Genomic DNA, 144,179 nt, shown 5'->3' with positions numbered 1-144,179 from the left:
ATGATGGAATGTAACCTGAAATACACCCATACACCCCTTTTACTCTTAAGCTTCTTTTTGTTGGGGCATTTTATCATAGCCACAATAAAATGAAAATACCGTCCTTACTTTAGTAGACATATAATATACACATATGAAGGAAATATTGAGGCTCTTGTTCATGAAGAAAGTAACCTCAAAAACATGTGCTAAGGAAGAAGTTACTAAAAGTTATGCTTTTGTTTCATGGTTTTGTCCAATGAATGCAGGAAGAAACAAACATCACTACACAAAAAAGGAAATAATAAAAATGGGAAGGAGAAGCAAGACTTCAGCTATCACCCTTTGCAAGTCCTTTCAGTCAGAAAAAATAGTAGACATGTATTGAGTTTCCATTACAGGGGGAACAGCTCCCACCAAAGGCCCATAAATTTATAGTAAGTATTTCCCATGTGGGAACAAAACTCACTCTGCATCTGGCTTTGTCATCTCTGACCACAGATCCCTGTATGTGGACAGTCAGAATGGCATATTCACTCTCTTAGAGTTGATTTTGAGTAAGAGCTGTTTTACAATCACATAAACACTAGAATAAACAGGTGGTCTGTAATTCAATGGTCATGGTAAGGCAGTTCCCAGTATCTTAATGCTGATGATTTTGCAAAAATGGTGGAATGACAATTTGAGGTGCCTGGAGGTAAGGAGGACATCAGGAGAACAAGGCCTTCTGAATCAATTAAGTAAGCTACATATGAGCTCAGAGAGATTGAAGCAAGGCCTACATGGATCTATACCAGGTCCTCTATGTGCATATTATAGCCTTTAGCTTAGTATTTTTATAGGACTCCTGATTGTGAGAATGAGTGGGTCTCTGACTCCTGTGCCTGCTCTGGGGACTCTTTTCTTTTTATTGTGTTGCTGTGTCAAACTTCGATAATAGTAGTTTTTGCTTCATGTTATTATATTTTATTTTGTCATGTTTGTTATTCCTGAACAGCCAATAGCTAGGCAGGAGAAACAATAGGCAGGGTTGGCAGGCAGAGAGAATAAATAGGAGGAAAAATCTGGGAAGAGGAGATAGGGGAGCAAAAGGAGAAGGAGAGGAGGATATCAGGGGTCATCCACCCACCTACACAGCAAGCCACAGAGTAAGAAGTAAAGACAAATATATAGAATAGAGCAAGATAAAAGCCCAGAGACAAAAGGTAAAAGGGATAATTTAAGTTAAGAAAAGCTGGCTAAAACTAGTGGAAACACATGAACTGTGAACCAATAACTGAGGAGCCCCCATGGAACTGGACCAGGGCCTCTGGATAAGTGAGACAGTTGATGTGCTTGAACTGTTTAAGAGGTCCCCAGGCAGTGGTACCGGTCCTTGGTGCATGAACTTGCTTTTTGGAGCCTAGGGCCTATACTGAGACACTTTGCTCAGCCTTGGTATAGGGAGGAGGGGACTGGATCTGCCTCAACTGAATCCACCAGCCCGGGCTGATGCCCCAGGGGAGAACTTGCCTTGGAGGAGGTGGGAATGAGGTGTGGATTGGGGGGAAGGCCTAGGGGTGGGAGGAGGGAGGACAGGGGAATCCGTGGCTGATATGAAGAATTAAATTAATTATATGATAAAAATATTTATAAAAAAAAAGAAAAGAAAGAGCTAATTGAACTGGAGTAGTGATCCAATAAAAAAAAAAAAAAAAGAAAGAAAAGAAAGAAAAGCTGTCTAGAAACAAACCAAACTAAGGCCTGGCATTTATAAGTAGTAATAAGTCTCAGTGTGATTTCTTGGGAGCTGGGTGGCAGAATACTACATAGGCTTATAGTAATGATCAGTCCGATTCATAGAAAGAGACTGCTTTAATAAATGGAGTGACTGGTATAACTGGCGAGGGGGGCGGGGCGGCGGGTGTGTCTTGCTGGAGCACAATGAGGATAGAGAGAAGTAGATGTTCCTCTAAACCACATGTTAAAAAAAAATCTCCATGTTCTATGAGAGCAGATATCAAACGAATATCATAATGCAGGCTGAGGTGTTACTAGTCCAGAAATGAAGCTTAGGGTCACTTCATCTGCTTTAAAAAAAAAAAATGGCCAGTTGACATGATCAGAGCCCCGGGGTAGAAAATGAGGCACCTGCCTCTGGCAAAAGAGAAAAAAAGAAAGGAGGAACCTCCAAATTTAGGAATCGAGATAAAGAATTTCGCACGGATGAAAAGAATGCATACACCCTCAAAGGTGTTTTTACATTTTTTTAAAAAAGGCGAATTTACATAAAGAGGTACCTGTTCTTTCCCATGCATGGCTTACTGCATCTGTTTCGAACCCATTCCAGCCCAGTCAATTCCAAGTTCTGCAGGGCTTTGTGCTACTTGTTTCTCAGTGCTGGGTTTTGGTTTTCTAACTCTTATATGTTCAGGGAGGCTACAGGTAAGAGATCTGCTTAAGATCTCCAGGGAAGAAAAGAACGGGAACTCACTGCTCTCAATGAATCTTTGTCCTCACATAGACAGAAGGACCTGGTGTGTTACAGCTTGTCTGTGTCCACGCTGTAAGCAACGCTGCATCTTAACCTGTTGCTCCAGTCCTGAAGCTAGATGTTTTCCCCAGGTCTGCAGGTCGACAGAGGCAATCCTGTCCTGCAGACTGCCCATGGGTGCAGTGCTTTAGTGGGGCATGGATTGTGCTTCGTTATTTTAAACTCCAACTTTTCATCGTAGACCTTTGTTTTCCTGACAACACCAAAAACTGTCTAATAAATAATCTTTTATTAGGTACCTTCTTCATTTCATTGATAAGGACCATGCTTCCTAGTTTCTGTCTCAGTTGTACAAAAATTACTTACTGGCATTCTTGATCAAATGAACATGGTCTGAGAAAAAAAAAATAAATGAGTCAGAAAAGCTCTGGTTTCTATAAATCACAGAATTTATCATCTAGTATTGGCATAGCAAATTGGTTGCATTTTGTGCGATTTTTTTCCTCCAAATTCTATAACAAGAAAGCTTTGGAAATCATTTCCAGAGAGAGGAAGATATTATGGTCTATGCAAAGATGAACTCAAAAGGGAGTGGCGACAAGCAGATTCATACCTGCTGGTTTCTACTCATCTCTAGAACCCATGACCTCTTTACCTATATTTCTAGCCATGAGACACTCATTTCTCTATAATGTCAGGGTGACATAAATAGAAAACACATAATGGAAAGTTAAGCCCTTTCTTATAACAATAGTCATCTAGTCTAAGTGCTTCAGCTATTGATAAACACATGTCAGCATTTACCTATTTATTCCATTGGAGAACATTGGGTAACTCCTAAGTGTTTTGCCCTCCAGGCTGACATTAAAAGTTAATCACCACCACATGGGACGGGCCTCTAGAGACTCTGACAGTCTTCAACTAGTATCTGCAACTCATGCATCTCACATTAGCTTCTGAGTTGCTTACCTCATCCTCTGACAATAGAATGTTTTCTCTGTAAGCAGAGGCTCACACAATAAAATACCCACATCACTATTAGTGTGAGTAGTACATTGAAAAAGGACAGTTACTACAAGAATGACTTAAAGCCTTGAGTTACATTGTTAAGGACAAAGAGCCATGGCATATGTGGCCTCCAATGTAAATGCATGACTGCAATTTGATACTCCCAATAACACAAAATATGTGATTCCCATGGCTCAGTTTTTCAGTCATACTTTATTTCAATTTAAAGTTTAATTAGTATATGCTTTTTAATTAATGTGTTTTTTCACTGTTATTATTTATATATATTATAAATTATATATATTATTTATATATATATATATGAATAGTTAAATTTTGGTAACTATTATATTTCATGCCAGGGACCACACCTGCTAATTCACTAAGCCCATCATTAAGTACATAGAGAGCCTTCAAATACAGTTGTAGTGAAGAGGGGGTTGCAGCTAGTAGCTAGAATGAGCAAAGGGTTAAGACAAAGTATTTGGAAGGGAGGTATTAAATAATTATGGTAGAAAAAAAGAGAAAACCACTGGTGTCCTGGAGAATAAAATGATTTATAAAGAAACAAAGAAGGTAAGGAAGTAAAATTTCACATGACGGATTGAATCGGACCAGTAAAACATCTGAAAATCTACTACTTGCATCAATGTCAAAAAATCCAAAGTGAGCAGGTGATCTGAGCGTGCAGCTGACATCCATTTTCACACTTGCTTGGTCTATAAAATACTTCTTTAGCTTTCTTGAACAAAGACACCACAGTGGGCTACACAAGGTGTAGCAAAAGCAGAGGAAACTTCCGTCTTCTCTGCATGCGTTAGTCATTCTCGTCCTCGGAGCCTGGGTCTTAATTGCCTTGCCTGTCTTATTAGATTGAAAACCCACTGGGTCGGGACCATCACTACTAAGGTGTGCAGCACTGAGCTTGGCAGGTGATCAGCACTCAATAAATGTCTATTGTGACTATAAACCGATGTATAAATCTCAGAAATAGGCATAATAATGGACCTGACAGATTAATGCCTGAGGCTATTTTTGTACAGCAGCATGGGCTAGCCAAATCAAAATCAGACACCTCAGATTCAATTCTTCTCAGTTTTGCATGTAATTCTCAGTCTCTCGCAGTTTTTTTCCTGTGACAGTCAGGAAGAAATGATAGTCAACTTTTCAACATAATTGAATTAAAGAGCATTCTCTTACCCCTCTTCTCTCTTTTTGGCCCCCCTCTCCAATGCTGTTGACCCATTATGTAGATGCCATTGCCTTTTCATTATTGATGGAGGGGTTTCAGATTCTGTTACAGATATTGTACATGGTATATATTCTGAACACTTCATTTTTGTGGTAGAGTTTTTTCCTCAGAGCCTGAAGCCAAGTGAAAGGAACTCCTGGTCGAGTGGTGCATGCCCATTTTCCTACCACCTGGGGGTGGTAGGCAGGAGGAATTACATTTAAGAGACCTCATCTCAAAAAACAAAGGACTAGGTGAATTTAGGTCAGTGGTGGGGTGTTTGCTTAGTGTGCCCATGACCTTAGGTTCAACATCCATCAAAGCAAAAACACAACAACCATAAATATCCAGTCGTGTTTGTTTATGTCCTTTCCAGTGACTGAGGCAGAATCATTGCTATTTTCCTTGGATAATGTCACGTCCAAAAGACTGGGGACAAATGGGTAATTGTGGTGTCTTTTGGCATAACAAAAAAGGGCATTTCTACCTTTCTGGACTTAAGCCTTTCTGGACACTGACAATGATGCCCCAATTTCAGCTAAGAAACAGTTACAGAAGAGATTATATCGTGACTTATCAACAAAAAAAGTCTGGAATGTCAGTTCCAAAAGAAACTGGGGACAAATGGCTAACTATGTTGACTAATAGAATGCCAAAAAGCATGCTGGCCTTCAGGATCTCTTAGCATCTCAAGTAACTATTATAGAGTCCATGCTGGCATCCTGGTTCCTTTCAGCTCTCCTCACCCCTTCCCATACACTAAACTTCTTCAGTTCATGGGTTTCCTTTCTCCCAGCTTTTTTCCCCTGCCATTTTGGTCCTGTGCTCTTTAGTTCTCTGGGCTCTTGGCTCTCACTTGGTTACCTTTCTGACTGACTCCCCCCTCCCCCGCTCCTGGCCCATTTCAGTCTCATGGTCATGTTTATTCTATTACTTTCTCTTTCTGCTCTGGACTCTTCCAGAGGCCTCTGACTGTGCTCTCCCTCATCTCTACAACGCAAACCTTCTCCTCAATCATACCTTGGAACCGTCATATATATCTGGTCCCAAAACTCCACTTTATACTGATAGCTGATAAGCATTCGGAAAAATCAATGAGTTAATCAGGTTCTTTTCAAGGAAAAAAAAGTAATGTTGTGGGTAGAACTTTCCAGAATAGGAAAGACAACCAAGGACAATGACAATATCCTATGCTGTTTGGGGAGCACATTCTTTTCCTCTGACTAGCAACTCCAGGAGTAGTTTCCCATGCTTGGCACTGGCGTTTGTTAGATTAGTGCATGGCTCCTGTGAACATCATCATCACCCCATGTGATATACAACAAATCTATCTATCTATCTATCTATCTATCTATCTATCTATCTATCTACATATACATATACAGAAAGCATGTGATTTTTATCTTACCTTTGTCTCTCCTGTTCCTCTCCCTCTACATTACCCTTTTTTTCTCCTCCTAAATTAAAGTGTGCCTCCATTATTGCCACTACCCTCCTCACAGTACCTATTTCCTACTAGTTTCCTCTCATCCTTCTTCTCACAGTCTCTTTCTACTTTCCTGGCTTCTTAGGAACCTTCAGAGTATCTGATATAATCTAAGGATGCAGAGTTAGGACCCACAAGGAAGAGAGAACAAGCAGCATTGTACCTTTAAGCCTGACTTATTTCACTCAGTGTATCTTCCACTTCTATCCATTTACCTGCAAATTTCATGATTTCACTTTTCCTTATGGCTGAATAGTATTCCATTGTGTATATGCACAATATTTTTTATTATCTATTCATCATTTGAAGGACATTTGGGTTATTTCAGTTTCCTAGCTCTTATGAATAGGGCAACAGAGGGAAAGAAAGGATTATTTTTTAACAGGTTTTTAAAGATTTTTGAAAATGAAATAGGATAGTCTTCAAATTTCAATTTTTACTTACTTAATGTGCCAGCTCTATCTACCAGTAAGATAAGATTATGAGCAGTTGTCCTTTAAAAAGATTTATTTTTATGCTTCTTTTCCTGGCCAATGAGTAAAACAATCATTCAATTTAGATTATACAAATTTGCAATTTGATCATTGAAATCATCTGAAAGTTTCAAAACAGTTTTAATTACTCCATTTTATTCCTGAGATAGTTGGAATATGTTCAATAACTCCTTTAGAACCATTCTTTTGTAAAGATTATTAAAAAGACAAACACACTCGTTATCACAAGAAAAAAAACAAGGAAATGAGAGAAAATCAGGGATGAAGACAGGGCTAAAAGCAAACTTTGATCCTCTATTAGCCATTAGAAAACAGGAGGCTTCAAATTTTATATTACTCAAATTAAAAGAGATGAGATATATATGATGACATAATCTGAAGAGAGCAGTCCAGTTTTCTCTATTATTGTGATATTCCAGGTTATTTTGCCAGAATATTTCCAACTATATATTGTTTGTACAAAGAATATTTTAGGTAAATGTTACTTTGCCAAACACATTTATAAAATTTGTCATGCCCCATGTTTTCATATAGAATATTTTCCTTCAAAATAGGTGAAAACAGGAAATTCGAGAATAAAATGAAAGAACTTCTATTCTTTCTGAGACTGGGAAAGGACTTCTTGGCAGGAATGATGATGGCCAAGTCTTATAAAACCAACTCTTGCTAATTTTGTTTTTAATGAGATTGTCTGCTGCTTCTTTTTTTTTTCCAAGCAAGAAAGGAGGATGATTATAGTACTTTCCTAGATACTTGGATCTTCAAAACCTTTGTTTTCCCTAAAGTTCCAAACCATAAGAAGCCCATCAAAATTCCCTCCAGCATACAAACTTCAGCTTGTGATATTTATCTTGTACGGGCAAATGCTTAAAATGATCATGTTTTGACCTTAGAGGTTGGTAATATGGCAACATAATTATATAACTCTTAATTTACCATGCACATGCAAATAATTTAAATAATATGTGCACACATGCTTTGTTGATGAATCTTCCATCATAAATATCCTGCTGCTACTGCTGCCTCGGTCTTTTTTCAGGCATGTATGAATGTAAATGATCATCAAAAGATAGTTGGCATTCTTTAGAGGTCATGAGAGACATGGGTATCAGCTGAGAGACTGCACATACAGTTCATTTGCTTTGAGCAGTCATTGGTGGCATAAACTAATTAATGACATAAATGGGAGTCATTTTTTCCTTTTTTATTAATTTTTTATTCATTTTCCATACCAACTATAGAGTTCTCTCTCATCCTTCCTTCCATTCCCTCCTAGTCTCCCCCATTCCCTACTCCTGATCCCCTCCCCTAAAAGGGTAAGGCATGGTAAGTCAACAAAGCCTGGTCCATTCAGTTGAGGCAGACCAAGCCCCTCTCCCCTGCACCAAGGCTGAGCAAGTCCTCCCACCATAGGTAAAAATGGGCTCCAGAAGGCCAGCTCTTGAATCCTTTGTGCATAAATGGGATTCTTTAAAGTTAGTTTGTAGGTTTTCAAAAAGTTTTAGCCTGTATTTAGAAAGTGATCTCCGGTGCCAATGTGTTCAAGAGTACTTCCTACTTTCTCTTCTATCAGGTTCAGAGTAACTGGATTTATGTTGAGATCTTTGATCCACTTGGACTTAAGTTTTGTGCATGGTGACAGATATGGATCTATTTGCAGCCTTCTACACATTGACATCCAGTTATGCCAGCACCATTTGCTGAAGATGCTTTCTTTTTTCCATTGTACATTTTTGGCTTCTTTGTCAAAAATTATATGTTCATAGGTGTGCAGGTTAATGTCAGGGTCTTCAATTCGATTCCATTGGTCCACATGTTGGTTTTTATGCCAGTACCAAGCTGTTTTTATTATGGTAGCTCTATAGTAGAGCTTGAGGTCAGGGATTGTGATGCCTCCAGAGCTTGTTTTATTGTACCAGATTCTTTTGGCTATCCTGGGTTTTTTCTTTTTCCATATGAAGTTGAGTATTATTCTTTGCAGATCTGTGAAGAATTGTGTTGATAATTTGATGGGTATTGCATTGAATCTGTATATTGCTTTTGGTAAGATCGCCATTTTTACTATGTTAATCCTGCCTATCCATGAGCATGGGAGATCTTTCCATTTTCTGACATCTTCTTCAATTTCTTTTTTCAAGGACTTAAAGTTCTTGTTATATAGGTCCTTCACATGCTTAGTTAGAGTAACTCCAAGGTATTTATATCATTTGTGGCTATTTGTGTAAAGGGTGATGTATTTCTGATTTCTTTCTCAATCCTGTTTGTCTATTGTATATAGGAGGGCTACTGATTTTTTTGAGTTGATCTTGTATCCTGCTATGTTGCTGAAGGTTTTTATAAGCTGTATCAGTTCCTTGGTTGAATTTTTGGGGTCACTCATGTATACTATCATTTCATCTGCAAATAGGGAAAGCTTGACTTTTTCCTTTCCAATTTGTGTCCCCTTAATCTCTTTCTGTTGTCTTATATCTCTGGCTAAAACTTCAAGTACTATATTGAATAAGTATGGGGAGAGGGGACAGCCTTGCCTTGTTCCTGATTTTAGTGGTATTACTTTGAGTTTCTCTCCATTTAATTTGATGTTGGCTGTTGGCTTGCTGTAGATTGCCTCTATTATGTTTAGGTATGTTCCCTATATTTCTGATCACTCCAAGAACTTTATCATGAAGGGGTGTTGGATTTTTGTCAAATGCCTTTTCTGCATCTAGTGAGATGATCATGTGGTTTTTTTTCTTTGAGTTTGTTTATATGGTGTAGTACATTGACAGTCTTTTGTATGTTGAACCACTATTGCATCCTTAGGATGAAGCCTACTTGTGGCACAGACACTGAGAGAAACAATCAATCAATGGGACCTGTTGAAACTGAGAAGCTTTTGTAGAGTAAAGGACATGGTCAACAAGACAAAGTGACAGCCTACAGAATGGGAAAAGGTCTTCACCAACCCCACATCTGACAGAGGGCAGATATCTAGAATATATAAAGAACTCCAGAAGTTAGACATCAAAATGCCCAACAATCCAATTAAGAAATGGGCTATAGAACTAAACAGAGAATTCTCCACAGAGGAAGTTCAAATGGCTGAAAGACATTTAAGGAATTGCTCAACATCCCTAATTATCCAGGAAATGCAAATCAAAATGACTCTTAGATACCACCTTATACCTGTCAGAATGGCTAAGATCAAAAACACAGAAGAGGGCTTATCCTGGAGAGGATGTGGAGCAAGGGGAACTCTCCTCCACTGCTGGTGGTAATGCAAGCTTGTACAGCCACTTGGGAAATCAATATGGTGCTTCCTTAGAAAATTGGGAATCCATCTCCCCCAAGACCCAGCTATACCACTCTTGGGCATATAACCAAGGAATGCTCAATCATACCACAAGGGCATTTGCTCAGCTAAAAGTTCATATCAGCATTGTTTATAGTAGCCAGGACTTGGAAACAACCTAGATGCCCTTCAACTAAAGAATGGATAAAGAAAATATGGTACATATACACAATGGAGTACTACCCAGCAGAGAAAAACAATGACATCATGAGGTTTATAGACAAATGGATGGACCTAGAAAAAATCATCCTGAGTGAGGTAACCCAGACTCAGAAGGACAAACATGGTATGTACTCACTTATAGGAGGATATTAGATGTAAAACAAAGATGACTAGACTGCTACACAACTCCAGGGAGGCTTCCTAGAAAACGGGACCCTAGGAAAGACACAGAGATTGCCCAATGACAGAGAAATGGATGAGATCTACATGAACAACCTGGAAGACAGTGGGAGTAATGAAGGGCAAGGTTTGAGGGAAAGAAAGCTTAGGGGAGCAGGAGATCCCAGCTGGATCAAGAAGAGAAAGGGAGAACAAGGAATAACAGACCATGATAAATGAAGACCACATGAGAACAGGAATAGGCAGAGTGCTGGAGAGGTCCCCAGAAATCCATAATGATCCATCCTCTGTTTTCTGCTGGCAATGTTTGAGAGAAAGCCTGATCTGACCTAGTCTGGTGATCAGATGGCCAAACACCCTAACAGTCCTGCTGGAACTCTCATCCAATAACTGATGGAAGTGGATGCAGAGATCCTCAGCCAAGCCCCAGGTGGAGCTCCAATTGTCAAGAAAGAGGAGGGAGTGTAAGAGCATGAATTGTTGAGACTAAGATTGGAAAAGCACGGGGACAAATAGCCAAACTAATGGAAGCACATGAATTATGAACCAAAAGCTGTGGAGCCTCCAGCTGGATCAGGCCCTCCAGATAAGTGAAACAATTGAATAGCTTGAACTATTTGGGAGGCACCCAGGCTGTGGGATCGGGACCTGACCTTAGTGCATGAGCTGGCTGTTTGGAACCTTGGGCTTACACAGGGACACTTTGCTCAGCCTGGAAGGAGGGGACTGGACCTGCCTGTACTGAATCCACCAGGTTTAAATGAATCCCCAGGGGAGTGTTGGCCCTGGAGGAGATGGGAATGGAGGGGAGGAGCTGGGGGAGGGTTGTGGGGGTGGGTATGGGAAGGGGGAGGACAGGGGAACCCATGGCTGATGAGTAAAATCAAAACACAAATATAATTTTAAAAAAGGTTTTAGCCTAGAATCCTCTTAAAACGAAGTGTACAGTATGTAGTTTAAGAGCTATGCCATGGGAAAAGAAAAACATGAATCAGCATCCAGATAGTTTCCCTCAGTATGTACCTTGGGAAAGTCATGTAACTGAGTCATATGTGTATTAAATGAAATATACCTATAGCTATTTAGAACTCTGGTTTCCCATAAGAGATAGTGGGTAAGCAATTTGTATTGATATCCTTCACGTTTGTAGACAGAATAGAAATGCAAATGGACAATTCATATGGAAGAAGATGGGTACGAAAAATAGGAACAAGAAGGAGAAATATGAAATTTCAAGTCAGAGCACATGTCTGAAGTTGCTCTCTGGCTTCATCATATTTTTCTTTTCTTATGATCAGGTCTGGATTTTGTCAATCCCCAAATTGTTTTAGTCTTGTCTGTGTTATTCAGTAAATCACTTTATGTGCATTTAAGTAGTTTTGAAATGATACAGTTTAATCTGATGTTATTTTTAGCTGCACAGCTTTTCTTTCTGTGCTTTGTTCTTATTTTCATCTTTCTGGAATTTAACACTAGGGAGACTTTCACTTTTACAAACTCAGAGCAGTGTCTCTGTGGTTCCTAGTTTGTTTCCCTGATTTCTAGTCTTCTAGTTTTGGTGTCCTCTACATTCACTGCTCTCTCTCCCAGGGTCTACTGTCAAGGAAAGGATACAACCCTGGTACGGTGTGACTTAAGTCTGTGTACCTGTTACTTCTTGATCAGCTGATGAGTTTTAGACACCTTTTAATGATGCTTTTTCAAAGCTCACTAAATCAAACTAAGCAGAATCCTACTTCTTATTTCATATCAGCATCGTGTCTTTAAGTGTGATGCTTTTAATAGCAGTGACTGCTATTACATGAATCATACCATATGGCAATTTTATGTATGATTTTTTTTTATATGCTAAGCAAGGACCTTCTTAAAGAATCATAACTGTTAGGTCAAGAATAATTACAAAAAACATTCACAAATTGGTTGCTCTCTGCTTTCCCACCTATTGCCATTCAATAAAATTTTAATGAATTTAATACAGATCATCAAGTGATAAAAGCTCCATAGTATGCCTTCCACAGATTTTATGATGCTATTTGAATGGCTGGTTGTCACTTCTTTTTTTGTTTGTTTTTATTTTACAAGACAGGGTTTCTCTGTGTAGCCCTGGATGTCCTAAAACTCACTATGTAGACAGGGCTGTCTTTGAATTCAAAGAGATCTGCCTGACTCTGCCTTTCACGTGCTGAAATAAAAGATTGTGTACCACCACTGCCCAGCTAAGTGTCACTTCTTAAATGTTAGAGTAACTTTTCACTTTCTATTCCAAACCTAAATTGCCAGAAATTTAGTCCTTTATCTAAGGAATCTTGGATGTCTATTGATATGCCTTTAAAACAGCTCTATTATGGACAAAATAATAATAGCTAACATACATTGAGCATGTATCATGATGCAAGTACTTTTCAAATATTGTATGAATTAATTCTCTCAATAATGTACAGTAGAGCTACCGTTTCATTCCCATGAGATATCAAGGGTTTATTTAAAGCTATACAATTAGTAATTGGTAGAGCTAAAATGTGGATTTAGAAAATCTGTTGGTGAAAAACATTCTTTTAAAGTCCAGACATACCAACATTGAGGCAAACCACCCTTAGTTTTTAAGATCTCTCTAGCTGGGTACTGTTGCCACCACACCCATTCTGGCCTAACCCAACCAAGAAATCTCTCCTGGTGTTTTGTAGATTCCTGGTCCCACATTGTTGAATATGCTTACCCCAGAAAGGAGTCTCCAAGAACCTAAGCTGCATGTTTGCATATGCAAATTGTCAATTTTCTTTCTAGCATTCTTTAAATTATTTGCCTCAATGTTTGATGCTGTCTTAAGAAATTAGCACAGGAATGATGATTATATTCATTGCCACTAGCTATAATGCATCAGACTCCTACAGTGCAGCTTGAGGGACTTTGTAGATTTTCTTCTTCCCATTAATATTTAAGCTTGAGCTAAGGCAGACAAAACTGAATACATAACAAATAACCATCAAGGTTACTCTTTATGGGTCAAGCATAATGACAGCCTCAATTATTGTGATCCATTGCAATGGAGGCAATGGATTTTACTAAAAAACTATGCTGTTCTTCCTCCAGCTTTCTGCTTTTTAAGCATTAACAAATTAAATTTGGAATACTATTCAGCAATTGGCAAATGGGTAGAGTTGAGTTTTAGTTTTTGCTATTTTTTTCAGATCCATAATAAACCTTTTATTTACATTCACTGGACATCTTCCATCTGCCAGACCCTGGGCTGTATTATCTACAATGATAACTTTACCCATTCTCCATAAGCATCTGTGATGTAGGATTGATTGCTCTCCACAGTTTATGGCCAAAGAAACTGAAGCTGGTAAGTGTAAGGCTACTAGGTTTCATACCAAGGCAATCTGGCTCTACAACATGTGCAGATCTTTTATGTGTTATGCAAAGGAGATAAAATGGAGGCAGGGATGGATAAACTAGGACCCCATACCCACTTCAGAAGCTTCAGAATCATTTGGGAGAGATGGACACAGGACCTGACATATAACAAACATTCACTAACTAGACCAGTGAGTTATTAGTGAATGAGGCTATAGGCTGCACTAGTTAAAGACAAAGTCATTCCCTGTCCCCTGCCTATGTTGATATAATAGATATGGAGCAGCCAATAGAACTTCAGGTTGACACTAGGGATATAATCCAGTTGGAACAAGCCTTTCTATTATGCATGAAGCACCAAGTTTGATTCCCAGCACCATATAAACCTGGCATGATGATGCACACCTTGAATTTCAGCAGCTAGAACATGGAGGCAAAGAGACAAGAAATTCAAGCATTAGGACTAATAATCTCCCAGATAGCTCATCTGTATGTTATCATATGAATAAGAAACAAACACTCTAGGTTTTAAGATGTGAAATAAAGGTATCTGATCCTCTGGAGAAGATCCTGGACCCTTGAATCCACTTGAACATATCCTGTGCTAAACTGAAATAATGCTTGTTTGTTCTGACCTGTTCTTTGGTTGCCCCACATGCTCCAATACCTCATGCATGCCCAGGAGAAGCTAACATTTTATTTGTAGTCTGTGTGATACTCTACCACTTCTTTACTCATCTTGCTTTTTTATTTTCACATTTTTGTTATTACTTATTTTAATATCTCAGAAGTTCTCTGTCACCATTAGACTTCATTACAACAGATGCATCTTCTTTCTTAATGGCAGAGACAGGACAGCATTGTTTGCAAAGATTTTTCCCACCAAGCCAATTTTGCCCTTCTTAATGACCTTCATTTCATTTTTCAGTGCCTCTATTCCTTAAGACTTTTACCTCTTCAAGTGGGAGTTTGCATACATTTAATGTCTTCCAAAATAATGTCAGATATTAAGGATGACAGAGGTTGGTATCCAAATCTTTGGCTGTTATGGTTAGTAGTCAGTGCTGACATGATTGGATTTAGAATCACCTAGGAGACATACCACAGGCTGTTTCTGAGAAGACATTTCCAGAGAAGCTTACCTTAGGAAGGATAACCTATCCTTAGTGTGGGCATGACTCTCTTATGGGCTGGAATTTCTGATTTAAAAAAAAAAAAAAAAAAAAAAAAAACAAGGAGGAAGCCCCTGGGCACCAGAATTCATCTCTTCTGGCTACCTGACTGTGTACACAATGTATTGGTCTCATGTTCCTTATGGTGGCTTCCCCACCACAGTCAAACGACAACTATATTCTCAAATTGTGAGCCTACATTAACTTTTTTTCTTCTTAAAATTTTTGGCAAGCATTTGGTGACAGCAATGAGGAAAGAAATTAATATAATGCTTATGATATAGAATCATATGAATGTGAGGTTTTCTTCTGGTCAACCATGTGCCACTTATTGAGGTTCTTAAGGGAACAGTACAAAGAAGAACATGCTAGAAATCACCATACTTTATCTGGGATGACAAAGCAACCTGTTCACTAGAGCATTTCTGGACTTTGGTTGGAAATAAACCTAAGAACTTGGAGGAAACATGAGGCAATCTGGATTTTTTACTTAGGTTCATGCTCAAAATTCAGAAAGTACATTCATGACAGTGACCAAAGGGTTAGTCATTGAAGAGATCAACACAATACAGGCTATCCTATGATAAAAGATGGTTCTTGAATCCCATGCCAGGATCTCTTTTGTTGTGTGTTGCTCTGCTTTAGAGAGTATAGCACACCATTTTTTTCCTCAGAAAGAGCAACCTAAGTGGGGGGATGGGAGAATGGTCATCTTTCTATCTCCCTCACTTTGGATGCAATTTTCAAGTTTAATATCACTTGATTTTGACAATTCTTTAACATAGGTATTGTTATTATTTGTACTGAGGAGTTGAGCACATACCTTTAGCATTAAAGACAGAAGTGAAGAAGATGCAAGAACCATCAAACCAGGACAGTCAAACTCCAGCTCCTCAAGCTCCCAAGGAAGATATACTATCCTGACGGTCTTCAGGTATCACAGAAAGAGATAGACAGCAGTATTCCCAGAGGGTAGATAAAAAGCTTTGAAAGAGTTGGCTTTGTTCAAATAGGTCAATTCCTAAGAATAGGAAGGTCAAAACAGGCTAGGTTTCTGTCCCCCTGCTTTAGAAAAATAACCAAAACTTTGCAATAGGAACAAATGTATGTTTAGGATATTGAATTGAGTTAGCTATACTCCCAAACCCTTTAATTTTAGGGCATCTTGGAATCTCCATCTTAGATGGAAACCACTCTTCCTGAGGATGTTTTTATTATAATTTTTGTTTCTGTTTTTCTTCTCTTAAGTTTTCAGATATAAATGCTAAGTGCTAGATGTACATTTGCTGGATAGAATTCATGTCAGGACATGTCATATTATCCCTTGTCAGGACATGGGATAAAACTTGGGAATATCTGACTCCACTTCCATCTCTATAATTCGACAGCATTATTTCTTTATGCTTCCATGCCCACATCTGCTTTTTGTGAGGGTGCCCTTAGTTTAGTATATTCTCTCAAATGGTAACAAAGACATGACAGCTTTTGGGTTTGCACTGACTTCCAATCACTTAATCTTTGCAAAAACTCTGTTTTCATAAACCTAAGAATAATATGGAATGACCATGAAGTTGTGTGCATATATGCCTGTGTGTTTATATGTTTACTTAGAAAAAACCAAAAGCTAAATAACCTCCTGTGTACAGGATACTTACTGCTTTAGGGCACAATCTGTTACAGAACAGTTCAAACTGTTGCTAAGGCATCTATTGTCATAATACTTTCCAAGGCAGCCATGCTCTGGCTCATTCTGCATCTGTGAGAATGGTGATTTATTGCTAATACTAATAATCTTCCTTGAAAGCCATAGGGCAGCTAAGTCAAACATGTTTGAAGAGAATCTATCATTTTCTGTTGTTTGTTGTGGCTGATTAGGAAAACATGTTATTTTGTGGATAAGTATCCTTAGAAGTGAATGAACATCCTTAGTTAGTCAACTAAAGAAGCAATGTTTACATAGGCCTCTCTTATTTTAAATCCCTGTCATTTATTCTTCTACTTTCATTTCTGAGGATAGTAATATTTGAGGGATGACATCGTAGACATCATCATCATTACTACAAAGTTTTATTGATAATGACTAATCTCAGAGCCTTTAACTTTAAAAATGGGGGATATAGAAATTGGAGACCCTACATACACAGAAATCTAACTCTTTTCTTTAAAGAGGAAAGAACTTGGAAATGTTTCTGCTATCTTTTAACAACTTCTTGACAGAATACTACTTGTAGTAACACTAGGAGGGATTGACATTGATTGGGACACTGGAACCACCAGGCTGGACCACTGCTTTGAAATTCAGATGTTCTGATGATCAGTTGTGAATGAAGGTAGGGTGTCCCCAGGCAGCTGTGCTCAAGCTACTCAAGTTTCGCCCTCATTCAACTGTCACCCAGACTGATCCCAAGGTGAGGATTGGGCATGGGGATAGGTAATTAGGAAAATTTATTTCTGTATCAGGCCACCAAAAATTCATCCGATTTTTATTTTTCTTTGTGCTTTCTTCCTTTATCACATTAAATACTGCCTTCACCTCTCGATGCACAATAAGGTAAATGTGAATGGTAACAGCTCCCAGAGGTAATTGGTCTTCATTAGATGTAAACTGTCTGTCAAACAAATACTGTTCTAAATTGAGGACATTAGTTATCCCATGGGAAGGATGTTGATATGTATGAAAACAGTCTGAAAAGATAAGAGAGTGCTTTATCCTGCCTCTGTCTATAAGGGTAGCACAACCATTATCAGTGAAATATGAAGCCTTATAACTTCCTTGCTAAAGAAATATGGGTTCATTTTCTTAAAAAGTTTCTCTAAGTTTCTAATTTCATTATCATGGATATTAATGTAGTTTCCGTATTCACTGGTCTCTGGTGCAGATGGGGAAACATGGCATGTCTGAAATGTTGACCTTAGTGCTTGTCTAAGGTTTGGTGTTAGTCACAAAAGGTTGGTGATATAATTTCTACCTGTGAGGTCAGTTGTAAAATAACCCACTCACCAAATCTCCAAACTACTTCGATTTATTTGAGTTTTTTACTGAAAAAGGAAACATTTCTTAAAATGAAATGCTGTCATTTATTTAAGCTTGGATATTAGACAATGAATGCAAAAGGAAATATTACAAACAGAATACCCAGTTAATATGAAAAATTAAATGCATATAAGCTACCTAATTGTATACTGACAAGTATCACTCATAAGTATGTTATTATTCTATGTTTTGTTAAACAATGTCTCATAGCAAAGTTTGCCAAATCAAAGTTAAAGTGAATGTTTGAAAACTTTTAGGCTGGGGAGATGATAGTTCAGTCAGTAGTGGGTTTAGCTTACAAACATGAGACCCTGAGTCTCATCCGTATTATTCATGTTAAGAAAATTCCAGACAAGTTGGTGCATACTTATAATTCCAATGCTGAGGAGGAAGAGACAGGCCAGTCCCTGAAGCTCACTGGCTAGCCAGCCTAACCTAGGTGGCAAGTTCCAGACAAGTAAGAGACCTTGTGCAGGGTGCATGAGTAATGATACCCAAAGCTGTCCTCAAGCCTCCATGTGCACATGCCCATGTGCTTGTGCACACCTGTGTACACATGAGTGTGCACACACATGTACACTCACAAAAATAACAAAACTATTGAATTTTAATTGCCTATATGAAAAATAGGTTGTTGAATATATAATATATAATGGTATATGATATTGAGACAATGGGATATTCTACAAACTCTGCAGACACTGCAGGACTCTGGAATCATGCTTTCTAATTTCCTAGCTAAATGAAGCTGCCTGATTTCTGAGAGCTTAAGTTTTCTTTTCTGATGTTTTTATAATATTAATATTTGATAAAAGAACATTATACACAAGGTGACAGATACAGGGGCTTCCTCAATATATGGTGAAAGTTGTGTTGGCTGGATATTTCCTCAATGCATGGTGCAGTTTCCTCTGGAATCCCGCACTCAGTAGCATTTCATTCCTTCATTGCATCTGATCCCTTTTCTTTTCTATCAAGACAGAATAGGATAAACAGGACCTTGAATACACTTTTTCATTCTCTTTTTTGGAATATATATAACAATCCAACACACTTGCCAATACCTTAGGGAACTGAAAAGCATCCTGAGCTTGCTTTGTTGTTTTGTGTTTGTCTTTGTTAATATCTCAAAAGTATGGAGATAATTTTCTAGAGCCTGTGCAAGCTTGTTGGAGGCCTTTGCACCTCACAGTGAATAATGGAGGTAGATTAATAATGACAGTGATGATAGAATTTCATATTTTCACCTTTTTGTCCTTCGCCCTCTCTAAGTATTTCCCTCCTTAACTGTGTTCTCTATTATTTTATCCATTATTTTCCTCATGGTAACTCATGCTTTGTTAAAATATAGCCGAACTCTTCCTTTGGGTTACCATAGCAAATTGCATAAGAATTTACACTATAAATTATTCATTACACCCAATTTAGTATAATTATTAATTCCAGCATACATTGGTGCCTGATTGCATCTCAGTGTTCATTGCTGGATCTTGACCATGTTCTGCTGAAAATAATGATCTGTCAGGGCTAATCAGGGTCTAACAAGGCCTCCTAAAAGGTGGAAACATTTAATTAATATTGGTTTAATGCAACACTGATATATCCAGTTGTTACAATCTGTCAAAGATTCTTTATAAGGAAGCCCAAAATGTAACTGGTAATGAATTTAAGAGCTAGCACTAATATGCGAGCAATCAACATGTTTTCCAATTCAAGGGCAAATTGGGTTGTACTCCTCCCTAGATACATTTCTGCAACCCAAATCAGCTCTTCTTTCACAGGGCAGCTTTGCTCCCAACATCAGTTTTGGTTTTTCAAGCTTCCATGCCTTCTGCTCCCAGTGAGCCCTTCTTCACGTTAAAGATCTACGCTGTATTGTACATGAATGTTCCAATCTGTACTGCCTCCCACGTGGGTGTCATTTAAACTCAGAGTAAGTTGAGCTGAGAAAAGTTTTCAATTGAATATCCCCCTGGGATTTTAAGCTGTGTAGAATATGGCATTGATGCAGTGCAAAGTCTGTTGGATGAAAATCTCTGGTAGTTGAAATACCCACAGACCCTCATTCATGTATATGACCTAGTTTGGACTTAGATTTGGGGATCATTTGAAGCATAGACTATCAGTAGATATCAGATACAATGTTAATGTTATTACACATATTAAGCCAACTTTTTGGATTTTTTTGTGTGTGTTGAGTGTTCTTTGTATCAAAAATATCAGACACTATTATTTTTATATTTACACAATAAATTCCATTGCTGTGTTCTTTAATAATGGGAGATGAAACACATTAAATGATAACATCTCACTATTGACAGTAAATAATATGGTGGGAATTTTTAGTATAGTTGCCTTCATATAAGCCAATAGTCTACTCATTGTTAAGATACAAAACTTGAATTTAGAGGTTCATATCTAGTTAATGATTGAGAAGGAATATATTTAAATCTGCCTGGTCTTAAGTTCATTTTATGAAAAATTAACTCTAAATTACAGACACACAACACTTATTATTTGAATATCAAAACTAATTAAAATTTTATCCTTCCCAGCTTAGAACACAAGTGAATTTCAAAGCAACATTTTTGTAGCACACCTAAGGCCAAATTACTGAATTGTAACTATGAATTCAGCATATATCTATATCTATGTCTTTGTGTACTGAAATGAATCACAGTATAAATCTGTGCTTGCCATATTTCAACTCTTTACCTGACCTTCAGTGTCCTGTGTGGCTCCTAAAGCAAACATACAGAAGTTACCTTTACATGTACTTTTCGTTTGAAATTTATCAAAAGCATTTTCCCAGAGCTTGTTGGGAAAAGGCTTTCAGGTTACTGTTGGTTGCCTGCCTTGAAGGCCCATGGACTGTGAGAACCTCAGTAGCACTTTGAGGAGTCAAGTCAGTAACCACTGATAGATAGACACACACTATCATATTTTGCTCTGCAGATCAGTGAGCACAAGTTGAAGGTGTTCAGCACCACCTGAGGATTCATTAGTGTCTTCAAGGCTAACCTCAAGTGTAACAGTCCACTCTGCAACTCTTCAATACAAAACTAACTCACATGTAAAAGAAGAGGTAGGCCTATGTTTATAGATAACCCTTCCACTTCCTTCTGGGACCTCATTACACCTAATGTCACAGCATGTAGTTTCAGACTTTTTTTTTTCTGGAATAACTACTTCTTGAAGCTTGCTACAGTCTTTCCCCTACGCCCACTTATTTCCGCAAGTCTACTGGGTTCCTATAAAGTTGAGAGGGAAAGTCCCAGGAGGAGGAATGTGAGAGCTACAGCAGGAACAAAGACAAGAAGAGCTAGGCTGAATACTGAAAGAGATACCATAGAAACAGAAAGTGAAGCTGCAAAAAAGAAAGCCAGCCCCAGTGACTCCTCTCTGCACATGTATTCCATTAGCATTTTTCTAGGAAAACTAGACAAATTGCTTGATTACTCATTGACTAATCCATAACACCTATGTCTCAGGAAGTAATAATCAGAAGATACAAATAATTAACATCTCTCTATTAATTTATTTCGTTTTTATTTGTTGGTTGCCAAAGAGAAAGTTTTAGGAAGCGAAGTACCTAGTTGATAAATACACCCCTAGATGGACAAAAGGAAAAATGAATAATTTTTTACAAATACAAACATTTTCAATCATTCTTCATAGAATAATTGAATTACAAAGACAGGAGAGTATCTTGCAGACTTATTATCATTGTAGTTTTCAGCATTCTTTGTAGTGGGTAGCCATCCCAGCATTAGCCTGGAAGTTCCAACCCCCATTGAGGCTTCGGTAATGGTCATGCCCACAAGGTGGGGCAGAGGAAGGAAGCTGAAGACCCAGGATCGAGAGGAGAGGAGGTCTCTCTTAGTTCTGGGACTCTGGATGCTGGAGGTAGATCGACAGAGTTCTCGAGAGAACACCACCAGACTGTACCATACCTTTGCCAGACCCTACAACCTATCCCTTCATTTGTAAGTTACCCCACAAAATAAACCTCCCTTTTAACTACGTGGAGTGGCCTTAATAATTACACCAATAATTCTTAGCTGGGTGATATTGATTTTTACTTTTCTCTTTCCATGACTGTGAGTGCTAGGCAGTATGGATGAAGCTTCTAGTTAAACACCATTCATACTGGATGTCATAAGCATCAGTGGGGTCTTACCAACAGGTTGTAGAGGGAAACCAATAGTATTGGCAATAGTGTATAGTGGTTGGAGTGGGTTATGAGAAGTTTTTGGCCAATGCCTCATTCTAGATATTGGAATTTGTGCTTGTTGACATATGATGTCTCATTAGGGCACTATCTTCCCCATTATTTGGTGGTTCCATTTAATTTTCTTTCATAAGTATGTATATATTTTAGGAAACTTTTACAATAATAGGTTTCCATGTTGCTTTTCAGAAAGGCCTTTAGTGTTAGTCAACCCATGTCATGTCACCTTCTCTACCCTGTTCTTCCCATCCCTTCCTCATCTAATCTTACCATTCTAATTTTCCCTATATCTTTTCATAACGTTATGTTTTATTTTCCCTTCCTTGAAAGAACCCTCTTCCCCTGGTTTCCTACTACCTAACTAAGCTTTGTAGATATTCTGAAGGGAACAAACTTAGCTAAAGCGTAAAAGCTAACACCCACACGTAAGAGAAAGCATAGGAAGCTGTCTGTCTGGGTCTGAGTTATATTGCTCAGCAAAATAGTTTCTAGCTCAATTCATTTGCCTTTACATTTCATTTTGAACAGCTGAGTAATATTTCATTGTGTAAATAGACTGTATTAACCATTTACCAGTTGATGGTCATCTAGGCTGTTTCCAATTTCTGGCTATTATGAATAGAGCAGCAATGAACATGGATAAACCAGTGTCTCTATAGTAAGATGTAGAATCTTTGGGGTATATGTCCAAGAATGATATAGATGGATCTCGTCATAAACCTACTTTTAGCTTTTTGAGGTGCCCCCACTCTGATTTCCATAGTTGCTATAGCAATTTGCATGTCCACAGTAATAAATAATAAATGATATAAGTGTTCCCTTCCCCCCACACACCTACTGTCATTTGCTGGATTAATCTTGAACATTCTGGCAGTGGTAAGATAGAATATTGAATGCAAATTAATTTTACCTAATGTGACACAATGTGTTTTGCTTTTTTTTCTTTCTATATGCCTTAAATGTGCCATTTATTTTGGAAGGTGACTTTAGAGACACAAGAAATGGATGTCATCTTGTCTCTAAGTAGGTACTTCCTCCATTCCTATGCCATGTGAACACCACAAAGAGGGATATGTTTTAGGGAAAGACATATATATATATACAAAATGTTAGGGCATTCTTGTAAATCTCAAATTCATAGTTCAAGGTAGCCTTGTGTTTTCACCCTCAAGCATAAGAATTAGAACACTACAACACAAATGAAAGCAGAAATATTTAATCTTCAACTTCTGACTTCAGTGTGTAGGATTTGGAAGTGAGAGCTCAGTTATTATTAAGGTCCATTTTGGCTTATAGACAAAAGATTTCCTTGCATGGTATATGAAGCAGAAAGTAGGAGAAAAGACAAGGTAGAAATTAATGAATGCTGCTACAGGAAATTGAAGAAAAATGTCAGGAAGAGATATAAGGTGATCAAAAGTATAACAAATTCTCACCTGAAGTAAGAAAGGATGAAACCATAATAGACTTCTCCTGTTTTGAGCCTCTGAGAGGATCAACATACATGGACTGGACAATCCAATACATCTGAGACTGTGGAATTGTGTTCTCATGGTTGAAATGTCTAGACGTACTCCAATTCTCTTATGTGTCATAAATATAATTACCGTGAGAAACCTGAGACTCTGCCAAAGCACCAAAGCAGAGATAAAAGTGAGAACCAGGTGGAAGTTTACAGCACCAGAAAAATGCTGGGGAGTCTAAAAATAAATCTGCTTTTCTGGAAAGGATGGTTGCTACCATTGAAAGAATGCACAAAATCAGGGGAAATTTTGTCAAGCGGTGTGATAGTTTAAAATTTCAGTTTGATGTGATGTAAAATCCCAAGACTGTGGCATATTGTAGGGCGTTATCTTGATTGCATGATTGAAGTGGGACAGTCAGCTCATGGTGGGTGGCACCATTCCCTAAGTTTGGGTCCTAGACTATATAAGATTAGAGAAAGTGGTCTGAATATTAGGTTTGCATGCACTCATTTTCTATCTGCTCTTGAGTGTGGATGTGACTAGCTGTTTGAGGCCCTTGCAGTTTCAAGTTCTCTCATCCTTACAATCATACATGATGCTTAGAATTATCAGCTAAAATAAGCCCTTTCTTTTTGTTGCTTTTTGTCAGAGTATTTTAGTACATTAATAAGAAGGAGACTAAAACAAGTGGTTATTGGCTATTGTATAGGAGGTTCAGATTTGTTATATACCAAGGCTGACCCATAGAAAGAAACCCGGAGATGCATCTCAGAATGTAAACACACAGGTTGAAAATCATTTGTATTTATCATATCACACTTTAACATGATAACTATACGTTACTTGAGCATTCCAAATTATTGTGTCAGGCTTAAAATAGGCTAAAACAACAAAAAAGTGATGCATCGACATATTCCAGTTTCTAGCAACTCAATTGTATATTCCTGAGACATTGTAAACTTGTCTGAAAAGTTAATCATTTAGCTCATATAAGCCATGCAAATATTTATATTTCTGATTCTAATGAAAGATTTCTTTCTTAAAGCAAATTTAATGGAGAAAAGGGGGAAAATGACAGGAGAAAAATCCAAAAACTATTTATAAAAGCAGTCAACATTCTGTTCTCTTTCTTTTCTTTGATTCATTGTTTTCTTATTCCCAGCACTTATTATCCTTCATGGTATATTATTAATGTAATAGTAGAAATTTTCATAGATAATAACTTTAATCAATAATAACATACAAACATAATTGACAAAGGATATGCTTTGCCAGCAAAGCTCAAAATCAAAACTTAATATTGTCAGCAGACAAAAATAGTCTAACAGTGACATCTGTGTACTTTACCAGTTAGAGAAACAAAGGAATCGAGACTCAAGTTGCTGAAAGCAGTGGTGTTAAATTATTAACTGACCAGATGGACATGAATGATACACCACAGTTGTCACACTAGTACACAGGTAGCAAACACAGGACCGTTCATTAGGTTTGGCTTTGGAAAACCCACATTAGTTAGTCTATCTGAAACAGTACAGGAAGAACTTGAGACAATGAGGACGTTTACAAAAAGAATCCATTCGATTTAGTTCATTACATTAAAAACATTGTACATGAATTCTGCTAGATATTTCTAGTAGGATTGTGTGAAGAGGTTGGGTTGGGATTGTTACTACTTTGAAAGCTGGAAAAGTGATGATGAAGACATGATCCCCAGACCTTAAGGAGGGTGTGCTGTCCTTTAGAAATGCAGGCAAGACACAGAGGAAGAGCAGAAGTAGCTGGAGGGTGACTGTGGAGATTGTGGGCTAGAATAATGTAACAGGAGCAGCAGCCACAAACAAAGCCATGGACTTCCTCCTCCAGGCTCACGAGTTCTACATAGTGTGTGCTCTTGGGTGACCTTAAAGACTTAAACAGAAAGCCAACAGGAAGAGTTGGTTTCATTCATATTTTTAAGGCTTCTAGACCTAATATTATACAGATAAGTACAAACAATAGGTTATGAGCTTGAGGGGTAATAAGATTTTAATAGTTCACACAAAACATAAAAGTGAAATAAAAACATTTTTAATGATCTTTGGCTTTTGCATAATACTTCCATTTAGAGGCCAATTAGACATTCCATTAATCATCTAAGAGAATAAAAATAAATTAGCGAATCTGGGACTGATGATAGGGCTTCGTGGATAGTTCTGTAATCCCATCATTTCTATGGTGATATGTGAGGCAGAAGACAGAAGAATCCTCAAAAGTCCACAGCCCAACCAGCTTTCTGTCTGCTATAGCAATGGTAGAAAGTGAGAACCAACACCCAAGATTGTCCTCTGAATTCCACATTCATGTACACATACAAGCATACACCACACACACACACACACACACACACACACACAGACACACAGAGAGAGAGAGAGAGAGAGAGAGAGAGAGAGAGAGAGGAGATATTTTTTTAAAAAATAATACTCTCATTAGGACTCTGTTTTGTTTAGTTTTCAGGATTTTGCCTGTAATGTGTTTAATTTTGATGGTTGGATTATCGACTTTATCCTTGTTGAAGTTGTTTGCATTTAATTTTCTGTTGAAGATATTAATATATTTCTAACGTATTTTTTTGTACAAGCACACCCATTTGGACTTTTCTGACATTACGATTATAAGTGGGATATTACCACATTTGTATGAAAGTCTTTGCTGCCAAACATGATGATCTATGTTTGAACCACAACTTCCATACAGTGGAAAAAGAAAAGCAGCTCTTGAAAATTCCCCTCTGACCTCTACATACATGTGCTGTGACACATGCACACACAAAAGCACGTTAAATATTTTAAAAACTTATCTTTGGTTACTAATCTTCTCTATGATCATGAACAGACAATTTTTAAAGTCCCCTCTATAATTACAGTAATTGAATCAATTTGAAGCTGCTTCTACAGTCTATTATTTTCTTGGCTAGCTGTTCTATAGTACTATCTTTTTGAAGATGTAGATGAATGTATTGATTCAATACATGGTGCTTTCAAAGTTCCTGATCACGCTCTGGACACCAACGTATCAGTTGCATAGAAAACAAGAAGGGGGTCTTTTGCCCAGGGACAACATGGAGCTGTCCCAGGTAATTTTGCTTTCCCTTTTTGGGCAGGCACAGTGGTGGTCTGAAAACCCTAGTCTGACTGTGGACTATCCTGTGTTGAGGTTGAACTGTGGGTCACTAAAATCCTTCTAAGCACTGGTTCGTCCAGTTTCACAGAGTCTGGGTAACTTGAGACTTGCTGAGCTTATTAACGTCTTGTGTTGCTCTATTGACATTCACTGTGTGGTAAAGGACGAGAGGAGTAGACTAACTTGTTAAATGCCCCTGTAGTGTACTTTTTTTCTCCACTCAAGACCTATGCTTTTTTCAGACTATCCACTGGAAGCATAACATCTCTCTTCCTGGGAAACAGAATGCTATCCTAAGCCTCTAATGGTGCTCAAATTGTCAAATAGTCCCAGGTAGGTAGCCCTGTGCCAGCAGGAATGCAGTCTTCTTGGCCAGAGGCAAGGAACAAAAAATGTTCTTTTTACCTTCAATACCTTTGAAGATTTGGAATTTTTCTAACTTTTTAGCTTTCGATGGGTTCAATTTCTGGAAAAGGAAGAGACAGGGAGTAGTGTGCTATTGCAAACTGATGGTGACTCTGTTACCATAGTATGAAAAAACTACAAGTGAGGAGGTTCAGCTTTCAGTATCAGAGTACTCTGCTTAGTCTCCCTCTTTTTTCCTGCAGTTGTGGTGGTGCCTAGACATTTGAGAAATTCTTTAAGTACCTTTGTTACCAAAAATATGAGACATTTCATGATATGATATAGGGGAAATTTTGAAGAGGAGCAGAGATACAATATTAGGGATTAGCAAACTAATACTGAAGTAGCATGGCATGGAAACATGTATATATATGTATATATTTTTATACATACATATATAATTAATCTTTTTAGCAAGTTTAATGTACCCTCTTCCATTTTCACTATATTAATCATTTTAATATACTATCAGCTAGCTTTGCACTTTCATGTAATGAAAATTTGGAAAACGTGTTTTCTTCATTTTAATACCTGTGTGTCAGTATTGGTCATTTTCTGCTTCTGGTTAATCTTGAGAGAAGAATATGTAAATAAATCTCCTGACCCTAGAAGGTTTTCCATTCTGTTATTAAAAGCATGTTAGGAGAACTGCTCAAATATCCCTTAGCCTAGGTTCCATTCTGTCCGTTATTATACAACATATACACACATAAGAATAATAAGGCTGAATATCTTAACTGCAGTAGAGACAAAGATTTCCCCTCTGTAAGATTTTAGCTCATTATGAAAAACAAAGATCAAGTCAGTTAAAATTCCAGCATACATGGAGGACTGCCTCACAAAATCCTCCCACCGTTTAGGAACTTTGGCATTTGAAGGCTACTGGGGTATGGGAAGTTTGACGTTTTACAGAGAAGTGGCCCTTCCTAGGTTGCTAATGCTCCATTGGATGCTCTACAGTCACCTACATATGTCCAGCCCTGAATGGATTTGAGAGTATCGAAAAGAGGACATGGAGTTGGTAGGGCAGGGGAGAGAGGACCTGGAGGAGCTGGAAGGGAATGGAAGTTGATATGATCAAAACCCACTGTATAAATGTGTGAGGTTCTTAAAAAGTAGTTTAAAAAAAGAAATACATATAACAAGGTTTATTTAAGACCTTTGGTGAGTGTCCAATAATGAATAACCAAAAACTGTTTCAAGGTAGAAATGACTAACACATCTAGACTGAAAGAATCCTAGCTTAGAAATGGATTTTCATGACCCATCTTTGCATACAGTAGCTTTTGCAAATCAATCAACCTTTTGCCTCTTGTGAAATGAAGGGGTGGAATAAGATGATTTCATAAATAGCTATTCAATACTCACTTATGGGCCTCCAGTAAAATACTTTGTTTTCTTCAAGCTCTAAAATTTGGAGATGAATGAAGAATGTATGGGGTCTCAGATTCATCATTATAAAATGTCTTTTAGAGTAAGAGGAAAAGGACAATTGTGTCTGAGTCTTAAACATGGATAAGTTGCAATAGGATCCTATATAGTAAGGTAGAGCAGTGACTCTGGAAAGTTCCTCCACAGTTTGGGAGGGCAGACTCTTAGAGAGGAGGGCAGTATGGCTTTTAGATAGTTTTAGTGGCGGGTCTTGGGAACTGGCTCAGTTGCTAAGGTGCTTGCTGCTCAGGCAAGAAACCTTGAGTTGGATCTGGTCCACCAATGTAATTGCTGGGCAGACAGAAGATACTGCTGCAATCCCAGTGCTGGGGAAGTGGAAGACACAAAGATGGAAAAGAGAGCTCCAAGTTCAGTGTCTCAAAAAACAGAGTGAAAGAGGAACATATCCAATGTTGACATTTGGCCTCTACATGCACACACACACACACACACACACACACACACACACACACACACACACACACCCCAATAATAATAATCATAACGAAATAAAAAATAATAAACTTAAATTAAAAGGTAAAAAACCTTTGATGGCTTACAAAGCCTATGTCAAGATACCTACTGTTTGGTGTAATACTTATGTTCATAGTCTGTATTTATTTTTAATGGACATAAATTTGAATATATATATATACAATTTTTGACTGTATATATGTATGTATGTATATATTTTTGTGTATATATATATATATATATATATATATATATATATATATATATGAGTGTGTACCACATGTGTGCCAGTGCCTGCAAAAGGCAGAAGAGGGTGTTGGATTCCTTAGGGCTGGAGGTACAGATAGTGGTGAGCTCTTACACATGGGTCCTGGGACAGGAAGTGCTCTTAACTGCTAAGCCATCTCATCATCCCCTCAATATGTATGTTTTTAAACTGTAAAATTATTTAAAGTTTGAACCTCCAATATTATCTGAGGATATACACAATTCAAAGTTTTAAGCATTTTTATTCCACTTGTAGAGTTTGCTATCAGCACGCAAAGATCGGCTTTTATTACAGCTGTTTAAACAAATTTCTTCAAAGTTTAGGTATTTAAAATATATCTGGTAACCAGATGTATAAAATAATCACCGTTGGAGTATTTTTGGTATAATAAACAGACAAAAACCATTCTTTGTTATGCCCTAGGCAGTTTTCACATCTGACAGAATCTGAAAGTCTGTCTACATAGCCTCCATGTGTACCTACCTATCCATTCATCTATTATCTCATTATCAATTATGTCCTCTACTTATATTTATCATCTATAACCTGTAATACCCCAACATCTTCTCTGTGTTTCCTATTTGGGTACATGTCTATGCTTTTAGTTATTCTTCACATCTGATAGTTATAATCTGCATCTCATCTTAGAAGAATGGAATGCTGAGGAGACAAAAGGCAAAGAAAATAGTTTATCCACTTTAATGGAGGGAGACTTTTAATCACTACTGATTCCAAGAAATTTTGGTAAGTTTATTGCTAGAAAGAGAAGGGAAAAAATAGCCATAATTCAATAGCATTTACAATCAAATTTCATAACTGTCAAAAGTTTCCTTTAAATGCTAATAAATAAGTTAGTTATTCCTTTTCCGTACCAAGGGACTGCTCTATGACACACAGTAAATGCTCTGTAAAAGGAAGTTCACATACCTTTAGGATATGCCTGACGGTAAGCAAAATGGGCAAAGGAGGAATACGAGATGAAGCATTTGCTGAAGTTGCCGTCTTCTTGAAGACTCTTTGTGTCCTGGGCTCTGAGAATTCTATCAACAGAATGAGTGAAAACAGAGTCCACCAGAGCCCTGGAGAACACACCTCAGGGAACCCCCTGACCTGTGTCATTAGGAACCACCCAGTCAGACCTAGCTCAGTTGTTATAATTCAGGTATCTGGAGTTTACATATCCTGATTAGCAAAAACAAAAGAAAATACTTCTGCATAAAAACACTTTGAGGTCTCTCTAAATACATCTAATTTTTTGAATAACACATTGATTCCTGTTTTTTCTTCTCTCCTTCCTAATTTTCCTAATATCAAGGCTTAGTTTCTATACTACAGCCTCAAGGATAAACCACCAAAATAGCTGGCCTCTGCATAGGATACCTAGGCAAGCATGCTACATTATAACAGTGAAGGAGAATGAATATTCATAATCTGAACTATATTTCACAACTAACATCAGCATGACTGAGCTGAGTGTGATTGTGTGCACGTATAATCCTAACACTAGAGAGGCTGAGGCTCTGGAAAACGGATAGTCATGAACTGGAAGCCAGTCTGAGATACATAGTAAGACCCCATTTCAACAACAGTAACAAACAGCAACAACAACCAATCACCATTATTTCCGGTGTTTGTATTTCCTTCCTTTTATTTCCATCAATTACTTCCCTAGCCTCGAGTTTTGTGTTGTAGTTTGATTCTGTTTTTCTTCAAAATTCTTATTTTGTGCCCTTGATACTTTTTCTCAATCTTGTGCTAAGTTCTACATTAATGTACATGTTTTTCATTCTTTTTGTTGTAACTTTTATCAAATGTGTTCTTTGACGAGTTCATATCTGTATCTAATGCATTCTAGTTACTCTCAGCCCACCTCCCTCCTCTCACCTTTGATCATTGTCAACACCCTCTTCTTTCCTGCAGAATCTCTTTCTCACATCCAAGTCTTCTTGTTCAGTTGAATATACTATAAGTTACTTATTATTGCAACTCAATGCACATTCGTAAATTCTGAAATTTCAAGGGAACATTTCTGTACCATTATACCTTTCTCATAACTCTTGTCCTGACTAAAATGTCTTATGAAAATATTTCTTCATTTAATTCATTGATGAGAACCTCATTAATGGGGCTCATCAGTTTCTTAGTGAGCTGGTTTTCCTGCTCCAGGACCTCTGTCTGTATATTGTGCTATGCTTTCTGCAATACAGGAAAGGCATTTGTAAGTCTCTTGTAACCTTTATATGAGTCTATAATCTATGATATTTCTAGAGTGCTTCTTTGAGGTGGGCTGTCATTTCTCTCTGAATCATATTTTTCTGCTACTTTGAACACCTATTAGTACATATCTGGACTGTGAATCTTACATTTTTGGCTGATGGTTTTCTATTTTGATGATTTTAGCGTTTAGGAATGTGTTCTGGGATGCAACTAAGTGTGATACTTTGAAGCTTGTTTGTAAGCTCTGTGAGGAGAGACAGGAGTGGTTTCTCCAGCTCCACTCCCCAGGCAGCACTTCTGACACAGTCCATGTCAAGAAAGCTCATTATTGTGACTGGCAGATGAAGAAAACATTCCCTGTCCTGTAGGAACTCCTGCTCTTGTTCAGTGACTACTCTCCAGCTTCAATGGCTTCTTCAAAGTTTTGTACATAGTTTAGAGACAGAGACCCCCTCTGAAAATTTGAGTTCTGTTTGTCTGTGAAGGTTGCTGGTTATACTGGAAGTTCTAACCACTTTAGCTTCTTAGAATGTCTATTCTGCTTGTTTACAGACACAAACAAGAGGAAAGTTGCTTGCTGAGCAAGAAAACCCAGCCTGGAAGCTAGGACATAAAGGTAGGGCTGGCTTTACCTCATACTGAGTCACTATCTTGGGACAATTATTTAATACCCACTACACATAATTTAGCTTATTTTTCAACTCTTTAAATCTGTTAATGTGGGAGTAAACTCTATGTTACTCTGTTATGGCAAGAAGCAGAAGTCTCAGGTAAATTTTAATTTGTCAATAAATCCTGCTCCGTTTCTGTGACTGCTCAGATTTATCATTTCCATGGTTTTGGACTTATTTAATGGCACTTCGTTTTAATGATCTTCCCCTCTCCATTTTGTTCCTGCTCCCTTCCCTTTATTCTTTTTTAAATTGGTCTTTCAAAGCAGTGCTTTACTTTGTAACCCAAGAGTGCCTCTAACTCAAGATCTCCATTTCTCTATCTCCTAAATGCTGTCATTACAGGCATGTAATACCATACTTGGCTATGGTCGTCTTACTTTAATAATAATTTTTTACAACTATTGATCTGAAGTTACTGGTTGTTGTTGTGTTTTTTTTTGTTTTTTGTTTTTTGTTTTTTGTAAAACATGATGTATTGTTTCTTTTTATCCTCACAGCAATTTTATGTGTTTAGAACTGCTACTAGTATCATTGCATGGATATAATGAAGTTAAAATTCTCCAAATAACTAATTAGAGGCCCCCATACACAGCCTTTATCCTGCAGCAAAGACTCAGACTCAGGACTCCAATATGTATAATGGAGATTTTTGTATGTCTGTTGTGGGGTATAATTTTGGCCCATTTAACATGTAAAGAATAGAATGAATTTACTCTGAAACACTGAGAACTAGACATAGAGCTACAGGATAGAAGCAGACATCAAATAAAGTGTTTGTTGAGCATAAACAAGAATGACCTTAAGTTAGAAAGTCAGTAGGGTAGAAATGGCATTGGGGTAAAAGAAGGAGTCATATGATCGAAAACCATTTTGTTTACCAAGCAAAGATGAAATCTGTCACTCTAAGTATGTCACCCAATTAATAATGTTGTAATTTAGTGAAAGAAAGCTGAAACTCTTTTGAGACAATTTAATCTTTCATATGATGTGGAAGAGCACAGGATGCTCTTCAGATCTGATGCTCACAGGTAGATCTGAAAGTGGGTGTGCTCAATTTTTCTAGCAATGTCACAGATGATGATTGTCAATTACCATTGCCTTCCCCAGCACCACAATGGTGGAATTATTTTTGAATACTGCTTTTACATTTTCTGATCTAGTATGAGCAATATCATTTGTATAAGGAGTTTTCCTTTTTAGTTTGCAACAATCTTGCTGACATGTTACTCTGTTTAATCGCTGCAGTGATATGGTGAGAGTGCAGTCAATTGGACCATCAAATATCCCTACATCTAAAATGATTCCATACTTCCTAAGTATTGTGACTCTCATATTGTGCGCCATGAAGACTTAAGATTTGATGGAGGTACCATAGGGGTAAAATGGAGGAACAGAAAGGGGAGGCCAAGCAGGGCTCCAGGACTCTCACCTTTATACCAACTCTGACTGCACTGCTTCTTGTCTTTTATCTGTGAAGAAGGATTTGCATTAAATCACCCTTCCTCCCTCCCTTGGTACTGTTCTAATGAACTGACCTGAAAATAAGTGCATTAAGTGGCCATAGAACATAAAGACACTAATTAGTTCACTTGGGGATCAAATCCACGATAACAGACTTATTCATGCTTTTCGCTATCCCCCAAACTATTCAGATAAAAGGAGAGGGAAAAAAATAAACCTATCATATATATGACAATCTGTAAGAACAAACACTTTGAGTTTCAAATATAATCTGGTTGATTCTGTCAGAAGGAAACAATTCTGTCATTAGTTAGGAATAAGTAATAATTGAGTCTGGACCAACAGGAAATCTTATTTCACAGAAAAAGGAATGCAAATAACCAGCAAACATAAAAAGATTAGCATATCTTGTCATCAAAGAAATTTATAACATCATTTAAATGAGATGCTATTTTTAAACTCTAAATTTGTAAGTGTTTAAGATTACTATATATGATAATGATAATCACTTCATATGCTTCTGGACTGGTTGATGAATATAGTCACATTATTGTTTACTTTATAAAGAGTAGAAACAAATTATTCTCAGATGCTAAGAACTTGTCATAAAGATACAAGAATAAATGAAGAAATGAAACAAGCTCATTCATCAAGTCTAGGTAATAGGTGACATTTGATTTAGAAAGTCCAGTAAAGAGCTAGCCGTACAAGAAACGCTGAAGTTCTTCAACCCACCCCATTCTTAGCAGTATCTTCTTAGTTAATCCTGACTATCACTTTGTTCCAGGGACTACTGTATTACCTTTAAATTCTTTTACTACTTCATGAAAAATACTCCTGTGTTCTGTTGTTTTCTTTCTTTTGATTTTCAACCTCCTAAGGAGAATTTGAGCTTTATTGAATGCCACCTCATGCTCGAGAAAAATCCCCTTCACATTAGGTTGGCTGTTGTTTCTTTCACACCCAATACTGCTCCAAGATGTATATTTCTGGAGATGGCCACATAGTTTGGTTTCTAAGAAATGGATCTTAATGTGCATGAATCTTGAAAAAATGTATTCCTACCCAACTTCCAATGTCATTGGTAAAGGCACCTATTGTGAAACAACTTATTTGTACTCATTTGGAAGAATTGATGCATATATTATGTCATACACATAAATTATAACTATTCCATGTTTAATTACATTATAATAGGGGCTAGATGTATGATAAAATTTGAAGTAAAACATATTTGAAACTACATGATAAATAGTGTGTATTTTGGAAAAATATTTAGAACAATTATAGAATAAAAAGGTATTGCAACCAATTGAATACTGAAGCATGGTAACAAATGTTTTCTTCTTCTTTATGTGTTTTTCCACTTTTAATTTAATGAAAGAAGAGAAATTAATTGGAAAAATAAAAATAGCATCAGATAAAAAATTTAAAACATTTCTCACAAGACAATATTATTGCTTCCTAGACTTATGCAGCAGGAGCTATAAGTCATTACATTCCCTAGAGAAGATTATCTGCTGGGAAAGTGACTATGCTTTCAGACTTCCTGTGCTGTTGTAGGATCTGTTTCTTGAAAATGCTACAAGTCTCCTTTTATCATATCTTCTAACCAAATGGACAATCAGTAACCATAGAATTTGGAAACAATAACAATTTTCTTGCACACACACACACACACATTTTCATTGATTCCTAAGAAAAAGTACAGTTGTCATTTTCCATAAATTTCAGTGTTCTCGAATAGGACAAAAAAATAATAAGTTGCAGAATGAACATAGAGCTGGCTATGTATGCCTCTACGTAATCAATTATTCATGCTTAAAGATCCACAAACACAAAAATGGTCTAAATATTTATGTATATCGCATATATGACTCTAGAGAGATGCTGAACTTATCAGATTTATTGTAAGAATTAAAAATTTTCCACTTTCAGCAAATGGTAATAATAATAATTATAATAATGATGATGATAAATTGAATAAAACCTTGAATTTTGGAATTGTACAGGCCTCAGAATCCCAGTTTTCTTCTTATTGTAGAAGTAAGAAAATTGAGAACCAAATACAACAGCATACATCTTTGCTCTGAAGACAAATAGTAACACCTACATTTGAGAACATATGAACAGAAACCACCCATGTTGTTTTCTTTGATTATTTATTTTTTATTTTAACATATAATTATATCATTTTCACTTCCCATTTCCCCATCCTCCTTCAAAGATTGTAAGAACCAAAGGAACAGAGTTTACTGTGAGACTTTTTCTCCTAAAACTGTGAGAAGCTAAACTCATAGTTTTACCACCCAGTTTTGATAAAGAGGGTTGGTTAGAAAAGGTGCAATGGATGGCTTTAGTTGTCAGTTTAATACAGTGTGAGAAGAGAGTATCAATGAGAGACTGTCAACATTAAGTTGGCTGTGGGCTTGAATGTGGAAGATTGTTGTAATTAACTCAATATGTATGGAAAGACTCAGTCCACAATGGGCAGCACAACTTCCTAGACAGATAGACTGTGCTGTATAATAGTGAAGAAGCCAAGCTGAGCATTATCAAGCAAGCACATGAACATGCATGCATGCATCTCTCTCTGCTCTTAGCTATGGGTGTGATATGACTAGCTGTTTGAACGTTCTGACTTGACTTCCCCACAACAGTATATGGCAACCAGGATTGTAAGCTGAAATAAACCCATCTCTCCCCTAAATTGTTTCTTGTCAGTGTATTTTATCAGAACCACAGAAATGAAATTAAGGTAAAGGGTCATTATAGTGAAACTCTTTCATTTGTATTTTATTTTTAAACTTTTTAAAAATTTGTTCTTTTATAAGGTCATACATATACATAGTATGTTATTGTCATCATCCCCCTACCTTCTCTGAAATGCCTCCATCTTTTTTAATCCCACCTCTTCTTCAAGTTTCTCCCATTCATCTGTTTGTTTATTTAATGAATCACTGAGTTAAACTAGGGCCATCTGAGTGAACATGAGATTGGAACTAAACACTGGATCCTGGTCAGCTCATAATTGGATTCATTATTGAAGCAGATGTTATCTCCTGCCCTGGAATCCACCAGTAACCAATAGTTCAGTAGCAAGAGTTAGGACCCTGTGAAGTCCACCCAATCCACAACTGACTGTTGACAGACTCAGCCTTGGATAGGCCCATCGCAGGCAGCTGCAGCTGGTGTGAGATCATAATTATATATAATATATTATATATATATATATAATATTATATAGGTAATTTTATGCCCAGAAGATAACATTTCATAGTTCAATCCTCTTTTAAATACATGGACTGATATAAACACTCAGGTGAGTTCTGAAGATCTGTTCATTAATACTATTCACAGCATGACTGGATGGCTATTACCTTTCTGGTAAGGAAATATTTTCCCTCTTTTATATGTATGTGTGTGGTGTTCATGCCATTTCAATCATGTATAGTTGCACACGTGTTCACGTATGTGGAGTATTGAGGGTGGAATAAGGAGTCTTCCTCACTTACTCTCTAATGTAATTAATGGAGGTAGAGTCTCTCACATGAACCTGGACCTCATTAATGTGGCTGTCTAGTTAGCCACACTCTTCTGGAAATCCCAGCACAGACTCCAGAATGCTGGAATTACAGGTGGGTTGCAATGCCCACCTAAGATTTATTCGAGCTCTGGGGACCCAAACTGAGATATTCACACTTTCATGGCTGGTATTTTAATGCCTAAACAGTTTGCCCAGACCCAGTAAAAAGGAGAATTCTAACTGTAAAACACTGTAGAAGGATAAATTTACATGCCAAAATTACATATCAAATTACTGGAAAAGATAAGCATGATAATCTTCTAGGCTTTGTGTGCTGATTAAAAACTCATGATCTCAATATCTTAATCATATGGACATGTTGCACACTATTGATAGCTTATATGCAGTGTGCATTCAATATTTGAAAACTTATTGTGAAAGGAGAATTATTTCTGCTTTATGCATAAATCTGACAGAATCTTATTAAAGATTTTATGAAACATCCCAAGAAATTATAACAATAGGGCACATATTCCCAATGATAAAAATTGTGCTTGATTTAAATACAAGATGAATATTAATAGCATGCTTAGTTCCCTTTTAAATGCCTTTCCAATTTTACTCCTTTCCTTGGGTCAATGGTCTTTAAGCTGAGTTCTGAACAGTTTGCACAGTCTTATTATCTGCAAAATTATGCACAAAATCCATGGGTATCCTGTGAGACTCCATAGAATCAAGTGCATTAATTCCTATTAATTCTTGCATTTTCTCAAACATTCTTCCAGTTGCTATGCCACATGCATTCAATAATGGGTAATGGGGATGCTTTGAAATACCACATCCTAGTGTCAAATGTTTTGAAAATCTTTTGGGGGGCATTTGGTTGCTTTTACTAACAAGTCCAAAATTGTGCCTACTGGGCCTCTCCAGTGGAAACAAAGATTACACATCGCTATGAGAAAACAATATTGTCATATGGCTGATATCTGTCAAATGGAGAATAACTCTCAGTTCAGGAGCGAAGAGCAGAAGGAGGAAGGAGGAAATAGGCATTCAAAGGTGAGAACTACCCTTTTCCCCCTGGAAGATAATGTTTTTTAAGACAACCAGAAGAAAGATTTTATTTTAGAGTCTCTCTCTCCCCAGGCTTTACAAAATGTAGACACTGTGTTGTCAAGCTACAAAATTAGAGCTCTGATTACCTTAAAAAAAAGTTTAACTTGTCAGAATTTCCTCCTAGCATGTAAAACAGCCCTTTGTTCATGCCACATTTTCACTTCTTTAAAACATACCGTGGAGAGCATCTTGTCCAAAAGAGTCAACATCAATGCTTTTCACATCCTGCCAATTGATTCTTAGAACACTTTATTTCCCACTAGGCAAATCTTCACAATTTTTTGGAGTATGACAAATGCAATTTAGTTCTAAAGTCACCAGAGAACCAGAAAATTATTTGGATTCAGCATTGGGTCTACAAATAAATGTAAACCAATGGATACATGTATGGGATACATACACACAGTATATACATATATAAGACATGTTGACAAAATACAATTTATGAAAAGTTTGATAAAAGAATTATGGGGCTGGAGCAATAACTCAGTGGTCAAAAGTACATTCTGAACAAGCCTGTTGACTTGAGTTTTATTTGAGGACTTAAACAGAAAGCCAGATGTTGTAGTATGCATCAGTAATATCAGTATTTTTATGGGGAAATGATAGGTGGAGACAGTAGCATCATGGTGAAATGGAAGATGGAAATAGTATAACTGTTGTTGGTTGCTTGTTTGTTCTTTTTATTCTTTTGGCTCTTTTGGGGGAGGGCCACCACTCAACTCCCGAATTAAAATAATATCTGCAACATAGAATCAGCCGAAAATTCAAAGACCCCTAGCCTAGAACGCACTGTGCAGTAGAAGAAACAAGAAAGAGACTATGGCCAAATAAGATGAAGAAGAGAACTGACTCCAAAGTGTTTTCTCTGGCCCGCACTTGTGTGCTGTGGCTCACGGAGGCTTGTGATACACAACTAAAGAGGATTTTTTGTTTTTTGTTTTTTTGTTTTTTTTTTTTTAATCATTTTAAGACGGGTGGTGGTGGCAGCACTTGGAAGCAGAGGCAGGCAGATCTTTGTGAGTTCAAGGCCAGCCTGGTCTACAGAGCGAGATCCAGGAAAGGCACAAAGCTACACAGAGAAATCCTGTCTGGAAAAAACAAAACAACAACAACAACAACAACAACAACAACAACAACAAAACATTTTAAAATTAGTAACAGGTGATGAATCAAGAATGGTGATTAATATGAAATTCCTTATCCAGGCATGGTGACTCATGTCTTTATTTACAAGCACTTGGGCAGATGAGGTGGGAATATTGTTGAGTGTGAGGTTGGTTTGGCTAAATCTAAATAGTGAAGCTCTGTCTTACAGGAAAGGCAAGGAATGCTCCTTGAACTGGAAAAAAAGATGCAATAGATTTTTAAGTCAGTGGCTTCCTGCATTCCAAGTCTCTCCTTTTTAGATTACTTCAGCATGCACAATATCCCATGACATTCACTGTCAAAACTTTCATCACCATTAGGATATGATCTAAAAAAATTAAATACAATGCATTATAAAGATCCACAAAATTGAAATATCAAGGGAGATATTCAATATCTGGCTACTTCTTACTGTGTGCCATTGGTATGCAGCTAAATAATCTGACAAATTGATTGGAAAAATTTAAAGGGATTTCTTGATTCATGTGTCCTAGGATAATCAATTCCAAATCAGCAATGTGGTATCAAGGAGGAAAGTGGAGAAGAAATATGAACAACTTTTTTATATCACTCTGTGAGGAGTTGACTTTACCTCATCAGTGCTTTGGAATGGTGTATAACTCATCTTACCCTTTAATCTGTAAAACTACAACTATAATGTACTTCTAACAGACAATTTCAGAGGATCAAATAAAGACAATACCAACATCAAATGGTTTATCAGAGAACTGTAGGAACAAGAAGGAGCAAAACCAGAAGTCCATCACATGTGTTAAAGTTTTGGTAAAGTTCATATTTAGAAGTAATGTGTGTTCTTGAAGTCATCGGTAGAATGGAAAACACTATCGGTAATAAAAATAATTTGAAATATTTGAGCAATAGCTACAGAAGAAAATGCAATAGTACTAATGTGTGCAGCAACTTATCTGGTAAGGTACCTCTGCTCCTGTAAATAAACTCCCACCTGTGCGCCAGTAAGCAAAATGAAATTCATTGAGTCATCAATTTTTTTAAAGACGTGAATGTAAAATGCAGACTAGTTGGGAAGAAGGGATCAGTAAGCATGAGAGGGAGACAAAAGAGTGCATGGGCAGGGGAGAACATGATTAAAATATATTATATACATATATGAAAATGAAGCCAATTATTATATGCAATTAACATTTTCTTATAAAATATTGAAATAAAAGTATCTAAGAATGGATAGACAAATCCATTAGTGAGTGACATAAGGATGACAAATGCATTAGTGAATGAAGAGAAGCTTGTAAAAGATAATAATTGTTGAGGTACTGCTGTTAAAAAAAAAAAAAGCTTAAAACTCAAAGTTGGCTCTTGCAATTAAGAAAGCAAGAGCTCCTCCCTAACCAATGAAAAGCAGTCCATTTTAAGTGCTTCAGTATTAAAGTTGATAGTCTATAAAACTTGGCTCTCATCTCACAGAGGATAAAAGATAGTTGATCTGGTCAGGCAGTGATGGCACATGCCTATAATCCCAGCACTTGAGAGGCAGAAGCGGGCAGATCTCTGTGAGTTCAAGGGTAGCTTAATCTACAAAGCAAGTTCTAGATTGGTCAGAGCTATTATTATATAGAGAAACTCTGTCTCAAAAAAACAAAAAAAAAAAATGATAGTTGATGCTGGAGACAAAATTGAGTGAGCATTGTCCATGAACACACATTTATGTTATCCCATGTTCCAGTATGATAAAAGTTTCATTAAAAAATGTACAGCAACAGAAAAGAGAAAATCAAAATTCTGTGTGTTTTTCTTTTTTTCTCTTTTTTTTTCCAGTTTTTTATTAAGAAATTTTCTACTCAAACCACCCACAGATCCCACCTCCTCCCTCCTCCCATCCCCTAGCCCTCCCTCCTAAGCCACCCCACATCCCTACATCCCCCAAATCGAGGTCTCCCATAGGGACTCAGCAGAGCCCAGAACACTGAGCCTAGGCAGGTCCAAGCCCCTCCCCACTGCACCAAGGCTGAGCTAGGCATCACACCACAGGCACTGGGCTCTCAAAAGCCTGCCCATGCACCAGACACAGATCCTGATCCTCCTGCCTGGGTGTCCCCACAAATAGTTCAAGCCAAACAACCATTTTCCATATCCAGAGGGCTTAGTCCAGTCCCATGGGGGCTCCACAGCCACTAGTCCACAGTTCATGGGCTTCCACTAGTGTGGCCGGTCATCTCTGCGCTTCCCATCATGGTCTCCTGAGTTTTTCAAACACACTGGTGAACACATCGTGTAAGTGGGTTATGAAAAGGTGAAGAAACCTTTGTTATAGCTTTCAGATATTATCAGATGGCATTCTTATCTTGGGTTGGTAGCAGCTAGGTTGTCTGTACATTAAAAAGAACTTACTGAATAGTCACAAGGACATTATCATTATTAAAGCACGTAATAAATTTTAACCAGGCTCTAGACCTCAACATCCCAACCTCTTGGTAATCATTGAAGCTCGTTTGTTAATCAGTTTTTTAGAATGTTCAATATGGGGACATAATTCACTTACATAAAATTTAACCCACAAAGTCAACATAGAGAATTTGCATCATGAAGAAGACACTGGCTACATCCAGAAAATGAGTTATTCTCTTTGAAGGAATTAAAAAATGTTTAGACTGAATAAAGAAACATGCAGTGAAAATATGGCCGCTATCGCTACATACATAAAGATTATGCTGGCTACTTTTATGTCAACTTGCCACAAGCTATAGTCATCTGAGAGGAAAGAACTTCAATTGATGTTTCCATAAGATTATACTGTGACCTAGCCTATAGAGCATTTTCTTTTCCTTTTCTTCCCTTCCTTCCTTCCTTCCTTCCTTCCTTCCTTCCTTCCTTCCTTCCTTCCTTCCTTCCTTCCTTCCTTCCTTCCTTCTTTTATCTCTTTCCTAAAATGAAAATAGATTCTTCTCTTATGCAGTATACCACAATTTCCCATTCCCTCCACTCCTCCCAACTCCCCACCAACCACTCCCCCTCTATTTCCCTTCAGAAAAGAGCAGGCATGAAAGAGACAACAACCAAACATGACAAAACAGAAGGCAATAAGACAAGGCAAGAGCACTCATGCCAAGGCTGGAAAAGGCAACCTAATAGGAAAAGAGTACCGAGAGCAGGCAAAAGAGTCAAAGATACACCTGCTTTTCTGTTAGGAGTACCACACAAACACCAAGCTAACAGCCATAACATATATACAGAGGACCTGATACAGACCCCGTGCTACTTGTCTCTGTGAGACCATGTGAACCCTGCTTACTTAATTCAGTGGGACATGTTCTTCTGGTGTCTTCCATCCCCTCTGAGTCCTGTAATCTTTCTTCTCCCTCTTTCATGGGTTCCCTGAGTTCCAACGGGAAGGATCCAATGGAGACCCCAAATTTAGACTCTCTGCATAAGATTTGACTGTAGATCTCTGCACCCACTCCCATCTACTGCCAGCTGCTAGCACAGACTTAATAAGTGGGGCCCAATGAAACTGACAAAATGGCAGCCTATAAAATGGGAAGAGATTTTTACCAACTCCATATCCAATAGAGATCTAATAACCAAAACATATAAAGAACTCTATAAATTAGATAGAGCATTTTCTTAGTTAGTGAATGATAGTTGAAGGCCCACCTCATTGTGAGTAGGGTCACCCCTGGTCTGGTGGTCCAGGGTTCTATAAGAAAATAGGCTGAGCAAGCCATGGGGAGCACACCAGTAAGCAGCTCTCCTCCATGGCCTCTGCATCAATTTCTGCCTCCAGGTTTCTTCCCTATTTGAGTTCCTGTCCTGATTTCCTTCAATTATGATATGGAACTATAAGCCAAATAAACCCTTTTCTCCCAATATTGATTTTGGTCATGGTGTTTCATCATAGAAGTAGTAACCATAACTAAGATAAAATTCTTCTTATATACTTTCAAGGATTAAAAAATGATGTTGGGGCTGGGGAGATGGCTCAGAGGTTAAGAGCACTGACTGGTCTTCCAGAGGTCCTGAGTTCAATTCCCAGCATGGCTCACAACCATCTGTAATGAGATCCGGTGCCCTCTTCTGGCTTTTAAGGACATATGCAGGCAGAACACTGTATATGCAATAAATAAATAAATCTTTAAAAAAAAATGATGTTGTATTTCAGAAAAACACATTTCAACAGTATGTCCTTTAATAATATTAGGTTCTCTGGAGACCCAGTTCATCAGAACCAAGGCTTCTTGCATAGCTAATCTGGGTCAGTATAAGTCAGAAGCATGGTTGTGTTTTATGACATCAAGCATAGTTTTAAAGTATTCAGTTTTGAGTTTCTGTTTTTAGATATATTTTTTTTCCTTTTTTGTGGTTTTTTGGGGACAGGGATTCTCTGTGTAGTTTTGGTGCCTGTCCTGGGTCTTGCTCTGTAGACCAGGCTGGCTTCAAACTCACAGAGATCTGCCTGGCTCTGCCTCCTGAGTACTGGGATTAAAAGTGTGTACCACTACATCACAGCTTTGGATAAAAATTTTAAATATTATTTTTTCCTGAAGTTAAGGCATAAGACAAAGTCTTGCAGGCTGTTAAACTTCATTTGTTACCATAATTTCAGAATGCATGAGAAGCTTGTTCCAATAATCCAGGCAAAAAGAGTGTAAAGAAAAGCCAGGTATTGTAGAAACAATGCAGGGCCTCTTTGGCAGCTGGGGAGAGTTAGCGAGAGCAACATTATCACCAGTAACATTTTACAGGGAGGTGTGTTAACTGTTCCCTTCAGTCATGTTGTGATGGTTATGACACTAAACATTGGTGTAACAGGCTTCATCTCAACAGACATGCAGACTGTAGCCCAAAAGTAAGAGTCTTTGCAACACATGTAGTAAATCTCTGAAGAATGAAGGCTTGAAAACCATTTCCTGATTGCAGATTATGACATTTAATCAATATATTTTACAGTTAATAAAGGGAATCATCTAAGAAAATATTGTTCACATTTGATGGTTAGTATTCCATCTTATATTTCAAGGAAACTTACATCTTTTACCTTTGACTTTCAACTACAATGTGTTTGGCTTCCTTCCACCCATGGAATTGTAGCACTAGCCTTATCTTCCAGAGTGAAGTCTCAGTACTTGTGATGGTTTATGCTGATTGAGAACTTGCCAAAAAATCAGAATTGCTTGGGAGATGGGTCTCTTAGCATTCCTGTGAGAATTTATCTTGATTACGTTAATTGATGTGGGGAATGATCTTAATTGCTGGTAGGACTAATCTTTGGACAGATGATTTTGTGTAAGGTGAAGAAAGCAAATTGATCACCAGCATTTATACAATCATTACTCTCCATTTCTGATTGTGAGTGAGATGTGACAGCTACTGCAATCTTTTCCTGCTGTGACAATCCCACCATGATTGGCTATAACCTTGAACAATGAGTTATGGTAAATTCTTTAAACTGTATGGTGTTTTTTTTCCAAGTATTTTATCATAGAAACAAGAACAAAAACTAAGACAGAACTTGAGTCTGAGAAGCAGGGCTATTGTTTTGAAAACCACACGATTCTTAGGCTTTCATAAGTCTTTAGGGGTGAGAATGTGGAAGTGTATGGAAATTTGAATTAGAAACATCTTTGGATGCATAAGCAGAACTTCCTGTGCCATTTAGTGGGAGTCTGGAAGACAGGAATGATGAGAAGAATGTAGACAATGAGAAAATTATGGCTCATGAGGCTTTGGGGTAGAGTGGGGACTCCATCAGGAACTGGTGGGAGGCCATTTGTATGATATTTTGTACAAGAATTTGGCTTCGTTTTGATCATGGGAGTTACAATGAGGCCCTCACAGGACATTGAATGAAGCATTAAAGGTAAAGCCTAGGTTGCAATGGTGACCTCAGGACAATGGAGATACCAGAGCTTTGAGATACTTGCCAAGGAAAGCCAAGGTATGGTGGAGCCAGCACTAGGAAGGCTGTGTGCTACAGGTGGCAGAGTTAGAGACAGGGTCCTCAGGCCCTTTTGAAGCCTGAATGAGTCTACCACAAGTAACAGAGGCTAGGCATGTACTAAAAGATGTTGGTGTTTCTCTGTTGGATTTTGATCTTACTTTGGTGTGATTGTTTCTTGTTATCATTTTGGAACACCAATGTTAATTTAGTGTCAGAAAAACACGTTGGAATTTGGTACCTTGGGTTTTCAATGGACATTTTTTTTTTTTTTTTGCTGAGGACCCCTTTCTTATATCTCTTTAGACTTGCAAGACTAATTTCTATTATCAATGTTAAACTTAAATTGTACTTTCCAGAGGAGTCTAATCTTATTTGATTGACAGGCAAGCTCTCATCTAAAGTTTAAATGCCTTCCTCTACTAGTTATCACAGTGTAGTTTCGGTGGAAGGTTGTTTTGTGTTATTTGTTTATTTAACACTTTACTGGACTTCTTTTATTGACAACTTTGTACTTCTGCTCATTAATATGGGTTACATCTTTGTTCACACTGTCCTGAACATGTTTGATTTCTGATCTTAGAAATTAAATCTAATTGGGAATCATATATTGTTGGGAGACAGGTATGGGCTTCATTAATCAGAATGTGATGTGGAGTTGTGTTTTCACTCGAAATTATTATTTAAGTAAATCTTTCCTGATTTGCATGTTTATTATCTTTTCACCTAGCATTCAATATCAGGGATGTACTTTGCATGGCTGACAGCTCTGTCATCTACAACATTGTTACACACTTGTTTAGAAGCCATCAACCTTCTTGATACTTACCAAATTATTGCTTGCTGTAATAACGATATTTCAAAATTTATAGATGAGGGTTTCTATCAATTTTATTGTTTCTTTCATTTTCTTCATAACTATGTCAGACTCTCAGGAGTAAGTTCAGCAGATTTTATAGGTTTCTTATGCTATTGACAATTCTTAGAAATATTCTTGGAAAAGAACATATTTTTGGATTGAAAGTATAGTTTAATTATTTATGTGATTATTAAACCAGCATAAGAACAGACTGTTTATCTTAGAGTGTTTCCCACCAACCACACATATACAAATCACCAGGCATTTGCTTATTGGCATATATTTGGGGACCTGTGGATAGCAGCTTCAAAGGTGGCCTCCAATGATTCCTGCTCCCTGTTATTTATTTCCTTGCATGAGTCCTTCTGCTATTCAGACAGAGTTGATAGGTATTACAAATAGGATTCTGCAGGAGTGTTGGTAGGTCATTCCTGAAAATAGGATATAAAATTCATTACAACTTCCATCTTGGTCATTTATCCTCTGCAGTTCTTGGATGTCTCACTTTGGTGGAAGCCAGGATTATGTAGAGAAGCCCTATGGGAACTCTCTGTGGCAATGAGCTGAAGTCTCACAGCTGCTAATGAGGACTGACGACACCTGCCAACAACATATGTGAGACGTCTTAAAATCAGCTCTTCCATCTCCATTCAAGTCTTCCAATGACAAATTACCAGTTGACAACCTAATTTAATCTCATAAGCTACCCTACATCCGGACCACCCAGCCCCCTCCAGCTGGATTTCTGATCTCAGAAAGGGTGGGAGAGCAAATGCCTATGGCTTTATACTGTTAAGATTATTAAATTTGTTAATTTAATAATAAGCAACTAATAAAGGTCCTATTCTCTCTCTACTGAATCAGAAAGTAGAGCCCAAGAGTTTTCGTTATTATCAAGCACCCCAAAGGTGATGCCAAATGTGTATATTGAGACCAGAGAACCATACATACTGTTACCAGTGCTTCTGAGAGCCAAGTATTTGCAAACCTACATTCATTAACACAACAACAACAAAATAACAACTTTTGAACCTTTAACATGCAAAGAGCAGCTGTTTCTCTTTAAATATTTCTTATTGAATTGTGGTTACTGTAATTGTGAGTTTTAAGAGTGGAACAGTATTGACAGCTATATTCAGACATTTGTGTAAATGTAACCTTCAGGACGACTCTTAGAGGATTGACAACCACTAGTCCTGATCTTTAAGATTAACCACCAAAATCAAAGAGCACTGACTTTAGGATAATTACTTGGATGAATTAGGAACTGCTATGCATTCTTTCTCTTCAGTCCCTTTTCCTTTACCAAGCGTAGGGTCCAACTTTCTAAGATCAAAGGAAATATTTTCTTTTTTTTCTCAAAGCTAGAAAGCCATTAATATCCATCTGTAAAGCAACCCAAATGAATATTTCAGAAGTGACTTGTATAATTAGCAGAATTTCACAACAGTGTCAGCATTCATGTGGGGACTGTCTGTAGCAGCGTCAGGGAAGCCCGGGGTGGAAGCCTTAGGCAGCAGTGGCCTGGTAGAGTCGCCCTCGTTTCTCTGCATTGAACCTGTTTTATTTCCGAATTGAACATGCCTTTCTTCTTTATGAGACAGGAATTAATTAGCAGCTATAAAGGGCCACTTTGTAAATTTTGAACATTTGGTGAGTGAATACTGTCACTACCACCTTGGGCTTATGGCCACACTACAGAAGCCAAAAGTACTACTTTATTACTCTTATTTTACTGGGAATGAAAGGTGATACATCAGATTCCACAGCTGTGTGGATTGCACTAGAGAAACAAGCAGTCACAAAGAGAATCTGGACGATCACAGAAACACGTTCTAACAATCCTTCCTTAGAGGAAAGATGGGGAGACAGCACTCAGCCACAGCGAAAGAATGAGCAGTAGAGGAAGCTGGTGGGAACCCACCATGGACTTTTGTGAGTTCAGGCACCTGTAGCTTCAGTGAGCAGCAATCATGTGCCAGTCTGTGGCTGTTAGTCATCAGGGCTGTAGAGATGTGAAGTAGGATGCTTGTAAAGGAGGAAAAGGAAATGACAGCTGGCAATTTCTCTCTCCTGTCACACCAGATCAAATTCTTGGAGTAACAAATGCTGCCTCACTGTGGCACCCCAAAGCTTCCGTTTTAGACCACATCTGGGTTAGGACAATTTAGGAAAAGATTCTCTAGTAAAAATACAATACAACCAAAATGATAATTTAATAAAATGATAAACATAAAAAATTCTACATTAATTTAAAAATGAAAATGGTTGTGTTAGCATTGCCTTCCATGTCAAGAGATTATATTACAATATTATTTCTTTCTTAACTAACTTCATGTTTTATTTCCTTATTTTCCTTCTTTGACACTCATTTTTCTTATATTTGTAGTAATTGGTGGTGGGTACAAGCATAGTGAACCAGAGAATTTTAAAATGAATTCTATCCAGGATATACTGCTATTTCTAAATAGTCAATCTTTGTCTTTTCTTCTAACTCTTAAGTTATGGCTCATAGAAATACTATCTTTAGAATAGAGTTATTTCTGAAGTACTTGCCTTCCACAACAATGTGTTATTTTAACCCTTGTAAAAATCACCTGCCTTCAATGCAGACCTCAGAAACATAGCTGAATTTATATAGAATTTTCATGTGTTGGGGGTTTGGTACAGAGTCCACAGTTAGATGTCTCAAAGAATTTTATTTCAGCTGAGAATACAGGAGGAGCCACCTAGCTACATAGTGAAATAACTGAAGGACATGATTAAACATACTGATTCCAAACTTAAAAGAAAAAAAAAAAAACAGAGCCAGGTGGTTGTGGTGCACACCTTGAACCCCAGCATTGGGAAAGGCAGAGGCAGGTGGATCTTTCTGAGTTGGGGCAAGCCTGGTCTACAACCATGGCTACACAGAGAAACCCTGTCTCATAAAACAAAATGAACAAACAATAAGCAAACAAACACCGCACACATTTTTTACCTAATTGATGCAAAGATGAACCCTGACAATTTTTGTTTTATTGTTGTTGTTGTCTTGTTTTGTTCTTATTTTCCCAGGATATTGTGATGCAGCCAGCAATGATAAACTTGATATCATATACTGTGGTAGAAATCAAATGTAAGGCTAATTTTACCTGTCAAAGAGTATTTTAAAAAAACATATATCTTCTTTAGACTTGTTACATTACTGTTATCTGTGTAACTGGAAGTCAGAGATTCTCAGCAGAGAGAATTTTTCCTAATGAGCTATATTGGTGGATCCAGGTGAGCTTTCTTCTTCTTTAACATAACTGAGTAGAATCCCTTAAATGGAAAGGCTAGACACTAAGGAATTGACTGAATCCAAATCAGCACTGTGGTGATATTTTATTTGTGCATTAATAAATGAAGCTTGCCTGGAGATCAGGGGAAAAGCCAGCCATTTTAAGTAAACAAAGTCAGAGTGTGTGGCACAGTGAACTAGTGCAAATAAATATATGAAATTTGTGAAATCTAAGGAAACTTCACAGATACTATAGCATTTCATATGTAAAATAGTTATATGATGTGGGTTAAATTGCTATTTTCCTTTGCAAGAACATGAAAAGAAGAAGTTGATCTAAGACACATTAGAAAGTAGTGTAGCAACAATGGAGACTACTTGGCTTGAGGCCCAAACTCTGTCTCTCTCTGCTCTACTTTTTTGTCATCTGTCAGATACACATAATTGTGATTGTTATGGTGATGGTTAGTTTCAGTTGTGAACTTGACACAATCGAGAATAATCTAGGTAGGACTGTTCAGATCCTGTTGGCTTGGAGGCATGTCTATCAGTGGCTGTCCTTGGTGCCTTCATTTATTTGGCAAGGCCCTGCCTGCAAGTAGATGACATCATTCCCTGGCTTGGTGCCCAGGACCGTATAAAAGTAGAGAGTTATTAGGTTCGCACGCATTCATTTCCCTCTGCTCTTGACTGCGGGTGTGATATGACCAGACTCTTCGTGTTTTTACTGTCTTGACTTTCCCGACATAAGAGAAACTGGAACTGTAGGCTAAAAGAACACATTTCTCCACTAGGTTTCTCTTTACCAGAGTATTTTATTTGAGCAATAAAGATGAAACCCAGGACACCATCTTTGCCCTTCTTCATTGATTTAGATAGTTGGTGAAAGCCAAACACCATTGTTCTTTTCTGACACTGGGTGGCAGAACAGATGAATGTAGACTTTGGTATGGGAAAAAAAATGTGTTTAAGGCACATAAAGTACTTCCAAGATGAATTTCAAAAGCTTTCTGCTTGGGTTCCTAGTTTCTACTTTCATGTCAAGGTTTAGGTTAAAAAGAAATCAAACCATTGACAAAGGAACTCAGATGAATAAGGAGTCGTCCCTTTTTGTAGAATAACTTGCTTCTATTTGTTAATATGAAGGGAGTGGCTCCAGTGAAAATTTAGGTCCAAGGTCAATGCAGTGCAAAATGTAAAAAAAAAAAAAATGCACCCTTTATGATACTGTAACTTGTATACATACAGGTCTAAAAATTAAATATTTGAAAATATGTCCTTATAAACAGTTTTTTTCTGGGTGCTGGGAATTTGCTAGATTGGGTATTTTCATAAATGCTTTTTATTATAATGCTTACTAGACTATTATTCATATTGAGTTCAGATTAATCTTATATGCATATTCTTTTAAGGACGAAGACTCCTATTATAGTGCAGGATGGTGAGGAATTCACCATCTACCCAGCCTCACCTTGGACTCACAGCATGCCTCCTACGTTAGCACAAATGGTATGGTGAGAGGTCCTCTCTCTCATCACTCTGTACCTTTCTTTATTTTTGTTGCTGAATAAATGACAGGAAGATTCATCTTTTTTATACTGATTTCATTTAGATTAAAATAAATTTAATATAATTCATGGATTTCGATTATATTAAAAACCTATAAGACAATAACTTGCAAATAAGTTATCAATGACTGTAAAGCCAACATCCATATCCTTCATTAAGTGTTTTTCTAAGCAAATCCCTTTCACAATCATTACTATTATGTTCATTTTAAGAGTGTTCTCTATGAAGAATAGACAAAGGACAAAACAATGGAAATGGGTAGAATATAAAAATTCTTTCTTCCCAAAGGAACTAAAATTTAGAAGTATTATGAATTCCCATCACATTTAGAAATGCACAACTAATTTATAGTTTTCTTTGGAGGGTATCTTTCCCTGATTTGATAGCTTTAATCCATTAGGAATCAAACAGTAGGCTGGACTGAGATTGATTTTGATTGACGTCTCCTGTTCACTATAGACCCTCCTACTTCCAGCCTCACCACAAACATTTGCCAGGGATACAAATGAATCCAAAGTACCACTCTGCAGCCCTTGGCTAAGAGTCAAGGGTAGGACAGAGAATGGTGTTTTAAGTAATTCAGAACAAGCTAAATAACATGCCTTCCAAGTAATAAAGAAAAAATTCAGCTTTATTCTCAGCTGCTTCCCACTGCTTTAGAGCAGAGAGAATTTTATATTAACACACCAAGAAAAGGAACGAGGTGTGATACATGAAGACTGTAAAGGAACCATGTGAATTAAACTACCTGACCAAAAAGCTTTTTAAAAAATTATGGCAAACTTGACATGACTAGTGAACATGTATCTTTTATTTGTCTTTTATCACCATCCTCATCATTTATTATTGTAATTTCTCAGTTAACAATTAATGTTAGAAAGAGAATGCATTAATTTGTACCCATGCCTGCGTTAGTCAACACTTACAGACTTCCCAGTGCCCTGTCAATGCCCTTCAATCCTTCCTTGTTGAGTTTTCTCTAATTGACTCTAGTGAAGCAAATCCAATTTCTTCTTTCACTCCTTATGCACATATGTAAAGAATGCTACATTTAAACTACTTCGGGATAATTTTGTGCTGTCCACTTCTGATACACTAGACAGAATGGCATCACCTGAATTTTTTCAGTATTTTATTTTTAAGGCCATTTGATTGGAATGATGTTATACCATTGTTTCAGGATAATATTAATGTGATATCCTAGAGAAGGAAAACAAGCATATTATTTGTTTGACTCCATCATCCAGGCTCTCTGAAGCCACATCTGTTTTGTCTGCAGGGTTGATTTATGCCTGAGATGTAAGTGTCAATAACTTGGTTTTGATGGGTGCAATATTGCCAGGAAAATGGATATAGTTGAACATTAGGCTATAAAGAAGGGTATGAAGTATAATTCAGATGGGCTTCATGACACTTGTCCCACAGACAACACATATTCTCTTCATTTCCAATTTCGCTAGAACAAGCAGGAAGAATGGTTTCCAATCTGTCCCACCTCATAAAAATAGACCTGTGTTTAATTCTATAGGACCTAAAATTATCCTTTGGATATTGTCAACCAATCATGCAAGGAAAACGTTTTTATCCAAAGTAATAGGAATCTTGGTATTGAGATGGCTAAAATATGACTGTTACCTTGTTTTTAATGATCACACAAAATATTATAGAAAAGCAAATGTGATGATCATTGTGAGATAGCTTGGTATCTCTCTGACTTGAACTGCGCCATTTTATCAGGAGTATAATGCAGTTTTCAAATGTAATATTTTTCAATAGAAGAACACCTAGCTTTATCGTTAATTATTCTTTAATGCAGTAAAGGAATTATATTTGTCAAGGACTTACCCCTCATTTAGTTGTAACCAAAGATGTTATATGAAACAAGCTACTCTTCTTGCTGATTATAGCCAAGGTTGGAGAACAGAAGTTCCAAATGAACTCCTGTTCTGGCTTTATTTAATAGCAAATTATCATAAATGTCTCATTGCCAAAGTGCAGTGCATAGGAAGGAATTAGCTGATTAGATTTCTGAGGTTTTGGTATTCTCTAGGAGAATCTATTAATCCTGTCACATCAAGCTGTTATGTATAAACCAAATGTCATTATAGGAATTATAGCATTCTGTTTAAAAACTTGGGCATGGAGCCAAGAGTAATTTTTAATACAACTTTATTAGGAGATAAATAATGTGTAATTTATATTCTAAAACTGCCTATTGAACAAATAAGTACATTTATAATTAATATATTTCCTAAGTAGGAAGATGAACTAGCATTACTTTCACACACACACACACACACACACACACACACACACACACACATATATAGACATAGATAGTGTGCGCATACCAATATTAGTTAACAAATGCATAATTCCAAGTTTTTCTGAAAGGGCCTAATATAAACACAATCTTTTGAACATACAGAAGTAATTCAGTTTGTTTGTATTTTTATTACAGTTTTTGCATTTTCTTCTGTCAGTACATGAGTGATTTGTAGGAATACACATATGCAGGATACACTTGTGTCCAAGTGTACAGCACTGTGTTGACAAAAAGCCCCAGCTGGAGTTACTGGATTGAAAAACAGTCACCATAATATTTGGAGAATTTTCTTTTGATATCAACTGTCATTAGGCTATTATAAGTATTGATAAATTTATTTTAACATTATAAATGGATTAGAAGAAACTTTGTTTCTGTTTCATTTCCCTTTGTAACAATGGTTTTAATCATTAACGAAAAAATAGGAAGCAAGCTACATTTGCATAACATTCACCTTGTATGAACATACCTATGATGAGTGGGAATATTCTAGCATAAGAAATTTAATTATAGAAATATGACTTGGTTGCTCTGTCAGAAAGTTAAAATCAATTTGTGGTATTGAGCAAATTCCAAGAACTAGGAGTTGAAGCTACCTGAGGAGAAGAGAAGATAAATGTAGGGGACAGAGTCTGTTATAACAACAGCAATTCTCACCATGAGGGGGCTTTTTGGTGCCCACTAGCTATGATGAGAAACCTCGTGCAGCCTTGAGGCAGGGGGAAGGGCTTGGACTTGCATCTACTGGATATGCCTCCCCATGGGAGGCCTTGCCTTTTTGTGTGTATGGGGGGGAGTGGGGTGTGGGTTGGAGAAGAGGCTAGGAGGTGGGAGGAGGGAAGAGGGAGATCTTTGATTGGTGTGTAAAATGAATGAAAATTTTTCTTAATAAAAAAAAACCAGACATTTCCACTTTTTCTTCTCACATATTGTCTCCAACCATTTTCCACAAAAATTATGAGAACAATTAGAGGAAAAGGTGGGGGAGAGCCAAAGGAATATGAGAATGAAAACATATATACTTTCTTTCATTTGTAAATATATTCAACTCATTTAGAAATTGCTGAGCTGCTCAGTGCTAGGAACCAATCATTTAGATAGTGTCTCTCAGAAATATCTTACTCCTCAATTCTAATCATCAGAACAGTCTATTCTTCCATCTGGAGATGATTTTATAACGTGGAAAAAAGTGAAAATATTTTTTCTTAAGCTTTCTGTGTTACCTGTTAAATGTGAAGTGTTCCCCTGGCACTTTCTGCAAAGTACTAGCTTCATTTACAGTTTGGACTAGCAGAGAAATCAGACTTCAATTAATTACCATCCCATGTTTATCATGGTGTAACTCTCTGTAATTTAGAGAAATTATAAAGGTTGAGGAGACATAAGGGGAACATTTTAAACATATAGTACTAGTTGGGATGGAGGCATTGCTCACCTATTATGTGTCAAGATTCAATGCTCAGCACTAGAAAATAAAAGTAAAAAGGACTAGCTGACTCAGCAGGTAAAGGAAATTGATAAACCACTGGTGAGTTGAATTTAATTCCCAGAGCTCAGATAAAGATGGAGTCCTGTGACCTTCTCCTGTGTGCCATGGCATGCATGACCATACACCCATATTGTATACACATTCACATACAAAAGAATAACACATGAAATAAAAATAAAGAGGTGAATACACAAATGGCGTGGCATGCGAAAAGGAGCCTAATTACATTTTGTTATCTCATTTTAAAAATCAGGTTTTTTTGTCTTTAAGTACTGTACAAACTAATAGATGCCACCATGTGATTTTCATGCACGCTTTCTGTTGATTGTTCTCTGCAGCTCTCTTCCCTCTTCCCCACCACTTTCCTGCTGCTCCCTTTTCACTTCCTACTAAGGCCCTGCTTCATGCCTCCTGTGCTTACTCCCTTCCCTCCAACTTTTTTTTTTTTTTTTTTTTTGGTTTTCCGAGACAGGGTTTCTCTGTGTAGCTTTGTGCCTTTCCTGGAACTCACTCTGTAGACCAGGCTGCCTCCAATTCACAGAGATCTGCCTGCCTCTGCTTTCCAAGTGCTGGGATTAAAGGCGTGTGCCACCACTGCCTGGCCCCACCAACCTTTTTAAGATGTTGGGGGGGGGGGGTTGTTTTGTTTTTTTTGTTCCCTGCTCATACTCCCCTTTCTAGTGTATGGCCTATACAGATATTCATGTACAAATATATATATATATATAAAACTTTAAATCTAGAATCCACATTTTGAGCGAAAACACTTGTCTGGTTGAATCAGAGACATTTCAGTTAATATAAAAATTTCTAGTTCCAGCCATTAGATGCCATGGTTTGATTTTTCCATACAGTTGAATAAAACTCCCATTTGCACACGCACCACATTTTCTTTATCCATTCGTCTTCTTCTGGACTTAGACCCGGACTTCACTGACATCATCGCAGTTGTGAGGAATAAGAATAGATAGGCGAGTACCTCTGCAGTGTGACTGAGAGCCCGTTGGATACACACTCACATACTCGTGAGTGATTAGCTGGAGCATGTAATGGTTCTAATTTTAAGAATTTGGAGTGCTTCTCTACTGACTTCCAAAGTGGCCAGTTTATGTTTCCAACAACAGCACACTGTTCCTTCCGCTCTCCGTGCTCAGACTCGTGGTTTCTTGTTTTCTTCATGCTGGTCATTCTCACCAAAGTGAGATAAAATGTCTGGGGAGTTTTAATTTGCAAACCTTCTAAGACATTGACTGGCCATTTGTGTTTCTTTCTTTCTTTCTTTTTTTTTTTTTTTGAGAACTGCCATCCATTCATATCTCATTTATTGCTTGAAAAATTGTTTTTGCTGTTTAATCTTTGCACTTGCCTAGAAGACAGGTGACAAAGATTTCCTCAGTCTTCAGTCTGCCTTTACACTCTGCCGAGAGAGTTTCTGTTGTCGTGGTAAACCCTTTTAATTTCTTCTGATCCCATTTGCCAGATTTTGTGGTTATTTTCTGTGCTACTGGAATCATTTTCAAGAAGTTGTTGTTTGCCTGTATCGTTTCTTGAATCGCTCTCCATGTTTCTCTAATAGCTGCAGTGTTTTAGGCTTTATATTAAAGTCTTTAATCTGTTTTGACTTGTTTTGCATGCACAACCTATGCAATTCCTAGCTTTAAAATATAAACACAGCGTTTAATTTAATGTTCCTAATATAATCACTAATTCAAAAATTGGGGGAAAATTCAAACATTTTAGGGAAAAGCCAATGCTTGAATATGCTTATGGTAATCAAAACGATTTGGGATAAAATACCTTGACACAGGTACATTTCAACCAAATTATAGAATTTTTTTACTGTTAGGTGGTTTGGAGATTACCTGGGTTTTCCTGTGGTTCTTTACCAGTTCTTAGAAGTTTTGCTAGAGAATTCAGGATGCAGGTGTCCCCAGGGTAAATCTACATTGCCAGTTTGCTAAACAAAACAAGAACAAAATGAAATCCTAGAAATATGTGTGTCTTCTGCTACTACATAACAATTCTGCATTTCTACTTTTGAACTTGAGAATTTAAAAAATGTTTTGACTGCTTTTGTTCATCTCTAAATGAGGTTTCACTTTACCTGATTTATGGTTTTAATATTCACATATAGTTAAGAAACATTGGAGTTATTTAAGTTGAGACACATGAATCATCTCTGTGTAGAGCTTCATTTGCAGCATTTATATAATATATGCAAATAAAATCAGAGTTTCTGTAGCCTCTTTGCCTCTAAAGGTTAGATTTTTCTAATTAGAATCATGCAATTAATTTTGAAACTCCCCTTCCATTTTTTTTTTTTTTCTGGAAGCACTGCCCTTCTTTGCCACAAGCTTTTAATTTCTCCCCATTTTATGCTTTAGCTAATGAAATAATTAAAACTTATGCTTGAATTCATACACAAGTTAACTGACTTGCTTTCAACATTGACCAGTGCAATATGACTCTTTGAGATTGGGTGCCTTTCTGCTATGTACAAACTTGTTGATGAGCAATGCTAGAACAGATAGAGTGTCTACTTTCTTTGTGAAAACTTAAATCGAAAGGTATTGATCTACTTGGATAGGACGTTAACAATAATCAGGACATTACTCATAAATTCATAAAGTATTAAAGTGTAAAGATAAGAAAACATAAAAATGTTGCCCCATTTAATTAATCTATATAAAAATAAAAGGTAAAATTTGAATGCAAATCAAAAACACTAAATAGTGTTGCTTTCATAGTCTATTAGGGCTCTTTCTTCAAACAGAAATTATACAATGACTATACATTCAAAGGAGCCTTCTCCTATTATCTTACATAACACTATTCAGATAGTCCAGAAATGGTAATCTTCACATGGTGGGTGTGGCTGAGAATCTGGTAGCTCCTCAATCCATGAGCCCTGATACTGAGACTGTCAGTCCTCCCAACTGGGAGCTGAAGGGCTGGAGGATTCCATTGGACCTCTTAGTCTTCATTGCAAACTGGAAGCTTTAGGTCCTGGGTTTTGATATCAGTGAAAGAAGGAAGCAGGGGTAGTGGGAACAACTGCCGCAGCAGCAGAGCTTGCAGTGAGACATGAAGACAACAGCGAAAGGGCAAAGCTGTTCCTTCAGACCGGCTTTCCTCTGAGCAGGCACCCAAAGATTCCACACAGGGTTAGGGTAGGTCTTTCCAGTTCAAACAACCTGATGAAGAAAATTACTCACAGCGGTACCCAGCTGTTTAGATCCTAGTTGATGGCAGGTCCTGTCACATTGATCACCAATATTAACCATCACGTGTTTTTGTTCTTTCTTAATTTTTGTTGAAATACTCCAAGTATTATTGAAATAACTGATTTACAATACAGGGTCATTTTCTTGGTTACTACATGACTCTCTGCATTTTCTGTCTCATGGTTAAAATTTATTAAAATATTACTTACTGTTGTTTCTGTTCCTACCTTCACTCATTTAATTGTGTATCCATGAACAAATGCCGTCTGAGTAACTGACACTCCAAGCACTATACGCTTCCCTACCTCTTAAGGTCTGTGCTTTAAATACTGACAAACATATGGCAGTACCTTTTAGAGTATAGCTAGGTCTGAATTTTAGAAGCAGTTACTGTCTTTGAGGAGCTAAGATTTCTTTTAGAGAGGTGCTTCTTTGAATATTTTTCTTTTTTATTTTATGTGTATGAGTGCTTTTTCAGCATCTATGTCTGCATACCATCTTCATGCCTGGTGCCCTTGGAGAACAGAACATGGCATTAAACTCCTTGGGACTCCAGTTACAGATGGTTGTGAACTACCATGTGGTGCTGAGAACTCAGTGCAAGGCCTCTGCAAGAACACCAGGCACTCTCAACTATAGAGCCATCTCTCCAGCCTGTGCTTATTGGATTTTAATATTCCCAGGAATTATCCACTGATGTAATCATTGGATTCTAAAGGGGCAGGACTGGGGATAGGGCCTAAGATTTTGCTTTTCAAAAGAGCTGCATAGCTGTGGTGTATGGGACAGAACTCTAGACTAAAGGCTATTTTAGTTCTTTTGAATAGCTTTGTTTGCACACCCATAGAATTTAATAATTATAATTTTATGACCTATTCACATTAATTTTTCAATTACTGGCTTCTCTTTGCTTCATATGCAACACCTATCTTGCTGTAATATCATGTAGATCTGCCTTGTTATGTTTTCTTGAAATATGACAATTAATTCAGTCTATTGAGTTTTCTGTTCCTATCATTTATCAGAATATTCATATAACAATAAATACTTGATGAATTAATGCAAAAATGGCTACATCATCACTTTAATATCTACTCTTCATTTCTTTTTTTAATATGATTTATTTATTATGTATACAGAAGAGGGTGCCAGATCTCATTACAGATGGTTGTGAGCCACCATGTGGGTGCTGGGAATTGAACTCAGGACATTTGGAAGAGCAGTCAGTACTCTTAACCTCTGAGCCATCTCTTCAGCCCTACTCTTAATTTCTTTCTTTTTTCTTCCTTCTTCTTTGCCTCATAAAGGTCACAGTAAACCTTTCACTGAAATTTGCTGTTAATTATATTTTCCTTCTCAGCTTTAAATGAAGCGTCCCCTTCCAGCATGCAGCAATGGTGCTGTTTTGGAAGTGGTATAAAGGGATAAGCAAAAATATTGAAAGATGAGGGAAAAATAAGAAAATATTATGTCTCAGCAAAATAATCTTTGAAGTAATTATGTTATTGGAAGTGGTTAGCATCCAAACTGGAATGATTGAAAGCAAAGACCCCAGCAAACTTGCAAACATAGCCAACATATCCAAGTGACTTCTCTATAGTTAATGTCACATGGTATGTCTAATGCCACAATAATATTATTACAATATAATAATAATAATAATAATAATAATAATAATAATAGCGATTGCATTGCTCAGCTCCTATCAGATGTCAGAGTGTCACATTTTCTCCTAGAGCTTTATGTACTAGTTTGCTTAAGTCACTTGTAGAAATTTTTTGTCACTTTCATGTAAAAGTTTACAGAAATGTCATTTCAAGGTGACATGAGGTGAGCAACAGAGCTGGCCTCTAAATCCAGGAATATTTGGTTCTGGAATCCATGCTTTTAGCTTCTACTCGATGTAGATGCTGTTCTAGTGTTTAGAAGTGGACATATTGGTTCATCTGAATGGAATTTAGAATATCTCAGTAGAGTTATGCAAATGCATGAGAGTTGGATGTTTAAAGTCATGGAATCCAGCACTTGTCTATCTAGAAATTAGGACAACTTTTACTCTACTAAATTTTTTCTGCTTCTTATATTTCTGTATGTAGATCATCATACATTTCTGTTAAAAAGATGAAGGCCAAAGAAATTGGTGGCTGTATTTATGTAAGATATTTCCTGAAAATTCTCAATATTATAAAAGAAAATATGAGAATGTATGAGTAGACTTTTAGTCTTAGTCTAATTGAACACTGATTCAAAGCGTATTCGGCAGTAACTGATGCAAATGTTTGGAGAGCTATGTAATTGGGACTCTCAGCTTGGCTTTGTTTTCAGCACCTTGATCAGAGGTAAGAATGATAAAAGCACTGCTTAGTGTGCTTTTTTAGGTAAAGCAAAACAGCAAAAAATGGAGCTGCTGGCTGAGGTGACTGAAAACATGTTTCCTGGTTGTAGGGATGAGCAGAAACTAATAAAAATGCAATTTTACTGGACTATTGTAAATTCTTGTTTATTGCACACTTAGAATACAGGGAAATTCATGGTAAATTTCCTGTGGTTTTATTTGACTACCACCTCGGTATGAGCCAGTATGGTGCTAACAGATGATTAAAAAGTTAATATATACTTGAACTGTATTATGAGAGGCAGAGTCAGGTTCAAGGGTGGTAACTGTTTCACTATAATCTGAACTGTTAAGACTGTGCCTTTAACATTATACTCAGTTCTGTAGACTATGTTTTAAGAGTTGAAATAGTGGATTGAAGCTGGAGGGTGACTAGAATGTTGGTGAAATTGGAAACCATGGTATTTCAAAGATTAAGTCCCTCTAACCTTGAGAAGAAATAATAAGACACTGTAAAACTTCACATTGTAAAATCTTTTATTTTCTTTGAAATGAGATGAGAATTTCTCTGTATCTAATAGTTTAGACATAGATGTAATAGGTTCAAAGTCACATCGTAGGTATAGACATGTAGAAGACAACTTGAAAATAATATGGCATGGAACAAAATAAGTGGTTATTCCTATTTTATCACAATAGAGGCTGTGTATTTAAACCCATAGCTTGCATTATATTTTAACAACTTCAAACTACCATTTAATTTGAATAACATCAACAGTAAATTTAAACTTCCCTTTGCTATCAGAAGCTCTGTCTTGTCCATCTCCACACTGCTGTTAAAACCACTGCTCAAACACTCTCATTGTATTCATGAAGAGTTTAAGATGTTTAGCATAGAGTATATTAATATAATTTAATATAAAACTAACCCTAAGAAAAATTATACATTGACATATAAATTTCACATGATGAATTCCCCATATTTCTACCAAACTGAAACTGAGCTTTATGTGATTGCTTTTTAATATTTTTCAGTATTAAATTAAATTAAACAAAATTCTGTCTTGATTCCTACTAATAATTAATTTAAGCATGCTTTGGAGGTGATAGTATCCATTATTACTGTTCAGTCCCTGAACGCTTGTTCATGTCCTTTGTCCATGTATTTTATAATAAATTGTTTTATTTTTAAAATACTGAGTGGAATGTCTTTAAATATTAATAATTGTAATACACATGAGTTATATAGCTTTGCTCTTCTGATATGCAACTTATACCTTAAATCAAACGGTTCTCTTAATTAACTCACTCTTGTATTTTGCTTATAACTGAAAACTTGAAGGAAAGTAAGAAAAGTTAAGTTAAGAATAGTTAAGAAAGAAAGTTATAAGTAAATCAGTTCTTCATTCATCTACAATTCCTGCTTTCATTGGCAATCAACATTGGAAGAAAATTAAAAGTAATTTCCTATAATAGTAACAATTCTTATTTTAAAAATGACTAAGAAGAAAATTCAATAAAATGGTCAATTTTCCCATAAATATGAAGGTTGTCTTTTTATAATAATAAAAAAATATAAGTTAGTTCTAAAACCCAAAAGTAGATAGGCGTTGTAATGCAGACATGCTATCTCCATACCTGGGAGGCAGAGATAAAGGATCAAGAATTAAAGTTCACCTTTTGTTACACAACAATTTCAGGTCCAATATGGGCTACAGGAAACCTTGTCTTAGAAACAGACAACAACAACAACAACAAAATAACCCCAACAAAGACAGCTAATAGTTCTTCACTTGTTATACCTGATATTAAGATTTACTGGAGGGAAGAGAGGGATCTCTGGTTGGTATGTAAAATGAAAAATAAAATTTCTTAAAAAAAAAACAACTAGTTATCAAAAAACCCATCATGGTTTTACTAGTATATTGAATTCAAAGAAAAATATGTTAATTAGAGGAACTGAAATTCATGGTAATTGCTAAGCAATGTCCATGCCATAACTGAACTCTTACAGTATCTTGCCATGCTGGTCATTGCTGTACGTCATAGTTGTCATAGCAAAGTAGGTCTTTTGGTTGCCTTCCTCCTTGGGAAGCTTGTATGGCTGGATCCTTCTGGTGCCATAAAAGCTAATAATCAGGAAGGGAGCTTTCAGGTCAGTTCTAGTTCAGGAGTTTCTGGGTCTTATGTCCGAAGCAGATGATGTCTTCAGCAACAGGAACTTACTTTCTAGCTCTTGGAGGCAACAAAGGGCAATGTTTTCTAAGTGGATTTAGCAAGAGAGAAATCATGCCTGTTTCCAACTACCCAGTGCTAGTGAATTTGTAAATGCTGGAAGAGAACCTAAAACCACCACTTTACTAAAGTAGCATAATCTTTAAGTACATTTTAAGTATTTGTCTTTATGCTCATAGATAAGTATAATCCTCACTCCTAATTCAGGAAACTATCTTTGTAATGGATGGAGACAGTTTTGGAAAAGCACAACCAATCAAAATGGACACTTGTAGAATCCAGTCCCAACTGATACATCTACAACACAACTCATATATCTAAGACTGAGGGATAATTGCTGAGGAGGATGTAGAAGAATTGTAAGAGCCAGATGATCAGGGAGTTTGCTAGGCTATTATGTCCTAGAAATATCAGAAACTACATCCAGAAAGTCTCACCAGCATGACTGCTTGAATATGATATGAACAAAGACAAAAATAGACATGCCAACACAGAAGAGTGAAAGCCCAAGAGGCATCAACCCTACACAATGAACTATAAATAACTAAGCAAGGCTAAGAGCAGAAGTTCTTCCTCAGAGAAGTTGTTTCTGGTTTCAGCCTGCTTTTTTAGTTTCCTGTCTATAGTCAAGATGTGAAGAGTCTTTTTCTCATACTCCCATGACCATGAATACTGCTGTGTTTTCTCCAATGTCATGGGCCCTTTTAAATCATATACTAAAGTAAACTCTTCCTACCATGATTTTTTTTGGTATTTTTGTTTCACTGAAGCAAACCTGATAATGAATGAAAGTGGTTTTGTCTATAAAGTTTATCTAAACTAATATCAGAGTTCTTGGTCCTGTTAGCAAATATTAGTTTGTAAATAGGTTTATATTGTTCTGTTTTGAGCAGAGTAACCTCAGTTGTAATAAACATAGTAAGCCAATTAGAAAGAAATGTTATGAAATTAATGCTTCTGTGTGCTGTTCCATATTTATACAACCTGGAAATCCTCTAAGATCTGCTGGAACTTATCAAGTATCCTCAGTAAACATATGTACAATAAAATAGAGAAATATTCTGCAAAGTCATTGTAGCTACTAAATTTATTGAGATACAGAATCAAAATTGAATAAAGGGATATTAGTAAATAGATAATTTATGCTGATAAGTATGTAAAGACAAAAGTTTCTTAATAACTGACTATTTAGTGGATTCTGTAAAGTTTATCATACACGTGACTCTCTGAAAATGTATTATGTATTTTATACTGTGACTGTTATTATAAAATTTAATTCAGTATAATAATTTAGATATTTTCTCATGACACATAAACTTCTTAATCATTCAAATGTATGTATTTATTTATGTTAATTCTAACTTCCTTAAAAAAAGGACTAGAGAGCTGGTGGCATGGTTCAGTGGTTAAGGTAGCTTGCTGCCAAGCCTGGTGTCCTATTACTGACACTCACATTGTTGGAAGGAAACAATGGACTCCTACCAGTTGCCTATAATTGAAACAGGTAGTCTGTGGCATGCCTCCTTCTGACATCCACCACATGCATGATACATACACATACACAAACATACATGCATACACACATAAATATAGTTAACTTTTTCAATCTTAGGGTTTTTTTTAATTTAATTTAATGAAAACATTTCTCCCTTCCATTTTCTCCCCACAAATCCAAGCGTCATATCCCTGGCTACTCTCCTTCAAATTCATGCCCCCTTTTCTTTTCTTTTCTTTTCTTTTCTTTTCTTTTCTTTTCTTTTCTTTTTTCTCTTTTTTCTCTTTTCTTCTCTTTTATTTTCTCTTCTCTTCTTTTCTTTTCTTCACTAATTGTTGTTGATGTATGCGTGTATGTGTGATATTTATAAATACACAATCTTAAGCATAATCTATTCATTCAGTATTAATGCTACTTGTATGTGTGCTTTCAGAATGTATTTTAATTTTTAAAATCAGTAGCAGAAGATTTGATTTTATGACTTTTAAATGTGGTATAAGCTGAACACAGTTTAGTCTAGAGACTCCTGAGAAGGTATTACTTTCAAAAGAGCAAGGGGCATTATCAAGGGTCTAGGCACCTGACTAGCCATCAACTTCTTTCCAAAGGTATGCTATGAATATGAAAGGTATGACTGCTGCCAGACTTGGCTATTTTGGTCTCCAGAATAAACAACTTCTGCTTCCTTCCTTTAGAAAGACAAACTTAGAAAATAAAACTCTGACTATAATCAACAAAGAGATCATTCCAAATTCTGACTTTTGAAATTGAAGTAAGAATGGGATAGTCCCTCTTAGAGATGCTACTAGAATACAGATGGGTAAGGATGCTCTTCCTGTTTCTGGTGATCTATCTAATCACAGAACATCAAATTGTCACATTTAGTGACAATTACACCCAGAAGATAGAACCTCTAAAGCATTTGAGAATTTATAATTTGCTGAGTTGGTAATGGAGAATATAATTGCAGGAATTTATTAGGCAAAATCATCACATATTTTTATGATGGAGAAAGTTAGATGTAGGTAGATTTTTCTGTCACACTAGCCAGCTCCCAAATCATGACATGCAGACTTATTATTAATTATGAAAGCTTGGACAGTAGCTTAGGCTTGTTTCTAACAAGTTCTCATAACTTAATTAACCCATATCTTTTGATCTATATTCTTTTACATGGGTTGGTTACCTTTACTTTGTAATGCCCAGGCTGCTTGCTCTATGTTCCTGGCATCTCCTTTCTTCTCAGCATCCTCTCTGCCAAAAAATTCCTTTCTAGCTATTGGCCATTTAGCTTTTTATTAAACCAATTCTAGTGACACATCTTCACAATGTACAAAAAGACTATTCTACATTTCCCCTCGTTTGTCTAAATAAAAAGGAAAAGTTTTAACTCTAACATAATATACATAATGTACAATAAGAAAAAATTTAAGGTATTGTCTAAATAGAAAGGAAAGGTATTAACTTTCACAAATGAAACTATACACAATAATAACAACTATCAAATAAGAAATACATTCACAATGTCCATTCTGTTAATATTTTGCAAATTTAGAAAAAATACTCCATTATTTATCCTTTCTTGATGAGTCCAAAATTTTGTACATATTTTATCTTCTATCATAACTAAAGAAAACTATAACTATCTTGTTTTCAGTTCCATCAAAGACCCCAGAAGGATATAATATTACCTGAGTAAATAGGGAGTGTAGTGCAAACCACTTACAAAAGTATAAGAAATGACAGAAAAAGCTGGCTACCTGGACAGTCACCCAACAACTTTACATTGTATTTATAAATGAACTTCATAGGTACAATACCTTAAACAAGAAATAGAAATGTATAATACAGTATATCAAAAATGACCTTAAATTTGTATCAATATACAAAAGTATCTTACACAAGAGTAGAAATATATATGACAAAAAGAACTTTATATTTGTATCAATATGTAAATATATCTTAATCAAGAGTAGAAACATATACACAGTATAATAAAAATAATCTTAAATTTGTATCAATATACAAAAATCTATACCAATGTAAAATATTTGAAAGTAGTAGTTGTTTTTAGTTTGAAAGTAGATATAATAATCTACCATTTTATCCTATCATTTCTTTAACCCCTTTTCTTTTTAGAATGAGATCAGTGAATCTCATTTCCTTTGTTTAGTATCCTCCCTGATCATGACCAGTAACAACTTGTCACCAAAACCCCTAAGTGATGACAAATATCCATTGAACAACCAAAAACCACCCACCCTGCCTTTTGGAAAAGTGGGTGTTGTATTCTTAAAATTACTTTCTATTGTCTGGGGGTAATGACATTTTTAGGGGACCCTGAGAAAATTAAGTTAATGGTCAAGTCCTGGTTAGAATAGTCTGTAAGGCTGAGCCATCTTAGCCAGTAGCCTTGAAGTTCTTCTGGATGTAGAACACTGAGGAAACAGCAACAGAGGCACTCTGAGAGGTTGGATCACCTGGGCCACCTGTTTCATTGATGTCTGGTACCCTTGCTCTGAAAACACATAAACTTTCAACCATAACATATATAACTGTATTAACACAAGTATGGCTATATGTTGTATACAAGCCAGCCAACAATGATTGTTTTATGTTTGAGCAGGTAAAATATATGTCACATGTCCTGTAGTTTTTCTAGGTTTGTTTCTTTATGTCTAGAACCAGGATTTTCAGGGGCTCTCCCTTGATTAAACTCAATCCTCTTTAACCTTGAATGAATCCACAGCCTTTTGTTTTCTGAAACCAGAAAAAAATAGCCTCTTCACCAACCTAACATATATTTTTTACTCTTATTTTGATGTTAAGACATTTAAAATTATATAGGTTGGTTTGATTTAGCAGTTTCAATAATCCAATGTCTCTCAACAACTATTGTTTGCTCATCAGCAATCACAAAATTTAAAGTCAATCACAACATCATACAGGATCTAGACTCTGTATTTTTCCATCTCTATGTGGCTTATTCTTTTTTGTTATTTATAAACAATTAACTTTTTTCTATGACTGTCTATACCCATTTTCTTTTTGTTCTTAAGCCTATGTATATTTTGAAATACTTGTTTAGAAGATTTTCCATCCAAAGCTGCTGTGCTGTGTAGCTGTACTCTTTTTTGTCCATGGGAGGCAAATCTGAACCTGCTGCACAGATTAGCTCATGGTGTACTGGTAGCTCAAACCTGCAGGCTGTAGCTGGGAGACACATCTCTGTACTGTGGCCTTCAGGAGAGAGAGTGGAACTAGGAAGACACATTTGGCTCCATTCTTATGTGTTTGAATCTTTTTTAAGCTTTCCCAAGTCTTGTGTGGAAATACATGTCCCCACATGTGGTGGTATTGTATTCTGCGAAACATTGTGCACCCTAATAAACTTATCTGGGGTCAGAGACAGAACAGCCATAATATTAAACATAGAGGATGGATAGGCAGTGGTAGCACACCCCCTTTAATCTTAGCATTCCAGAGGCAGAAATCCATCTGTTCAAGGATTCAGCCAAGCATGATGATTCACGCCTTTAATCCCAAGAAGTGAGCCTTTAATCCCAGGGAATGATGGCAGATAGCAGAAAGGTATATAAGGTGTGAAGACCAGAAGCTAGCAGCATTTGGCTGGTTAAGCTATTAGGCTTCCAGCAGTAGTTCAGCTGACATCCATTCGGATATGAGGACTCAGAGGCTTCCAGTCTGAGGAAACAGGATCAGCTAAGGAACTGGCAAGGTGAGGAAGCTGTGTTTGTTCTGCTTCTCTGATCTTCCAGCATTTACCCCAATAACTGGCCTTAGGTTTGATTTTATTAATAGGGACTTTTAAGATTCCTGCTACACCCATACTGGACACCATTTGTAATAGGAGTGTTCTGTCCCACTAGTCAGCACCAAAATCACAACATGGAGACTTATTTTTAATTATGAAAACTTGGCCAGTAGCTTAGGTTTGTTTCTAAGTAGGTCTTATAACATAAATTAACTCATGTCTTTTTTTCTCTTTATTTATTTATTTATTATATTTGTGTTTTAATTTTACACATCAGCCATAGGTTCCCCTGTCCTCCCCCCTCCCGCCCCTACCCGTACCTGTCCCCCAGCCCCTCCCCTCCAATCCCATCTCCTCCAGGGCCAAGACTCTCCTGGGGATTCATTTAAACCTGGTGGATTCAGTACAGGCAGGTCCAGTCCCCTCCTTCCAGGCTGAGCAAAGTGTCCCTGTGTAAGCCCAAGGTTCCAAACAGCAAGCTCATGCACTAAGGACAGGTATGGGTCCCACTGCCTGGGTGCCTCTCAAACAGTTCAAGCTATTCAATTGTCTCACTTATCCAGAGGGCCTGATCCAGCTGGGGGCTCCACAGCCTTTGGTTCATAATTCATGTGTTTCCATTCGTTTTGCTATTTGTCCCTGTGCTTTTTCCAATCTTGGTCTCAACAATTCACCCTCTTACAGTCCCTCCTCTTTCTTGACAATTGGACTCCCAGTAACCCAGACTAAGAAGGATGAACATGGTATGTACTCACTCATAGTAGGATACTAGATGTAAAACAAAGATGACTAGACTGCTACACAACTTCAGGGAGGCTACCTAGAAAATGGGACCCTAGGAAAGACACAGGGATCACCCAATGACAGAGAAAGGGATGAGATCTACATGAACAACCTGGACACAGTGGGAGTAATGAAGGACAAGGTTCGAGGGAAAGAAAGCTTAGGGGAGCAGGAGATCCAAGCTGGATCAAGAACAGAAAGGGAGAACAAGGAATAACAGACTATGATAAATGATGACCACATGAGAACAGGAATAGGCGGAATGCTCGAGAGGTCCCCAGAAATCCACAGTGATATATCCTCTGTAGACTGCTGGCAATGGTCGAGAGAAAGCCTGATCTGACCTAGTCTGATGATCAGATGGCCAAACATCCTAATGGTCGTGCTGGAACTCTCATCCAATAACTGATGGAAGTGGATGCAGAGATCCTCAGCCAGGCCCCAGGTGGAGCTCCAGGAGTCCAATTGTTGAGAAAGAGGAGGGCCTGTAAGAGTGTGAATAACTCATGTCTTTTAATCTACATTCTTTTATGTGAATCAGTTCCCTTTATTTTTAATGTCCTACCTGATTGCTCTGTGTCCCTAAAATCTCCCTTTTTCTTCTTCCCATAATCTTCTCTACTTAAAATTTTCTTTCTATCTATTGGCCATTCAGCTTTTTATTAAACCTGAATGACACATCTTCACAGTGTACAAAAAGATTATTCTACAACAGTTAGATGTTTGTCGAATATTAAATACATATATGATATTCTTAAATTGATTATGGAATTATAGAATAACAGTGCATCAAAGCCAATAAATTTATAAAGGGGTTGATTCACATGTATTTCCAGAAGTAGCATTCCTTTTACTCACAAGAAAAGAGGATATCTTTATCATTAAACCTTAATCTCTTCAAAAAATATATTTAACTTAAAAGACTAAGAACGTTAAAGGATACAGTTACACACAAACATACACATAGATTATATATATATATGTATATATACATATATATATACATATATATATATATAGAGAGAGAGAGAGAGAGAGGGAGAGAGAGAGAGATGTGCAGTTGACTAATCCTCATTATTTCAGAAATCTCTAATGAGCTAATTTCTTTGTAAATCATTAGTCCACAGACATGTACCTTCATGATCTTTTATGAGCATTTCAGTTCAGTATTTACTTTATACAAAACATACTTTACCAGCTGAAGTAGCACACTGTATCTTCTTATTATACCAGTTTTTATACTAGAAATAAACCTCTTTCTTTCTTTATTAGTCAATTTAGGGTATTATGGTATATACTTGTAAGCTTCTTTTGGCTCTACCACACCCAAGGATAGTAGTCCAGAAGGCCATGATTGCTCTTATAGAGAAAATAAACACATTAGGTAAGTACCAGATAAGAGCAAGTTTTATTGCTGTTGACTGACAAAGACTCATCTTAACCAGAATTCAGTAAGGCTTTAACTAACTTTTTTCTTTTGAATAGGGCACAACCTGGATTTGTCCTCTCTTTCACCTCATCAGGACATTCATTTTGCTGTTATGATAAATACTCTGATCAAAAGCACCTTAGCTGAGGGAAAACTGTTTTTCAGCTTATAGGTCATAGATCATCTTTGAAGGAAGTCAGGGAAGGAACTCAAATGAGAACTTGAAGGTGAAACTATGAATCCTACTTCCAGGCTAGCTCTCAGATCCATGCTTAGCTAGCTTTCAAATAGAGCGAAGACCACCTACTCAGGGAATGGTGCTGATCATCATGGGTTCAGGTGTTGTTCCAGAATATCTGTTTAACAATACAAAGATATGTATCATTTGTTTAACTATGTAAAGATGTTTTGCATTTGTTGATGTTGTGGAATATTTGTTTAACTGTGTAAAAATGTGTTGCATTTGTTTAATTATGTAAATGTGTTGCTGTTTACCTTATCTGCCTAAGGCACCTGATTGGTCTAATAAAAATCTGAATGGCCAATAGCAATATAGATGGAACTTCCAGACATGGAGGAAGCAGGAAAATAGTACATACAGAATGAAAGGTAAAAATCCCAGAGGCAAAACACAGATGCATAGAAACAGGTTAAGTAAAACGAGCTAGTAGGACAAGCCTAAGCTAAGACTGAGCATTCATAATAATAATAAATCTCCATGTCTTTATCTGGGATCTGGTTGATGGCCCAAAGAAAATTCAAACTACAAGGTTCTCCTTTATTAATTAACAGTCGAGACAAATGCTCAAAGAAATGCCCATAGGACAATTTGATGTAGGTAATTTCTCTCTCAATGACTATTCCTGTGTCCAGTTGACAGTCAAAGCTAAGGAGGGCAGTCAGCAAAATATTCTGTGAAGTCAGGAAGAATCTTTACACTATTATATCTAGTCAAGTTCTTCCTTCATTTCTTGTCATACCATTATCTCTGTGAGTCTATGTATGAGATTGGTCATGTGAGTACAGGTACCTACAAAGACCAGTAGCATCTGATATTTCTAAAGCTAGAGTTTCAGGAAGTTGTAAGCAAGCCGAGGTGGGTCCTGTGAATCAAACTGGTCCTCCACAAGAGCAGTGCATGTGCTCATAGTGTTTGAATCATCTCTCCATCTTTTATTTACCATTTCTGATGTCCTACCTTGACCTGCTTTTTGTAGGAACCCTATAAAGAAGTTCAGCTCTTCATAGTTACCTCCCAATTATGATCTCTCTCACTCTCCTTGTTGGTATTAAATTTCCACTTCTCTGTTGCATTTGGAGTTCAGTTTCAACTGTCTCTCATATTCAATAAAGCCTTCCTTGTATTTATGATATTTTATCAGATACATTTTTGAATTTAATCATGAGTTTTATGTTAATGTATCAATAATGTAGTTTAAAACAAGGTTATGTAACTGGGCGGTGGTGGTGCACGCCTTTAGTCCCAGCAGTTGGGAGGCAGAGCCAGGCAGATCTCTGTGAGTTTGAGGCCAGCCTTGTCTACAGAGTGAGATCCAGGACAAGCACCAAAACTGCACAGAGAAACTCTGCCGTGAAAAGATCAAAAACAACAAAACAAAACAACAAGGTTATATACTAATTAGGTGATGCAAATATAGCATAAGGTATGCAAGAACTTAAATCTGTATTTACCCTAAAAGTTACTCAATATTCAGGTTCACTAATTTGAGACCAGTAGGAACTAATAAGAATGATGTGTATATATTGTACCAACAAATATATATACAGTCAGAAGCGTACACAGAAATAAAATGAATATCTTTCTTTTAATGGATGCTATTTTATAAATGCTATTTGGAGAAAAAGTAGTTTTGGGGGTAGTAAAATAAAACACTTTGGATCATAGTTTAGCTCTGAAATGGAGATATTGCTTATTATGTGTAAGGTCTTGGAAATTATTCCAGCATTACAGACAAATAAAAGGAAAAATAAATCATCTTTTGTCAATGTCCAATTTCTGTCCTATAGCTTTTCTTCAAAAATTTTGTAAAAATATATAACCATGAATCCATGTGTATAACCCTAACCCAAGGGAGTCAGGGAAGGATTAGAAGACAGATTGAGAGTAAACACTTGACAACTTAAAAAATGTCTTCTGTGCCTGTGACACAAGCCATTTCAGTGATTTTTAACCTTCAGAATGAATGGAAAAAAAAAATGACACATAGGGAAAAAAGTAAAACATGCCTCAAAAGGGAAACATAACTTGTGGGGAGGCATAAGACATGAAATAGGTCCTGTGAAGCAGCTAAGGCCTCCCTGACTATGATGCTTACTGTCAGGAGACATTTTACATTATACTTGGAAGGTAAATCTAAGAAAGGGATAGAGATGAAGAGAGAGACAGAGAGAAAGATACAGACAGAAGAAGGGAGCCAGGAAGAGAGAGGCAAAGAGAGGGAGGGAGGCTGGTGGGGAGAAAGAGGAATATGGGAGAAAATGGGAGCGAGAAGGTGGGAGATGGAGGAGATGGAAAGTGAGAGTGTCTCAATCCTGGATACAGCAGAGATGTAGAAAGCTGGTGAGCAGCGCTATTGGAGGTAGTAGCTATTTTGACACATAATGAAAATTAATGTGAGCCAAATGTTCCAGTTACTTTTTATTTATTTCATTGTGTTGGGTATATTCAGTGATTTGCTTAAGGGGAAAGTACTTTAGAAAGACGTTTATTAGAACATGTATAAACAATAGTGACTTGCTACCACCATTCCAAATCCTGTCAGATGTAGGCTCCACAAAGTTCATCCCGCATCACACCACTCTGAACTACACAGCATATAACAAGACAATGTAGGGGACAGCCCAAGATAGCAGATATTAATTGAACATATTTTTGCTTTCCTGGTTCTGGCAATCCAACAGACCAAACAGAGTAAACAAACTTTGTTTTGTAGCTTTGAAGTCTTCTCGCTAGTTTTCCCCAACTTAGAAAAATTACACTATTTATAAAAGTGCATAAATTGTAATTTAAGTTAAAAAAAGCCTTGAAATTTTTATCAAAAGCATTCAAATTACTCTCTCCCCAGGTCAGCTAATGAGTTGTCAGGAGCTGGCCCCTTACTGTAGCGCACCTCCTGCAGACTAAGACAGTTAACCATGTTTTCATCAAAGGAAATGCTCATTAGTAGAGCTTTCAGAAACTGATTTGATTATAGTTTCACTTGTTAAAGTGAAATATTTTGAGCTCATTAGGATGATTATGATTCAAGGTCATCGTTTGAAGCCAGTCCTGTCAATATAAGATAAATGGGCCCTCATCTTTCCCCTTCTTTACGTCTGTGCTTTTTAAACTCTTCTCTGTAAAACTTCCATAGCCATAATTAATTTTTAGTTCTTCTGTTACAAAGCTGCTTAAAAAAAAAAAAAGAACAAAGATTTTGGCTACCAAAAGGGCCTTGAAGAACTATGAAGAGGAGGAGGAGGCTATCTTGTTTTAGAAAAATCAGAGAAAAACCTTGAAAACTTCAGCCTTTGAAAGGAAGCTAGTCTATCCTTGACCTTTGCAGTTTCTAAAAGGTGCTTTGTACATAATTTTGCATGTACTCTTTCATCTCGAAACTATAAAACTAAACTGAAAACCACCCAAGAACTACCAGTGGCTTAATTAAACATCTCCTGCTTTATGGTGCAAGATGAAGTTAGCACCTTTTAAAGTTCCTTCCTTTCTTTATCTAAATCTGGAGCTTAAATCTCAGAGTGTTAAAGAGCCTCGTAGACATTAAAGGGTGTGATGCTAACTTCTATCATGCAGTCATTCTAACAGGAATCTGGCCCCTGAACTTCATTGGTCAAATATTACCTTTTCCTCTAACACTGAGGTGAGGTTATAGGGAAAGTAAAGCATTTTAGAAAAACATTTTGATCTTTCAGGTAATTGAGTCTCCAATACCATTCACTTGAATTCATACCTACACTGAGCAGTGGATAACATTTGAAAAATCATAAAAGATGACCTTTCAGTTAATGACTTGTTTTTTTTTCTTTACTTTTATAGACATCAGATAGAAATTGTCATCTTTGATTTTTTAAACTAATAAGCCTTTAAAATGACTTCTACACTCACTATTTTATTTTTAAGATATTATTTAATAAGTTAAAGTGTTAGTATTTGAACATGTTATTCAATGAAATTAAACCAAAAGGCTAGTCAGTAGTGTTTTAAGAGAAGATTTGGATCTTAAAGCAATTAATTTTGTATTTTCACATGAGCCCTAGGACTTCTTTGAACATAAAATTTATAGTGTAACTGTGAATTAAGCTTTTGTCTTGGCATGTTTCTACAAATGAACCCTAATTGTTAGGAAGCTAGTTAGATGTTGGCAGGCTTGAAGGTCACTAGTAATAGACCATCATCAGATAGTAACACCAGGAACTGAAATCTTAGAACTCTGACACTGGTCAAAGGAATGGAATCTGAGTTTTTTCTCAGGTCCTGTGTGGATACAAAACACTTTCAAAGACATGAAAGATCTTCCATAGATTATAATCTAAAACTCATGATAATATCTAATTAGAAGCTCTCTGGCATCAAGCAAAGACATAGTATTATCTTCTTCCTTAAGATTTCATCCAAGGATACCTGTCAATCACTTGGATAAGGAAATGTTGCTCAAAAGAAGCTGTATGTTTCAGAGATTTCAGACCTAATATAAAGCCTATCTAAATGAGATGAACCTAGTAGTCGCTTTGGCCACTTGTGCACCCTTACTTATGGAGAGAGTGCTTTATGATAATAGTCCCATTGACTATTGCCCACTGTAAACTCTTTAGAGTACTTTGGGTTGCTATGGAATAAACCCTAATATCTTCTACACTACACTGTGTGTCTCATCTAAATTCTTTCCACAGAGATTACAAGCAAACTGAAGGGTGGCCAGAATGAGATCATGATGAGACTAGCAACTTAATGACCTAGATCTATTTTAAGAGATGGTCCACAGCACATGGCAACCAGACTTCAGAAGGGCAGGTTTACTCACTTAAGAAAAAACAGTTTCAGGTCATGAGGTTTGGGTATTGAAAATGCAGCATGTTTGCAGTACATATCCTCAAATGTGATGAGAGGGCCACTGAGTACCCCTGAGATGGGCTGAAGGAAACAGCAGAGTATGATTCAAATTACTTCCCAAAATTGCTAGTGAAAACTATTCTTGGACTGAGGAAAATAGTCTCTCTTGACTTTTGTCAAACCACCAAGAAAGACTTTTTTGAGGTGGTGTTTATTGTGATAGGGATAGGGGCCAATGGAATAGGATTTTCAGTGTGGCAGAAAGACTAGAATCAACTCATATATAGCCTGGGAAAATGAAAATTTGTACTCAAAGAGCATACTCAGGGACATTGGATAGAAAAGTACTTAGAAAAATTATCACAGTTAGAAGAAGATTCTTGTCAAACTAAACAGGATTCTTGCTAAAGCAGGCCAGGATTATCAGACATCACCTCCAGGATGACTACGAAAGAGAAAACCTGGTAAGACATTGAAGATGAGAGGATAGGAGTTAAAACTGAACAATGTGGATCTAAGCATGAAAGCTGAAGTTGAAGACATTCTAGAACTGTATTGATTTTGGCCCATGAGATCTTTGTTACTTGTTTCTACTCTTTCATTTCATTCCTATCTTCAACTGTGGAACCAGATTATTTCGTATTAACCCTCATAACCATTTGTACACATTTCATTATATAGTCCTCTCAAGTGATTTACAATTCTTCAGGGTGTTGAAATAACCTCTTTGATTATATCATATGTTATTGCCTAGTAACTTATTTATTCAAAATGGGGACTCAGATGCATTCATGCAAAGAATGGATGCATCAAACTATAGTATTTTAATTTTATTAACTCTTCAACAATTTAGTACCAACTGTTTTTATTATATTTATCCCTCTGCAAAGTCTCCCTAGATACATGCCTTTCTGTAACCATCCAAACTTTGTGTCCTTTTTTTTTTTTCTTTTAAACCCTCCAAGATCAATTTGCGTTGCCCAAATATTCTTGGATTTGTGATCTTTTCATTCATTCTTTGTATCTTAAATATTATTTGCATATTAAAACAAAATAAAGTTCTTTGAACTGACAAAGCCAATTGACTTCAAATTCAACTCCTTTGGACCAGACATGATGAAAAATTGTCCTAAGTTAAGAACAATAAAGACTAATAAAAGACAAATGAATGTGTCATAAATAAGAAAGGTGATAGAAAATCTGGAAATGACTGGCTGGCACTTCCAAAGAAGGAAATAAAAATTCATGAACTCCAGCTTTCTATCATTGGCCTACTGATTATAAAATAATCCAGTGATAAAAATTATGGGGGATAATGCAAAGCCATCAGTAATGGTGGGAGTTTTCCAAAATAAAGTAGTTCTATATATATACATGAAAATTTGGTTTGGAAGTATTTTAGGAATTCTATGTAGAGGTATAATTTTGTAGCAGAATGTTGGAGTTCTCAAGTGAACCTGAAATAGTATAATACTTAAGTAAAAGACCAAATATTTACTATTTTGATGATATAGGTAAGTGGTAACTGTATGATAAAATAGAGAGCAATGGAGAAATGAAAAATAATCCATGTATGTTTCTTAGGATAAAGGTTCTCTCCAAGCCTTGCTTTGCAGAAAATCTCATTATTTTTGAAACTGCTACTGTCTCGGTTTTTAATTTGTGCTCAATGTTTGGCTCCTCTTCCAAGAGAACTAATTTCATGACACTATGATACGTCCAGCTCCCACATCCTAGTATTTATTGAGAAACATCCTCTGTTTCATCTATTGTATGATTCAATATCATAGTGATTTTGTGAATTCAAGTTCACTGAATTAACAATATATGATATAGGTAGACAATCTATCCTAAGATGTGCATAAACATGCTTTATAGGTTTGAACTTGGAAACATAATGAAAGCACTTAGCACATGTCAAGCAAATAATGTCACCAGGTAAAGTACTCTGGTTGTTCACTAAGAGACTACATTGTTTAGCATAATTTGTAAACCTGCCACTGTTCAAAGCCAACTTTATAGCAAAAGGATTCTCTACCTTAGGCATGGATATAGGTGTTGTTGTTTTTTGTTTGTTTTTTTATTGTTTGTTTGTTTTTACTTTTTGGGGGGTCCCACTAACCAACTCCCAAATAAATCACACACAGAGGCTTCTTCTTAGCTTGGCTTGTTGCTAGCCAGCTTTTCTTAACTTATCTCATCTACCTTTTGCCTCTGGGCTTTTTCCTTTTCTATTTCTGTTTACCTTTCTTTATTTCTTAGTCCATGGCTTGCTTTGTAGCTGGATGGCTGGCCCCTGATGTCCTCCTCCTTCTCTGGCTACTTCTTTATTTCTCCCAGATCTCTCTTTCTATATATTCCCTCTGCATGTCAGCCCCACCTATACCATCAGGTGTTTTAGACAGGAACAGCAATACAGCTTCACAGAGTTAAACAAATGCAACATAAGCAAAAATTATCACAGCTTAAAATAATATTCTACAACATATAGGATTACGATTATTAGGTATGATATATATTCAAAATTTCAACTATTATCTTAGTTTTGTTTTCTGTTCCTGTGCTAAAATGCCCAGAGCAAAGCAACTTAAGAGAGAAGGGGTGTATGTGGCTCACAGTTCTAAGTTATAGTCCATAATTGCTAGAGAACTCAAGGAGGCAGAACCCTGAAGCAACTGTTTGACTACATTATATACACACTCTTGTGGAGAACACTGAACTAATGCATCATTGCCAGTGCTCAGACTGCTCTCGCCTTTTCCTCAGTCCAGAGCCTGGCCCATAAACTGGTGCCACTCTCATTCAAGGTTTATCTTCCCACCTCAATTAACCTAATTAAGAAATCCCAGCCATGAGATTTTAATCCCTGCTCCCAGATGAAGGGAGACCTCCGTAAGTTCAAATACAACTTGTTATGAATTGTAAGTTCCAGGTCAGCAAGCACTTAAGAGTGACGCTGCATCTTAAGGGAAAAAAAATGTGTATTTCCATATATGCATCTTTATTTTATATGTGTGTGTGTCAGAGACATGCCTACAGGCCAACACAATTTAGACAATTACCCATTGAGATTCCCTTTCCATTTGAGTGTCAAGATGATAGTTAAAAAAAAAGAAATCTCAGACATATAAGACTATTGTAACTGGAGACATTGGTGCATGCATGACCAGCCAAGCTCATCTCCACAGAGTCTACTCCCTAGCTTCATGCCTTGTCTGCATACCCTTCTTCTCCATGTTTCATTGATTGGCAACTTCCATCTTTCCTCCAGTCTCCTGCTGTGTGTTCTTAAAGCTTCTCAATAATATTCAAGTAGAGAATTAATCTCTAATTTTTAGATGAGAGTTATTTGCTGTGAGAATTATTAGAAAGTTGTGATATTCTTTTTTTAGTGTTTATAGTTCTCTTGTAGGAAGAATAGTTAAATTTAAAACATACAAACATCAAGGCTCTATTGACCAATTCATACTGAGTTAATACACTTTTTTAACTTTAAATTAGAATTTAAAGTTGTGAGAGAAGATACTCTACTCCTCTGCTTAGTTTCTTTTGACCTCAGGGAGATAAAAGTTTCACTGTAAACAGAATCCATTAAAATTCTTTGGTATCACCATGCATACAAAATAGCACCAATATCTTGGAGAACCATTTTTGTTATGGCTGAGGAAAGGGCAACCCCCAAAAGCCAGCAATGCATAAAAGTGTGGGGAAGGAGAGAGCAGGGTGCATTCTGTAGACCACTGGAATGGGTACGAATGGAAAAGTGTGGACAGGTGTGCAAAGTGGGCCAGAGAGGTAGTCAGAGGTGAGCTTAGTGGAGGAAATACCTTCATCCATTCAAAAGAGAGAGAGCTGCTAATTGTTTCTGAAGAGAAAATTTATCTTCCTTGCATCTTCCTTCTTATCTTCTATCTCTGTCTCTCTATCTCTGCCTCCCTCTGTGTCTCTCTGTCTCTTTTATCCTTTGCTTGCTTCCCCTGTTCCTTGCTCTTTACTCCCCCCATTGATTCCCTTCTCCAGACAGCCTGTTTTCATAGTTTTGGTTCTGTTTCTCCTCCCAGCTTTTCTCTCCTTGAGCCACATTGATTCGGATATCCTAAGGTAACTCCTGCATGCTTTTACAAATGACAAAGCAGCATGGCAGAAATCCTGTTTCCATGGTCAACTTGGTGATACTTCCTTGAAAGTGTCTAATGCATATCCTAATTCTTCTAAACTGTCACACACACACACACACACACACACACACACCAAAACAAACAAGCCAAAGAAAACCCAAAGTCTTAAAAAAAAAAAAGAAAAAGAATAAAAACAGCAGCAATGACATTAAAAACCAACAAATTGACCATCATGGTGAATTGAGAAATGTAAGAACATTATATTTGGGTTTCTGTTTTGGTAGGCCCCGTTTGAAGGAATATTGAAACAGAATGTCAAAAAATCAGCTTTATGTAATATAATAAAAGTCCTAGCCACCCTGGTAACATGGGATTGGTGTACAGCAAATTTGATTCTTAAATCATGGCTAATTACAGAAGTTTCACTATGCAGAGTGAAAGGTAAAACTGAGGGGTTTTCTTCTCTCTGCTTGTACTTAATACCAACTAAAGCAGGGTTTTTATCATATATTTCACATGGAAAATTAGACACTTACAATATTAAAAAAAAAAAACAAAGGAGAGGCAAGAGAAATGTGATGTGTCTATTATGCATTTTAAATGCCCTTTACATACTACACACTGATGTTAGCTCGAAGAGTATATAGCGACTAGTTTGGATGTCAACTTGACGTAAGTTAGCATCATTTAGTAAGAAGGAATCTTTGCCTACATGCCTCGATAGGATTAGCATGTAAGAAGTATGTAATGTATTTTTTGATTAATGATTAATATTGGAGAGTCCACCTAATTGCAATCAGAGCCACATTTGGGCAGATAGTCTTGAGTTGTGAAAGAAAGTAGATTGAGCAATTCAGAACTAAGTCAGTAAGCAGTATTCATTCACGACCCCTGTTTTAGTTTCTACCTCTACTTTCTTATCCTGAGTTCCTTCCCTAACTTCCCTCAGTGATGGAGAACTACCCAAGAGTTGGAGGCTGAAATAAACTCTTTCCTTCCCAAGTAACTGTTGGTCCTGGTGATTTACCACAGCAACAGAAACTCTTATTACAACAAGGGCCTAACACTGTTCTTGCTTATCTCAAAGACTGCAGAATTTTTGCAGATACTTTGAATCATGTCAGAAGTTTAACAGAAAACAAAGAAGGATATAAGGTAAATTTAAACCATATTTGAAAATAACAAAATAACAGTATAAAGTAAAAAGGGCTATGCAGAGTGGAAACAAAGAGAAAAAGAAGGATCAAAGATGGGAGGGTAGATGCTAAGCATGTAATCTCCTAGCTCATGTGTGTTCTGGGAGGGTAGATGCTAAGCATGTAATCTCCTAGCTCATGTGTGTTCTGACAAAGGGTATATTCTAGGTAGGAAGCCAAATTAGGTCAGGGTAGACAGAAATTGCTGTTATTGTCACCTTTAACTATTCCCAGACCAGGCTTTACAAAATCTCTATAGCTTTGAGTACAGATAGCAAAGTGATGGCCATAGAATCACCAAGAGAGGCTGAAGACAGGTCTCTTTATAGAAAGTGCTCCCATTAAAAGGGACCCACTCCCTTACACACATTAAGATGCTAGTGATACCTATAGACTTTGGAGGAGTCTCAGTGCTTCATATACTTGCCTTTTGTGATTATGTCATCTAAAAAATGATGGAAGATTTTGAATCACTTTTGCTGGCTGGCTTTAGAAACAAACACAGCAAAAACTTCATCATTTTAGTACAATTAAAATAAAAAGACACAAGAAGAACATTAAAGAAATATGTAAAGCTATATTTAATTTGTTGTTCTTCAACCAGTAAGATTGTTTTTCAAAAGAGAATAAGCATGACATGTGTCACAGGAATTGTAGCTTTTATGGTGTGTCCTTTATGAATAGTTGTGTTAAAGATCAAGAATTTGAGAACTGTGTTCAACGATTTTGTGAAGTTTCCTTGATTTTCAACATCCTGTCAATCCTTAAAACACAGAAGGGAAGCTGAAAGAAAGAATACGACAATATGCACAGAAAGTCCCAAAATGAGCCACGTAGTTATCACCAATGATAGTTCACCAGGATCAAGGTAATCTGAGATTGCCCATTAGTTAGCAAAGTCATATTTATGACCTGTATGGTATTATATCTCTCCCTTTACAATGTCCTCAGGTTTTTCTTGAGCATTATAATAGACTGTATATACAATAGCGATGATGAATTTTGAAAGCAAAATCACATTCAGATGGATGTAGTTGGAAGTAAAAAGTTGTTAAAATGTTGAGCTGCTTGGAGAAGGTATTTTAAAAGAGTTCTTGATAATCATCAATTACTTTATATTCCCATAAAATAAAATACTTGTAGATAGTAGCATTGAGGAAGTAGATGTCATTGGTTCCATCCAGTTGGCCTCAAGGAAAGGAAGGCACTTGAACACAGCGTAGGAGTAAATAGCTGTCTGAAATGCATACTGTGCCTCATGCAGACTTTGGCTTCAAAATCAATGTCAGAACCTCCTGATGATTTTCCTGTTTAAGTGATCAATGTGATTTTTGTGTTGAGATATGACATAATCAATTTGTAGTAGCACTTTTCTGTATTTAATTAAATACTCCCAAATGAATTTACAGTTACTATAGACAGTTTCTATTGTAGTTAAAATCTATACTCTAGGTCTTTAATTATTTAATAAATAGAAGTCAGCCAAAGTAACAAGTTATGAAATTGAGTTAACCTCATTTCCTATGTTAAGTAAATAATGTGGAAACTGAAGGGTAAAAGTCATGTTTGGAGTTGGAGAGATGGCTTGGAGGTTACAAAAACTTGCTGCTCCTGTGACAGACTCAATTGCCAGCACCCACATGTCAACTCACAACTTTCTGCAACTCCAGTTCCAGGGAAATGAATGTTCTCTCTTGCCTCCATGTGGACCAGGCACAAACATGTGGATCAGGTGCACAGGAATGCATGTAGGCGAAACACATAAATTAAAAATAAAATAAAAACTTAAATAAAACCAATTTCTTTGAAGCTAAATTCTTCAACTGGCTCAGGCCTTAGAGATGTTAACACTTTATTGATTTAAGGTATGATGTACCTCATGGAATAATCAATTTAAACTCATAATGCAACTCCTCAAAATGCCAAGCATTATGAACTTTTGAATGGGTGCCACCATTTGTCATGTAAAGAATATTAAACCCAGGGCTGGAGAGATACCTCAGATGTTAAAGGCTAGGCTTACAACAAAAAATATGAATATTAGATCCACTAAGAAATGAACACATGCAAACATGTTTTACTGCCCCTTTTCATGAGGGAAAGCACACACTCTCTTTTTATTCTATCTGCTCATGGTATGTTACCAGCACTTGAATGTATTAGAGACTCAGGATTCAGGAACAGTTTCTAAGTCTTCAGTTCTGCTTGTAAAGAACATTGGGATAGAATATCTCTGTGCTCTTAATCTCCAGCATTGACAGGAGCTGTGTTAGGAATTCACGATCCTGTAATATATATGGTCCTTCATTAGTCTCAACTTGAAGGCAGTGCTTCATTCCTCTAAGGAGAGTTTTCAGTGCCCTTTCTAGTGAATTTGATGTAATGAGAGAACACCAGGGAGTGTAGATTTTCGGTCTTCTATAGTCAGCTGTGACAGACTACTTCTGAAGCATACAGGCAATTATTTTAATGTTCAGCACCTGGAATTAATATTTTTTCAGTGTGAAACAATATATATATTTGCAATTTATATTTGCTTTCAGTTCCTTCCCTCTTTTTATTCCGTCTCAATTTTTAAGGCAGGTAGTTTGCTTTTACAGAATTTTTTAAAAGCTTCTTTATGATTCTATGGTGAAAGAATATTTTAAAATAAGTGCAATTACTTTACTCAGGAAATTTGATTTAGACAAAAAACATCTATGATAGCTATGGGGAAAGAAAAGATTTTTGAGTATGCCGATGGAACCACATGTGACAGACTTATCTGTATTAAGTACAGAGAGTGAGGAACATCCCCTAGTCACAAAGACAGACTCATTAAGAAAGATATGCAGACCTTAAAGTTCAAAATTTTTAACAGAAAAGGCGATGAGTGTTGGGAGCACAAAGGTTCTTGTGCTCACAGATGGTATGAAATGTAAAGATGTGTAACCTGTTTTCCACCCAGAAGACTGGTAAAGGAGGTGACTAACAGCCTAGGTGATCCTTGCATCATCTGTAGGACTGGACCGCACCAAGTTCCCAGAAGCAGGACTGGAAGTGGCTGATAGCCTAGATGACCACTACACTATCTGTAAGACCACACTGGATCCTTCTTTAGGTCCTTAAGATGCCAAGTGTAGTTTATCTGTAGAACCTATCTTCATGGGAGAAGGGCCATGTACTGTTGAGAAGGGTTATAATGTAATTATGCCTCGTTGTCTGTATGGGATTGTGTTACACCAGGAAAGATTTTTTTGTTTGTTTTTTTGTTTTTGTTTTTACAAATTGTACTGTACTTAATAATGCCTAAAATAAACTGCTCAGTGTATAGAATTTTGAACTGACACTAGCTACTGTGTCGTGTGGAGCCAGATTTTCTTCTTGACTTACATGGACCATTCTCCTGGCCCTACTGGTCACAAAGACCCCCCCCCCCAAAAAAAAGAGTAGAACACAACTCAAAAATTAGTAACATATAAGTGCATAAAAACACATTTGATAGTAAACATTAAATTCAATGTGTCTCTCCATAACTAAATGACTTCTCTAGATGTGTAGAAGTTCATTAAGTTGTACAAATTTGAGACCTTATTAATTTGAGTGGATGGCGATATTTTTTGCTTACATCATTTTAAAATAACAAAAAACTAAATAATAATAGAAAAGAAGGTTAATATGTAAAAAAAATTGTTCACTTGTCTGACTATTCCATCCTTGAAAAGTGAATGCCTGGATCTGATGGGCTGTACCCACTTTCTTTTCACAACCTAAACTTACACATGGAATAGACCATTTTTCCTTGTCTTCATCTATGATTGCCCCTTTTGTTCTTTTACCTAAATAATAGTATAAGTAAATATAGATAGATAGATAGATAGATAGATAGATAGATAGATAGAGATAGGTAGATGGATGGATGGATGGATGGATGGATAGATAATAGATAGATAGATAGATAGATAGATAGATGATAGATACATAGGTAGAAAGATAGATAGATAGATAGACAGATAGATGATAGATAGATAGATAGATAGATAGATGGATGGATAGATAGATAGATGGATAGATAGATGGATAGATAGATAGATAGATATGCGAATGTAAAATAAAAGTCAAACTACAAACAGTAAAATTTAACATCTCCATTTATGGTCTAAGCGCCCCCCAGCCCCCCATCTCTTTCTCTTTCCTTTCTCTCCAGCTCCCCAACACCATACATACACCATACATTATTATCAGTAAGTTGATCTGACCATCTTCTGAATATCCATCTCTCCTTTAATTACTCTACCTATTATATATCTACCTATCTCTCCATCCATTCACTGTCCCACTTGCACGTTGTGAACTATTATCACTCTCTTATTTCAATGAGAAAGAATCCAAAGTTTCTCAGGATTGGATGTCTTCCTGATATTTTCAGAATAATACATACAATTGTGCTCATATTTTTCCTAAAGACCATTTAGAGCAAGACTATGAGTTCTTTATGTAATTCCTTCATGTTTGTCTTCTCTTAAGAGGACTGAGAGTTCCTCATTCATGTGTGGTATATTCCATTCATCTAATTTTTGTTTTCCCTCAAAATATGCAAGAGTAGGAGTTGAGATATGGTCAAAGTCAAAGTTTAATTAAAACTTAGTCTCACCTGTTCCCAAGCTGAAGAAAACTTTTCTCATACTGTGTTTTAGTTTATTTCTTTTGCTGAAGTGAACACCATGATCAAAAGCAACATAGAGGAGGAAATGGCTTATTTTGTCTGCATTTCCAGGTTACAGTCCATCATTGAAGGAACTCAGAGAAGGAATTCCAGGCAGAAAGCTGGAAGCAAGAGCTACAAAGGATGCTGCTTACTGGCTTCTTCACTCTCACTCACTCACTCACTCACTTACTCAGGTAGCTTTCCTGTATAGCTCAGAACCACCCACCTAGGAATGATGTTGCCCACAGTGGGCTGAGCCTTTCCACATCTGTCATCAATGGATACAATCATTGACAAAGATGGCCTTAGCCAAATCTAATCCAGGCAAACCCTCTGGGCAAACCCTCAAATTTGATTGCCACTTCCCTAGTGACTCTAGATTGTGTTGAGTTGATGTTAAAATTAATCATCACACTCTGATTTCTGCCTTCCTCAGTTTCCCATTACTGCTGAGGAACCTGTATGTATAGACAGCATGTGTTATAGAAGATATGTGTTATCTTCATAACACTTCCTTTATCTTGGCTTCCAATTTCTCTATTATCCACAGCTCACTTCCTAGGCATATTTTAACTACTTTTAACTTTCTCCAGTTATGACTGGATGACGGATATGGGCAGTCATTGAACTTTCCATAACATTTAAGAGTTTTGATATGCTTCACTTTCTCTATGAGCCTTCTGTAACATTTTAGTATGCATACTCTTTTATGTGTGAACCCACACATTTACACGCATACTCATGATACTTTGGGTGGAGAGTGTTGCCTGCTCCATATGGCAACCTCAGTGTGTCTTAGTGTCAATCCAGATAATACACTGCCTTTCCCTCACTTCTCACAAGAAGTTCAAGTTCTTTCAAAATTCTATGCCTTTCTAATAAGGAACACAGACCAAAAGAATAAAATAAAATAAAATAAAATAACATAAAATAAAATAAAATAAAATACTGCCTTTCTGTTAGGACCCTGTGCACCTTTTTAGGCATTGGGACTTTAGTATCTATAGGTCAAAAGATACCAATTAAGCATAGAAAAATTAAAATCAGCTTTGGTTTAGAGTAGCTGGTACACTTTTATGTCGATGGTGCTTATTCTGTCTACAAGGATTATTTTACCACTCATCTGTCAAATCCTGCTGTCCTGGGTTGAGCTTTTATTGACACTGGAATATTTTTTGGGGGGTTCAAATAACCTCAATGCTAGCAGGATGATGACTTTTGATTAAAGTCAGGATTTAGGTCATTGTATTTCTTTTTTTCTTTCTTTCTTTTTTTTTAAGCCAGATATTTCTTTCTTCATATAAATACCACTTCTTTAATTTTTTTATTTTTTCTTTATTATTACGTGTTTTAATTTTTATACATCACCAATGGGTTCCCATGTCTTCCCCCCTCCCACCACCACCCTCCACCCAGCACCTCCCCTCCATTCCCATGTCTTCCAGGATCAAGGCACCCCTGGGGATTCATTTAAACCTGGTGGATTCAGTACAGGCAGGTCCTGTCACCTCCTTCCAGAATGAGTAAAGTGTCCCTGTGTAAGCCCAAGGTTTCAAACAGCCAGCTCATGCACTAAGGACAGATCCTGGTCCAACAGACTGGGTGCCTCCCCAACAGTTCAAGCTATTCAATTGTCTCACTTATCCAGAGGGCCTGATCCAGTTGGGGGCTCCACAGCCTTTGGTTCATAATTCATGTGCTTCCATTCATTTGGCTATTTGTCCCTGTGCTTTTTGCAATCTTGGATTCAACAATTCACGCTCTTGCAGACCCTCCTCTTTCTCGACAGTTGGACACCTGGAGCTCCACCTGGGGCCTGGCTGAGGATCTCTGTATTCACTTCCATCAGTTATTGGACAAGAGTTCCAGCACGACAGTTAGGGTGTTTAGGCATCTGATCACCAGACTAGGTCAGATCAGGCTTTCTCTCGACCATTGCCAGCAGTCTACAGAGGATGTATCATTGTGGATTTTTGGGGACCTCTCGAGCACTCTGCCTATTCCTGTTCTCATGTGGTCTTCATTTATCATGGTCTGTTATTCCTCGTTCTCCCTTTCTGTTCTTGATCCAGCTGGGATCTCCTGCTCCCCTAAGCTTTCTTTCCTGCAAATCTTGCCCTTCATTACTCCCACTGTCATCCAGGGTGTTCATGTAGATCTCATCCATTTCTCTGTCATTGGGTGATCCTTGGGTCTTTCCTAGGGTTCCGTTTTCTAGGTAACCTCCATGGAGTTGTGTAGCAGTCTAGTCATCTTTGTTTTACATCTAGTATCTTCCTATGAGTGAGTACATACCATATTTGTCCTTCTGAGTCTGGGTTATCTCACTCAGGATGATTTTTTATAGATCCATCCATTTGCCTGCAAACCTCATGATGTCATTGTTTTTCTCTGCTGAGTAGTAATCCATTGTGTATATGTACCATATTTTCTTTATCCATTCTTCAGTTGAAGGGCATCTGGGTTGTTTCCAGGTCCTGGCTATTACAAACAAAGCTGATATGAACATAGCTAAGCAAATGCCCTTGTGGTATGATTGAGCATTCCTTGGGTATATGCTCTAGAGTGGTATAGCTGGGTCTTGGGGGAGATGGATTCCCAATTTCCTAAGGAAGTGCCATATTGATTTCCAAAGTGGCTGTACAAGCTTGCATTCCCACCAGCAGTGGAGGAGAGTTCCCCTTGCTCCACATCCTCTCCAGCATAAGCTGTCTTCTGTGCTTTTGATCTTAGCCATTCTGACAGGTGTAAGGTGGTATCTCAGAGTCGTTTTGATTTGCATTTCCCAGGTAATTAGGGATGTTGAGCAATTCCTTAAATGCCTTTCAGCCATTTGAACTTCCTCTGTGGAGAATTCTCTGTTTAGTTCTATATCCCATTTCTTAATTGGATTTTTGGGTATTTTAATGTCTAATTTCTTGAGTTCTTTATACATTCTGGATATCAGCCCTCTGTCAGATGTGGGGTTGGTTAAGACCTTTTCCCATTCTGTAGGCTGTTGCTTTTTCTTGTTGATTATGTCCTTTGCTCTACAAAAGCTTCTCAGTTTCAGCAGGTCCCATTGATTGATTGTTTCTCTCACTGTCTGTGCTACTGGCGTTATATTTAGAAAGTGATCTCCAGTGCCAATGCCTTCAAGAGTACTTCCTACTTTCTCTACTATCAGGTTCAGAGAAGCTGGATTTATGTTGAGGTCTTTGATCCACTTGGATTTAAGTTTTGTGCATGGTGACAGATATGGATCTATTTACAGCCTTCTACACATTTACATACTGTTATGCCAGCACCATTTGTTGAAGATGCTTTCTTTTTCCATTGTACATTTTTGGCTTCTTTGTCAAAAATTATATGTTCATAGGTGTGCAGCTTAATGTCAGGGTCTTCAATTCGATTCCATTGGTCCACATGTTGGTTTTTATGCCAATACCAACCTGTTTTTATTACAATAGCTATATAGTACAGCTTGAGGTCGGGGATTGTGATGCCTCCAGAGGTTGTTTTATTGTACAGGATTCTTTTGGCTATCCTGGGTTTTTTGTTTTTCCATATGAAGTTGAGTATTATTCTTTCCATATCTGTGAAGAATTTTGTTGGTAATTTGATGGGAATTGCATTGAATCTGTAGATTACTTTTGGTAAGATTGCCATTTTTACTATGTTAATCCTGCCTATCCATGAGCATGGGAGATCTTTCCATTTTCTGACATCTTCCTCAATTTCTTTTCTCAGGGACTTAAAGTTCTTGTCATATAGGTCCTTCACATGCTTGGTTAGCATAACCCCTACGTATTTTATATCATTTGTGGCTATTGTAAAAGGTGATGTATCTCTGATTTCCTTCCCAGACTGTTTGTCTACTGTATATAGGAGGGCAACTGTTTTTTTTTTTTTTGTAATTTGATCTTGTATCCTGCAATGTTGCTGAAGGTTTTTATTAGCTTTATCAGTTCCTTGGTTGAATTTTTGGGGTCACTCATGTATACTAACATGTCATCTGCAAATAGGGGAAGCTTGAATTCTTCCTTTCCAATTTGTATCCCCTTAATGTCTTTATGTTGTCTTATAGCTCTGGCTAGAACTTCAAGTACTATATTGAATAAGTAGGGGGAGAGAGGACAGCCTTGCCTTGTTCCTGATTTTAGTGGTATTGCTTTGAGTTTCTCTCCATTTAATTTGATGTTGGCTGTTGGCTTGCTGTAGATTGCCTTTATTATGTTTAGGTATGTTCCCTGTATTCCTGATCGCTCCAGCACCTTTATCATGAAGGGGTGTTGGATTATGTCAAATGCCTTTTCTGCATCTAGTGAGATGATCATGTGGTTTTTTGCCTTTTAGTTTGTTTATATGGTGTATTATATTGACAGACTTTCATATGTTGAACCACCCTTGCATCCCTGGGATGAAGCCTACTTGATCATGGTGGATAATTGTTTTGATGTGTTCTTGGAGTCTGTTTGCCAGAATTTTATTGAGTATTTTTGCATCAATGTTCATGAGGGAGATCAGTCTGTAGTCCTCTTTCTTGTTGCATCTTTGTTTGGTTTAGGAATCAGGGTAATTGCAGCCTCATAGAATGAGTTTGGTAATATACCTTCTGCTTCTATTGTGTGGAACAATTTAAAGAGTATTGGTATTAAGTCTTCTTTGAAGATCTGGTAGAATTCTGCCATGAAACCATCAGGTCCAGGGCCTTTTTTGTTTGGGAGACTTTTAATGACTGATTCTATTTCCTTAGGGGCTATTGGACTATTTAAATGGTTTGTTTATCTGGTCTTGATTTAACTTAGGTATGTGGTACCTATCCAGAAAATTATCCATTTCTTTTAGATTTTCCAGTTTTGTGGAGTAGAGGTTTTTGAAGTATGGCCTGATGATTCTCTGGATTTCCTCATTGCCTGTTGTTACGTCCCCCTTTTCATTTCTGATTTTGTTAATTTGGATGCTCTCTCTCTGTCTTTTGGTTAGTTTGGATAAGGACTTGTCTATCTTGTTGATCTTCTCAAAGAACCAACCCTTTGTTTCATTAATCCTTTGTATTGTTCTCTTTTTTTCTATTTTATTGATTTCAGCTCTCAATTTGGTAATTCCCTGGCATCTGTTCCTCCTGGGAGACTTTGCTTCTTTATGTTCAAGGGCTTTCAGGTGTGCTGTCAAGTCACTAGCGTGAGATTTCTCCAGCTTTTTTATGTGGGCATTCAGTGCTGTGAATTTCCCTCTTAGCACTGCTTTCATAGTGTTCCATAAGTTTGAGTATGTGGTATATTCATTTTCATTGATCTCTAGGAAGTCTTTAATTTCTTTCTTTATTTCTTCCTTAACCCATTGGTGATTCAGTTGAGCATTATTCAGTTTCCATGAGATTGTAGGATTTCTGTAGTTTTTCTGTTGTTGAAATCTAACTTTAAACCATGGTGGTCTGATAGAACACAGGAGGCTATTCCAATTGTTTTGTATCTGTTGAGATTTGCTTTGTGGCCAAGTATGTGGTTGATTTAAGAGAAGGTTCCATGGGGTGCTGAGAAGAAGGTATATTCTTTTTTGTTTGGGTGGAATGTTCTGTAGATATCGATTAAGTCCATTTGAGCCATAACATCAGATAAGTTCATTATGTCTCTGTTAAGTTTCAATTCGGCCAATCTGTCCAGAGGTGAAAGTGGGGTGTTGAAGTCTCCCACTATTAATGTGTGGGGTTTTATATGTGATTTAAGCTTTAGTAACGTTTCTTTTACATATATGGGTGCCCTTGTGTTTGGGGCATAAATGTTCAGAATTGAGACTTCTTCTTGGTGGATCTTTCCTGTGATGAGTATGTAATGTCCTTCATCATCTCTTTTGATTGATTTCAGTTTAAGTCTATTTTGCTGGATATTAGGATGGCTACACCAGCTTGCTTCTTAAGACCATTTGATTGGAAGGTCTTTTCCCAGCCTTTTATTCTTAGGAGCTGTCTGTCTTTGAAGTTGAGGTGTGTTTCTTGTATGCAGCAGAAAGATGGGTCCTGTTTTCGTATCCATTCTGTTAGTCTGTGTCTTTTTATAGGTGAATTAAGTCCATTGATATTAAGCGATATTAATGACCTGTGATTGTTCGTTCCTGTTGTTATGTTTATTTTTGGTGGTAGTGTGTGTGTACTTCTCTTCTTTGGGGTTTGCTGCTGTGGTGTTATCTATTGCCTATGTTTTCATGGGTGTATCTGCCTTCCTTAGGTTGGAATTTTCCTTCTTGTGCTTTCTGTAGGGCTGGGTTTATGGATAAGTATTGTTTAAATCTGGTTTTTTCTTGGAAGGTCTTGCTCACTCCATCTATTATGATTGAAAATTTTGCTGGGTATATTATTCTAGGCTGGCATCCATGGTCTCTTAGTGTCTGCATTATATCTGTCCAGGTCCTTCTGGCCTTCAAAGTCTCCATCAAGAATTCGGGTGTTATTCTTATGGGTTTGCCTTTATAAGTCACTTGGCCTTTTTCCTTTGCTGCCCTTAATATGCTTTCTTTATTCTGTATGTTTAGTTGTTTAATTATTATGTGGCAAGGGGACTTTTTTGAGGGGGTCTACTCTGTTTGGTGTTCTATAGACTTCTTGTATCTTCATAGGCATTTCCTTCTTTAAGTTGGGAAAGTTTTCTTCTATGATCTTGTTAAATATATTTTCTGTGCCCTTGAGTTGGTATTCTTCTCCTTCCTCTATCCCTATTATTTGTAGGTTTGGTCTTTTCATGGTATCCCAAATTGCTTGGACATTTTGGGTCATGAGTTTGTTGGTTTTAGTGTTTTCTTTGACTGATGAATCTATTTCTTCTACTGTATCTTCAACACCAGAGATCCTCTCTTCCATCTCTTGCATTCTGTTGGTTATAATTGCCTCTGAAGTTCCTGTTTGTTTACTCAGATTTTCTATTTCCAACATTCCTTCTGCTAGTGTCTTCTTCCTTTTTTCTATTTCCCTCTTCAGGTCTTGTATTGTCTCCCTTGCTTTTTCATGATTTTCATTCAAGGATTTATTGTTTTCTTCTGCTTTAATTGTCCTTTCCTCTAGTTTTTTATAGTGTTCGTCCCATTTTTTGTTTGTCTGTTCCTCTACTTTATTTTTGATTTCTTCTATATAAGGCTTTAGCCTCTTCATGATGTTACTTATAAGGTTGTTTTCTTCTTCTTCCATTCCATGATGTTCAGGTCTAGCTGTTGGAGAAGGGCTAGGTTCTGATGATGCTGTATTGCTCTTTATTTTGTTGTATGTACTTCTGCCTTGACGTCTGCCCATCTCCTCTTGTGTTTTTTCTTGGTCTTATCAGTGTACTTGGTCCAGAGAGAGTTGACAGATTTTGGGAGCCTCTCTCTGGTCCAGATGGAAGCTCTGGTCCAGATGGGAGTGCAGGTCTAGATGAGAGTGCTGGCCCGACAGGAGCTGGGGGGGGGGGGCTGGACTCTGAGTCTCAGGAAGTCCCTGGGCTCTCCTTATTTTTTCCAGATGGGAGTTCCTCTGGTGTCTGGTCCAGATGGGAATTCCAGGGCAGGATGGAAGCTTGGGGCTGGTCTCTGATTCTCAGGAAGTGGCTGGGGTCTCTGGCAGTTGGGTGTGGGGGCAGGGTGTGGAGACTGCATGGTCTGCCTGCAGTCTTGGAAAAGGGGAGCCTTCCTGCAGGGCCCGCTGATTGGCAGGGAACTGGGGCCAAGTTGGTCAGGACCTCCCGGAGTGGCCTGTGTCCAGTGGTGGGACCCAGGCGCAGTTGCCTCTCTGACTATAACCCAGGCACTCACCTCTGTTCCACATGGGAGTTCCAGGGCGGATCGTATTTCTTTCATATTAGTGGATCAGTATCTATGCTCTTTGGTTGAAGCCCCAGAGGATTAGAAGATTTGGTCTAAAACCACTGTTTGTGGAAAACTCTTACTTGGACTTTACTGGGAACTTGGTAAGGGATACTTAATTATTTTATTGTTTTCTGATGGGGTGGATGGTGTCAGCTCTTAATTAGGTTGCCCTTCCCTTGGTCCAATCCTATCAACTTTTGGTTCTATCCACATATCTTACACTTAGGTTAGTATTTGTAACACTTACAGCTTTTGAGAACTAGAGTTGGTCATAGATTTCTTTTAGTTTTATATTAGTTTTCAGTTCTTCCTCAGATTCCAAATTGGGCTCCACAAAACTATATGGTCTATATGGTAGAAAACCTTGGTTGTCCAAGCAATGCTATTTATATGTGCTTTCTTCGAAGGTGCATGGCAGTCTTCAGACATGCCCTTATGTTCCCTGAAGAATTTGACTTCATATTTAGTGACACCAGTGTGTGGCTCTGACCTCTAGAGTTCTTGCACCACTCTTTGGTTTCTGATTCTTTTTGAAAAGTAGCTTGCCCTTTGCCCTCCTTCTCATTAGATTTTTCTCACTGGAGCACCATCAATCATTCTTGTCCTTTTTTTATGTCTAAAAATAAATGGAAGTAATTAAGGGTGAGTCTAGCCTGACTTCTTTTTAGCTGTAACACTTGTCTCTAAGGCTTTCAGGAGCAGTATTACTTTTTTCCTCTGACAGGTCCTAGGAATTTAACCTATATGGTTTAGAATTCATCTGTTCTGAAATCTTGTTTAAATATTCCTATAAACCTGCCACAGTTAAGAAAGCTTTGTCTTTGCCCTGGAGGAGATGGGAATGGAAGGTGGGGATGGGGGCGGGAGGGGGGAGGACAGGGGAACGCATGGCTGATGTGTAAAATTAAAACACAAATATAATAATAATATTAAAAAAAGAAATCTTTGTCCTGCAAGGACTTAATGATTTCTAGAACAACCACATACATAAGCTTTCTAGTAAGCATTTCTTTTACTTGTATACATGCATACACATATGTTTGTTCAAATATATGTATACTATACACATTCATATACAATTTGAACCTTTGAGAATCTTATTGATATACTTTTCTTAGAGCTGAAAGTCTGTTCTTTTAGAGGTATTACATCATTCTATAAGGTGTTTATTAATTTTTAAGGCTTTTTATTGCATTCAGAAGTCATATAATTCTTGCAGGATAGAAGTTTGCATATCACATCTTTAGTCAGTCGTCATCTTTCTAGAGAGCTTGGCACATCCTGATCATTAGGATTATGGAGACAGTTCCAAACCAAATCTGTTGTCAAACATGGCAAGGTATGCTTGTTTGTTGAGGATGTTTGAAATGCTAAGATTAGGGGAATAAAGTATTATCCTCTAGAAGACATTTGCTTCACAGAATTTTGATGAAAAATAATAATAAACACATCAAATTCTAGTCACATTGGTTTTACCTTCAATTGCTTTAAAGAAGTCTATCAGAAGACATCATTCTTACATAATTTCTCTAAAAAAAGTTTGCTCAAGTTCTAGAATTACTTAACAGTCTCCATGTCAAGTATATAGTATAATAGTATTCAAATAATAAATATGAACATCCCAATTCTTCCCTACAATAATTATATTCTAGAGATCATTGCCTTATGAACCTTCTTTCCTTGGTCATTTGGGTGTTAGACACAACATAAGAATATTTTTCTGTTCAACATTCTAAGAATATGGCTCTGCTATATGCTTCAAGAATAATGGTTATAGAGTTGTAATCTATTTCATTCAGTGAGTGCTTTCTTTGGATGTATAAAGCCTTGGGTTGGACTTCTAATACCAAACTACATAAACTGGGCATGTAAGTGAAAGCCTCTAATACAAGTTCTCTAGAAATGAGGGCTGAAGATCAGAAATTCAAAGTCATCCTTAGCTACATAAGGAGAACCAAGCCAGCCTGGGCTACATTAATGCCCTATCTAAATCAAAAAATGAAAAATGATAGTTTTACATTAAATCTATGCTATAAATACCCTTAATTTTTTCCTTCCTTTGACTAATTTCAACTATCAGAAGCAAGCCATTGAACTGTTTGAATAGGGTCCTTCCCATGCCTGGCTCCCTCAAGTGGAGAGTGGCCAGCCAAATGTGTGTGTGTGTGTGTGTGTGTGTGTGTGTGTGTGTGTGTGTGTGTGAATGGTTAGGTGTCCTTATGGTAGTCTGGCTATTTTGAACATTTAACAGACATTTAGGAGAAATTATTCCAGGGAACATTGCATCTATGTCTGGCTGTTGGGATGCAACCACACTGATATGGAACTGATTTTACTCATCATCTACATTTCAGGGATCATTATCCTTATTTTCTTGATACCATTGTCTAAATCTCCTATTTTGCACATATGCTATGTATAATATTGCTGTTTGTTTTACACAACATATAAAATAAACCCATTTTTCACTATTTCATCATGGCTGTAATTTGAGGTTATTTTCTAGTGGCTGCTGATATCCTCTCTTGATTCTTTGAACTAGGCTAGCTCCTTGCAAAGAAATTTTTTTTTTGTTTAAGATGTCCTAACTTGGGTTTTTACAACTAACATCTAGAAAGAATTCATTATTAATAAACAGACAGGATTCAAGTATGAATTGGATAGACATTGACAAACCTATTTAATTTTCTTAGTAATTAAATCTTGTTTCCTGAAGCTCTCTGATAGTACTTTCAACTGTGTCTATAAACCCAGTGCAGGGTATACAGAGTATAACTCATTTGCATTTGCATGCACTCTGAAGGGTCTGATAAGGATACCATTAGTTCACAGAAAGCAGAGAAATTTCCATTTTTTGTGCTCTATTTGACAAAACCACATTTTTAAAAAATAAACTAAAACTGTGACCTAAATATTCTCTAAAGTCAGATGTAATAGAGATTCAGGTTCACGTCAGGCCATGAGAACTGCTCATATGACTAATACCATTTCCTTAAGCATGCTAAGATTCTCATACTTGAAAGTAAGCTCTACAATGCTATAAATAGTAATTCCAAATATCTCAATAGGTAGTCATAGAAGGAGTCATTTGTTCTTCCTGATATGTGCATGAATCATCATCTCCATTTGGAACCTTTCATGATGCAAATGTCATGGTGTCTTTGTTTGACATTCCTGAGTGAAAAAGCACAATCCCGACCTCATAGTGTGAAATATCAGTCACTGCACAGTTTGAAGGGCTGGAAACCAATGAGCAAAAGCTCTTGAGATGTAAATTATTGTTTTGATAATTTTGAAGCTGCCTGACATTTTAGCTCATCCCAGTGGTTCTTTCCTACTATATTTTAGTCACAGAACAAAATTTCTGTCCATGGTTTTTTAATAGAAAGCAAGGTTAATTTTAGTCCCCTTATCTATTTGCATAATGCTCTTTCACTTGGCGTTTATGAGGCTACTTAAAACTAATGCTGAATTTAATATTACATTCAGTCATCTGTACCATAACAGAGGGAAATGTCCTGAGTCTTTTAAATGATACTCCACCAAAAATAGAATCTTGGTATGTTAAAATTTTGGAGAAGAGGAAAAGATAAAAGAAATAGACATACTGAGAAATAATAGGAATCTAAATATTTAAATTTACTAAATAAAAAACAAATTTTGTTAACTGAAACAATTAACTGATTTTTTTTGACTGATTGAAATAGGTACAAAAGGAAGTGACCAGACAGGCCTCTACTACAATAACCACTCTTTTTAGGGACAAGATGACACATTTATCAGATTTGGGCTTGTCGAGAAGTTGGAAAACTATGTATGCTTCTTCTGTGACAGGATTTGGAGTAAAAATGATCTTGACAGGTTAGAAAATTTAGCCTGATTTTATCATTTCATCAGAAACAGTACATTTCACAAAATGCAAAGTTCTTTTAAAGATTTAACAGTTCTGTTTTGTATGTGTTACACATAAATATAGCCAGCTAATGCTGTTATTAACATTAAAATACTTTATGAAGTAACCTATATATTATTTCATTTTTGACAGGTTATAATTGCTATTATTAATTCAATTGTGCAAATGAAGAAATTTAGCCTTGTAGGTGAAGGATAGCATTAAGAAATGAACCTAATTCTAAGTGCAGTTGAAATTGCTGTCTCCCCTGTAACTAAGTATCAATCAGACAATTTACATCATTGATGAGGAAAGCCAAAGGACATGAAAGACAATGAATGACAGTGGGAAGGTAGCAGTCTTTCTAGACTAAAGCAAAGAAAACATCTGAGGCTGTTTTCTTCTCTGTGAGCTGTTGAACAGGACTCCTTTCTCCCAAACACCGGCATGTGTAAACTGAGGGAGATCATTATGAAACAGTGGTTAATAAGATGCTCTTGAATCTCTTGAAGCTTACTTGCTCTCTCTGTTTATACTGCATTTTGTTTGTGATTAATTAACAGAGACTGTTTTAAATAACTGAGATCTACTCATTCATAATTCTAGAGGCTGGTTTGTGGTTGATATATTGTGTATCCTAATAAATTTATCTGAGGGTCAGAGAACAGAATAGCCACTAGGCAGACATAGAGGCCAGAAAATGGTGACATACACACCTTTAATCTTATCACTTGGGAGGCAGAGATCCATCCAGGATCTCTGTGAGTTCAAGGGCACACTGGATACAGCTAGGCATGGTGGCACATGCCTTTAATCCAAGAAAGTGATGGCAGGAGGAAGAAAGGTGTACAAGGCCTGAGGACCAGGAACTAGAGGCTTTTTGGCTTTTAGGCTTTTAGCAGCAGTTCAGCTGAGATCCAATCTGGATGAGGACTCAGTGGCTTCCAGTTTGAGGAAACAAGATCAGCTGAGGATCTTGGCAAGGTGAGACTGGCTATGGCTTGTTCTGTTTCTCTGATCTTTCAGAATTTGCCTCAATAGCTGGAACTGAGTTTTTCATTTAATAAGACCTTTTAAGATTCATGTTACACTGGTTGAAGAATAAAGTATGGATACTGGTGGCCTCACCACGGTTTGTCGACAGGTATTATCTTTCAGGTATTTTCATAAGGTGATCCCCTTGTGTGCATTTTTTGTCCCTCAAATTTCTCTTTTAAAAGCACATCAGTTTTATTGGTTGGTAAAATAAGCCCTCATTTCTTTTTCATCTTAATTCTTTTGTGTCCAGATGATATGCCATTCTGATGTAGTGAGAGTTTGCATCTCAATCTATGAAGGCAAATAACAACTCAAATTAATATTTGTTAAGTGTGTGGTAGATTACATAGGCTGAGTGACACCATATGAGCCAGCATAGAGTTCCTGCAGTAGATTCTACTCAGAAATGGCAATTCATAGCAATCTGCATGTTCTTTCTCACTGTGAGAAGTGAAAATCACTAGTGTGATTTTTAACCTTGAAAGATAGACAAGTTCTGCAAACTAAGAGAGTTCAAAGTATGAATCCATAGCTTTCCAAGAGGGTATATCCATGTATTAAAACAAGGTGTCTCACTTATCCAAATCTCTTTCCCTCAAACCTTGCCCTTCATTACCCCCACTCATGTCCAGGTTGTTCATGTAGCTCTCATCCATTTCTCTGTCATTGGGCGATCCCTGTGTCTTTCTTAGGGTCCCGTTTTCTAGGTAGCCTCCCTGGAGTTGTGAGTAGCAGTCTGTTCATCTTTGTTTTTGAATACCTTGAACTGTTTGGGAGGCACTCAGGCAGTGGGACCGGGACCTGTCCTTAGTTCATGAGCTGGCTATTTGGAACGTGGGGCTTTTGCGGGGACACTTTGCTCAGCCTGGAAGGAGGGAACTGGACCCACCTGGACTGAACCTACCAGGTTGAGCTGAATCCCCAGGGGAGTCTTTGTCCTGGAGGAGATGGGAATGGAGGGGAGGAGGTGGGGAAAGGCAGGGGCAGGGGTGGGAGGGGGGAGGACAGGGGAACCCATGGCTGATATGTAAAATTAAATTAAATAAAAATCTGTATAAAAAAAGAAAATAACTAAACAAAAATAAATGAGAGATATTCTGTTAAAAAAAAATAAAAATAAAAAAACAAGGTGTCAAACTAGTTTTTACTTTTCACTCAGGGTCAATACTCAATATAACACAGCTACTCGGTTGGGCATTTGATCTTCTTGATAACTAGTATGCTATTAAAAGTGTAGTTCTTCCACAATTATCTTTATCCTGCTGGAGTAGAGAGACTCTTAATAAACTGCCAAAGAAACTGGCCTTCATTATGTGGCTTCACTGACAAATAAACTGTTCATAGCTTTTCTCTGTCTATAAAATATTGGTGCTTGGTGGTAGTGTTCCATGCTCCACACTTTAAAACATCTGCTACATTGCAGCAATTAACTGATTCCCCATGCCCTACTGCTGTGTTATTTTAATGTGGTAGTGACTAAGAAAAGCAGGTGTCTTCAAAGGCTAATTAAGGTGTATAATGCATTTTGGAAATATCCTTTGCTTTGCTTTCAGCTAAGCCTTTGTGGTGCAACCTGAAAAGGCTGAGGAATGCACTTCTAAAATGAGCCTGCTTAGAAATTAGCCCACTCTACTATGAATATATATGGATCTCCTAAATAAAATTCTCATCCTCCTTTTGTTTGAGGGAGCATTACTATGTAATTAACAACCATGCTCTCCTTACATGCCACAGGTAATGAAACTTTTTCCACTTTTTAATGTCTTGGCTCTGATTATTTTTGCTTTGCATTCATTAAGATGTGAACTCATTGTATTCAGTTACAAATACATCCTCCATAAAGACCATAGGGCTGCTATCTCAAGCCAAGTACTTTCTGAATTCTCATTGCTATCTGTAATGGAGTTTTCATTGACAGGTCATGGTTAGTTAGCTCCACAATGAGATCATAATATTGTTCCTTAAAAAAAATTCCTGGTTTGAAATAGCACAGTGGTTCTCTGAAAAGATATTACTGACTTGGAATTCTGTAGAAGATAATTAAGCAATGCTTAGGGGAATAGGAAAATAATTGGAAAGGAGAAGAGAAGTTGTCCATATACCATAATATGTCCTCATAAATATCTAAAAGAGCTTCTCAATACTGGCCAAGTGATCAGGCTCTACTCAACATTGCATATGCTATACCTATGCCATTTACTAAGAGTGCACCTCTGTACACAGCATCAGTGCAGTTGAGGATAGTAAAGAAAGCTGAGAAAAGGTGTCTATCTGCACAGCAAAACTCTTTATCTCCCTTTGGAAGATGTGGTTAATGTATCTCCATTTCTAACACCAAAGTCAGGTTGCATTATCTAAGAATAAGTAAAGGAACAATAAATGCTACAGTTATTTTTATTCATTTATTTACTTACATATAGAATATGGTCTTAATGAAGGTAAAATTCACCAAGACCGGAAGTATGTCTAACGCATTTGTAGCACTGCAGGCAGAGATGGGTATATATTAGTCACACAAAAAGACATTGGATAAATGTCTTACTGAACAAAGATAAGTACAATTACTCAAGTAGGAAAAAATTCTCTGATTACTGAATATACCAAATAATATTTTATTGGAAGTTTGGCAATAAGAAATATGGGGAAATGAGAGCCATGTTAACTGAGTCAAAATGGGTATTATGAAACTCTCCTGCTTGGATTTCCTTTTGTCTCAATTTTCTTCAAAATGAAGCAAAGTTTATATCTAACTATCTTTAGTAAGCTTTATTAAATGCAACATCTCATTGTGTTGAGCAAGCAAGCAGCTCTTTGGAAAAATATTGCTAGAATTAAATACATATATTCATACACATACTATATGCCTTCTCTCCTGTAATTTAGATATGTTCCTATTCATAATAGTTTCAGTGAAAAGAAAACATCTGGAAATAAATCTAACCAAGGACTTAAAATATATACATACATACATATACATATACATATACATATACATGTACATATACATACATATAGATAGATAGATAGACAGACAGACAGACAGACAGACAGATAGATATCCCACAGAGTTCAATTTGTGTTGCCCATATACTCCTTGCATGTAGGACCATCCACTGTATTGTGATTTACTACTAGGTTCCTTAAAGAAAATTGACTGAAGTAGAATTCCACATATGAACAACAACAGCATTTGTTTGTAAGAAGAAGGGTGGTAGACAATGAAAGCCTCTGTTCACTGGATCCAGCAAATATGAATTGGACAAAGAAAGTCATCTCTGAAAAGATTTCTGTTAAGAAATATGAAAACACATTTTCTTCAGTATTAAACATTTATGACTTTCTATTTAAAACTCCTGTTTTCTCTTGTACTAAATTTGTGCCCCAAATGTTAACCTAGTAAGCATTTTTCATTACTATTTTGCTCAGCTTAGTGCTGAAGGGATAGGCTCCACAATAGTCTGTTGTGACTCATTTTCACACGTCTGAGAAGCTGGGAGGGACAGAGCTAAAATTATCCAGGATGTAAACTACCTTTAATACATAATTATCACCTAAGAAAGATACTTAATGCTTTGTTTAATAATATTTCATCATTTTCTTCCTTTTATATCCCGTGAAGTATTTCTTATGTGAACCAGTTTTCAACTTTATTACTGAGTGCACAAAATTCCAGGAACATAGACTATTTTAATTTTCACAATTCTCTCTTTTTTAAAATGGGAATGAAAACAAAAACTCAAAACAATGAGGACACAAAAATGACTCATGGCAAAGAGGTAGATTTATTTCCAATAAAACAAAAACGCCAAGACAGAAAGTCAGCAGACTGGAGGTAATATGAGCATAGGACAGGTCTCCATTGTGACTCTGAAAACTCACTGACTACACAGCCCTCTGATATAGAAACTTATCTCATAAAGGCTATTTCCAGACCAGTTAATACTAGGAAAATCATTGCCAATGTATATGCCAGATAGGTTTTGCTCAATGCAACTGAATGGCTATGATAACCTTAAACAATAAGTAACAACAAAGAACAGTCCTAATTAAAGGCTGTGATAGAGAGCAAAAGTGAATTAGTAATAGCTTAAAGGAGTTAAAGACAACCATAAGTGTCAGGGGAGGTGACAGCAGAAAGCAAGAGGGATAAAAGCAATCTCTCCTTGACGGAGGGCACTGTCATCGACATCAGGGCCACAGCATCACAAGCATGCAACACCAGCACAGTTCCATTTCTGCTAAACAAAAAGATGGGATTTTCCAAGGACTTGGCAGAGAAAATAACTTTGTAAAATATTAGTGCTATTAAGATATAAGTCTATTTGTAAAATTAGACTATTAAATAGTACAATGATCGAACAAAAAACAGTCCCTGTTAATGTTAGCATATGTTGAAACTGAACTAATACTTGTTTATTTTCTTTATTTCTTACTTTTTCTGATACACACAAACATACAGGTTTTCCTTCCCTAAGGGAAAGTACACAAGGCTTATCTGTTTTCACTGAACATGAGAATATGACAATAATATCCTGTATTTTGTGTTATATTTTTAAAGCAATATTCAAATTAATACGTATTAAAAAACCTCTATGTAAGCCAGGCGGTGATGGCGCACACATTTAATCCCAGCACAGGTAGGTCTCTGTGAGTTTGAGGCCAGCCTGGTCTACAGAGCATGATCCAGGACAGGCACCAAAACTACAGAAAGAAACACTGTCTCAACAAAACAAAACAAACAAACAAACAAAACAAAACAAAACAAAAACCCCAATGTATTTACTGAAATTTGACTGGAATGAAAAACACTTTACTCTTAGAAACTCTTACCAATTTTCTAACATCTTTCGCGAACTATGCTCCATGCCTGGAACAGATGTAGCCCATTGGGTAGTTGGGACAAAAGGAGGAAAGAAGAGCTTATGTATCCCTCACTAATTTTATCTTTTGGCTTTATGTTTGTTCGTGCATTTGTTCATTCATTTATTTGTTTATTTAGAGGTCTGTGAATGTGTAGAGCTCAGAGAACAACGTGCTGGAGTGTGCTCTCCTTCCGCCTTATGAGTTCCAAGAATCCAACTCGTCCTGTCAGGCTTGGCTGCTAATCCCTCAATTACATTCATTTTTATTACAAAATTCTCCATCTACAATGTTATTTTTCATTCTTTCCAGATCTTGACAGGCAGGTCTTGAAGCACATCCAATCCATCCTAAACACTTATCCATACTGAATTGGAACCCTTAGAAAATCAACACCTTTTGTAGCCTCCTTCAAAAGAAGGGATGCAAGTTTTTATAAGTAGTAGGGAAGACACCAGAATACTATGATAATCACTTACCATCGTCTGTATCATTGTTAAAATGAGGTCAAAGCTAGAGCTCACAGATTCAAAAACCCAGTAATACTGCTTGATCATTAATCTCTATTGTTCAAATTATCACTCAAAGAAATTGAACTTTGTGAGGAAATCTGGAAATATAAGATCTGCTTTATTACACCCAGAGTACAGTGTACTTTATGAGAAATTGTATAAAGCACCTCACATTATCCTAATGATTCTCAACTATACTCACATGCTACCACCTATTTTGAAGTCCAACACTAAGCATTACAACATAGATGATACATAGATGAATCTATTCTTTTTATCTTTTATGAACATGTACCTGACTTATATTTTAGAAGTATATTCATGATCCAAATCTCTCTGTATTCTTTCTCTAGTCCTTTTCTGTGACTATTTATTTACCCTTAGTGATTTCTTTCTTCCTTTAAGTTAATTGAATCAGAATAATATGGACTTTTGGTAGTCATTGAAGTGTTGTGCTTTCTGTACTGATGACTATTTCATGAAAATTCTCTTATTCTTGAAGCTGTCCAACGTCATCAGAGAGGCTTTTGGTGAAGTGGATGGTGGTTAGTGTGGAAACTCACAACTGGCCATACTGTAGAGAGTACGTGTTAATGCAGGGCCCAGCCACAAATAGGTCATCTATATCACACCTCCCCCAAAGCCTAGAGACCATCTTCGAAGAGAAGATAGAAGGATTGTAAGGTCAGGGGTCAGAGAAGACTGGTGTAAAACAGTATCATCTGGACATGACAGGACCTTAGGAGCTCAGGGTGCCTGTGGTTGCCTGAACAAGACATGCATAAGGTAAATCCAGTCAGCATTCTATAAGGGAGTGGGAATACATTCATAAAGCTCCTATTATAACTGAGGGGCTAAAGCCAATTGATGTCTTCTGGAGAAAGGTGAGTTAATTTTTTTTTTTCTTTAAGGACATGGCTCCTGGTAGGTCAACCATGTGGCAGTGAATGGTCTCACACTTATGAGTATATGGGCAGAACCAATTGGACTGGATAGGTTATTTAAAAAAAGGAAAAAAAAAAAGAGGCAATGAGACTTGGGGGATTGAAAAAAAGAAGTGGATCTAGGAGTAAAGGGGAGGTATTGAGGGTGAATATTACCAGAACACATTGGATATAACCATCAATGAATTAATAAAAATTATAATTTTAAGATTTATTTTTTAAAACATACAATCTAGTTCAAGGGAGTAGATCTAGGATGTGGGGGTTTAATGTGGAAGAGAGTATAACTGAATTCATCTTGAAGACGAAGACATGAACCATCTGACTGGAAAAACCCTATTCCTTGATTTGAATAGAATGAAAAGGTGATGGATGAAAGATTACAGGAAAAGCAACTTTTGTTTATCTAGGAAATGTCCACTATTTTTTAAATTGTTCAGGAATGAAAAAAGCTAAACATCATTATGGAAAACACGAAGGAAATTTATATGTGATTTTATAATACTTTGTTGAAAAGAAGTATGGATAGGTCTAGCTTAAGAAGAAATTTATTTGATTAACATCAAATAGGTAATAATCTCAGTGCCATACCTGTCACAAACAAGTAGCAAAAAAAGTTAAGAGAGAGAGAGAGAGAGAGAGAGAGAGAGAGAGAGAGAGAGAACAAATATTACAACATTTTTAATGAGCTATTTTAGAAAGAAGGGGTTAATTTCAGCTCACAGTTCTGGGTCAATGTCTAGAATTTGTATCTAATGATGCCTTCTTGCTGGCAGAGTCCAACACAATATATAATATCATACAGCAAGAAAAATGGAGTGTGTGTGTGTGTGTGTGTGTGTGTGTGTGTGTGTGTGTGTACATATACATGCGCATGCCTATGTTCTCTTTCTCAGAATGTCCTTATTGGGCCACCAAGTTCTAACCATTGGGGTTCCTCATCCTACTGACTTTATGATGCTAATCACTTCCCAAAAGTCTCACTTCCAAACACCGCACTGGGATTGTTTCCCCTTTCTTAAGACCTTAGAGATTGAATTTCAGCATCTGAAAGTAACTGGCTCACATTTAAGGCTTATTCAAATCTAGCCTTACTCAGCTTTTACTACCCTATCCATTACTGACTGTTGAAATATTGATGGATAATTTCTGACAGACAATAATCTACTTACTACTCCAAGATTTAAAGACTTGCTAGCAACACTCATTTGAATGGTTCTAATCATATCCATGGCCTATGTCATTTGTCGGTAAAAAGTGCAAAATAGTATCTGCACACTTTATACTTTTATGAATCATCATAAGGATTGATCTCACCTGGGCTTTTCCATAATGAAAAAAATATGTATTCTGAGCAGCCTTAAACAATAATCATTCAAATCTTTTTTCACTAAGAATGTGTTTTGGAATTTTGCATATGTGTATGTGTGTATAACACATTCACACATGGTACCCACAGAAGCCAGAAGAGGATATTGGATACCCTGAAACTGGAGTTGTAGATAATTGTGAGCTTGCATATGGGTGCTAAACCCAGATTCTCTGGAAGACCAGCAAGTGCTCTTAGTTGCTGAGCCATCTCCCTAGCCCCATCATTAATTTTTATATACTATTTTTTATGTAATTTATATAGTACATATTATTCTTATAGTGCAAATCTATATTTTACATAAAATATACATATTATTGCATTATTATTATTATTATTATCATTATCTAAGTGGCTCATTCTTTTAAAAGAGGTGCAAAAAATTTTCAAATTTTAACAATTTATTGTACATAGGTTTTGGTAACATCTCTTCCTCTGGTATCATCAGCCCACCTAGATTTTGTGCAAACTAAAGGGAATATTATAAAGTCAACTCTGCTAATTCTACCTCAAAAGATATTATAACATTGAATAAAGAAAATAAGTTACTTACAGTGTGAAGATGTACATGTATTTTCCTTATTTTCTCCCAGCCTAAGAAATCAAATCATATCATTTGTGTTATTCACCATTTCTCCTCAGTCAGGTCACCTTTCAATTATCAGCCCATATTAAATTAATGTACCAGTATATAAAACATTTATTACCTCCATCATAGTTACTAATCTATTGCTGTGATAAGATACCATTATCAAAGCAACTTATAGAACGGGCTTATGATTTCAGAAAACTACAGTCCATAACCATCACAGCAGGGAGCATGACAGCAGGTGGCAGGCATAGCAGTAGAGCAATAGCTGAGAGCTCACATCTTGAGATACACCATGTGGCAGAGAAAGCAAAACATACTGGGAATGGCTAGAGGTTTTTGGAACTTCAAAGACCATGACTGGTGGTACACCTTCTCCAACAAGGTCACACCTCCAAATCCTTCCCAAACAGTTCCATCAACTGGGGACCAGGCATTCAAACATATGAACCTATAGGGGCCATTTTCACCCAAGCCATCACAATTCTATACCATGAAACTTCTCATTAGTCTTTAGGATACAGATTGAGCATCACCTATTGAAAGTGCTTGCTTCCCAGGATATCTTGTGTAAGGGACTCATACCTAAAGACAACATTCATTTCTGTTTCCTTTAACCTTATACTCATAACCTGAAGAAAGTTTTGTCTGATATTTTATTATGCTTATATTTTGAGTGCAACATATTAGGTAAGGAATTTTCTATTTATGACATCATGACAGCACTCAGAATTATTTAGATTGTGGAGAAAGTCAGATTTAGATACTTTGTATTAGAGATGACCTATTTGTAATGATTCTATCATAAATACCTACTATATAAACTGATTTGGATAAAGATAATATTTGCAAGAAGGAGCTTTAAATACACCCAGATAACACAATGCAAATGATAAACATTGTAATACTGGTCCTAAAGTAATAAGTCATTATCATTACACAGATTTCTTTTGTTTTTTGTTTCTTGTTGTTGTTGTTTTGTTTTTTGTTTTTTTGAGACAGGGTTTCTCTGTGTAGCTTTGTGCCTTTTTGCTGGAACTCACTTGGTAGCCCAGGCTGGCCTCGAACTCACAGAGATCCTCCTGGCTCTGCCTCCTGAGTGCTGGGATTAAAGGCATGCGCCACCACTGCCTGCCTGGCAGCATTACACAGATTTTTTTTTTAAAGATGAAGGGGTACAGACCATTCTCATCATCATACATTTGGACATTCATGTCTTTCTGGCCCTTGCACCCCATTTCCATCTAGTATTAATATATGCTGAAAGCTTTGAAGCAAATGTTGGTAGCTGAATGTGGTCACTAGTGAAAAATAGTTTGATTGTATTTCTCATGCACGTTCCATGACACATTTAAGAATCATTAGACAAAAATAGAAAGCAAAATCTTTCTCGCATTTGCTCTCTATTATTTTCACTCCATCTACACCTATCTATTTATCTATTTACTTATCATTATCTATGACTATTTCAAACTGTTCTTGTTCTTATCTTGGCATTATCAAAATATGTCAGAGATGGTAAGTGTATGGGAAGAGAGTGATTTATTAAAATAAAACCAAACCACAGCCCTGTCTCAAATGGTGAGGCTGGCCAGCATATGCAACTAATTCTCACAGCGGCATTCTGGAAAACCAATGACAAGATTGGGACTCTGGGCTAGCCCCAGGGCAGTCAGCAGTGGTAGATTGGTACACAAGGCCTCATGTGTAAAGTTTCTGAACTGACACAAAGCTTAATGGAAATGAACCTTGACGATGTGGCCAATCGAGTGTAAGTGACATCCTGCTTGGCATGCCCTGGTGATTTTTTTCCTTTCCTCTCTTGAAGGTGTAATGCTTCCTATGGGAAACTCTGACTTAGAATCCAGTTCTAGGCTTAGATAGGAAATTTTCTAAACCCAAACCAAATATCAGTGAATTAATAACTTTCTATACTTCCTATTCTAATAATCATAACCACCCGATGAAAATGATGGCCACATTATTAGTTTTATTTGACAAAATGATGATTAATGAATGGCATATTTTATAAAAAGTTAAAACACAAAAATTGTGCTAACAATAAAATAAATATCAGTCATTTCATATTTTCTGAAATGCTTATTATGTCAAGCCCGAGGGAAATAAAGAACAATAAAAAAGGCACCTGTGCTTGTTCTTATGGAATTTGTACTTCTGTTAGAAAAATATGATATGTAAGATAATGATCTTAATGCTTTGAGTAGCTAGTATACCTAGGAATTATATAGATAGACATTTTAAAGTAACAAGTTTCATGAAGAAACAAAGAAGAAAATAACTAAATTCCACTTTTTTCTTTTAAAAGAACTAACCTTGTTCTAAGAGAACATGATAGGATAGATAGGTGCTTATTATTCTCTCTACTTCCTGTATCTGGATTGCTTTTCTCATGATGACTAACCCTTTTAAACTTGTTAATTTTTTGTTAATTATGACAAGATAATCTATGAGATAGGAAAATCTGATGGATAGACTATAAGTAAAGAAACATATAAGAAAGCTACTCCAGGCACATTTTATTCAATACATTGAATCAATATGTTTTATGTTTGTTGGGAAATACATCCCACAAAACTTAGTAGACATTCAGGAAAGATGTAGTATATATTTTGATAGGCCATGGAACAATAAAGCCTAGGGAGGACAGCAATTAAGATATACTTGGAGCTGGAAAATAATACTTCAGGAAAGGATTTTCAAAGTAAGTGCAATATAATAGTCCAGATACATGGGGGTAGTGATAGAATTTCAGAGTTCTTTAAATGGTACAACTCAACAGAATTTGTAGTAAATGGATAAATTTACATTGTTTTCATTGTTGTTTAAAAATCTGAGCAGGTTGTATTTATGTATTTGGAACACACACACACACACACACACACACACACACACACACACACTATGAAATTGAAAGAGAATAAGGAGGAGCTGTACATGGGAAGTTTTGGAGACAGGAAAGAGAAAAAGAAATGATGTAACCATATTATAATCCCAAAAATAAAACTATATTTTCATTTTTTTTCTGAAGAGAAGGCTTGGAAACTTTGTAATAATTGTGTGCTATTTAAGTATCATTTTTATCAACAATGAAATTAATTCTGACAGTGACACAATTGTACCAGAGTAGTAGAATATTCAAGTTGCCAGTAGCCAAAATATCTAGGGGGGAAGTTGACTGTCTTTTCAGGATATTGGTTTCATGGCCTTACATAATATTTATGTCTAAATTCTGTGTTTCTGGAAATCTACCAAAGAAAATCCTGCAGAGATATTAAAATTCTGTCTAACTATTCGGTCATTTTCCATAGTTAAAGAAAGCACAAGAGACAACTTTGTGCTCATTCAAGGGACTAAGTCATACCCAAGTAAGTGTAGTGTTGAATTTATTTGGAATTAATGAATATTAAAATTGACACAAAAACCACCATAGCAATGTCTACACAGTAAGATATTCCATCAGATGCAAGAAGAAATACCAAAGTAACTTAAACATTGAAGAGTATGGGCTGGTTAAATGATCCTATAGTACAAGGTACTTGAGTTAGCATTGGTTATAAGAGATGCTGTAAGTATGATCTTATGTCACCATAATATAGAAAGCATATTTGCAAAGCCATCACTGACTTAAATTCAGTTAAATTTTCACTAAAATTATTATATGAAGCTAACTAAGCTTCATTCATAGAATAGTTTTGATAATAACTAAATTGTGTTTTGCATATTTTTTGTGGTTAGTGCATATATATATTTGAGGGTTTTTTAAAGCAGGATCTTATGTAGTTCAGGCTAGTTACAAGATTGCTGTGTGGAGAAACCCTGATTTTCTTTCTATACTTGCAAATGCTGAGTTTACAACTTGTGGGTTACTCTAAATTAAGGACTTGTAATTGCTACATTTGTTTCGATTTATAAAATACAGCATGATAATTTAAAACATATATAACATAGGTATTGTTTTATTTCATTGGGAATTATCATATGACAATTATACTGACTTCTACATTTTGAATACCTTCTACCTTACTATAATAAGAGAAATTTGAACAATAATAGTGTGTCTCATAATTTAAATTTTATCTCATACTTATTATTTATTTATTCAAATTTGTGAGGTGTTTCTGGATACAGCTAAGTTAGTTATAGGAATGTACTTTTGGAGATGCTTATTTAATATCATCCTTTTGTTACCTAAGATCATACAATGAGTATTCCCCAACTGTCTGCACAGTAAATCCAAAGGATGGGTTTCTAGTCTACAATGACCCTCACCTCACTTTTCTTTTCTTTTCTTTTTCAAGACAAGGTTTCTCTGTGTAGCTTTGGAGCCTATTCTGAAACTTGCTTTGTAGTCCAGGCTGGCCTCGAACTCATAGAGATCCACCTGCCTATGCGTTGTGAGTGCTGGAATTAAAGGTGTGTGCTACCATTGCCCTGCTCTCAGCTCACTTCTTATGTAGCTACTTTATTAGTAGTAACTATGAAGCATAGATATTTATAAAAACTCTAATATCTCAATTACAATTATTTAATAATTGAATTTACTTAATAAAGCTGTTGCTGGGGATGTCGCATGTCTAGCAGGTCATTGAAGGATCTTTCAAGTTGAGCTGGGTTTCTATCTTTGCCCGAGACTTAATGGCTCTACAACCTCACAGCACTAGATGATTTGTGAGCTGTAAGCTCTGTTCAATTATCATTTGTTAAAGATAATTTGACTCCTGGGGCTTATAGATTTTAGACATACCATAGCTATTCGTTTTCCTCCTGACTGCAACCACCTTGGCCTTATATATGGTAGCTAGAATACCTGGGAAAGTATCTTTCAGTGTGTCAGAGGACACTTAGGGCAAATGGCTGACAAATTCACTATTAGCATATTTCAAAACTGATCTACATAGCAGTTATATAATTTGATTAATTAAAAAGAAGAGAAGAGATTTAAACCACAAACAGGAGATTGTGTGATTTCATACAGGACAAGTGGCTAACAAATTTTCTATTAGCATATTTCAAAACTGACATATATAACAGTTACATAACTTGATTAATTAAAAAGAACTATTTGGAGATGGGAATGGAAGGGAGGAGCTGGGGGAAGGTGGGGGCAGGGGGGGAGGACAGGGGAACCCATGGCTGATATGTAAAATTAAAACACAAATAGAATTAAAAAAAGAACTATTTGAAAGACAAAAGACTTAAACCACAAATAGGAGATTGTATGATTTTACACACTGCTCTTCGCATCTCTAGGCCCTACCTCTTTTCTTGCTTAAGTGGCAGCTACTTTTCTTGCTAGTCTAATATCTGATTACCTCACTTTAAGCTCTGATACCCTACAAGTTAACTCTCTGGTACATCAGTTAATTGTAAATGTTAATATTTTAGGAACCAGTCTTTTATACATTGCTAAATTCAATTACAATGTAAGTAAGTCAAGGTATGTAAGAGTGCATCCATAACCTATATTCCAAATTAGATTAGTCTAATTGCTTCCTGAACACCAACCACAGTTGAAGCTAGCAGTAGGGATTTCAGTGTTCTGGGATGTCAAATACCAACCCCAGGAAACCAAATTTGTTCAGTTTTGTAATTACTTTTTGAGTGTTAAATGACTCCATTAAATGAAATTCCACAAATTAAATATTGAAATGAACTGACCTGAACAACAAGCTGAATGTGCCTGAGGCATCAACCAGGTTTCTACTTTATTTTTATTCCCTTTTATTTGTGAGAATGGTACGACAGAAGAATCTTGACTGATTTTTGAATACTAAATAAATTAGTCATGGCTGGGATGGCATTTCAATCATCCTCAGAGAGCAGACTCTGTCCTCAAAGATCACCTGCTCATGGCTTTTCTCAGAACTGGAATAAGCTGAGCAGAAGCCTTGGCAAATGCCAAGCAATTCAGGACAGCCTGGTACTTGGAGAACAAATGTGGGCTGTGTCATGTGAGAGCTGGAGCTCTCTCTCTAAGACCTGTTCTGAGAATGCCCCACATTCATCCACCTTTGTGAGGCAGACAGAATGACAGTGGGAGAGATGGAAAGAAAGACACAGACACTGTTGTGTATAAGGTACAGCCACCGGTCAGTGTCTATGCTAAAAATCCTCATGGCCCTTTTTCCACTTAAGGAATTATGAAAATTTTAGCAATTAGATCCTTCTCCATACAACAAAAATTATTTAGAAATCTGGATACATTACAGAAGAAAGTCAGTACCTCTAGTATATTGGGCTATAGTAATTAATGAATTCCTACATTTGAGTATTTGTGGTCATTATGTGAGTATTTGTGTAAAATAATGGTTTCATTATGATATATTGCATTTGTCCCATTTTAAAAAAGCATGGTCTCATTACAGCACAGTTTGGCATTGAATTCCTTATACAGCAGATGATGAACTTTGTGGTAGTATTGCATTCCCCCAAAGAATTGTGCACGCTAATTAACAGGACCACCACAATATTAAACATAGAAGATAGGCAGTGGTAGCACACGCCTTTAATCCTAGCATTCCAGAGGCAGAAATCCCTCTGGATCTCTGTGAGTTCAAGGCCACAATGGAAATAGCCAATGCCTTTAATCCCAGGGAGTGATGGCAGAAAGCAGAAAGATATATAAGGTGTGAGGATCAGGAACTAGAAGCATTTGAATGGTTAAGCATTTAGGCTTTTGAGCAACAGTTCAGCTGAGACCCATTCTGGATGAGGACTCAGAGGCTTCTAGTCTGAGGAAACAGGATCAGCTGAGGAATTGGCCAGGTGAGATAGCTGTGGCTTGTTCTACTTCTCTGATCTTCCAGCATTCACCCAAATACCTGGCTCCAGGTTTGTTTTTATTAATAAGACCTTCTAAGATTCATGCTATAGAACTTGAACTTCTAATCATCTTATCTCCACATTTCAAACATCTTTCTCATCCTCCCATCTCCTCTCCCTGGCCCCCAGGACTAGATTATAGGAATGTGCCACCATGAACAGTGTATGTAGTTCTGGAGGGTTTCAGCTTGTCAGGCAGACACCATAACAACTGAGCTACATCTCCATGCCTTTCCTACCCTCTCTTTTCCTTCTGTGCCTGGCTGTGATCCTCATTTTCTCAAGTATTGTTTGGTTCTACATCTTTTTTTTTTTTTTTTTTTTCTGTAATGCTTGATTCTAAGTGTAAAATATGTAAACATTTGTCTTCTGTTTGTTCTGGGCAATTTAGATAGGGGTTAAATGTAAAAAGGATTAACCAGGTGTCCAGATTGCTACCAGGAGCTTTATGCTAACGTATGTATCATTCAGAGCTTCTCCACTCCTTCGTGTGTACTAAGTTGTAACATTAAACTCAATCTTTTGTACTTGGCCCCTCTTCTAGTCAGCTTGTGAACTAGACACAACCTGGACTCTAGCCCTAGAGTCACCTGCAAAGGAAGTCTCAGTTGAGGAAGTGCCGGGATTGGGATTAGATTGGTCTTTAGTCATGTTTATGGGGACGGTGTGATAGCAGGGTCCAGACAACTGAGAGTGGAACCATTCTCTGGCAGAAAGGTAGCTAAGCATGAGTTTGTTGTGAGCTAGCCTGTTATCAGTGTTCCTCCATGGTTTCTGCTTCCTGGTCCTGCTTGAGTTCTCTCCCTGGCTTTCCTCAGGAATGGACTGTAACCTGTAAGTTGAAATTAACCTTTTTCTCCCAAAGCACTTTGGTCATAGTATTTTTCTTAGCAACAAGAAGAAATGGGAGCAGTCCCTACAGGAAATAAATCCTTAGAAAGATCAAATTACTGTTGAGTTTCCACAGAATATCAAAGAGGAGGTGACAGTAAAATCTTCTAATGTATAAAGATTCATTGTTAACATGTTAATTTCTTTAGAAAAGTGATTCTTGCTGTCAGAGAAAGGGTTATGAAAAAATGTAATCCTGCTATTTGAGAAGCATTTGATGGAGTCTTTAATAGTACAGGCTAACGATTACCAAATAGACTGCTCTTACCAGATGAACTCCTATCCTTAGACTGCTGTGCTTTATTTCTCAAGAAAGAGAAAAAGATGCCATAGAAGTATATGGGAGTCACAGAGTCAGTAAGTGATGACTTCAAATTCCGACCTAAATTCCAGTTCCAAAGTTCAGCCACTTCTACAATCTATACTTCCGTCAGTGATCAGGATTTATGAACATCTGAAACAGACTCATGCTCTTACATCTTTACTCCCAGCCTTAGAACAACGGATGAAAAGGAAAAATACAGCTTGTATTAGGGGTGTTTTTGTACACTTGAGACTGACCATTAGCGTGTCAGTTTTAGTGAGTGACCTCTTGAATAGCTGTCTGGCAAAATTTCCCTGGCAGACTTGAGTGATTTCTGATTCTGTGGGCAAGGTTGCCCATATGGTGTGCCTTTGCCACCTGGAATCACTGACTTAAATTAGCTTATTTCCTCTGTCATCTGTGTAGTTGGGAAAACCACTGAATTTATCTGATTCATCTACTGCTAGTGCACCCCATCACCTTTTTCAAGAAGCCAGGTTAGTAACACCGACCTCCTCAGTTTGTTGGAGGAGATAAAATCATCCACTTCAAGTGATGCTTCTAGCAGGAAGACTGGCCTCCAGCCACTAAGAGGTCTCATTACAAAGCACCATTAGGAGCAAGAAGTCAAAGTTGATCCAAGTGTGTATATGATTTTGTATGTTCTATGAATGGGAGTAGCAGCTTCTTCTGTGAGATCATGTGATCATCAATGGTAAGAAGAGGGGCATGGAAGTAAAGGCACACTGCCCTCAGGGTCAACAAGCTTCACAATTTCTCCTGGTTTAAATGTTAACAATGTGCATGAAAATAATAAAGGATTGTTTTATTATTTATTATAGGAGATAATAAAAAATCACAAATTACTTGAGATACAGGCATCAGTTTAAAGGACTAATGATGCCTTGGAGAGGCTCTGAGAATAGGAGGAGGCAGAGAGAATGAGCTATAGGTAAGTATATTCCACTATTGTCTGCACTGTAACCAAAAGAGTGCAGCACATTTTTGACAAAAGATGTGTTGTGAGGGGAAACAGTTACTGTATCAACAAATAGTGCTGCACTTCCCACACTTGCCATTCACTATGCATTCTGCTTCCTGAAAGCATGGACCATGACAACTGAGTTAACATTAGCCCACTTATCTAAAATCTACTTAAGCAATTATTATGTCTTCAACTTTTTTAGAAATTTCTAAGGCATTTGGTATAATGAATTCATGTGACAGCAAACACAATAAAGAAAATCAGGGGAGCCTTTTAGTATCCCCTTCCCCTGACAACATTTTTTTAAAAAGCATTAAGACAAAGACAGGCAATTACAGCCTCAACTTGTTGCAGCCACTTCCTTAGTTCCCCTCAGATCCCTTTCCTTATTCTCTGTGCTTGCTTTGGGATTGTCAGAAGAATCCTCGGGCACCTCTTAGCTACTTGCAAGAGAATGCAATTTAGAATTTGCAGAGTATATTTCCATGATCTTTAATTGCCCAAACTAAATTCACCAACTTGTTTAATAAGTGCATTTAAACATATAAATTTGCTGTTTGCAATTTGATTCAATTAAATGTTTATTTCTCCAACCAAACACGCTCACTCTAAATGTATACCAGAAGAGTGATTTGAGAGAAGTGGGTACTTTATCACAACTCTCTGTTACTAGTCTTTCACGGAGAGAAGCTAATACTCTAAAAGTATGTGTTTCGGAGAGCCGCTATTTGAAATGTGTATGTCCTGAAGACAAACTTCAGAGGATGCAATATTTTAAGAAGTCTTAGCCAAATGTGTTCAGTGTATCTCAATTTGCCAAGCAATCATGTTGTCATGAGTCCCTCTCAGTGGCACATATGGCAAAAGTAGGTGAGCAGAAATAGACAAAGGTCCCCATTCACTACTTAGAAGAATTCCAGGGGTCTTTTTATGGACCCAGGCTTCCATCAGTTTTAGAAGGGGCCATCCCCAGGATTGGCAATGAGCCTCTTGATTTGTCCAACCTAGCAGTGTTTGCTAGCAAACCCATAGGCATGTTTCTCTACAAAAACAAGTGAAATATTTTAATGAATATTTATGAATACAATTTGGCTGGAAATATGAAGAAATTAAAATAATATAAAAGTTTACAAGGAGGTAACAGGTTAACTGTGAATATTCAGCAGGATATTCCAATGTGATAATCAGGATAAGTAGTGTGATGTCTCTTACACAGTTTGAGAATGCCCAAAGCACTTTATTATAGTGGGAAAATAATATTCAGTCTGAAAACTGTAGAGACATTTCTGGCATTTCATGTATTCTTTATAAATGCCCCATCACAGAACAACATTTTTTAAAACTGCATATGTGTGCGTGCTTATATGTAAATAAAAGTGATTTATCTTCACATGTACAAATATATAGTTGGTTTATCTGGATAACTCACTAGACTACACTGGTCACCTAATTAACTGTATATTCCAGGCTCTGGAAACAATTTTTCTCCTTTTGGATGTTGGGTAGGTGCTTCTGAAGAGCTTATAAAGAAAATGTACATAGCAGCCAGCCCCTGTGCTCGGAGACTACCTCATCTGAGAAATCTAAATGGAACTCTGAGGCCTGGAGAGGGCTACGCTTCTGACAGCTGCCCCCAGACTCCAGGGAACACTGGCCCTAATCAGCAATTCCACAAAGAGAATTCACAAGGGGAAACCACGAAAAGAGAGGACCTGATGACCATCCCCCCAACCCAGCTTCCTCCAAGTAGGCCAAGTTTATCCTGCAATGGTGGGTAAAGCTCTTAATAGAGAAACTGGAAGACCTGACAGTCTGGAGGGAAAAGGGAGCCTCTTACAATGCGAATCTGCCCTTGGGCAAATCTACTTTACATAGTCATGGTAATTATTTTGTATAATTATTCTTCTTTAATCATCATTAGTATTAGCACATTTAATATTGAAAAAAATGTTTCGTTTTGTTTTTCTTTCATAAGGACCAATATAAAATATATTTAATAACCATTCAGAAATCAACAGTAAATGCTGTTTCTAATTAAAGTGCATGAATTTTTGACACGTCTTATTTTTTAATGGTAAACAAGCAAACCCTCCTTAAGTTCTCTATACATTATTTGACTCTTCAGCCTTCTATGAAGCCAAGTAATATAGATGAAATGAATGACCACATGTTGCATGAGAAAGATAGGGAAATGTTGCTATGTAAATCAGCTTTCTGTTTCTTTACAGACAAGTCTCATAACTGGATTGAGTTTCTAGACAACAAATAGGTTTGCATTAAATACTTGGAATACCATGAATTAATTGACATTTTCAGTATTTAGGAAGTAACTTGGTTGTTTTTTACATGGATTTTTAAACGTCATTCTAAAAAATCTTAGACTGTTCTTCCAGTAACATTTGTTACCACTGCTGATTTCTGTGGTTCCTGTCAGGCCACAGGTAAGTAGGCATTTAGCACCTGCCATGTAGTATATACCATGGGAAAAACTTCATGTTTCAGCAAATCAGTGGAGCTCAACTTTGGAGATGTTTTCTCTCCAATGGGCTGTGATAATCAAGGCCCTACATTTGCAAATTGGTAAAGGACTGTTTTGGTTTGGAGAGGGGCAGCAGGAGAAAAAGAAGGATTGCAAGCAAGCCTAGCTGCACATAAAACAGATAGGAAGCAAACCACCACATTTTTTTTTTACCCTGAGTTTTGTTCTGGAGGCAGGTCTTTAATTCTTTAATTTCATTGTCTCCTTTGTGTCTGACTTGGCTCCAGGTTGCTGAGTTACAGAATATCTTTCTCACTTTGGCTACTGACAGGACCTGGGTCTCCTTTCTTCTGTTTGTTCCACACCTGCTCCCGGTTGTCTGGAGCCCATCTGTCTAGATATGTCTCCCATGTATATATAGTGTGGGTCTGCAGTGTTTCAGAAGCAACCCAGTTGAGGAAGACTGAGAATCTGTTCCTCATGTTTCTCTCACACAGTCCTCCATCTTTGTTGTAAGCTGTTAGAAATAGCTTTTCATGAGGAACCCCATCTGCTCACAACTCCATGTTCGCTGCTACTCAGAAGACCAGAAGCCTGAATTTTTAAGAAAAACAGTTGCTTGCCTTGAGATTTGCTGTAATTTCTATAATTTAAGTTTCCTTGGACTAAGGGCAAGTGGCTCAGATGTCATACAACATTCCTAATGACTGCCATTCAAATGCATCTTGACAAAGTTAATGCTAGTCACCTGGACCAACAGTGTCAGTAGCGGAGCTTTTAAAGGCCATCGTTTTTTCATGTTTTCTGTTGTTGTCCTAGATGTATGAATAATTCCTCCTGTCAACTGGAGTGATGCATCTTTTGAGAAGAGATAATGTTCTCAAGAAAGAGAGCTTCCTTTGACATTTTTGTAAGAGGAAAATGCTATTCATTTCCTACTTCATCAACCTACTTAATGAAGTAGGTAAACTGATTTAATCACTTTCAATAAAACAATAGGATGAGTAATCTTCAAATGAATTCCACATGAAGGATTCCTATCAGATTAACTGGTGGCTTTGCCATCATGATCTAGTTAGCTACTTCCTTGAATTCCATTTTTGTTCACATGAAAAAAAAAAGAGATTGTTTTGCTTTTAAGTCTTAGTTTTTACAATAGTTATAACAATTAAACAAAAAAACTATATTAAACACATTGATTAACAATGTTCAGCAAATTATGAAATGATGCTTTCTCTTGTTATTACTGTTCTGGACTAATCAATCTCTTGTTTTCATTAATCATCTTTGTTCCTGAGCTCTTGCCCTACTAATTATCTGTCTTTCACATTAAAAAGTTTTATGATTGTTTGTTTTATCCTTGGGATGCAGGACTTTTTCAGCAACTGCATCAGGCAGTGAATAGTTAGGGTGATTTCAAATTGCACATTATTAAACCAGGTCATGTGCTAGGAGACCAAACAAATCGCAACATAAAACTTTTATATTCAGGAATAGGAAAATTAGAGCATTTTATTGTAAGATAGCTTCATCTTTTCTCCCTTGGAGATATTCTGACCTCTTTTGTGGGGTTATTGCAATGACTATCTAATAAAAATTGTTGCAAAGCACTTTGCAAATATAAAGTGCAACATAATTGCTTAATAATAATAATTAGATTTGAGTCCATTAGCACACGAAACAATCACCATAATGGTAGCAAATAATTTAATTGTTCTGCCTTTCTTTCTTAAGGGTTTTCATATTTTTGTCTGAGGACACTTACCCTCCTTGTTTCTGAATGGCTTTCTCTAACTTGCATTAGCATCAGCAAGGCTACAAAACTGCTGATAGTCCTCCTCCTCCCCAACACTGCTGTCTAGAGGCTACAGGCTTAGTATGAATTAGAACAGAATTAACTGTCCAAGTTCTCTGGGTTGAACTATGAAGTACAGACAACAGCCTAACATTATAATTAGAAACAACCAGGTTTGCTGTTTGAGTAACAACATGCAGAATCTCTTTACTTTCTGGTAAATTTGTGAATTATCTACATTATTATTAAAAATGATGTTTTAGTCTTTTAATTCATATTTGATGTAAAAAATTATTTATGGTGTACCATGCAACATTTTGACACTGTATATACTGGCAATGTTCAAATTAAGGCAACATACTCACCTACTCAATCGTTTATCACTTACTTGTGGTAAGATAAATTAAAAGCTCTCCTAACTGTTTTGAATTATTTGTTTTGTGATTCTTATGGATCTGTTGGCAATGAGCTCAGAAAGAGGGAAAACTATTTTCGTTATTGTAACCAACAACACTGCTACAACCCCTGAGAGCATACCAGAATTTAATGAGTGTTTACATCTACTTTGGTTTTGTGACAAGTGTAAAATAAGCTTCAAGCATCATGTGTTAAGTTTTACACAAAGAAATCCAGTTCATAAGGTATTTTGGTTAAAACCTCATCCAAAGTTGTACATGTAGAAGAAAGACTCTTATTAAAAATAATTTTCACATTTGAACTATTGTCATGATGGGACGAGAGAGATGACTCAGGGATAAAGGTACCTGTCACCAAATCTGATGACCTGAGTTTGATACCTGAAACCACAGGGAAGAAAGAGGTTATCAATTCCTACGAGCTGTCCTCTGACTTCTGTATGCATGCCATGCACATGTATGTGCACACACACGATATGAAATACATAAGTGTAAAAAAAAATATGAAAAGAATGGTATCTCCACAAATAAAAAAAAAAAGTGGTTTTTCTCTTTGTGAACATAAAAACCTCAGGTCAAAGTTTTTGTATTTAAAAAACAAAAACAAAAACAAACAAAAAAAAAAACAAAAACAAAAACAAAAAACAAACTCATTTGCAATTGTTAATGCCCTAACTACCAGTTTAACTCTTTTCTTCTACATAGACACCGAACCTAAAGTTAGCTTTAGGTTCAACCTGCCTACAAGAGGGAAATAATAATAAGTATGACGATTTTAGCCAACAGTTAAAGCTGCATTGCAGCCCACTGCTCAGGGATTTATTTGAATTAATTCATTTCTTCTTCATGGCAGTCATCAGAAGCAGTTCCTAGAAGCAGATGCAGAGATCCAGAGCCAAACACCAGACAGAGCTCCAGGAGTCCAGTTGAAGAAAAAGAAGAGGGATTCTATGAGCAAGGGCATCAAGATTATGATGGGGAAACTACAGAGACAACCAAACTAAACTAGTGAGAACTCATGAAATTTGGATCAGCAGCTGTGGATCCTCCATGGGACTGGATGAGGCCCTCTGCATAATGAGACAGTTGTGTAGCTTGATCTGCTTAAGGGGCCTCCTAACAGTAGGATCAGAATCCATCCCTGGTGCATGAGCAGGCTTTTTGGAGCCCACTACCAGAGATAGGACACCTTTCACAGCCTTGAGGCAGGGGGAGGAGCTTGGGTCTGCCTCTAATAAATGTACCTCCCCATGGGAGGTCTTACCTTCTTGTAGAACAGAATGTGAGGTGGGTTGGGAGGGGGAGGATGGAGGGGCAGGAGGAGGAAGAAGGGGGATTGGTATATATAAAGAATAAAAAAAATTTTTTTGATAAAAGAGTAGTTCCTACTATTATTAAGGCATTTAGAAACTTATCAAATGGCTCAAGATCCAGAAAGGTGACTGGGAAAGCTAGAATCAATTCCATAACCTAACTCAAGTGCTCATAATCTTAATTGCTGTTTGAATGCGTATAGTTGAGTATCTGGTATGAAGGATACGAACAGAACTAAGTCCTTAAGGCACTAGGTAATAATAACAGAAATAAGGGAGGGACATTCTAGGTACTGCATATTTTAAGATTTAACCATAGAATAAAAGCATGCATTGGAAGCATCTTTATTCCCAAGAAGCATTGTTCCATAGTTTTAACATATTAGTTAGACATGTCCTTATGTCCTCGGGTTAAAATATCTTGCACCCCCCATCTTGTAGAAAATTTTCCATAAAGGGTCATTTATAAATCATTCAGTAACAGATGATGTTATAACTAAAGCAGTGGGAGTTTTGAAACATCTACATCGGATTAAGCTTGTGTTTATTTCAAAAAAGGCTCTGATCTAGCTTAGATTTTGGCAGGCTCAACATGAGCCCAACATGAACTATTGAAATCAAAGCTCTCTTTTTATTTTTTATTGTTTGAAAGTCAAACTTGGAGTATTTCCAGTCCCAATTAAATATCATTTGATGTGTTTAGACTTATTTTTTTCTTTTACTTTTTTCTCTTTAGAAAAAAAAATACTTCTCATTCTCCCCTCATATTGATGGTCATGAGAAGTTTAGACCTATGATTTTAAAAAGTCATTATGAAAAATTATAAGGAACCCTCAAGGCTTTTGTGAATTTTGTATGAATAATTGTAGACCTGAAACTCATAGAAAATCTTAAATATAAATATAGTCATCAAATATACAAACATACTTTGTCTTCTTTTTCTAATTGTTTCAAACATATGAAAATCTGGAATGCTGCTATTGCTTTGTACCTCTGCTGTGGATTGCTTCAGTATTTTACAGATGGGACTTATAATTATTTAGTAGTAAATAACCCATTCCTGATTTAGCCAATCAAAAAGTGTGAGGCTGCAGTCGTACCAATGGGGATTACTCAAGGGAAGACTCTTTAAATGTCTCTCAAGAGATTTTGTTAACAAAATAATTTATGATTATCTCATACTGTGCATTAATAACCCTCATAAATATGGCACAATATAATCCAATTAATTACGCATCCTAAATGACTTGATAATTTATGAAATCGTGGGATTTTATTTAGTCTCAAGTTGAAAACTGAATGCACAATTCAAGAAAAGGATAACTCCCTAACATCAAACTTATGTCTTTGTTTTATTTTGACTTATTTTGTGGGTTTTTTTTTTGTTGTTGTTGTTGGTTTGTTTGTTTTAAATACAGCTAGAACAGCAGCTCTCACCTTGCTGTGTGGATTTCTATATTTGGGGGAAATCAATTTACATATATTATAGTTTGGTATTTAATTTTTGAAGTGTTTCTGGATCAAGTGATTATATTGTAAATGAATTGCACCCTAAATAGTTCCTTTATAACATTAAAAATATAAATAAGAAAGTGTGCCTCTCTAGTAAACAAAACTATATGTCATAAAAAATGGATTGATTGTAAACAATTAATAAAAATCTTAAATGAATTACATTCTATATGTGAAGGATTAGTAAAGATATATGAAAGCCTTGGAATGTACAGTGTTATTTATGTTTAAAGTAAGGGATGCAGACATCTTTAGTTCACCTGTGGCTAAAGCTCTACATGACCTGAAGAGGATTAAATCTCTGTTTCTTTTGTGGGACCCAAGAGTTGCACATTGCTGTGAGCTACAGAAACAAAAGCCCAGCTGGCTACAGCAGTTTCCACAGCATCTGTGAGGGTGTCTTGCTGTATTCTAATGTTTTGAATTATTGTGAATTGTTTTACAAACTCTTAATTATCAAGGGATCAATACTTTGGGAAAGTATCGGCTAGAAGAAGAGTGAAAGAGCCTCTTGATGGTGTTTAGATAGATGATGGGGTGATTGCCAGGTTTCTCCCTCTCTTTTATAGACATCTGAATGTGTATTCACAGGCAGAATTATTGGAGAAAGGCTAACAAGAGCCCTCCTCGTAGCTCAGCTAATTTTTAATGAGTATAACTTGTTAAGGCAGTGAGTTGGATGCCAAATACAATTCTATACATATCCTATAGCTTTTTTTCTTCAGCTTAATTTTTTTTCAGTTTAAAATCATTATATATGTGCAGAAAGTAAGTAAAAAGAAAGGAAATCCCATAAGCTCAAATCCTTTACCTGACTTCACTAATATTATTATTTTGCCTATAATACAGTATTTATTAACCTTGAACCTTGATATTGTCACAAATCACAGACTGAATTTCAGATCTCAGTAGTCAGTTGATTTTCTATGAGTTTCAGGTCTACAGTAGCAAAGGGAATGTCATTGCATGTTCATGGGTCTGTAGAATTACAATTGCTCAAAAGGCCATATTACAAACATCAAGAGGTTCAGTGCAATTTCAATTAAAGTTACAATTGCATTCTTCAGAGAGCCAGATGAACAAATCCCATTATGAATATGGAAATACAAAAACTTGAATAACAAAAACCATCCTGAGCAAAATTTTCAAAAGCTTGATATGTCACAAAAGCTGACTTCAATTCACACTATAGAGACATCACTACAATAATGTCAGGCAACTAATGTGAAAACAGAAACAGACCAATTAATAGAATAGAGGCCTCAAAATTAATCCCACACAATTACAGCCATGTTGTTATTCAGAAAGGTAGCCAAAACATATGTAGAAGAAAACATAAATGATTACTGTATTTCAATTTTAAATGGAACCAAATTCATACTTTTCTCACCCTGTATAAACTAACAAAAAGTGATCAGATTTCTTAATAGAAGACTAAAAACTTTGAAACTACTTAAGAAAGACACAGTGCAAACACTTCAAAATGTGAACAAAAGCACTGATTTTTCTTGAATTAGAATTTCATAACTCAGAAAAGAACAAATCCATTGACAAATGAAATTGAAAAGCTTCTTCATAACAACAACAACAAAAATAATGAAACAGATGAAGAGATTGCTAGTAAAATGGGGAAAACTTCACCAAATATTCACGTATAAAGGAATAATATCCAGAATATCTAAAGACTAAAAAAATAAATATCAAAAGTGCAAATATTCTAATCCATAAATTGGAAAATGAATTGAAAACACAGTTTTTCAAATGAATAAGTGGAAAGACAAATAACAATATGCCCTATATTTTTACTCATCAGAGAAATAAAAAAATGAAAACTACATTGAGTTCTTATCTCACCTTAGTCTAAAGAAAAGAAGAAACAACATTTAAGGGTTGATAAGAGTGGACACAGGAATTGAAAATGTTACGCACTATTGGAAAGGGTATAAATTAGAATGACTACTATGGAAACAAGAATGGACTTTCCTCTAAAAACCCACAGGTAGAACTTTCTTGTAATTAGTATACTTTATATTCTGGAAATGTTTCCACTGTTAACAGTCTTGATTCTACTTAAATATTCTGCTTTGTCAGATAACTGTCTTATTTAAGATTAACATGTAAATACTAGTCTAATTTTCTGCTATAACTCCAATGGAAGGTAAGTTTTCAGAGTTCTTAAAATACTGTTCTCATGTTCCTTAGACTTCTGTTTTCTCTGAGGCTGCTGCATAACTATGGATATGGTACTGCAAAAGTCCTGCATTACTGGGGCTACCTGGTACCATTCTGTGGGAAGTACTGTACAAACTAGCAATGGATATCTTCTGCTGTAGAAAGTGTGGTTAAAATATGGCTGGAAACTTGCTGATGTCAGACAACTACTCAGGAAATGTTCTGGATTTTGATCTTCAGTTAGGAGCTTCTGGTTAAGTTCTCTGTTTCTTTTCTTGCCAGTCCTCTCACCAGAGAAGGCAAGCCTTTTGGCTCTTTTAAGTTTTTACGTATTTTAAGTTCTGAATTACAGACCACTCTGAAATACATATAGAAAATAAAAAAGGAAACTCAAGAATTTCATTATGTTAACTTATGGAGGGTACTAACTAATCAATCTTCCATTTTCACATTTATTAGTCATCTTATTATTGTTGAACTGTACAAACCATAGTTCATTTAAAGGAAAGGAGCAGTGGAAACAAATTTCTAGAACCAGAGTCTCTGATATCCTGATGTTTAGTTTTCTTTTGTACCATGGGCACACTGTTACATAACATCACTGTAAATTTGAAAATAGCACATGTTAGCTGGACAGTGGTGGCACGGGCCTGTAATCCCAGCACTCGGGAAGCAGAGGCAAGTAAATCTGTGAGTTTTAGGCCAGCCTGGTTTACAAAGCAAGTTCCAGGACAGCCAGAGTTGTTACACAAAGAAATCCTGTCTCAAAAAAACAAAAAAACAGCAACAAGAAAAGAAAATAATACATAGTATTCATTTAGTGCATTGACTAAGAGATCCAGCACATATTATTTCTTCCAATCCTGGTTCTTTCTTTAATCATGTTTTTCAAAGATGTTGAAAGATTCCACTAGTATTTTCAGAGTTCTCAGAAAAATGAGAACAAAATAAAACTATCATTTCTCTATCTTTTATAGCAGTGGTTCTCAAACTCCCTAATTCTTCAACCCTTTAATACAGTTCCTCATGTTCTGGTAACTGTAAAATTACTTCACTGCTACTTCATAACTGTAGTTCTGCTACTGTTATGAATCCTAATGTAAATATCTTTGCTTTCTGATGGACTTAGGTGACCCCTGTGAAAGGGTTCATTCGACCACAGAAGGGGTCGCAACCCACAGGCTGAGAACCACTGTCCTATAGGCATCCTTGCAGGGCAGAATTACTTCTTTTCAAGTTCACTCTGAAGGAAGTGCCAATTCTCAGAATGGGAAAGACTGTGGAGTCTCAGTTTGAGAAGAAGACCTGTTTTTCTCCTCCTGCTCAGTCACAAAGTTGTTCATTAGCAACAAGAGTTGAAGGGATATTTCTTTCCATTCTTGTAAATTGGAGAAGTGAATTTTTAATGTCATTATCACTAGCATCTTCCCTCAGTGTTACTATTGATGCCTGTTTATTCCTTTTGACTCAGTGAATCAAAGGAGTGTCACACTAGTATTGAAAATAAACAACAAAAATGCATTCAAAACTCCAGACACCAATTAATTTTGATTGAGTTACCCAATGCATGACAATTATGAGGTTGCAATATAATGAAGAAAACATTTTTCCAGTGGGTAGTTTGAGGTCAAGTACACCTTGATGTGAAATAACCACAAAATTATAAGATGTTAAGAATAGACATCTGCACAAATAAACATATGTTTTCAAGAATGAATGGACAGAAGAGTGGAAGATGATGGTGGGTTGGAAGAGATATAGACAGATTCCACAGAGCATCATTCCTGGTACTGTAAGACAAATACCAGGTAAGTAGTAGCATGAACAATTGCACTGTTCCAAATCAATATCAGTCTTGTGAAAGATAATTCTTTAATGATGAATACAATTTTGACAAATAAACAGTATATATGTGTATCATTAGAATGAGGTGGCTTGCAATATACCAAATGTGACACACAAGAAATCTACTATTCTATAAGGTGACACAAGGCTCATGGATTAAAGTTAATTTCCAGAAAAATGAACTACATCTGCACAAAGAGCCAAGGTTTGTCAATAAAGGTTGGTATAAGTGTAAAATGATGATATGTAGTATACAGACAGGGTCAAGGAACAGTTACAGAGTTCATGAATGTCTGTGCTGTTTGTGACTTTAAAAATTACCACAGAGATTTTGGACATAGATGCCTGACAGCAGGAGATCAGAAAACAGTGAGCTTTGGCTGAGGAAACATGTCATTGGTGGAGTGCTTGTCTAATACATCCAAGGTTCCGATTTTGATTTCTAGCAATGATAAAAAAAAGAAGAGAGAGAGAGAATGAGTTCTGAAACTGTGCATATTTTGATATATTTTGGTGTGAAAAAAGATAAACAAATAGGAAAGCAGCTGTCAAGAGATGGGACATCAAGGGATACTGAAACAATAGTGGAAATTAAGGCTTGTTTTTCACTCTCATGGAAAAAACTGACAGAGAAAGCAAATGAATGAAGCAGAATGATGGTGACACATATGCAAAACTTTGCAGGTATGAAGGGTGAGAAAACATCCATAAGAATCCAAGACTATTGAGCAAGGAAGAAGAAACTGAGCACTATGACATCAGCTATATATAGATATATAAATAGTTATGTGTGTGTGTTTTAGTATATAAAAACCTACAAGGCCTACACGTAAGGGATATTCCCCAGATGCATTCCACTGTTCCTTTAACCAAGGAAGTGATCCTCGATGACTGAGTTATACTTTGAGGATTTTCATCATCCGTAACTCCTACCTGACTTTGTCTATCCATGAAGTATGGTTCCTTTCTGGTGTAAAATTGTTCTACAATATCTATAGTTCTCCAGCTAAGATTTGACTATGATTTGCTATTAAGAGCAGTTGCTAAATACTTAGTGGAAATAATATTTCTCTTCTGAACAGCTTATGACTTTTTCCAACACTCAATTGAAAATAATATTAGAAAGCTAAAAATAAAAATTCCGATTTTTGTAGATACAACAACTTAAAATGCCATTATGTATTGTGATGATTTTATAGCTCTGGGCAACATGATTATCATGTACAATGTATAACATTTAATAAGGCAATTATAAATATAACATGCTGTAAAGCACTAGACAATAGCAAATAAATGGAGCCTTTTCCTCTTAGCCCCAGAAAGGAGTTAATGTAGCATACTCCTAATTTATAATCCAAATACTAAATAAAATTCAGCTTAGCAGTTATAGCACATCTAAGGTGTTTCGTATCATAAATTTCATAAAGCTGATGGCAACTCTGTCTTTTTAATTGAATGAGATTTGAGATGAAGTGAATTTTAATACATATACACTGTATAAAATTATAATGTGCTAGGATTTTAAGTAGTGCTAAATTTTGTCAATATTATTTCTGTCTGCTTTAGGACTCTGTATAAATTATATATAAAATAACTACTAAAACTAAAGGAAATGACAGGGATATAGAATTAGATGAAAGCTTTTAATGGAGATTTTGAGGAAAGTAAATGAGAAACATGCTTTAGCACTTCCTGGAAGGAGGGTCAATCACTACATTTTCGTTAAAGCAAACTTTTGGATCTGGAAAAACAGGTGAGAAGTTGTGAATGTTTGCTGCTCTTTCAGAGGACTGGTGTTTAATTCCTAGCGCTCATATTATCAGGTAGCAAATAAGCACCCGTAATTTTAGCTACAGAGGTCCCAACAGCCTCTTGTAGCCTCCATGGGAATCTGCACACATATGCACAGACACATACATACACACATAAATAAAGATAATGCTTAACAGAATTGGAACAAAATGACCGGGCAAGAGTCACACACAGATGTGCTCAATTCTTATACCATTCATTAGCATATAATTAATGTAATTCACTAGCATATATAATAGCATTCCCATTGCCCTGTCTTGTTCCCTTCCTGTTTCCACATATTTCCTTTCCCAACTCACCATCCTTCTAATTTCACTCTTTTTTTTTATCACCTTGTGAGTTTAATTAAGGAGCGGGGTTATTTACAATATCTAGTGGAAGGACTTTCATTGAACTGTATTTTGAGAAAGATACAATAAGTAAATAAGATGAACAGTATTGAGAGATGCTATATTAGCAGCAGTTATAATTAATGGTAATAGAAACAATACTAAGATTGTTGAGCATATTGTCAGTTATTGTTTTGTGCAGTTTTCTTGATTATATAAGAAAACCCAGTTACTCAATATTTACTATAGACTTGAAATTGCCACTGAGATAGTGTAAAGAGGTTGGGATTTTGATAAGAGATAGAATGCTGGCAGATGAGGCTCTGCCACCATGAATAGATTCAGGGTGCAACCAAGGTATTCTAAGAGTAATAGAATGTAGGATGAGCTTGCTCTTTCTTAATTTCTACCTTTCACACATGCTCCTTACTTTCCACCATGCTGGGCTGATACAACACAAAGACCCTTTCTACATGCTGCCCTTCAACCTTGGGCTTCTCAATCTCTAGAAACAACAGCAAAATCAACTGATTAGATTTATAAATCATAGCGTTCAAATATTCAATTGTCATAGCATCCAACAGACTGAAACAAAATCTAGCATTATCATTAAGCCCGTGTTCCTCCTCCTCCAGTCACTTTTCTTCCTTTATTTTTGTCTCTCTCCCTTGTTCCTTTCCTTCTTCCCATTTGAGGATGACAAAACGTACATGTGTTGTAGAAAACCAGATGATTTGAACTATATATTCACTGGGATGTTTCCATAGAGAGAGACATCATATGCATTAACTCAATTTCTTACCATTTGTTTTTCTCACTTCAAAACCAAGTTTTTAGCTGTTTTTAATATATGACATGTTGTTATATAGATATTTGGCATGTATAGCCTCTATTTGTATTATGTAACCTTAATCAACATTCTGTAGCCCCTCAGCATACTTGCTTCCCTCTACCCCTAGTAAGTACTGTTCAATTCTCCTCGTGTGAATTCAGTCTTTTTATCCTACACTTTAGTGAGGTCACACAGAATTTTTTATTGTTTGGCTTCTTTGTTTAACTTACTGCCCTTTGTACTCATCTCCATTGTTACAAATGACAAGATTTTAAACTTAACAGTGAAAACCCACTGAACTAATCACGCTAATATTGATCCAGTGCCCTGCCCTTCTCACTCCTCATTGCATTGTTTCTTCATGTTAGATGTAGGAAACAAGACAATTTTACCTATACAATTAAGACCATGAAATCCTTTAAACAGTGGGAGAAGGGTGAATTACTGGAGTCATCTGCGATTCATTGCTCCAGTGTCTACATCGTTAACTCGTCCTTTATACAGCTATTCATTGTTTCCTAAAGGTGAGTATCAATTGGTTTAAGAAGATGTTTAGAGAGAATGTGAAAGCTTGTCTGTCCTTTGCTTCCAGCCTGAGTTTTCCAAAGTGAAATTCAATAGTTACTTCCGAACTTTCAGAAACAAATAAGTTTTACATGTTAAAAGGCATGTTATTATTATATTTTTCTTGATTCCAAGCAAAATTTGTCATTTTCTCATGTTAGAAGCTTAAAATACACAAAATTTAAACTTACACATCCCCCAACGCACATAACTTGTTTTCTTTCAGGTTTATTATCATGGTTCTATTTTTGGATTTAGGAATCAAAGCCAAACCATTTTGAAGACTGTTCATTCTGGCTTTCAGACTAACTACTCCTGTTTTTCTGTATTCAGGAGGAGGCTGAGTAATCTTGTGGAAATTAGTCAGTATGCACACGAAGGAAAGGTCTGATCATTAGAATTTGATTAAAATTTCTTCTCTTGAACAGTGTGGTAAACAACTCCACACACCAACGGAATTCTATCTGATACTCATGTAATATACATGAGACCTGGGCATTTCTTAGGCAAAATAAATTGGCCCTCTCAATGTAGCTAGTCATGCTTGCTTAGTAAGAAGCAAGAATGCATACCTTGCTTCAAATGAATATCATAGTCTCTTCACCTAAGGAGAAAAATAAATTGTTATGTAACCAATACCTCGGTCTATAACCAAAACAAGAAAACACTGAAAAAAAAAAAAATCAACCAACCTCTCCTCCTAGGCAAGGCATTTTAATACGTGTCTGCAAGTGTTTTTTCTTTACCCTTGTAAAAGATGTAGTCTATCTACATTCCTGCCCTTGAAGTACAATACACACGTACAACACAAAGGATTTCAAATGACACTAAAACTGTGTCACATAAGACCATGTAGCCTGAAACTTGCAAGAGTGAAACCCTCATTTTAAGAGAGATTTGAACTACAAGATAGAAAGGTTGCTGGTCAAAAATAACATCCTGCTGTATTGTTTGCATATGTTCTCAGGTCAATTGAATATTGCCTTCCTACATTTCAAGAATGTATCAATCCTATTTCATTCAAATAGTCCCCAGCTGATAGTATCTTTCCAGCTGAAGACCAAGATATCATGAAGCTGAAAGACAGTATTGTGTTGAGACATCTCATTCACATAACTCAAAAATACATCTAAAGTGGTCATTAATTACAACTCCAAATTCTACATTATCACTGGGAAAGAGCTTTCTAGAGAAATGCTTGAAGTTTTTAATTTAAGATCAGAAATGGAATGGATAGTAATTTCATCAAGATTTACTCTACAGTGAGAATCTATTTTGTAATTAGTATCATATAGTTTTCTAACTATGCATCAAAAGGGAAATGAGTCAAATTTTTTTAAATGAATGATGTATCTCAAATGAAGTGAAGATGTCTCTACAATAACATACAATACTCATCTTCCTTGAGACTGAACTATACAATAATATCCTCCCATCATAATCCTTATTGAAGTAACTACCAACTAAGCTGTGTGGAGTTACCATTGAACCCACATTGTTATAAAAGTCTTTAGTGTATTTGTATACTATTTCCTAAGACACCACAAGGAAGATTTCACTTTCAGCATTGAACTAGCTGAAAGAAAAGTATTTAGAAATTTATTGCCCAAAGATTTCAGTTTGAACATGGATAATTGAGCACTAAAAATTAAACAATTTTCTTCAAAGATTGTACATATAAATTGTGGTTCTGTTTGAGATTCCATCAAATTTCAATTTCTGCTTTTGCACAACAGAACTGTAGCAAAATTAGGAGAATTTATAGTGAGTCTGGGGAGCCAGTGAGAAGTAGAACCAGTTTTCTTTGGTTGGGCTGATTTCTTCTTCTGTATGCATTTTTTTTTTGTTAGGCAAATTTGTAGTGGGTATCCATCGCAGCATTGGCCTGAAGTTCCAACCCTCATTGAGGCTTCAGTAATGGTCACACCCACAAGGCGGGGCGGAGGAGGAAGCAGAAGACCCAGGATCAAGAGGAGGGCTCTTTCTTGGTTCTGGGACACTGGCCGCAGGAGGTAGACTGAGCAGAGTTCTCCAGACAACACCACCAGACTGCGCCATCCCTTTGCCAGACCCTACAACCTATCCCTTCATTTGTATGTTACCCCACAAAATAAACCTCCCTTTTAACTACGTGGAGTGGCCTTAATAATTTCACCAATACAAATTCCTACTTCTTATTCTATATGTTGAGTTCCCATGTAAGTCTTTAAAATTTTAAAACATCAAAAATGCTTTCTCGTGTAACACAAAATTCTTTCATTATATCTAACTGTGGTTTTTCTTGTGATGCCCTTCAATATTCCATTCACACCAAATTTACCTTAGAGTAGAAAGCAAGGAGTTAAGATGTATGAGCATCACACAATTCCTGGGACCCATTAAAATTAAATGTCTTAAAAAATTATTGGGAGAAAATTTTGAAAAATTCCTAACTCTTAATCTTCAAAATTTCAAAACAGACTTTCTTTTGTTTTCTCACTGATATTTAGGCAGTAACCATGCATGGCATTAAAGAAATAATGAGATGGTTAGGGTGCATAAAGACCCCTTCTTGTCTAAAAGATTTGAGCTGATATACAAAAGTAAATATCTATAATTGAATGAGGACTATGAGAAAAGAAAACTAAATGTGAGTGACATTTCATGATAGCAAGCTAAAGGTGAGTGGCATGGTTGGTGTGGTTACTACGTTAGTCATTTCAAGCAATAAAACATGTCAACATGATTTGAGTGAAAAAAAGGTAAAGCAACCCCAAATTCAAGGAACAGTATTCATTAAGATATTAGCAATATTCCCAGAACCCCCATGCCTTCTACTTCACTCTGTGTCAGTGGCCTGTATTGTTTATATCACTAAACTGACATTTCTTGCATCTGTTTATTAACTTATATCATTTGTTCCTGCCTTGTCTCTACTTTCTACATAGAGTGTTGCAGCCCTTGGGAAAAGTAGTAGTATTTCATCAAATAAATATTATGAAATTATATAATAACGTGTCCTTGATATGTAAACTTCAGACATAGACTAGATAATTTTTAACAGCAGAAGCTGTTATGTAGGACACTAAATGGTATCTGCAGTTTCCAGTCACTGGCATTCTCTGTCCTGCTGTTGTGACAATCAAAACTGCTACTAGAACTTATTAAACAAAACCACATTATCAGGTGTGGAATACCTCATATGAATTATTTGGTAAGGGAATGTGTAGAGGCCCCCCAAAACAATACAGTCTCTTGCTATTCCTCCTGGTTGTCCACCAGAACTTGACGATCAGACTTCCTTGATGGATCATGTCACTTTCATGATACCTGGTAATCAAGCAATAACTGACCTGGAAGCTTCCTTCATGATGGTTACATTTCATAGTATCAGAAAATGCTATACAGACTGCTAGGGAAAGGAGCATCACTACTCTTACTCAGCTATAAATTACACAGTCTGTGAGACAAAGTGCAGGTGAGATGGGCCTGCTTGTGGAATAGTGACATCATTGTTATTGGGCATCTTAGATAGGATTTTATTTCTGTCAAGAGAGACCATGACCATGGCAACTCTTATAAAGGAAAACATTTAATAGGGGCTGGCTTGATGTTTCAGAGGTTTAGTTCATTATCATCATAGTGAGAAGTATGGCAACATGCTTGCAGACATGATTCTGGAAAAGGAACTGAAAGTTATACATGTTGATCCGCAGATAGCAGAAGGAGATTGTGTCTCATACTGGGCATAGCTTGAGCTTATAAGACCTCAAAACTCACCCCCACAATGACACATTTCCTTCAACAAGGTAACACAACTTAATAGTGCCATTCAAACACATGAGTCTCTGGGGGCATTCCTATTCAAACCACCACTTAGGGTAATCTACCACCCTCTGATTAGACCTGAGGCCTATTCTATAGGAAAGAGTCAATGCCTGGTAATGGAAACATGGAGATACAATGTCAACGAAAACCTGGATGGAGAACTCATAGGCCATAACAAGAAATGAATGTTGTTGGTTAGCTAACTTGTTAATTATTCTTTTACTTGGAAGCCTCACCTGAGAGGTTACGCTGCTAGGCCCAGCGGTCTATATTGGTAACTTTAGCTGGCTGCCTCAATTGGTCTTCCTCGGGTGGTTTCTGATGGATAATCTGAGTACTTGGTTTTAGGAACTTTTTCTACTATCTTCTATCTATCTATCTATCTATCTATCTATCTATCTATCTATCTATCTATCTACCTATCTATCTACCTATCTATCTATCCACCTATCCATCTGCTGGTTATTTACACTTTGTAATTTGGCTTTCTGTGTACAGAGTAAAAATCATTCATTTAAAAGTAAAAATATGAGTTCAAGGCCAGCTTGGGCTACCAAGTGAGTTCTAGGAAAGGTGTAAAGCTACACAGAGAAACCTTGTCTTGAAAAAAACAAAAAATAAATAAATAAAATGAAAATAAAATAAAATAAAAATATGACTATAGATTATTCTCTGTACTATACAAAACAAACACAGATTAAACTTCTGATCTGGACTTCATATATCTCTAGCATTTAATGGTATGCGACACAGCTCTCAGCTGGTAATTTTTCATTCTTACCCTAGGAATATTGCTCAGTTACTTGAGATATTTGGTTCTCCATGGGTCATATTTTCTTCTTCATTCAGTCTTCCCCACACTACCAAGTTAGTACACCTGTCATGGAAAATAAATATATGCACATGTATATGTGTAACAAGTATGGTATTTCTGATTGGATTTCTCTTTATATAGTAGCCAAGGTAAATAATCTTATAAATAACAACTCAGTTCTTCGTTAGCAGTTGCAGTGATGTTCACTTAGAAACAGGCTTAAGTTATTAAACTAACATTAATATTGTTTAATATTATTAACTTAGCCAAAGTCACAAAGTTATTTAATACTAACAAGTTGCAACTACAGATATTTTAAATCTCTTATGAACCACTGTGTGGATTAATATGTTTTTCTTTCCTTGAGATAATTTAAAATACATGCACAGTTGAATTGGACTTTTAATTTTCAGAGGGCCCAATTATTCTTACATACACATTCCTGCTGTGGTATTTACCCCTTCAGTTGTCTGAAGAACATTTTAATGAGGTACTATTATAAGAAATTTTTCTTTCAAAGCCTCAGGCAGAACTTACACTATTCTCTGAATAGACAACCCTCCACACACCTATGTTGCCTTTGAAGGTGCTTTTGAAAGGCAACCAAACCTATTCTCCACTCATAGCCCAGTATTAATTCTTAAATATAAAACAGATTAGTAAAACCTCAAGGAGGTTGAACTTAAAACAAAAGAGATATGTAGTTACAGGAAGAGGCAGGATGCTTCAAGTAGCAGATGGTGCAATAGTAGATAGTTAGTGACAAGTAAGACCTAGACAGACTAGACTTTAGGAAAGAGAATCAGTGAGCCTTAACACTGACTATTTGGTGGCAGAGGGGAAATGAAAGTATGTATTTAATGTGGCAAAAATCAAAAGAAAGAAAGCCTTACTCAGCTCTAACAGTTCAGGATCTGGCAATTTATGCACATGTAGTCTAACACAAGAAATTTGAAATCCACAGAGACAATGTCCTTTGCTCAATTATCAATGTAATAATAGGGATCTGTCCCAAGAAGCATTCTACTGTCTAATGTTACTTATTGGAGAGCCAGAAGCTCCTGTATTTCATGTCTACTACATCTCAGTAATCTCTACTATTCATTTGGTCAGTAAACAATCACCTATGGAGACACTATTGGCTCCAGAAACTGTCACTTGTAGCATGAATCTTAGAAGGTCTTATTAATAAGAACAAACCCAGAGCCAGGTATTGGGGTGAACGCTGGAAGATCAGAGAAACTGAACAAGCCACAGCCACCTCACCTTGCCAATTCCTTAGCTGATCCTGTTTCCTCAGGCTGGAAGCTTCTGAGTCCTCATCCAGAATGGATCTCAGCTGAACTGCTGCTAAAAGCTTAAAAGCTTAACCAGCTCTAATTCCTAGTCCTCACACCTTATATACCTTTCTATTTTCTGCCATCACTTCCTGGGATTAAAGTCACACTTCTTGGGATTAAAGGCATGAGTCACCATGCCTGGCTATTTCTAGTGTGGCTTTAAACTCACAGAGATCCAGATGGATCTCTTCCTTCAGAATTCTAGGATTAAAGGTGTGAGTGCCACCATTTTCTGGCCTTTATATCTAGTGGCTGTTTTGTTCTCTGACTCCAGATAAGTTTATTAGGGTGCACAATATTTTGGGGAACACAATACCACCACATTTTTCTTTTTTTTTCTTTTATGTCTATGAGACATGTCAGCTCCTGGAAGTATCAATCTACTTCAGAGAAAATATGGGCATTGAAGAAACTGCATATGGAGTTAACTTTCATTGTGGCAAAAGTTAGCCACTGAACAACAAAGTATCCTCAAATCCACTGCTGATAAACAGGACAGACAGGACATGAAACAAAAGACTACCGATTCTTGCCAAAACTAGTGTGGTTGTAGCTTTAACAAAAGGCATCTTCTGAAGCCAGGACAATATGGCACCATCCCTGAAGTGAGTGGCCTTTGCAATCTGTAAAAGGTACTGTGCCCTTTTCTTCAAAGGCAGCTGAACAGGTAGTGGGCCAGTGGCTTCTGATGTGCAGTGTAATAGCAGCTGAAACAGTTGTTCTTGAAGAGTAACTAAAATGACAGAGTCTAACCTCTCAATGGTAGACTGGCATTTAATAGAGGGATGTGGAGAAGAACAGGGTGCCAAGATGAAGCCATACACACAAGCCAAGAAGAATGGGCAGCTTAATTCAAAAAATAAAAAACATCAACAATTTCCAGAATTTAAAATTCTGAATCATGACATGACACTAGTGGAATTCAGGTGTTTCTGGTATATGGACTGTTCTCACCAAATATGAGGTTGAACTCTTGACCTTGTGTACATCCTACTTCACAGATGAGTCCGTCAAGTACACTAAGCCTATAGGCTGAAGATGATGCGCCAACACTGTGGAGAAATCTCAGGTGACTGTCCAGGCAGTTGGCTGTTTCTGTCAACTCATATTTTTTTTTTTTTTTTTTTGGAAGCTGCTTGCGTGCACTTCCTGTTTTTATTTTTTGTTAGGTAATATTATTTCTTACTTGGGTCTCTACGGGAGTTGAAGATTAGATAGATAGTTATAGTTGAAAATTAGAGAGTTATAGTTATAGTTTTCCTTGTTAAGAATTTCATAAAAGAAACTCACTAAAGAGGTGTAAATGTATAAATTTGAAAGACATTATAATATAGTTCTGTTAGTAATAAAAGTTAGGATAGAAAGTGAATCAGGTACATTTTGGACTTACCAAAATAGGATAAAAAATGGAATGTTTTCTCTGAATTTGTCAAATACAAATGGACTAGACATTGTTTGAATATATTGTATATTGTATATTGTACTTTTTGTATATAGTTTTCTTATATTAGTTATAACTTTTTTCCATTTTCTTTTTATTAAAATAGAAAGGGGGAAATATGGTGATATTTCATTTGTACTGAAATGTGATTTTATTTGTTTGTTAATAAATAAAGTTGCCTGGGGGTCAGAGCTAATAGCAAGCTATAGCAGAAGCTGGGCAGTAGTGGTACACACCTTTAATCCCAATCATATGACAGGCACATCTCTGTATGTTCATGAATACAGCCAGCATGGAGACATATGCCTTTAATACCAACCATAGAGACCTAGAGGTCTGTATAGACAGGCAGTGACAAGGAGGTCATGTGACTGGGTTTACAACCAATAAGAAGGCAGAACAGAAAGTCAATAAAAAGACAGACACACAGGAAGTAGGCCTCTTTTCAGAGGGGAAGGATGGCAGCAGCAGCAGTGAGGAGTAAGAAACGGTTTTAGTCTCAGCTCTTAGCTATTGCTCTGACCTCTTGGACTTTTAACACTACATTTGGCTCTGAGTTTCTTATTTAATAAGACTGTTACATCTACAGTCACTTATATATAAATTCATGGGAACATATCTGTATTATCACAAACAAGGCCTATGTTACAGAGGGAAAAGTGAGGATCTTCTAATTAGGAAGGCGGTGGCCCAGTCTCTAAGAACTGGGGCAAAACCAGCTGTATGTGAATTCATGTGGGGCTGGAATAGAGACTACATGGGTAAAGTTCCCTGTGCCTAGCAGAATGTTTGAGTTTTATCATATTCACTGTGCTCAAAGAGTTAGGGGCATCTAGAAAATATGATGCTGCTGATTGGAAATTCCCTGTACCCATAGGTATAGCATCAGGACATTTTGGATGCAAGGTTTATTCACCTAAATAGTTCACAAGTACCCTGGTAAAAACCAATCACAAATAATTGTTTATACCTAGTGTCCAGAGCTGGGTATAGAGCTCCATGTCATGAATCTAACCTCAGAATGATCAGGAGATCATAGTCTTAGTGTGTAACATATACCAACTTCTATTATGCTACATTTGATATGAGCTATGTGTCTTGAACTAAGAAGGTAGAGAGTCACACTACCCTTCCCACCATACCTGGACAATTCCAAAACCAGAAGTCTGGGAGAAATCTTCTCCATTAATTTGAATATTTTCTTTTTGCAGTATTTTTGTTTCATATTTCTTTTTTATTTTCATCCTGCATTCATTAGTGTATGTGTTTTTATGTTTTATATTCTATATCTGTATCTTTTCTGCTTACTATTATATTCCCATTTTGAAGGCATCTTGTTTTAATATAGATCTGCTATGATTGTAACTTGCTCATGTTACAGTTTGTTGTGTTCTCTCTATGCAATTCTAGAGATCATGCATGACACTTTGAGCTCATAGAGTGGGTGCTATGAAGCTGAAGTATACCCACACCAATTGAGAGACACTATACCTTAACCTAGTCACAATCCAGTTCCATTTGGCACATACAAATATTTCTTATAAAGACTAAGTGAAACAAAAACCATCAACTAATACCCAAGCAACAACTAGGCATGGACAAGAATGTCCTAAGATGGGTTTTCCTTTGATATAATAAGGGCAGACAGACATGATGTAACTTCTGCAGTCATTCCACATATAGGTGATATTGATATAGTTATACTCACTCTGGTAAGTATATACTTCACAAAATAGATATACTTCCACAAAAGATATACTTCATCTCTTCTCCAGTCTAAATCTTAGCTTCCTGCACTACTCACACTTATTTATGTGAGTTGTATGAAGAATCAAAGATAGATTCCTTAGGTTTTTGACACAGAAAGTACAGATCCCACCAAACACAACCTAAGAAGCCAAAGACCAGGTAAAGCATGAACTCTAAACAGAATCCAACTCAGTAATACACAGAAAACAAATCTGTCACTAAGACCCACACATCAAATTAGAAAAGTTTCACATGCCAACTGATATACAAAATATAATATATTAATATATTCATATAAGACTTGAAAAAGCAAGGCAAAATGATTCCTAAAAGAGTTTATAAATCTTTGAAGACTGACTCCAAAGATAATGATGTGAAAAAATTACCAGATAAATAATTTTTTAAAAAAGGAGATTTTAAGAAGATGAATGACTTCCAGGAGAATACAAAAATAGTTCAAAGCGATAAAGAAGACATGCCAAGACATAAATGAGAATTCAATGAAGAAACACAGGTCCTGAAAGTCTCTCAATAGAAATGTTGGGAGTGAAAAGATCAACAAAATCCTAAGAGACATGATAAGGAAACAGATTTAACACTAATATATCTAGAAGAATAAGTTCAGTCACATGCTAAGAACATCTATTACATTAAATCATAACAGAAAATGATCCAGATTTTAAAAAAAATAGACATTTGGATACAGGAAACATTTGAAATTTCAAATAGACTGGATCAGATAAGAACATCTCCATAGCATGTCATAATTAAATTACAAGAGTATAGGACAAAGAAAAAAGTAAGAAGCTGTAACGAAGTGTCAAGTCACACATAAAGGAAAGCAGATTAGCATAAGAAGAGACTCTCCAGATCAAGTCTAAAAGTCAGGAGACAATGGAATAATATATTTCAATCCCTCAAAGAAAACCTGCTAAACAGTTGTTCTTTCTTTTTCTTTTTTTATTAAGAAAATTTTTTCATTCATTTTACAAACCAAAGATCCCCTCTTTCTTCCTCCTACCTCCACCCCTCAGCCTGTCCCTCAATTCCTCCCCACAAGAAGGCAAGGCCTCCCATGGGGAGGCACATCCAGTAGAGGCAAGTACAAGCTCTTCCCCCTGCCTGAAGTCTATACAAAGTGTCCCATCATAGGTAGTGGGCTCCGAGAAGCCCCCTCACAGACGGATTCTGATTCTACCACTGGCCCCTCACCCTAAGCAAATCAAGCTACACAATTGTCTCACCATGCAGAGGGCCGAGAGACTTAGTGCTAGCAAAGTTGCCAAGAATCCCCAAGGATGACCCTAGCTTAGACTATTAGAAATATTGGAGAGGGTGCCTGAACTGAACTGGCTTGCCTCACTGATCAGATCAGTGAATACCCTGTTATCACAGAGCTTTTCTCCAATGACTGATGAAAGCAGATGCAGAGATCCACAGCCAAACACCAGGCAGAGCTCCAGGAGTCCAGTCCAAGGGGGAGGGGATTCTATGAGCAAGTGTGTCAGGATCATGATGGGAAAACCTGCAGAGATGACCAAACCAAGCTAGTGGGAACTCATGAAAGTTGGATCAATGGCTGTGGAGCCTGCACGGAATGGACAGTAGTTATTCAGATGCAGAGACAAAGATTAGCATAAGAAAGAGAATTCATTCCCACTAAGCCAACACTACAAAGCTACTCAGAGTAGCAGGAAGAACAGGAAGAAACAAACACAAAGTAACAAGATTTAGTGCAAGAAAGTGAATGATTAGTGGGGGAGGGGGGGGACAAAAACATTAGTAATTCTGTAACCAGTGAAACTCTGAAAATAATAACGGGGAGAGAAAATGAGAGCATTTGAAACAGAATAAAATAACAGTGACAAAGGTAATACATGTCCCTCAATAATAATTTGGAATGCAAATTGTTCTAATTTCACAATTAAAAGATATAGATTAGAAAATAAGACTCAACTGTTTTCTGTCAGCAAGAAACTCACCTCACTGGCAAAGACACACAAAGACAAAAGATTTGAAGCATGGAAATGAGCAGCAACAACAAAAATAAACAAACAAGCAAAAATGACAAGGAATTTGAAAGAAAGCCAAGAGAGAGAGAGTGTGGAGGGAAGAACAGGACAGGGAAATTATCTATTTACATTATAATCTCAAAAATAAGATAAAAATAGAAAAATAAAAAAGGTAAAACTATGATGTAGAAACCAGTAGCTTTACTAAATACTAACAACAAAGTTTTTTTAGAAAATAATCATGGAAATAATCCCATTCACAATAGCCTCTCCCACATTGCCCCACCAAAATATGATAAAATAGACCTAACTATGGAGGCCAAAGATCTCTTCAAAGGAAACTATAAAATAGTGCAGAAAGAAATTAAAGACACTAGGAATAGACTTCTCTTCTTTATGAGTCCATACAATTAACATTGTTAAAATAATCATATTACTAAACTAATCCACAGAGTCAATGTAAATACCATCAAAATCCCAATGATTCTTTCCAGACCTACAAAAAAGTACTACAACTGATCTGGAAACATAAAAGACCATAAATAAAGTATCTGGGCAAAATAATTACTATTTGATTTCAAAATATATTACAGAGTGATAATAGTGAAAATGGCATGGTGATAACCTGAAACCAGGCATGTAGGTCAGTGGAATAGAGTAAAGCATTCAGACATAAACTCCTTGACAAAGATGCAAAAAACATACATTGGATAAAATCAGCCTCTGCAAAAATGTGGCTTGGAAAACTGTGCTTACACAAAAACTGAAACTTAAAAATCTCTCATGCTATATAAAAAAACCAATGCCAATTTAAAGAAGATATTACTGTAAGACCTGACATATTGAACTTGTGGGAGGAAAATATACTGGAAACATTTCCAGATACAGGCATAGACTGTGACATTTTGTCTCTAATATCTCAGGAAATAATATGAAGTGACAAATGGCCTAGTGTCAAATTAAAAGCTCCTGCACAGCTAAGGAACAAGAGTTTCTTTTTTCAAAAGAAAAACACAGACAATAAAGAGGCAAACTGAAAACACATTTCTCAAAAAGAAGTAGAGAGCAAATACTCATATGCAAATGTAGTCAACATCTTTATTAATCAGGAAATGCAGATTAAAACTACATTGAGACTCCATCTCACCCCACAGAATGTCTAGCATTAAAAATAGAATGATAATAAACCCCAGAGAGTAGGTAAGCAGGGAATCGATACAGAGATTCCAAAGTAATGATAGAACCACCATGTGATCTCATGGATGTATACCTAAAAGTGAAAATAAGCAGCATATGTGTATACTTACCTTTACTATGGCATAGTTCATAATAGTATAATTATGGAATAATAACAAATAGGGAATATTGTCAAAATATGGTAGACATTTACTTTAGGATATTTACCATCTAAATGCCTTCTCCTGGTTTAGTGAGATTTAGTTCAATAATTGAATATTTACCATGCTTTCAGAATATACACTTGGCGATAATGGAGAAATGGTGTAAGTCCTAACTAGGCCCATATTGTCACTATTAAGTTTGTAAATAAAAAAATTATAAATGCCAGGTAAATACATGAGATTCCTGGATCTCAAAAAAAAAAAAATAGTTATATTTTCAAAACAACTCTCTTTATTCAAGGCATCTTTTACATGCCAACCGCTATTCCCCCTCCCTCTTCTTCTCTTGCTTCCCCCACCTTCCCCCATCCCGCCCCCATCCACTCCTCATAGGAGGTAAAGCCTCTCTTGGGTATTCAACACAGTCTGGCATACCAAGTTTGGGCAAGACTAAGTCACTCCTTACTGCATCAAGGCAAAGTAAGGCATCGCACCATTGGGAATAGGCTCTAAAAAGCCTTTCATTTACCCAGGATGAGTCCTGGTCCCATTGTCAGGGGGTCCACAAACAGATCAAGCCCCACAACTGTCACCCTCATTCAGAGGGCCTAGTTCATTCCCATGCTGGCTCACCAGCTGTTGAGTCCACAGTCTGTGCGCTTCCACTAGCATATAGGTCAGCTGTCTCTTAGGTTTTTTCCCATCATGCCCTTTACCCCCCTTGCTCCTATAATCCATCCTCCCTCTTCAGCTGAACTCCAGCAGCTTGACCAAGTGCTTGGCTGTGGGTCTCTGCATCTGCTTCCATCAGTAACTGGATGTAGGTTCTTTTTTGACAGCCTAGGTACACGGAAATGCTGTGGGATGTCTTTCAGTACGTTATGAATATGTGTTGTTCTGATTTGTTGAAAAACAAAGCTGTTTGGCCAATGGTGAGGCAGAATAAAGTCAGGTGGTACATTTGAACTGGAGAGAGAGAAGAAGGGAGAGTTGGGGAAATATTGCAAGCTACCTCCAGGAGAAGCAAGATGTGAAAGTAGCACATGGCAAGACATAGATTAAGGGAAATGGGTTGAGTTTTGTTGTAACAGCTAGCTAGCAAGAAGCTTGAGCCATAGGCCATACAGTTTGTAATTAATACAAGCCTCTGTGTGATTATTTTATATGCAGCTGCAGGACTGTGGGGCCAGATGGGACCAAGAAACTTCCAGCTACAGGGTAATGCTAGTTCAAGCACCCTCTCCACGATTGCTATGAGTGGTAACTGGGGACATCCTTGTCGGTTCCTGGGATTTCCCAAGCACCAGATTTCTCCCCAAT

At 36.7% G+C, this 144,179-nt stretch overlaps 1 long non-coding RNA gene across 1 annotated transcript; it reads left to right on the top strand.

The window, feature by feature from the left end:
* Window positions 1–32,124: 32,124 nt before the first annotated feature.
* LOC118569343 lies at window positions 32,125–120,890 on the top strand. The gene is made up of 4 exons (XR_004943068.1): window positions 32,125–32,177; window positions 115,145–115,254; window positions 116,794–117,167; window positions 120,831–120,890. It is a non-coding gene; the product is annotated as an uncharacterized LOC118569343 (long non-coding RNA).
* Window positions 120,891–144,179: the final 23,289 nt, after the last annotated feature.

The sequence above is a fragment of the Onychomys torridus genome, chromosome 18 (assembly GCF_903995425.1).
Source record: "Onychomys torridus chromosome 18, mOncTor1.1, whole genome shotgun sequence".
Lineage (NCBI taxonomy): Eukaryota > Metazoa > Chordata > Mammalia > Rodentia > Cricetidae > Onychomys > Onychomys torridus.
Note: the sequence above shows the minus strand (reverse complement) of the source record. Positions and strands in the feature narration are given on the sequence as shown.